The following is a 144,179-nucleotide window of genomic DNA, read 5'->3' as shown; positions in this document are numbered from 1 at the left end:
AGCTACCGAATGCTCTACCTGTCTCTATGTGCTATAACACTGGAAGCCTTCCTCCATCAGGACTCATAACACTTAACAGTGTATAGTCCTGGCCTGATTTGTTTTTCCAAAATTTAACACCTTTCGCCTTCCCACCAGAATTTAGGTCCATCTGGCCATTTTCCTCTGGTCCCATTATGCAAGTTTTAATTTAGTTTTAGTTTATTTAGAGTTCAGCAGCGGAAACAGGCCCTCTCGGCCGCACCAAATCTGCGGCTGACACAGTCCGATCCTCGCACATTAACACTACTCTTCTACACATACTAGGGACACTTTTACGTTTATACCGAGCCAATTAACGCTACAAACTTGTACTTCTTTGGGAGTGTGGGCAGGATATGTCTAAGATCTGGATCGGGGAGAAAACCGCATTGGGCAGATCACTGGGATAGAGCATAGCAAACTCCTTACAGGCAGGCACGCCTGCACTCAGGTATCGAACCCCTCGACTCTGGCAACTGTATAGGGCTAGTAGGGGTCTCTACTAAACCCGCTGGCTGCCCTTAGTGTGTTGTAACCATAGATCAGCTGTGCTAGACCACACATTTCGCAATTATAATGCTCATCGTCCGTCCTAAATTTGCTCAAGAGGGCAATGGGCACTAACATCCTTAAGCGCAAGTATACATTAATAGGAATTATGAAATTATACTTTTCCATTTTTTTTACAGGCTTGTTGGACTTCCAAGAGGGCCAAGTTCAAAAGAGTGGCAGTATGAAAAATGCCAACTCTCAGTCAACATACTGTTGCCGAGAAGACTTCATGGGCAAGCACTGGTCAATGGTCCAGAGCTGGGCTAGGTTCTGTCAAACACCTCATTGGACGGATCACTGGGTGATTATTGTTGAGAAACGCAAAAATAAATGTAATCAATTATTTACAAGAATAATATGTACACATACAGATACCAATCAACCATCCACACATAGTGAAAGACAAATATTCTTAAATATCAACTATAGCTGAGTATTAAACCTGTCTATGTGACTCATCCTTGTCAAGGATGGGGCATTCGCACCGCCCGCATCGCCATCCCAGAAATACCGCAGGGTGGGCCGCTGGACAGCGCAAAGCGCTCCTCTCGCTCTCCGTACCACCCGGGCGCAGATGGTAACCCTGGAAAATCATCACTGGGGTTACACAGGGCACTGGGGTTGATGTAGTTTTCCAGGCGATAGTTACCCAGAGTTGGGTTCATCTTTGATACTAGCAAAGGAATTTTTAATTTCATTACCAGTTAAAGAATTTGCATTTAGAAACTTTGCCAGATTTCTCCAATGTGTTACTTGGTATCGGAACAGCTGACTGCTGATGGCAGGCCAACAGTTAATTAGATAGGTCACTTATCATGCGCTCTTTTTAGATAAGTCAAGTGTCTCTTTTGCACGGATGGTCAGCTCTGTGCGCTATTTGACCTGGGTCCGCTTTTGGGTACATCTAACAATAATTCTGCTGGCAAATGGATTTCAAAAGTTTTACAAGGTGTCAATATGGTCGAAGAGCCGGGAGAAGGTAGTGCCGTTTGCTGTGAATGGCTAAATGTTCAATATGAGAGAGTAAATTATGAATAGAGCGAACAAATGTCAGGCTGCATTAAAGCAGAAAAGCAATCAGGTGTTGAGTACAGGCACAAGAACGTTGTTGGATTTTCCCTTTCTTTTTCTAGATGTTTCCTCCGACTTCCATCTGGAACCTGCACCCCTGTCCGCATGAGGAATCCAGGATGCTTGTTGTGTCCTGACAACCAGGCGTGATGGAATTGTCATCAAGGCAGGGCGGCACGGTGCCACAGCAGTATAGTTGCCACCTTACAGATGCGCCAGGGGAGACCCCCGGTTTTTGATCCTGACTAGCGGGTGCTGTCTGCACGGAGTTTGTACATTCTTCCCCCGTGACCCGCGCGGGTTTCCTCACCGGTGCTCTGGTTTTCCTCCCACATACTCCGAAGACGTACAGGTTTTGTAGGCTTAGTTGTGTTTGGTAAATATATAATGTGGCGTCCCCAATGTGTGTAGGATTGGATTAGTGTGATGTGGATGGCTGGTTGAGTACGCAATGCTCTCTTGAATCTTGAATACCCTCCAATCTAAGCAGCATTGTTGAAAACTCTCTTCACAACACCCTCTTCGCATAGCCTCCACATCCTTGCGGCAATTGAACAAGACCAAATTTTAAAATTGATATTTAAATGTTGGGGGCAACAGCAACAATGCAATGAGAAAACAATAATTCCATCTGGTACCACACATGATGAATGTATTAACCAACTTGTGACATATTTGACATTAAGGTTAAAATGTCGTCCGTGAGATTGTGTGTGGGCACTGAACAATTTCTATGGTTGGATCTGGGAGTGTTTGATGCTGGATTGTGGGACAGTTTCTACAGGCAGTGAAATAATCTGCCTTAAACGCCTTCCATCTCTTGGATATTACGTCCATCTCGGATCTAAAAAAAATAGAAACAAATAAGTTGTTCTCTGTGGTGTCATTGTTTAGTGTTATGCGGTGTAAACCATGCCCACTATCTTGAATGTGGCAAATAGGGACAGCCGCCCATTGTGTTCTCATCATGCCGCAGTCAGCCGACTACATAATCACAACTTTCAGGACTGAACACGTCCATTTTCTCTGGGGAAAGGAGAAGAATGATTTTTGCATAGCTTGTATTTTCGAGTGGACGTACATTCAAGTTATGTTTTTAACAGAGTTTCAAGTGCTTTAATGGCATAAACAAACCTCCCCTATACTTCTCAGTGTTGAAAAATTTGAATGAAACTACAATAATTACTTTACCAGCATGTTCTGGCAAATGTTCATTCAATTTCTGTCGGTGCATTGTGAGAATAACAGAGAATGATGTTGTTTCAAGGATAGGGCTCTGGTGAAGTTCTTGCGCTGCTTGCGTTCAGTGGGTGAAAGCCCCCTCCTCAACCCAGTTTGAGAACCGCTGTCTCTTTCCGCCCACGGGTCACCAGCACGTTGTTGACTGGGCTGAGCTGCAGGTGAATAACAGCACGTGGCTTCTTTCCCTGTTTCTTCCCAGTCTGAAACCATGTGGGAGAGTCTAGGAACAGAGACCACAGCCCCGCATAAAAGACGCCCCCTGAGAAGGTAAAATGCTTTTGACGCACTGGCACCTTTAATCTGAAGGGAGAAAGGGATGAGCGAGATTTTCTTTAATCCAGGAGTTGCAAATCTTTGAAACTCACTTTCCACAGACTGCTGTAGAGGCCAGGCCAGGGATATTTTTAATACGGCAGATTGACATTTCTTGATTAGTGTTGCGGTGTCGGGGTTATGGGGTAGACGGTCGGCAGCGTGGGGTTGAGAGGGAAAGTTAGATCATTTGAATGATGGATTAGACTTGATGGGGCCGAATGGCATTATTCTGCTCCTATAACCTATGAACTTAGAAACTTATGCTCCTGAGACAACTTAATTGAATTGACTTGAATGATTGATACAATGTCCAGTCAATATGACCCACATGCACATGACACCCGTATGATGGGAATTCCTTGATGATAGGTGCCGATTTCTTGAGGCAATGCAGATGCTTTCGATAAGGGAGAGAGCTGTGTCCATGATGAACTGGGCTACTCCCTACCACTCTCTGCAGCCATTCACTTTCACAAGGTCATATGGTATAGTCGAATTAGGGCCATTCAATAGACAATAGAGCAATATTGATAATAGACAATAGGCACTAGTGCAGGAGTAGGCCATTCAGCCCATCGAGCCAGCACCACCATTCAATGTGATCAAGGCTAATCATGCCCAATCAGTACCCCGTTCCTGCCATCCTCCCCATATCCTCTGACTCCGCTATTTTTAAAAGCCCTATCTAGCTCTCTCTTGAAAGCATCCAGAGAACTGGCCTCCACCACCCTCTGAGGCAGAGAATTCCACAGACTCACAACTCTCTGTGTGAAAAAGTGTTTCCTCGTCTCCGTTCTAAATGGCTTACCCCTTATTCTTAAACTGTGGCCCCTGGTTCTGGACTCCCCCAACATCGGGAACATGTTTCCTGCCTCCAGCGTGTCCAAACTCTTAACAATCTTATATGTTTCAAAAAGATATCCTCTCATCCTTCTAAACCCCAGAGTATACAAGCCCAGGCCGCTCCATTCTCTCAGCATATGACAGTCCCGCCATCCCAGGAATTAACCTTGTAAACCTACTAACATGCACTCCCTCATATAGCAAAGAAAGTCCTTCCTCAAATAGGGGGACCAAAGCTGCACACAATACTTCCAGGTGTGGTCTCACTCTGGCCCGTCAAATTCCTTCCGCTATTTAATCATGGCTGGTCTATCTCTCCCATCCTAACCAACCATTTTCCTGGCGGGGGGGGGGGGGTAAGGGGGCCTTCCGCTTCCCCCCATAACCTCCTGTGAATTGTAATTGCTGTACAGGCTAAGATGCAACCAGTTAGGATATTTTCCTACAGTATACTCTATAGAGGTTTTGTTACACATATTTGGCAACATGCCAATTTCCTTATACTCCGAAGAAAGGCTTGACGCGACACCTGGGACACTTGCTTCATGGGTGACCATCCATATATACTAAGGGCGGGCAGGATAAGTCATTTTAGATGTGGGGGACAGCCAAGACGCAGGATAGTCCATTTGGAGTTCCACCCAGGCTGCTAATTCTCTCTCTCCTACTACTGCCGACCCTACAATGAAAACTGGCACGTGCTCTGAACTAACTGTGTGGCAGAGTATTGTTCTTATCCAATTAACTTTTGGTGAGTTAATATTAATACACAAGAAACCTCACAGACAAATGCCATATCACCCACATTTCTTCGGCTGCAGACTAATCCTCCCCTTCTATTCCCCATTGACATTTTTCCAACAGGCTTTCTGGCAACATTTGTTTTAAATAACCAAACTCATCAGTAAATCGGGAAAGGAATCCGTGTGAACTGTCAGGCTGTAACCTTTCCATGAATGTGACTTTGTTTAGTTGTAGTTTTAGTTTAGAGATATAGAGCGAAACCAAGGCCCTTCAGTCCCACCGAGTCCGCGCCGACTGCTAGCGATCCCTGTACACCAGGACACTATCCGACTCACTAAGGACGATTTACATTTTACATGAGCCAATGAAAACCTCGAATCCTGTATGTCCTTTGGAGTGTGGGAGAAAAACCCCGAGATCCCGGAGCAAAGGCGCCTCGCCGGTCACGGGGAGAACGTACAAACTCCATACAGGCAGCGACCCATAAGTCAGATCGACATGGGTCCTCTGATGTATGTGAGGCAGCAACTGACTGTCCACCCTGTGCCGCCCTGTTAACTCCATTGCTCAGCCATCTTCCCTCCCTCCCGTTGTTGCTGCCTGTTAGTGCTTCCAGCCACAGCTTGTCCCACTAAACCTTGCACCCACATTCAAACAAGCCCATATCCCATTCATGGAGTCAGTACAGCATGGAACTACAGGCCATTCTGGCCCATCTTGGTCCATACCGACTAAGGGGCTCCCCATTCCTTGAGCAGTACTGACCAACCCACAACCTGGCCTCCTTTCTTCATGTCCGTCTTACCCCCCACTGCTGTAGGTGTATTGTAAATGCAAATAAAGACAAAATAAATGACTGGGAAAATTATATGAGCTTGGTTTGAACTCCAGACTCTGCTCCACAGAGTGAAGACAAAGTCACGGCTTCCTGAAGTATTAGGCACCTGAAATAGAAAACATAAAGTGTGGGAAGGAACTGCAGATGCTGGTTTAAACCGAAGATAGACAGCAAAATGCTGGAGTAACTCAGCGGGAGACAGGCAGCATACCTGGAGAGAAGGAATGGGTGATGTTTCGGGTCGAGACCCTTCTTAAGCCTCGTTTTTAAGGACCCATTTATCATGCATTTTGGTTATAGCGGAGGGACCTGCCGACCTTCACTGCCCAGGCTGGGTTACCATGGGCCCCCCAACCTCTTCAGGCCGGCTTCGGCTGCCTGGAGGTCGAGACCCAGTTCCGGACCGCGAGTCTTAAGAAGTGTCTCCGACACGAAACGGAACTATCCAGATTTTCCCAGAGATGCCGTCTGACATCTGACCTGCTGAGTTACTCCAGCACTTTGTGTCTTTTTGCATGTTAACCAGGTCATCTGCAGTTTTTGTATCTACTACTTATACAAGATAATCCCTTACTCTCTGTTATAACAACAATCGCAATAACAGGTACCATTCACCCCCACCACTGTCTGTTGCAGCGAGGGTTTACAATATTTGCAGCTTATGTAAGCTTCCAGTAATTTGCCCATATAATGCAAACCGATTCGATTCCAATGGGGCATTGCTTGGCAAGATGATGCCACAAGGCTCCTAAGAAGGGTCTTGACCCGAAATGTCACCCAATCCTTCTCTCCAGAGATGGTGCCTGTCCCGCTGGGTTACTCCAGCTTTTCTGTGTCTACCATTAGGCCACAAAAATTAATTCCGTTCTAAACTATCCTGCATCCACATATGCACAGGCAATGCCAGGGTGACGACCTTGCTATATGTTCCTGATAAGAAGCAAATCATTTGCCTTTGCATTTTTCAGTTTCATGAACCTTTTTGCTCTGCCACTAGGTGTTTCAGCACTGAGATGTACATGTGGTTCCATCTCAGCCAGATTTGTGTAGTAGCGAGTTTGTTCTTCCGTTAGGAAAGGGCCCACTTCCTCCTCCGTCTGATAGAAGTGGTCCACCTGGTGGCTGCTGAGGAAACAGCAGATAGTAAGATAGAAACAGCAGTTTTTCTTTTGCTAAAACATTCTTGCATCATCATGCAGTCCTCCTGTGTCTCAGCAAGTAGTTAGATACTGTTTAGCGATTTCATCGCTCTCTTTGCATAGGGTTGGATGGAACCATGTAGGAATAACTTTCCGATTGCATCTATATCACACAACACAGCTAAAGTCATGTGTAAAAGGTGTCGACATAACCTTGATTTGATTTGGTCTGAAGAAGGGTCTCGACCCGAAACGTCACCCATTCCTTCTCTCCAGAGATGCCGGCCTGTCCAGCTGAGTTTACCCCAGCATTTTGTGTCTATCTTCGGTTTAAACCAGCACCAGCATCCTTCCTACCCATGATTTTGTTACTAGTTTATTTTGGGAGAATATACAGTGCAGAAAACAGGCCTTTTGGCCCAACAAACGTCTGTGTCAACAGGTAATCTTGACACACTAATGCTATCCTACAAGTGCACACTCTAGGGACAATTTACAATTATACCAAGCCATTTACCTGTTGCAGTTCTTCTTTATCCACTTCAGCTTTCCATTCCAATATCCTGGGACATTATTGCCATAGAGGGAGTGCCGAGCACGGTTCACCAGACTGATTCCGCTCGGGATGTCAGACTGCCTTTATGAGAAAGACTGGATAGACTTTGGTTTATACTCTAGATCGAATTTAGGAGATTGAGAGGGGAATCTTATAAGAAACTTACAAAATTCTTAAGGGGTTGGACAGGCTAGATGCAGGAAGATTGTTCCCGATGTTGGGGAAGTCCAGGACAAGGGGTCACAGCTTAAGGATAAGGGGGAAATCCTTTAAAACCGCGATGAGAAGAACTTTTTTCACACAGAGAGTGGTGAATCTCTGGAACTCTCTGCCACAGAGGGTAGTTGAGGCCAGTTCATTGGCTATATTTAAGAGGGAGTTAGATGTGGCCCTTGGTGGCTAAGGGATCAGGGGTATGGAGAGAAGGCAGTACAGGGATACTGAGTTGGATGATCATCCATGATCTATCGAATGGCGGTGCAGGCTCGAAGGGCCGAATGGCCTATTCCTGCACCTAATTTCTATGTTCTATGTTTCTATGATATTGGAATGGAATAATCCTGGGATAATCCTATTCCTGGGTAATTTTCTGAATTTTGCATGTGTGGGCTTTTCATGTTGAATGCTTGTACTTGGAGTTCCCCCTAGGACACCCATGCTGAGGGTTTGAACTCTGAAATGCATCCTAGATCATGGCCCTCTTCCTGAGCGGGGGTTAGAACTCACAAATATTTCACTCATTTGGAGTTGTGGAATGTGACCATTTGCACCATCAAGACAAATCAAGCTAGCTCTTTGCAGAGCAATCCAGTTAATTCCGCTCCCCTGAAAGTTGCCATATCCTTGCAAACATCCATAGGGCAGGCACAGTTGGCTCAGTGTGTGGAGTTGCCCCGCGTTACAGTGCCAGAGATCCGGTTCGATCCTGACTACTACGGGCCCTGTCTGTTACGGAGTTTGTATGTTTCTCCCTATGATGGCATGATTTTCTCCGGCGTGCTCCAGTTTCCTTCCACACTCCAAAGACGTTGTATACGTTTGCAGGTTTCATTGGCCTCTGTAGAATAGTAAATTGTCCCGAGCATGTAGATATGTGCCAGTGTAATGGGGTTGATAGCTGGTTAGCATGGACTCGGTGGGCCAAAGGGCCTTTCACAGTATCTCTAACTTTAAACTTTAAATTCTAATCCTTCTCTAATATATTACTCCAATTTGCTTCAAAGATTACAACTACATTTCTATCTCCCAGCCTGTCAGGCTGCGCATGCAAATCCTAATATCCACTGCATAAAAAAATGGTTTCCTTGCTTTAAATCAGACCTCCACTAAAGAGAAGATAGACACAAAATACCAGAGTAACTCAGCGGGTCACAGCAATCATCTGTGAAGAAAAGGAACAGGTGACATTTTGTGTCGAAGTCGAAGCCGGAACCCTTGCTACATCTCCCACTAAAGAGGGACAGTTTTCCATGTATTTTAATGAACCTAGTCGTGTGAACTTTAAACAACCATTATCACATCTCATATTAAGTTTCTCTACTGTTCTCCCAGCCTCTCCTGAACATTATTTAACTCTATCTGCACCCTGACCATATGTGCAATACCCTCATCTCATTCATAAAATGGAAACAGTTATCTGGTTGGAAGCCAAATATTTAATGTAGGTTTTAGTTTAACTACTGAGCGATATATTCACTTTTATCTACAATACCCATATGCATTAAGACAAGGGTTGATTAGAGTTAGACAGTATGGGTTTTGTGCATGGGAGATTGTGTCTTACACAATTGATTGGTTTTTGAAGAAGTAACCAAATACATTGATAAGGACAGGGCTATAGGGACATCAGCAAGCCCTTGATAAAGTTCTACATGCCGGCCTTTGTTTTCTTGCTATTCGTCCTGTTCAGGTTGAGAGCATCCTTGCCCCTGAGCCAAAAGATGGTGGTTTACAGGTCCATTGTCAGGAACAAAAATCCAGTCTGATGCTCTATTTGGATCCAATTAGGGAACTTTGCAGCTGCCATCTATTGGATCAGATGATAAATGTTCTCTTTCACTGCTGTGCTCTAACTGACTGCAAAGTTTCCTTCAGAACATATTTAATTGGCTGTAGAGTATTTTACTCCATTCCCTGAGTATCATAAGTACAGATTTTGTCTTCTGTCAGTTCAGTTTCTCATCAGTGTTTTCTGATAAGTGTTTCTTTAGAAACCGCACTTCATTCCTCTTCTCATCTGTCTGCAAACCCATGACTTAATACAAACTCGCTGACCCCTAAATGATTTAAGCTTTTTGGATACTACATGTAAAGCATATCACATGCTTCCAGTATAATACCACACCCCTGACCTGTTTCACAATTTTTGTAAAATCTGTGGCAATGTTTTTTTTACTCCATCCACTAACTTTGAAGTATTTAACTTTCTTTTGGACTTTAACCAAAAATCTCCAAAAGGTTGTAGAAATGCATTTGGTTCTGCATAAATGCATTATGTGTTTAGCTGATTCTTCATGCCGTAGAAGAGGCAGACGGTTTTGCAATAAAGCCTGCTTGAGCATTAGACGTTCGATTGCATAGCCGTGATTTAAATTTGCGAGGTGATTTGCAGTGAAGAATTGGAACTTAAAGGCAACTAATACCTCCCACGTAATGAAAATTGTGGCTGTGTTTTTGCCCAGCAGGTGGCATGCCTATACAAGGAGCTTGCACAGTATGCACGGGTGACTCAATTCCTTTGCAAACTTAGTTGGAGGCTCTCTGAAGAAAGGCATATTTGTGGAGCATTCCGGATGAATCCAGATGTAACTGCCTTTTATTCTTTTACAAACCTGAGTTGGATGAAAGTTTGAACTGAGATTTCTTGCTGCCACCCTTTATAGACGACCCCTATCTCTCTCTCTACCTCTTCAATTTCTGTTCCAGTCCCATTGATTCTCACGTCCACGGCTGACCTTTTTGCCCAACTGCACACTAATGCCACTTGACTACATTAGCCATCATCCTTCTAATCCCCTGCCATGCATTGATGGTATCTGATCCCCACACTCCTCTGGCAACGAGTTCCAGATATCAACCACTCACTATATGTAATAACTACTTTCCCTTCAAATTTTATCTAAATCTCCTTTTACAAATACCTCCTCTTACTCTACAATCCATGCACTATTTGTGTGGATTCCTCTCTATAGGAAATCATGTTTTTCTTACTATCTCTCTCTCTACTGCTGACTTTGTATTGGTTCTCTCAAAAATCTTATATACTTCTATCAGATCACTCTCACAGCACCCTCTCTCACTCCTCATCATGGAATATCAAACACAGCCTGTCCAATCTCTCCCCACATCTAAAGTCCTCCAATCCAGGCAGCAGTCTGCTGAATCTCCTCCACATTGTCTCCAAAGCACTCTCATCCTTTCTATGGTGTGGCGACCACAACTGTACACAATGCTCCAAGTAATGTGTGTTGTTTGCTGGTTTATTGGAAGCAAGAAGCTCACTGTCAGTTATCATTGGACTCTTCACAAATACCATTGAGTATGCCTGAACCATGGAAAGACCTGAATTATTTGTTCAAATAACAGGAGGGTGCAAAACGAGAAAAATATACGACACCCCGGGCCATGCTCAAAAACCCAAGATTATAAAATGGATGAAAATACATTATTTTGTTTCAGTCAAGAATGACAATTGTGTAGAGTATGTGTGATAGTCTATTTAGTAAGTGCATTTCTAAATTAAGACAAATCATATTCTTAAATTGCTATGATCAGTAAAGCATTTTTAATAATTTTATATCTGGCTGGCTTCATCTTAAAAAAAAATTATCTGTGTGCATTGACAACAGATTGCAAAGAATGTGGTCAATTGCAAACATCTAGTTGAAAGCATGCTGTTTACCTCTCTCCCAGAGTTATGTTATTATATAGTCGAGTCATTGGGGGGGCAGTGCAGGAATATCTATAAATATGAAGGAGCTATTTCAGGAGTGACTCGCGCTATTGCTCACCAGAGATTATCTAAGTCAAGGGCTAAACTTGCAAATATTTGTGTCATTTATCAGATTTTTTTTCCCCATTTTAAAACGTCAAATCCCCATTCATGAGGGAAAGTGCCAGCGAAAACTTGTTCCTCTTCATCACACACCCACCCTCTCAGTGGCTTTGCCACTGACCTAATTGACTCCAAAGGTTCTCAAGGTATCCTGCCCTCTGATTTAAAGCAGTGGGACATATGCACAGGCAAAATGAGGGTGGTTCACCAAGCCTGGCAGGTAAGCCAAGTCCACATGCTGTGAGACTTTCAATTATCTGTGAGTGTTTTCCATTCAATTTATTATTTGTTAGATTATTGCAATCTGATTTTTTTTTTTTTGACATTTCGAACCATGAAAAACATTTAGATGCTGACAAAAGACTTTTAACAGCTGGTGAGCAGTCAGGCCATACCTTGTGAAACAAGGCCTAAGGCCTGCTCTGAGTTCAGAGCCTGCTTTATCACATGGAACACCTACTGCGCAAAGGTTCAGCTACTCCAGCTCTCCACATCAGGAGAAAGTGTGTGAGAGCATGCAGAGAATCACAGGTGGTTATATTCAATGATTTAATGATACTTCATTACATCACGGTTGGTTATATGGGGCGGTGGGTTGTGTCCAGAACAATCCCCCGCATTACTGCAGGGAAACAACTGTGCACTAATTGATCATGGCCACTCTGCCTTTCAGGACAGTGTATGTTACACAGTGGCACACAGCTCAAGTGACCTGGCTTCAATCCTGACCTCAATAGCTGTCTGTTTGGAGTGTGATCACATGGCTTGCCATTGGGTGCTCTTGTTTCCTACCCTATCTGAAAGAATTGAGTTTAATTTATTGTCACATGTACTGAGGTACAGTAAAAAGCCTTTGTTGTGTGCTAACCAGACAGTGGAAAGACAATACATGATTACAATTGAGCCCTCCACAGTGTATATGATAAAGGGAATAATGTGCGGGTTGGTAGGTTAATAGGCACTGTAAATTTTCTCCCCTAGTGAAAAGGTGAATGGTGGAATTTGGGGGGAGTTGTTGGGAATGTGGAGAAAATAAAATGAGATGAGCATAGGATTAGTATACAAGGGTGCGTGATGGTCGATGTTGACTCAATGGGCCGAAGAGCCTGTTTCCATGGATATGACTCTAATGTCGTACTCCAATATCTAATTCATGACACAAAAAGAAATCAAAGTCCTGTCTAAGAGATGGATGAAGTTAAAAATGGGGACTGCGTTACGTCGGCATGCACACACCTAATTATGTTCCACTCTGTAGCCCTCCTTCACCTGAAGACTAAACTTGATTGTGATTCCCCACGAGGGAATGCCACGGGTGACCTGCTCGCAGTCATTAATCCTACACTGTGAATGTTCTGATATATCACTGGTACAGAGAGCGCCAAGACTTGACGCCGGCACCAGAGGCTGCAGTCTGCCATTAGAGAAACCTAACACTAGATCAAACTGCACCATGAAGTTCAGAGAGAGCGTCATCAAAAAGATAAATATTCTGGAGTAATCAAAGGGCTGTAATTATTGACTCTCGGGAGATTTGTGTTATGGGAATAGCAATAGATTGTCCTTTCTTTTGATGTTCTTAGATGTTTAAATGCACGTCTAATTAACTTGATATCCTGTCAAAATGTACACATCCTCAGTACACTGGAGACTTCCATGCTTCAGTAATAACAGTTCATGCATGACTAGTGCAGCACAGGTGAACTGTATATCAGTGATTTATATTTTGAAATTCCTACTGCTACCATCACGGCAACACAAAATTGCATGCATTTATACATGCAGAGTTTAGAATGGTTTTAATTCTTGCTCAGAATCCTGGCATCACAGCATATTCTCTCCCTTGTGGTCCCCCCTCAACAAGTCTAGCCTGTACTGTGCAGACAACTTTGCTGTGGCTGTAATTTTTCCTAATAGAATAAAACAGATAATAATGTATTGTCTGCCAATCGTACGTTTCTTCTTCCCTTTTAAGAATTATTGGATGAGTTGTACAGTACAATAAGACCACACTTGGTCTTGTCGATGTGTAGGGGCCTACATTGGGAACACCAGATGCAGTAGATGAGGTGAGAGGAGATGGATGTAAATCTCTGTCTCACCTGGGACTGCTGGGGGTGCCTGGATGGAGGTGAGGTGGGAGGTATAAGGACAGGTGATACATCTCCTATGGTTGCAGGGTAAAAACTACTGGCGAGGGGATGGGTTAGGTGGGAAGGGATGAATGAACCAAGGAGTTACGAAGGGCGTGGTCTCTGTGGAAGGCGCAAAGGGGTGGAGATGAGAAGATGTGACTGGTGGTGGGATCACATTGGAGGTGACGGAAATATCAGAGGATGATGTGTTGGATGCGGCAGCAGGTGGGGTGAAGTGTGGGGACCAGCAGATCTCTATCCCTGTTGCGTCTGGGGAGAGACGGAGCAAGAGCAGAACTACGGGACATAGAAGCACTCGTGTTTCTCTAACATGGAATACTATGAGCGGAAGAACCAGCATTTAAAGAAGGCTCCTTACCTCCTTCTTGTGAGATACAAGGGGAGGGGTACTTATGGATCCAGATGAAACTAACAAATAGAAAACGTGTCAACTGCTTTGTTCAGATTGATATATTTAAGTGTCTAGACTTTTTAAATGTATCATTCTGAACAGACAGCCACAATCTAGGAGCTGGAATACATGACTCAGTAGTGACAGAGTGCTCCTGGACCTTGCTCCGGTAAAATTGGTTAGTTAATCTGTCTAATTGGGTGCATTTTTAAAGTAAATTACAGGTTTTACACAGAATCTACGGTGCAGACATGGGCTATTTTAAACAACTTGCCCGTGTGACATTTAATCTCCTGGCAAGATTGCTTGCTGTTTAATTACATCTTCCCACTACATCCTGCACTACACAACAACATATTTAGCAGAGCAAGTCACCTCCACAGGAATGAGAAAAATAGTGATATGGGAGGAAAGGTTTAAAAAGAGAATGGGATTTTTAAGCTATTAATGTAATCTGGAGTGGACGTAGGAAGTAAAGGGTTAATGAGTGAACAGCACTTGATGTCAGCTAGGATGCAGGTGGCAACATTTTAAATTGATGGAGTAATTGTGTCATTTGGCCCATCCGTCCACGCCAACCTGTGGGCTCCCATCCCTACTGATGCCATTTTCTAGCACTTGGCTCATATCTTTTTTATGCCTGGGTGATTCAAACGTTCATCAAGGCATATGTATATTGTCAGCCACTCTGTTTCCATCACTCTCTCAGGTAATGCAATGCATTTCAATGAATACCATATTAGATACTGATCAGCTATTCATAGGAATAATCAGCACTGTATTGTGTTTGTCTGAGAGCGAACCAAGACACATTCCTATCAACTTGTTGACATGGCAATAACATTTCTTGAATCTTGAATCTTGAATCTTGTGGATAGTACAAGGATTTGGGAGAAGGTTTTTGAAATTCAGCAATTGAACTGAGACGGGCAGACAGGGAACACATTCCAGTGAAAGTGGGCAATCAGTAATTGGTATGGAAAGAAGCATTGAAGCTCACAATAAGTCCAACAATGATGAGAAGGTGACCAAGACTGGTTCAGCTTTAGACAGGTGCTCCATCCCTTTGCCCCCACTCTATGCTATAGTACCATTACTGCAGAGCAGTTTTCATCAGTCTTCATATAAAAAGGTTCACTTGTTTTGTTGTAATCTGTCGTTGGCTCTCTTAACTTATAGCTGCTTTATCCAGAGTTCGCTGGCAAATGGACAGTTTCTGAAATAATACAAGATGTTCTTGCTCTCAAGCCTGTAGTCAGAATTCCTCAGCTAATGTTTTTAATGCTTATTAAACATACGACTCAGGGAGGAATGAAAATAAGAACAGCAATGCCAAAGAGCAGATGGCTCATAACCTTTATGTTACAGGATGTGTTTCACTGGTACTTATCTATTTGGTAATTTCCTAAATTATTTGCAGGGAGTTTCTCTCGGAGATCCCCCCCCTCCGGAAATTAACAAGAGCTCAGCAGGAAGCCTGCAGAAAACTTGTGAAACGGGCTTCCCATTGATTTCCCACAGAGGTGTCAAGAATTTCCTGACATTCCTAATTCATTATGAAGTCCTGCTGCATTTAACTAAGTGTGGCAGAAGATCCTGAAGTTATGATACTCATGCACCCAAACTCGCGTACGTTACCACAGTCTGAAGAAGGGTTTCGGCCCGAAACGTCACCTATTTCCTTCGCTCCATAGATGCTGCTGCACCTGCTGAGTTTCTCCAGCAATTTTGTGTACCTTCGATCTTCCAGCATCTGCAGTTCCTTCTTGAATACATTACCACATTGATGTCTTCTTAACTCAGTTCATTCATTTTGAACAACATGATACTGGTTTCTTGCTTTCAACTTTTAGTGAAATCAGATAAGCATTCTTTCTGCAAGAAGTTTGAACATTCCCTCCTCTACACTCGCAGCCTCATAATCGTGAAAAATCAAATCAAATGCAGAACCTTATATAATGTAACCAGCTGAAGTTAATAGCGTATGCTCAAAATTGTCACCGATTTTCATTTTGGAGGAAGTGATATTGTAACTGTTCAAGAAGGAACTGCAGATGCTGGAAAATCGAAGGTACACAAAAATGCTGGAGAAACTCAGCGGTGCAGCAGCATCTATGGAGCGAAGGAAATAGGCAACGTTTCGGGCCGAAACCCTTCTTCAGACTATTGTAACTACTGCTTTTAAACTGTCCATGGAACTGATACAACTTGTGGACCTGAATTATTCTGATGACCGCAGGTCATTGGGACAATTGGACCAGCGACTTTTAACGCTAGGTGAGTGAGCAAGTCAGAGCTTTCACTGCCCAAGGATATTTCAAGCGGGATATTAAAATCCCCACGTGAGATAACAACTGAGGTTATTCAGTATGGGCAGAGTCACTTAAGAAAGAGCTTTGCTATGATACAAATGAGGCAGTATAATTAAATACCATTTATTCCTCATAAACACTTTTCGTGTCAAATAAATAACATTTTATGAGGCATCAAATAAATAGAATTTTATGAGCACAGGCAGACAGGGTGGCGAAGAAAGTGTTTGTCATGCTTGCCTTCAGACATTTGGTCGGGACATTGAGTGCAAGAATTGGGACATCACGTTACAACTATACAAGACATTGGTAGGGCTGCTCAGAGTGTACAATATTGGATACCTAGCAATTGGAAGAATGCAATTAAGCTGGACAGGGTGCAGACAAAAATTCACAAGGATGTTACAGAGACTGGAAGATTTGAGTTATAAGGAGCGACTGGATAAGCTGGGGCAGTTTTTCCGAATGAGAAGGCAGATGAGGGGTGACCTTATAGAAGTACATAAAGTCATGACGGGTGTTAAGGTGAATGGTTACAGTCTTTTTCCCAGAGACGGGGAGTCTAAAATGAAAGAGCATAGGTTTAATGTGAGAAGGGAAAGATTTAAACGGGCCTGAGGGAAACTTCTTCAAACAGAGGGTAATGTGTATATGGAGGAATATTAGATTATTTAAAAGACATTTAGACAAGTATATGGATAGGAAAGGGTTTGAGGAATATGGACCAAATGTAAACAAATGCAACTAGCTCAGGTCGACACCTTGGTCAGCATGAATGGGTTGTGCTTAAGGACCTGTTTCCACAATGTATAGCTCTATGATTGTATTTCAACTATAATATCTAGTAAGACATTTGCCAGTGAATGGTCTCCGTGAGTTGGAGTGGGCAGGAGACTAAGCACCCAACTGTGGATATGTTGGAAGAAAAGTTGGACAGCATATTTTAATGTTATTACATACTTTGAAAAGATGCTGACAAATCATCCTTCAAATGGTGTCCATCATTGCTGCTGCATTTACATAACACCTTTAAAGAAGTATGAAACTTTCAAAAAAATCTGAACACCACAAGCTCTGTATAATAGAAGCAGAAAACAGGTGAATTAGAATATGTAGATATTCTGGAGCTGAACGCTGCTTAGATTAGCAATGTATTCACATGAGGGGTGCAGTGTCCAATACACCAAGAGATAGTTGGCATCATGCTTCCAATTTGATTTACAATAGGATTGTAAAATTGTCCCCAACAGCAGCACAATGATTGATGCCAAACTATTATTGACTGTTGTAGGCTTTTGTTCGTCTCTCACGGGGCCTTCAATCAGCATACAAATCCAGTCCAGAATGACATTGTAGCACAACAGTGTTCTTTAAATAGCAATAAAACACCTCTGATATCCTTGCCTTTAAAGATCTAGCCAGTTGTGGTGGAAGCTAATGCAATTTTGGCCCTTTATGCAACAGAAAAGGGATCTTCTTTGAGTCTTTTTTAAAAATCTAAAACTCAATTGATACTAATATTCACGGGTGTTTCTCAGATACATCTCTTTAGTGTTTTTTCTGATGATTTCTTTATTCAGTTATCAATGATGATGCAAATACAGCCCACCATAAAGACTGTGGGGTAGGGATTCTTCTGCCATTAAATACACGCACTAAGCCTCCAGCTGGGAGTTCCACACCTGTTTACTCTGGTCTTTCGGTAGAGGTATTCCAAATGTACTCCAAGTACAACTACGTGATTGCATTCAAAATGTTCGTGGTGTTGATTACTCTGTCATTGCAAAGTAACCATTTACTATCAAGTGCATCTGTGAGCTGGATCCAGTGATAATTGACAACAAGGTTCTGCTTCCAAAGCTGATCTTGAAATCACATCATTGCAGGAGGTTATTTGATAAGGTTGCTAAACAACATGAGAGCTTGTGGTATTCGAGGAAAGATACTAGCATGGATTTAAGATTGGCCGTATAGCAGAAGGCAAAGAGTGGGAATGAAGGGTCTTTTTCTGGTTGGCTGCAAGTGACTAGTGGTTTTCCGCAGGGGTCGGTGTTGGGTCCGCTACATTCCACATAGCATATTAATGATTTGGATGATGGAATTGATGGCTTTGTGGCCAAGTTTACGGATCACAGGCGGAGGGGCAGGTAGTGTATAGGAAGCAGGGTTTGCAGAAGGACTTGGACAGGTCTGGAGGGTGGGTAAAGATGTGGTACGTGGAATACAGTGTAGCAAAGTGTGCGCTTATGCAATCTGGCGGCAGGAAAAAAGATGTAGACTACTTTCTAAATGGAGAGTGGATTCGGATATCAGAGATACAGAGGGGCTTCGGAGCATTGATGCAGGATTCCCAAAAGGTTAATTTGCAGATTCCACTTCCTCTTCCTCTCCACATCCCTCTCTCTCCTTCCCCTTCCCCCCCTCTCTCTCCACCTACCTGTTTCAGTTCTGTTTCAGTTATTTAACAGTTGTCTCTGCTTTTCATGCCATTCAATCATACCGGTATTGTTACAATATTGGGTGACTTTTGTATATTTTTCAACTTGGGGACAAAATGCACATACAGTATGTGAAAAAGGAACCTGTTTATTTCACGGGGCCGGCCCTTACTGAACCACAAAATACAGAAGACTCAAATTCCTTGATTTGTAAGTAGCCACAAGCTGATATTAAATGAGTTACTGCTTCCACATTGGAACTCAAGAGGAGTTGCATGAGATGGCTCCAACAGAAATGCACACAACTAGATTGGCTTCATATCAGCTCTCTGTCATTTCAAATCCAGTCTCAAACATGATTTTTGAAACAGATTTTGGATCTGAATTATCAGAATCAGAATCAGAATCAGATTTTATTCGCCAAGTATTTTTTTGCATCATACGAGGAATTTCACTGGCCAGGTCAGTCATACAATTAAAAGCAACAGACTCACTCAAAAACACATTTTAACATGAACATCCACCACAGTGACTCCTACACATTCCTCACTGTGATGGAAGGCGAAATAAAGTTCAAGATCTGAATTATTCTGCAGGGTTTGCACAGATTTAGACTTTACTTTAGAGATACAGTGTGGAAATTCGCCCATCACGTTACTGAGCCCATGCCGACAAGCAATAACCCCATACACTACTACTACCCCATGAGCTAAGGACAATTTACAATTAACAGAAGTTAATTAACCTACAAGCATGTACGTAATTAACCTACAAACCTGTTCATCTTTGGAGTGTGGGAGGGAACCAGAGCACCCAGAGAAAATAAAAGCGGTCACAGGGAGAACGTATAAGCTACGTATCGACAGCACCTGCAGTCAGGATCGAACCCGGTTCTTTGGTATTGTAAGGCAGCAACTCTACCCTTGCACCACCGTGCCCCTTTGTGCTACACGGATGGTATAGATAATTATTTTTCTTTTATTCAGACGCTGACTTTGACTGTTTCAAGGAGGTAGACTTGTTGTCTATTTAAATATGACATGGGTGATCTTTCCTTTTTCCACACTTCCAGTGTGTCTTGGGCAAAAGGAAGGATGTCAGCAGCTACCATTTGGCCTTGCATCAGCAAGCATGTAAATATCACACAGGAAATAAGTCATCAGCATGATAGTTAGATGACTCGCAGTTCCTCCTGTTCAAGGCAATGAACTACTCAACCTTTAAAGCATCTTAATTATGATGTTGCTTGAGCAAGAGCCAATTGATGCTGATGTGGAAATAAAATGATGGTGGAAAGTGCAGCAGGGGCCTGATTGGAAGTTGGTCAGTGTGTTATTATGTACCTGAATGATGCATTCTACAATCTCCTTCATGTTATCCATGTATGGTGATGTGAATCTTCTTGACCTTGCTTTCTATTACTCTTCTTTATGGTGAAATACCATTCACTCAGCCAGTTGAAAAGCATCAGTCTGTTTCTGTACTTAATAATCACAGATTCATACACCATGGAGGCAGGCCTTTCGGCCCAATTCGTTCATGCTGTGCCATACACCATTTTTAACACTAACCTTATCGTAATCATTTTATTCCCCCTACATTCCCATCAACACCACCCAAATTCTACCACCCACCTGTTCCAGGGGAAATTTACAGCATCAAATTAACTTACCCACCTGTACGTATTTTTGTACATGGGAGGAAACTAGGAGCACCCAGGAGAACACATACATAAACCATTCGCACAGCACTGGATGCCAGGATTGAACCTGAATCGCCGGAGCGTTGAGGCTGTGGCTCAAATAGCTGTATCACTGTGATGCCCAAATCTAACCCACGATCATGTACCACAAACAGTTGTGAACACCGCCCAGTCCATAGCCGGCTCTGATTTCCCCACCATCGAAGGGATTTGTCGGAATTGCTGCCTCAAAAAGGCAGCCAGAATCATCAGAGACCCACACCATTCAGGCCACACCCTCATTTCACCCCTGCCATCGGGAAGAAGGTACAGGAGCCTGAAAACTGTAACCTCCAGGTTCAGGAACAGCTTCTTTCCTACATCCATCTGGCTATTAAACACTACAACCTCAAATAAGATCTGAACTACAATAGACTATTATTATTATTATTATTATTATTATTAATAATAATAATTATTGCACTACTATTGTTTGTTTGTATATATGTGTGTGTGTACTTGTGAATGTGTGTATATACTGTATACACTTTGAACTTATTTTTTCTTCTCTGGTTATCATATTGTTTTCAATGTACTATGTTTACATGTTCTGTTGTGCTGCAGCAAGTTGGAATTTCATTGTTCTATCTGGGACATATCACAATAAAACACTCTTGACTCTTGACATCAGAAAATCTGAACATAGAACATACAGCACAAGAACATGTCCTTCGGCCCACAATGTCTATGTAGAACTTGATGCCACATTAAACTAATCTCCTCTGCCTGCACGTAATTCATACCCCACCATTCCTTGCATATCCACGTGCCTATTTAAAGCCTATTAAATGCCACTGTTGCATCTGCTTTCACCACAACTCCTGGCAGTATGTTCCAGGCACCCACCACTGTGTAAAAAACATTTGCCCCGCACATTTCCTACTTTAAGGATGACAATAATCTCACGTCTACAGATAGAGCAACCCAGATATTAGTACAATTCTGGATCACTGTTCAGAGAACAAGACCAATCTTCATGACCACTGGCCTTGAAAACATTAGGCCCTGAGACAACCTTTGTTTGAGATCTGTAACTAGTGATGCAGCCCAAAAACAGATAAGAGTGTGAATACTCAGCAGCACCTGTGGAAAGAGAAATGGACAGTAACATGCTCCCACATCACAAAAAAATGTGGTAGATTATTAGTTACTACAAAATACCCCTTACTGTGGGTTCATGGCAAAAATATTCAGTTTATGGCCACGTGATAGTGGGGTACAGGAAAATAAGATGAGATGGCATGGGACGGAGCTGGCATGGCCAAATATCCTCCTTCAGTGTCTTTAGACGTAAGATAAGAACTATGCCAAAATACACACACACAGAACGTACATAAGAAAGTACAACATAAAAGACAAATGGTAAAGATGCTGAAATTTCATTAAGAGCACATTTTCTAAAGCACTCTCCTTATGAGTCCTTTTCTGCAAGTTGCCCACCGTGGGTGAGGAAGCGTAGCAATGGAGTCTGTCTGGTGGTACATTTTGAGGCACGCCGTATGCTATATCTGATTGTGTTCATAAGCCTCTTCATTATTGGGGATGATTATGGATGGAATCCAGCAGAGGGCAGTTGTGTATTAAGCTTTGCATCACTTTATAATGTGAATGGGCAACAATTTATGGAACTATCTATAAACCTTGAGAATCGATTCCAATAAACTATCAAGTAATATATATATAAAATAATATTAACACAAATAACTTATTAAACCTTTAATTACAATTGCAGCATATAATATTAATTGTAGAGCAACAAACCTTTTAAATAATCATGGAATTAATTTACGTAAATCTCGGGTGTAGTCATTGTCTGATTAGACTCCATTATTTAAAACAGCAGATACAAACTCCTGGAGTAACTCAGCAAGTCAGGCAGCATTTATGGAGAAAATGGATAGGCGACGTTTTGGGTTGGGACCCTTCTTCAGACAGATTGGGGGAGAGGGGGGGTGAGGGGGAGTGAAATTAGAAGCGCGAAGGGTCAGACAAAACATTTATGCCAGTTGGAAGAGTGGGCTGAAAGATGGCAGATGGAGTTTAATGCTGATGTGTGAGGTGCTACAACTTGGCAGGACAAATCAAAATAGGACGTACATGGTAAATGGTAGGGAATTGAGGAATGCAGTTGAACAGAGGGATCTAGGAATAACTGTGCACAGTTCCCTGAAGGTGGAATCTCATGTAGATAGGATGGTAAAGAAATCTTTTGGTGTGCTGGCCTTTATAAATCAGAGCATTGAGTATAGAAGTTGGGATGTAAGGTTAAAATTGTACAAGGCATTGGTGAGGCCAATTCTGGAGTATGGTGTACAATTTTGGTCGCCTAATTATAGGAAGGATGTCAGCAAAATAGAGAGTACAGAGGAGATTTACTAGAATGTTGCCTGGGTTTCAGCAACTAAGTTATAGAGAAAGGTTGAACAAGTTAGGTCTTTATTCTTTGGAGCGCAGAAGGTTAAGGGGGGACTTGATAGAGGTCTTTAAAATGATGAGAGGGATAGACAGAGTTGACGTGGATAAGCTTTTCCCACTGAGAGTAGGGAAGATTCAAACAAGAGGACATGACTTGAGAATTAAGGGAATGAAGTTTAGGGGTAACATGAGGGGGAACTTCTTTACTCAGAGAGTGGTAGCTGTGTGGAATGAGCTTCCAGTGAAGGTGGTGGAGGCAAGTTTGATTTTATCATTTAAAAATAAATTGGATAGTTATATGGACGGGAAAGGAATGGAGGGTTATGGTCTGAGTGCAGGTAGATGGGGCTAGGGGAGAATACGTGTTCGGCACGGACTAGAAGGGCCGAGATGGCCTGTTTCCGTGCTGTGATTGTTATATGGTTATATGGTTATAGCTGACAACATGATTTCTGATGAAGTGGTTCCCCGATAGGCAGATTGTTGAACAGAGATTAGACATAGAAACAGGTGAGAGCCCCAAAGTGACATCCAGTTGCGAACTGTGAGCCTAGCTAAAGGATTTTTGGTAATGGGAGAGGAATTGGTGCAAGGTTAGCCAGGATTCGGGGGGGGGGGTGGGGGGGGGGGGGGGGGGGGGGGGGGGGGGGGGGGGGGGGGGGGGGGGGGGGAAGGGGGGGGGTTGTGTTGGGTGTGTTAAGATAGGGGAGAAGAAGGGCAGTGTTCATAGAGATTAACTAAAATTGGAGAATACAATGTTCATACCATTGAGTTGTAAGCTCCTCAAGTGGAATATGTGGTGCTGCTCCTCCACTTGCCTATGGCCTCACTCTGGCAATGGACGAGGCCCAGGACAGAAAGATCAGTATGGATATGATAGAAATGTCATTTAAAACAGCACTGTGTCATAATTCCTATGGTAATAATGTAACCGTCAGCAATGTTACAATTTAATCTCCACCTTTACTCTTGAACGCGTTTTATTTGATGGCCTAACTTTTGTGTCAATGGTCCTGTAAAACCACTGTTCTCAATGAGTCCACCAAACCTTGCCCTTTAAAAGAATGTTATTTACATTTAAATGCTTTGCATTGATCTGCAAATGTGCAAGTCTTTCTCTATTGTAGACATTTGGATTATTAACTGAGCAAATTGATGGCAGAAAGAAACAGAGGATGTTCACAATTTATTTTGCAGTTTGTCCTCGGTATGGTGAACATAATTAACAGAATGGATTATTTCCCCCTACCTTTAGGACCTTTTGTTTTGCCCTATTCCCTTGGAGATTATTCCTCACATTCTGGTCTTTGCAACTGATAATTATCATTACTTCATGATTAGTGTCTATGCTTTCAGCTCCCTTGGCCTTCAGCTCTGTAGTTTTATCTTTAAAACACTCTAACTCTTAAATCTTCCCCTTTCATTACAACATATCACTTCCCCAAATCTCCTGATCATCCTTCTTGGCATGCCTCAGCAGTTTGGCAAGTCATCGAATTTATTGTCATTTGCACAAGTTTGTTATGGTACAGATAAAATGAAAAGCATGCTTGCACCAGTATCAGGGACACATCGAGAGTCAAGAGTGTAGAACTGTCATATGCACCAACAACAGAATAACAAAATTCTTACTTGCTGCAGCTTAACTGCAGTAACATACAGATAATATATTGTAATATAGAGTAATAAATAATACTTTATTAATCATAACACTAGGTAGCCCTAACGGTGCAAAAACTGAAGTCCATAGTGCCACCAAAAACGCAGCCCATAGAATTTCATAGTTGCTGAGTGAATGCTGTGTACGTTCAAGAGTCTAATAGTTATTGGGAAGAAGGTGTTTGTGAACCTGGTGGTCACAGTTTTCAGGCTCCTCTACTTACTTTCCCATAGTAGTAGCTAATTGAGAGTGTGGCAAGGGTGGTGTGAGTCTTTGATGATACTGGCGGCCTTTTGGAGGCAGCGTCTCCTATAGCTCACTTCAGTGGTGGGGAGATCAACACTTGAGATGGACCGGAAGATGTCCATGACTCTCTGTAGTCTCCTTCATTCCTGGGCATTTGAGTTGGTAAACCAGGCCATGATGCAACCAGTCACGATGTAACCAGTCTCTACCTTACACCTGTAGAAGTTCAATAGACTATTTATCCATGTACTCAATCTCCTCAATCTTCTATGGAAGTGGAGGCATTGATGAGCTTTCTTTGTAGTTGTACTGATGTGCTGGGATCAGGACAGATCTTCAGAGATACGCACACCAAGAAACCTGAAGCTGTTGACATTCTCCACCGCTGTGTCCTCAATGAATCCTGGTTTGTGGGATCCACGGCTTTCCCCATCTGAAGTCAATAATTAGCTCTTTGGTCTTGCTGACGTTGAGAGCAAGATTGTTGTTCTGTTTAATCAGATTTTCAATCATCCTGCTGAACATTGACTCATTGTTGTCTGCTATTCATCCAACAACGGTGATATGGTCGATTAATTTAAAGCTCTTATTCAAAGTATTCATGCTTTGTGTGTTGTCTGAGTACAAACATGGACTCAGACAACCCACAAAACTTAAAATATATGTAAATTATACAAGATGGTGAAAAGAAAAAGACTGTGGAAAAATAAAACATTTGTGCAAAACACAATAAACTATATTAAATTTTTTGTTTGATAATAATCCTGTTAAATGGCTTCAGAAGCATTGCTATATAAATGCCAGCTACAGCTTCTGAAGAACGTACTTCCTCTTGGCATCAATATCTTTGGACTTGGAATAATTAAAGCATGACAAGCCATAATTCTTGTTACTGACTATCTACAGTAACTTAATGATAATTGACTATGGATGTTGGGACAAGAGCCAGAAACAGAGTTTCCTGACATGTGGAACTGGTAAAAAAAAAAGGAAAGGAAGAAGAAGCTTGTGATTGAAGATTGGCTGAGTAAGTGATGTAGCACAAAATACACTTAGAACCAAATGACCCAGTGTCTTCATTTGTCATACTTGGATGGCAAAAAAAAAAGTTTTACTTTGTATAAATCCTGACCCAATGTAACACAATAATTGTATTGGCTAAGAATAGATATTGAGATTTTTTCTAACTATGTTCTTTTGATAAATTTCAAATGAACTGGATGCTTTTCAGTTGAAAATGAACTATCTAAAAATTATAATGTAATCACCTCAACTGGTTTTAAATTTGTATTCACTCTCCATTCATTTGTATGCTTTTTAAAATAGGAATCTACCTCTGGATTTCACCGACATTGTTGTTTGATCACAAGATCATAAGTGATAGGAGCAGAATTAGGCCATTCAGCCCATCAAGTCTGCTCCGCCATTCAATCATGGCTGATCTAGCTCTCCCTTCTAACCCCATTCTCCTGCCTTCTCCCCATAACCCCTGACATGCACTAATCAAGAATCTATCTATCTCTGCCTTAAATATATCCACTAACTTTCCTCCACAGCCTTCTGTGGCAAATAATCCTCAGTCACCACCCTTTGACTAAAGAATGATGAAGGAAATTATTTCATAATGATAGCATGTTGCAGCTGTGAATTACAATGAGACCTGCATTATCTTACTCAAAATTTGTGTACTGCCCTGTGACAGTGATCTTTTGATATCCCAACATTTTTTGCCTTCCACCCACTATGAGAATCCTGCATTTAGACAGAATTGTCTTTCTCAGAGTTGACTCAATTTCCATGTGCATTCTAACCCTTAAAACAGAAACCATTCTCAATATTTATACTGGGTGGTTTTGGCAAAGGTTTCCGAGTGAAATTAAACCAAATGCTTCTTTAACAAAGTGCCGAAACTGGGAACTCGGTAACCATGGAAAATTGGTGCAGACGGAAGAAGGATCCTGCTTAATAATTAAAATATCTGGTGGTTTGCGGAAGCTTTATGCAGTGTCAAGAGAGAGAGAGAGAGAGTCAATTTAATTGTCATTTGGACCCCTTGAGGTCCAAACGAAATGCCGTTTCTGCAGCCATACATTACAAACAAATAGACCCCAGACACAACATAATTTACATTTTACATAAACATCCATCACATTGCTGTGATGGAAGGCCAAAAAAAACTTATCTCTCCACTGCACTCTCCCCCCCCCCCCCCCTCCCCCCCCCCCCCCCCGATGTCAGAGTCAGAGTCAAAGTCAAAGCCCCCGGCTGGCGATGGCGATTGTCCCGCGGCCATTAAAGCCATGCCGGGTGGTGCAAGGTCGCACACCGGGTCTTGGTGTTAGAGCCCCCGGCGTGCGCTCGCAGAGTCCCGCGGCCATTCCAAGCCGCGCGGGGCAGTGATGTCAGGCCCCGCTCCAGGAGCTCTTCGACCCCGCAACTCGGGCGGGAGAAGTCGCCGTTGCGAGAGCCCTGAAAAGCGGTCTCCCTCCAGGGACCCGCGGGCTCCCGGTGCCGCCGTCCGCAGACCCGCAGTTGCAGCCTCCGAATCTCCGGAGGTCGGGCCGCAGCAGCAGCAGCGCTCCACCACCGCTCCACCCGCTCCGGACTCGGCCAGCTCCGTGACGGTGACGGTGAGTCGTCGGCACCAGAGTCCCCTGTCTTCTCCTGATGGAGGCCGCTCCTCGTTGCAGCCCCAACGACAACGGAGACCCGACAAGAAAAGGTCGGGTCTCCCGTGCAGGGAGAGATTTAAAAGTTACCCCCTCCCTCCCACCGCACCCCACCCCCCCACACACACACCCCCAACAAAAAATAACAAAAACTACATAGAAACATGGACAAAAAATAATAAAAACGCGGACGGGCTGCAGAGGCCGCTGCTGACGAGAGTCGCGCCGTCTACGGGTGTTTACTTAATAGTGGAAATGAGTGTTTTAAAAAAAAACTTATGACTCCCTGAAACATATTTATAAATAATACATAAACATTAATTTCCTTGTTGATACACCAATTAAAATCATATACAGGGTATATCATAAATAAATACATCAGACGATTGGAAAAATCAAGATTCTATCTGGCTAGCAGGGCATGTATTGTAGCTGCAGATCCTGAGAGTTTATGGGAAACATTGAGTTTTCCGGCAACCACAGTAAATATCCGCATCCTGATGATATTCAGTCTACGTGTGCTGTCTGTACGGAGTTTGTACGTTCTCCCCATGACCTGCGCGGATTTTCTCCGAGATCTTCGGTTTCCTTCCACACTCTGAAGACGTATAGGTTTGTAGGTTAATTGGCTTGGTAAATGTAAAAATTGTTCCTAGTGGGTGTAGGATGGTGTTAATGTGCGGGGATCGCTGGTTGGCGCGGCCCGGTGGGCCGGAGGGCCTGTTTCCGCGCTGTATCTCTAAACTACTCAACTAAGCGTCAGCAGTGGACCCTGCCGATCAAAATTATAGCTTCTGGCTATAATACACATAACACTGAAACATTTTTTGATTGTTTGTGTTTAAAGTAGGAACTGATTTGGTGCTATCAGTAAACCAGACAATGCTTTAGTGTACCAAAAAAATAATTGTAATCCAATTCCTCATCTAAATCATAATTGAAACAATATTTCCAGTCTCTGGTTATAGCGGTGATGTGGTGGCTAAATTCCTGATAGTAGTTCTGAGGCTTAGACTAACCTCCAGGGAGGTGAGTTCAAATCCCACTGCAGTAGGTGTGGAATTTAGTTAATTGAATTAAAAAATGGCGAGAGTAATGATGACCACAAAAATGACCAGATTGGCTTAAAAGCCCATCTGGTTTACTGATTTACTTCTGAGAAAAAAATGTTGCTATTCTTACCCAGTCTGGTCTATGCGGGACTCCAGCCTACAGCAATGTGGTTGAACTTGATAGACCTCAGAAATGGTTAAGCAAGTCTAACTACAACATTATTGCAGCGGTTCAAGAAGGCAGCTCTGTCACCTTCTCAAGCGATGCACAATTAAGGCTGGCTTTGTCAGTGATGCCCAAGATGCTAAAATATTATTAAGAAAAATAAATGGCACAACTAAAGCTTGGTATCATTACAATAGTTCATATTTGATGAGGAACTGTATGGCTTGATGACTTATGAAACAACTTTATTATACTGTCACATTTTTAGAATAAGTTATAATAAGCAATTAAAATGACGAATCATATTGAGATAAGTATGTTGAAGACTTGCTCCACTTTTTAGGTATGCTGCTATTTTGATTTCATAGACATAGCAAATGTCTGTGTAGGCAGGACTTACACAGTAAATGTTAGGGCTCTGGGGAGTATTGTGGAGCAGAGGGATCTAGGAGTGCATGTGCATGGTTCCTTGAAGGTGGAGTCTCAGGTACTGTAGATAGGGTGATCAAAAAGGCGTTTGGCACATTGGCCTTCATCAATCAGAGTATTGAGTATAGAAGTTGGGAGATCAACTTTCAGTTGTATAAGATGTTGGGTGAGGCTGTATTTAGAGTGTTGTGTTCAGTTCTGGGCACCACATTACAGGAAAGATGTTGTCTAGCTGGAAAGTGTACAGAGAAGGTTTACAAGGATGTTGCAAGGGCTAGAGGATCTGAGCTATAGGGAGAGACTATAGACAATAGGTGCAGGAGTAGGCCATTCGGCCCTTCGAGCCAGCACCGCCATTCAATGTGATCATGGCTGATCATCCCCAATCAGTACCCCATTCCTGTCTTCTTCCCATATCCCCTGATCGCTATCTTTAAGAGCCCTATCTAGCTCTCTCTTGAAAGTATCCAGAGAACAGGCCTCCACCGCCCTCTGAGACAGAGGATTCCCCAGATTTACAACTCTCTGTGAGAGGTTAGGTAGGCTGGGACTTTATTCCTTAGAACACAGGAGGATGAGGGTTAATCTTATTGAGGTATATAAAATCATGAGAAGAATTGATCGGTAGATAAACAGAGTCTCTTGGCCAGAGTAGGTGAATCGATGACCAGAGGACATGAGTTTAAGGTGAAGGGGAAAAGATTTAATAGGAATCTGAGGAGTAACATTTTCACACAAAAGGATAATGGGTGTACGGAACAATCTTCCAGTGGAAATAGTTGAGGCAGGAACTATCCCGACATTTAAGAAACAGTTCGACAGGCACCATGGAGAGGACAGATTTGGAGGGATATGGACCAAACGTGGGAAGGTGGGACTAGTGTAGCTGGGACATGTTGGCCGGTGTGGGCAAGTTAGGCCACTGGCCTGTTTCCACACTGTATCACTCTATGACTCATGTATAAACCCATTCTAGTTGATTGTGCTAAAAATAATTTCTGCAGCGACATGGTGATGCGAGTTACCATTTAATTTATTTTATGCTATTCCTGTCACCTTGCCACAAAATGCATTTCGTTGTCTCTGTACTGTACAATGACAATTAAAATTGAATCTGCATCTGAATCTGAATCTGAACCTAGTGCAGGACAACTTATGTTTGTGCAGATATTGTTTTGCGATTAAACTATAGGTATACCTACCATTTCCAACTTGATGTACTTAGCCAGGACTTAGCTTTTATGGACTACATCTCCTGGAACAGTGTGATTTAAAGTAGCATATGTCATGTTGAATTCTTCTGAAGCTTGAAGTTCCATGCCTCACATGTCCAGGAACCGTTATTTTTGTATTCGGTATTAAATCTTGTATTCTGAAACTTATACAAAATATTTATCGTAGATAGCAACTGGCTCTATGAAATAATAATGAGAAAATTAATACTATTTGAATTCATTACCAGCAGTATACACAAATAAAAGAAGAGTTGGAATACGGTAAAGTCTCGTGAAAGGCTTGGTTTTGTAGAGATCGGGGTAGATTAACTTTAGTACAAATAATGGAGGATTCAATGTCGTAATGGTAACAAATTAAAACAATGAATACTTGATTATGTAATTCAAGTTACTGCTCCCTGTCATGGCCACTCATTTGAAATCATTTTATCAGAGGAATGCTTCTGTTTAACCTCATGACATGAGAAACTTGGAGCAGGTGTAGGCCACTCAGCCCCTCAAGCCTGCCTTCCTATTCAGTATGAGCATAGCTGATTTGTCCCAGGCCTCATCTCCTTTTCGATCAATGCTCACTTGGTTCACTAATTGTCCTATCGCTATCTTGCCTAAAAGATGTTCAGTGGGATATGAGGTAATACAATCAGTATGTTATAGAAATAAAACTGAAGAGGGAACATTGCGGTCTGGAATTTGCAAGGCTTTCAGTTTGATTGGAATAGTTTCATCTGTGCCAACTGCAAACATTAATGATTGCAAAGAATTTAACCAAGTTCCCAGCAACGTCCAAATCTGGCACCAATTTACAACTAGTATACGCTTTGGTAAGATTTGCATTCCCACTATAGGAACTGTTCCTCAGACTTTAAAAAACCCTGCATTCACATTGTGTTTTCACAACCCAAGGGAGGTCCTGGTGTGTTCTATGACCAAAGTTGTACTTTTGACTTTCAAGCCGTGATGTAATGTGGGAACCTGGCCTAAATTCCAGAGAACCTCCAGGGAATGGTCTGTTTTAATACTGGCGGAAAAAACTTGTCCAAGATGTCAAAACATTGGGATTTTGTAATTTTTTCAGCGATGTAACAGCATATTTTTTCAATTTGCTGGACATGCGTCTGTTTGATTCTGGCAGTTGCAACCAAGATAGAAAGTTGCTTTAAGTTCAGCTCCAGAACTTGAATACATGGTTTAAACTGACATTTCACGACAAACCTGAGGAAATGCTACATTGCCAGAACAGATGTTAAAATGTAAGTATTTCCAGGTGGATGTTAAATAAAGAGCAGAACACCTTTAAACTGTAGAGACTCCTCATAAAATACAAATTAACTAGGTATCATCCCATTGCTATTTGTTTTCAATCTTTTTGAGAGATGTGATAAGTAGTTTTAACTGTGCATCTTTTGTGTCCCCATGAGAAAAGGAAAAACTTAAACAAACTGTAGGTGACTAACAAAAAGTTCAAACTTTTTAAAATATAACCATACATTTAGAAAAACTTAGCATGCTAATATCTTATGATTTTGAAGCAACATATAGCCTTGCCACAAAATCATTGTTTCCCATTTTTTCATTAAACTGCCTATTAACTAAACCTTTCCAAGTCAGATTACTGGATTAATTTCATATGTTTCCAAGCTGACAGCAGTATATCTGCTTATGTCCAATTGGAGTAACAAAGAATCACACAAATTTGTGACACCGAAGGCCATTAGGGTTAATATGTCCTGTTACCTGACACATAGAACATAGTACAGCGCAGGAACAAGCCCTTCTGAACATGTCTGTGCCGAACATGATGCCAAATTTAACTAACCTTTTCTGCCTGCTGATTAATTCCCTGCATATCCATGTGGCTATCCATGCCTAGAGAAACGAGTAGAGGAAGATCATGTACTGTAAATGTGACTGCCCAGGAGTGAACAGACATGTTAACTGGGCTAGTTAGTCCCAACTCAAAGAGTCCACATCCAAATATTGTTTGAGAAGGAATTGCAGATGCGGATTTAAACCGAAGATAGACACAAAAAGCTGGAATAGCTCAGCAGGACAGGCAGCATCTCTGGAAAGAAAGAATGGGTGACGTTTTGGGTCGAAACCCTTCTTCAGACTGGTTGGGGATAAGGGAAACGAGAGATATAAGATATATTTTTGTGTCTATCCAAACATTGTTTAATGAGTAAGCGATTCTGCCTCTAATTAATTTAATCTACATCTTTAGCTTTTTGACCATTCTGCTCAGGGAAGTGGGTCCTTTCCATTAACTCTGCCTAACATTGTACATCTCATTTAGACATTCCCGCAACCTCTGTCCAAAGAAAATAATCCTTACTCATTCATTCTTTTTCAAAGCTACAACTTTCTAAATCTGGAAACATCTTTGTGAACCTCTTCTACGTCCTCTCCTGGGCAATCAGATTTACTTGATCATCCTCCACTCATTTCTCTAAGCATGGATGGGCACATGGATATCCAGGGAACGGAGGGACATGGATCACAAGCAGACAGAGAAGATTAGTTTAACTTGATTTCATGTTCAGCACAGATAATGTATATTCAGAAGGCATGTTTCTGCACTGTAGTATGTTCTATGTGTCAGTTATCAGTCTTTCTGCACTGCAAACTGACAGAAGTGATTTATAAAATAGCAGTGAAGCTGTTCTGGTACCAATTGATCCTGGTGCTTAAAGTAAAGTTACCAGGAAAATATTTTAAATGCATCGGTGAGAATATAGATCTGAAGAAGGGTCTCGACCCAGAACATCACCTATCCATGTTCACCAGAGATGCTGCCTGACCTGCTGAGTTACTGCACACTTTGTGATATCCCTATATTGCTTATGGCTTCATAATTAAAACCTGTTCTATCCTTATCTCTCACCTTTTGTCTTTTCATCTCTGGCCTTTGTCCAACCATCTGCATTTCAACTCCGCACTCACCTGCATCCACCTATCACTTATCCACCTATCCTGCCCCTCCAATTTCCCAGCTTTATCTCGCTCCCCACCCCACCATCAGCCTGAGGAAGGGTTCTGCCCCTGAAACATTATCCTTCCACGGTTTCCAGATATGCTTCCTGATTTACTGAGATGCTCCAGCACTTTGTGTCTTTTTTAATTTAAAACACAATTCTTGTTTCTGGAAATGTAAGTTTGTACTTCCTGTACACTGACAATGACAATTAAAATTGAATCTGAATCTGAATCTGAATCTGAATCCTGAGGTATCTGGCACATCTCCAATTTACACAAGGTCATGTTTGGTTGTAAATCTTAAGAAAGCAGGAACAATGCTCCCCAGTGTTTGCAGATGGAACAACGCAAGTGCAAGTCTGTATGAGCATCTTGTCCTGCATCAAAACTGAACCCATTTTCCTCCAAAGAATGGAACACACCAAATGTGAAGGGAGATTTAGGCTGGAAGTACACGCGCTACTTAATTCCCTTTTCAATTTAGCATTGATATCATTTCCATTACATTAGTCTAGGATGTTGAGGTGTTGAGGCTAGTTGCAATTTGATGTAGGGCAAGATGTCAAGCAAAAGAAATTCAATATGAAAGACTGAATTTGCAGACAAAGGTGTTCCCTGAAATGAGGGTTGGAAACTTGGAAGTCTGTGTGTGGTTCTGAGAAAAGTACACATTGATCCAAATTATATGAACCGCCTGTTTACACTAAAAATAACTTATTTAACTTACGATCCAGTGTATATAATTTCTAAACCTAACATTGACAATTCATCGTCTAGATAAAATTGGACAGGAAGAAAATATGCATAAATATGAAATGGTTTTAAGAAAATATAATGATGTGATGAGGGGAGGTTTTCTTCAAAATCTAATTCCAAATAATGGTTTAGAATTTGGACCTTTTTAAATGGAGTGAGTCATGGTTGCCAAGGGCCTCTCATAACCACACCTAGCACCGGGTGTTGAGACCTGGAGACGAGCCCATCACGAACACAACCTATATTTAAAAAAAACAACAACAAAAGATATGCATTTTCTACACGTTTAGGATTTGTGTATTATACATATATATACATATATAAATGCATAGAATATATATAAATAAATGCATATTACATACATATATATATACATAACTTGGTTAGTGGTGGCGCCTAATGGCAGCGGCTCGACTACAGTCGTCTGTCTTTTTTTATTTTTGTCTTGTTAAATGTATGTCTTTGAGTCAGTATGTCTCCGGCCGGGACTAACCTGAGGGCTCCAGTTGCAGAGCCTGCGGAACGGACATCGCGGAGCTGGCCAACTTCGGAGCGGGGAGAGCTGTGGTGGCGTGCGGCTGCGACCTGACTTTGGAGTTCGGAGGCACCGGCCGCAGACCCGGTGGACGGAAACATCGGGAGCTCGCAGGTCCCTGGTGGGAGACCGCTTTTTCGAGCCCCGCAACGGCGACTTCTCCTGCTGGAATCGCGGGTTTAAGGACATGGAGCCGGGGCCTAACATCACCCGGCGTGGCTTAAACGGCCTCAGGACTTACCATCGTCCGCCGGGGGCTTTAACATCGGAGCCCCAGTTCGCCTCGACACTGCAGTTGGACTGCTGGACCACGGGAGAGGGAACAAAGGGAAGAGATAAAGACTTTGCCTTCAATCACAGTGAGGAGATATTGGAGACTCACTGCGATGCATTTTTATTTAAAACTGTGTTAAGTGTGGGTCTTGGATTGTGGGTAAACTGTACAAATGATATTTCGTTCAAACCTAGGTTTGAATGACAATAAATTGCATTCTATTCTAGACGATGCATCAATTTCTGTATATATATTTGTGTTTGTGTGTTTACATATATTATTTGCATCTAACGTGGTATTTGAATAGATACAATACAAAATAAAACGCATTAGATGCAGTGAGCAACGTATTTTAGCAATGCAGCATTGGTGTGGAAAGCTGCACAACTTGTAAGCAGGGTTGGGGTGGAAAGCTGCACAAGTTCGCTACAGATAGACACGAAATGCTGCAGTAACAGCGGGACAGGCAGCATCTCTGGATAGAAGGAAAAGGTGACGTTTCGGGTCGAGACCCTTCTTCAGACTCAGGGTAGTGGGAGACACAAATATAAGGAAGGGTAATGTGTGAAAACGATTACCCTTACCACACATTACCCTACCTTATCCCTGGGTCTCTCTCGCCCCTGACTCAGACTGAAGAAGGGTGTCGACCTGAAACGTCACCCATTCATTCTCTCCAGAGATGCTGCCTGACCTGCTGACTTACTCCAGTATTATGTCTATCTTCGGTGTAAACCAGCGTCTGCAGTTCCTTCCCACACAAGTGCTCAGCAGGGTTGGTGTGGAAAGCTGCACAAGTGGACAGCAGCAAACACCCAATAGGATCCTTGGTCAACAGGGTTGTTGTGGAAGACTTCTTCCCTCTTGCTCCACATGGATGGGTTTCGCTCCCCTCAGTCAGTGCGTTGCCCGGACTACACTCCGATTGCGTGGAATGGCGCTGTCCGTCGGCTCAGAGGACTAAAACCCTAACCGTGGACTTGACTCTCACCACATTCTGGAGGAATTGTGAATTAGACGTTTAAAACACCTTGGTTTGAGGATTGTGAATCAAACGGCTGAGATTGAGGAGTAAACGCCGCCCCGCCGCCGCAACCCCTCGCAAACCGCCACCGGATTGGTGCAGGCGTCGCACGCAACGGCGCGAACCTGGGTTTCTATTGGACAAGCGGCCCGTCGGTCATCGTGGAGGGGCGGGGATTACTGGAAGCTGCGCTTCGATTGGTGGAGGCGGGGCGTGGGGCGGGGCGTGTGGGTGGTCGTTAGGGGGCGGGGACGGGACGGGGGACGGGCAGGGGAGGGAGAAGATGAGAGACATGTGAAACTTGGTCCACACGAGAAGTGCAGCGCCAACGTCTGCCCGCACTTCATCTCCAGAGGGGAATGTCCCTCTGCCTCACGCAGGCAGCCCGCTGGCCTTGTTGAAGCCTCGGGTTTTCACCTTTCGCTCCCGCCCAGCACATCTTCACTGCGGGTGACTGCCCCCCAACTCCCTCTGCTCCCCCCAACTCCCTCTGCCCCCCCCCCCCCCCAACTCCCTCTGCCCCCCCCCCCCCCCAACTCCCTCTGCCCCCCCCCCCCCCCCCCCCCCCCCCCCCCCCCAATCCCCTCTGCCCCCCCCCCAACTCCCTCTGCCCCCCCCCCTCAACTCCCTCTGCCCCCCCCCCCCCTGCCCTCCCCCCCCCCCTCTGCCCCCCCGCCCCCCCTGCCCCCCCCTGCCCTCTGCCCCCCCCCCCCCTCCCTCTGCCCCCCCCCCAACTCCCTCTGCCCCCCCCCCCCCAACTCCCTCTGCCCCCCCCCAACTCCCTCCCTCCCCCCCCCAACTCCCTCTGCCCCCCCCAACTCCCTCTGCCCCCTGCCCCCCCCCAACTCCCTCTGCCCCCCCCCCCAACTCCCTCTGCTCCCTCCCCCCCCCCCTCTGCCCCCCCCCCCAACTCCCTCTGCCCCCCCCAACTCCCTCTGCTCTGGCCCCCCCCCCAAACTCCCTCTGCCCCCCCCCCCACTCCCTCTCTGCCCCCCCCCCCCTCCCTCTGCCCCCCAACTCCCCTGCCCCCCCCCCCTCCCTCTGCCCCCCCCACAACTCTCTGCCCCCCCCCCCCAACTCCCTCTGGCCCCCCCCCCCCTCCCTCTGCCCCCCCCCCCCAACTCCTCTGCCCCCCCCCCCCTCTGCCCCCCCCCCCTCCCTCTATTCCCCCTCCCCTTGCTCCCCCCCCCCCCTCCCCCCCCCCCCCCTCTGCCCCCCCCCCCCCTCCCTCTGCCCCCCCCCACTCCCCTGCCCCCCCCAACTCCCTCTGCCCCCCCCAACTCCCTCTGCCCCCCCAACTCCCTCTGCCCCCCCCCCCCAACTCCCTCTGCCCCCCCCCCCCCCTCTCCCTCCCCCCCCAACTCCCTCTGCCCCCCACCCCCTCTGCCCCCCCCCAACTCCCTCCTCCCCCCCCCAACTCCCTCTGCCCCCCCCAACTCCCTCTGCCCCCCAACTCCCTCTGCCCCCCCCCCTCGCTCCCTCTGCCCCCCCAACTCCCTCTGCCCCCCCCCAACTCCCTCTGCCCCCCCCAACTCCCTCTGCCCCCCCCACTCCCTCTGCCCCCCCAACTCCCTCTGCCCCCCCCACTCCCTCTGCCCCCCCCAACTCCCTCTGCCCCCCCCCCCCCCCCCACTCCCCTCTGCTCCTCCCCCCACTCCCCGTGCCTCCATTACCCGCTCCCTCTGCTCCCTGCCCCTCCACTCCCTCTGCCCCCCACTCCCTCTGCTTCCCACCCCTCCCTGCCGGCACTGCCGGCACCCTGCCCCCCCCCCCCCCCCCCCCCCCCAATCCCCTGCTCCCTCTGCCCCCCCCCACTACCCGCTTCCACTGCACCCACTCCCTCTTCCCCCAATCCCCCTGCCCTCATTCCCTCTGCTCCCGCTTCCTCTTCCCCCACGCCCCGCTCTCTCCGCCTATGTTTGCGGACTCAGCCAGCCACACACTCATGAATCCTGACGCTGCTCGCAACTGGTGAATAACTTGCAGCGCTTATCATGTCTCTTTCTAAAGGTAAGTTTGAGGCTCTCAGTACTTGATTCTGATTTGTGTTGGAAGGAACTGCAGTTGCTGGTTTACACCGAAGGTAGACACAAATGATGCTGCCTGACCCGCTGAGTTATTCCAGCTTTTTGTGCCTATCTTGATTCTGACTTACTCATTATAGAATAACTATTTGCAAATCATGTTTCTTATCCCATTATACTTAATACATATTTTACCTCATTTTCCAGTTGCCTTTTACCGTGCTCATCAGTGCAGCTTAAAATGTAATATATGTATGTTGTAAAATGGCATTAATTTTATTTGAATTTTCAGACTATTGCTTCATATGTAATTAATATTTTTCACTCAATTGTGGCCCTGGTGGGTTTGATTACTCGCTATTACATAAGATCTGAAGGAGGTAATTAATATAAAAAGTAGGTTATTAAAGTAAGCATGGAAGGCCTCGTTATCGGGAAACTGTTTATGTGCTTTTTAAACGTTAATATCAAAGTTTAATATCAAAGTATTGGGCAAAAACAGCTCGATCTGAGAAAGAGCAAATCAATGATGTAATGCATAGAATACTGCTTGATCTTGCAACCAGAACATCGCCAGCATTGTCTCTAAGGTCACTTAGTGCTATGCTTTGTGGATTACAAATGGTCGGATGGGAGGAAATGTATTTCAGTTGGATCATCCTGGAGGCTCCTTGTATCCTGTTGTGACTTGCTTTTTTTGTGTTATGTGCTGTCACCATGGCCGTGAGTCACCAGTGAGTGTAATGTTGCTGAGTGAAGTTGATGACTCATGGTCGATGTATGCATGGTGACAGTTACGGAAAGGTGCCCACGAGTTTGAACGCTGATAAAATATGTGATTGGAGCTTGGAATATTTCCTGTGGAATGTTTGGATTGTAGTCGGTAGGTATTTTACCATATGACTTTAAAAAATAAAAATAAAATACATCCCTTGGAAAATTTAAATAAAATAGTCTGCAAATAGAATTGGAAATACAGTCAGAAAATACTCGAAACACTCAACTGGTCAGGCAGTAACTGGAGAAAGAATCAAGAGTTAAGGTTTCATTATGTAGACCCTTTGTCAGAAGTGGAAGATAATCAGAACGTATTAATTCAGGTCGATGAAAGGTCAATCTGAAATAGTAACGTTGTTTCTCTCCAAAGATACTGTTAGATCTGCTGAATGTTTCAGATTTCCTGTGTTTGCTAATTTTGTTTCCCTTAATTGGGGTTTGATCTTCAATAAGTATATTTGCTTGTTTGTCAAACGCAAACCTTCATAGGTTGTTTTTACTTGTTGTGTACTGATTTTTTTTCCAATTTTACCTCCAATTGTTTTTACTTGTTCAAGAAAAGGTTGACAGATTATTTCATAAATATATTTTGGATAGAACTGTGCTGGATTGAGTAATGAAAATCCCAATCTTGTAGAAACACGAAGTTCATTTTTTGTACTCTGAGAAAGCACTTCTCAGAAAGTAACCATACTCATCACAAGTAACTTTTGGCGAAGATTGTTTTGACCTGAAGTTTTAACTCTTTCTCTCACCACCTGCTGAGTGCTTCCAGCTTTTTTTAAATTTAAGTGTCTGTAATTTTTTGATTTTTCAATTGCCGCTGGTTAACTGTTTTGGAATTACCAAGGCAGACCACTGCCATCTATAGTTGTTGCTGCAGCGGGTGACTCTGAAGAGAGACATTTGCAGATGGTTAGTCTTGCACTTGTGAGTAGCTACCTCAGTCTGGAGTTGCTAATGGGAGGCAGTGTTGGAGTGGCAGGGGAAAGAATGTTAGAGTATATGGAGAAGATGCATACATTTGCATCTTGAAGAATGAAGGCTTGAAGAGTGAAGAAATTTGCTCTAGTGGCACCAGCACATACAAATCTACTCCTGGTACAATCCAATTTTAGCACATTCGTGTCTACAACACAGGAATTGGAATTATAAGAAAACAATTCTTGTTCCTACTCTGCTGTTTATGACAGGTGCTTCAGTGCCACTTTGTTGTACTACCATGTCTTTCCCTAATGTATTAAAAATGTTTAAATTGTCTTGAATGTACTAAGTGACTGAGCCATCACGTTCCTCTCCAGTTCTGAATACCAGACTTGTCACCTGCTGTGTGTTTTGGGGGAATGAGGGGAGTGAGAGGATGGGTGGAGTTTCTTCTAGTCTTAGCTACTCGGGGTAGAGAGTAGAACTCTCTGTGTTAAGACTGAGATTCTTTCTTCCAGGCAGCTCAGCTGGGGAAACATTACATGCATGAATCTGTTTTGGTTTACTATTGTCATGTGTACCAAGGTATAGTGAAAAGCTTCCTTTTCAATGCTATCCAGTCAGATCAGATAATACCATACATAAATACAATCACGTCAAACTCAAGCACAATAGGCAGGGCAAATGGGAAGGTACAGAGTGCAGAATATAGCTCCCCGCATTGTTGAACATCAGTTCCATATTCAAAATTCAATGTCTGCAATGTGGTAGAGCTGACTCGGACAGCATCCTTGTTTATGTAAAGACTGTTCAGAAGCCTGCTAACAGTGGGGAAGAAGCTGTTCCTGGGTCTGGTGGTACGGACTTTCAAGCTTCTGTATCTTTTGCATTTTCAATTTTCCAAGCCGTATCCATTATACTTTGTCCTCGCCCCACAATTGCTTCTCTTTTGACTCCTCTCTCTTCCAAAACTCCATTATACAGTGCACTGGAAAACTCAATACTCCACACCTACTGGATCTTTTGGACCTGACCAAGAACAATGCATCAGATTAAAAATGAATAATCCTCCATAAGTCTCAGTCCTGCCCAATTCTAGCATCCTATTCTGTGCCCTATTATCACATAATAACAAATAACCACTGTGTCAAAATGTGTCATCCGCCACTGTTGTCAGGCTAAATGACCTGTATATCCCTGTTTCCTCATTTACACAAGCCAGTTGTCCACTTTCCAGGTGTTTTCTTCCTAGAACACACACAATTATTTCCTCAACTTTTCTGCCTTTTCCTTATGTTTCCGTTGGTCGTGTTTGGTGGGCTAAGCCATTTCTGAGGATGTCTGACAGTCAACTACATTCAGGGTGTGGCTTGAAATCTCACATGGAGCTGAGTTGGTTAAGATGTCAGGTAGGTTCCTCCAATTGAAGCCTGGTAGTTTGGGACCTGGGAGTCTATGGTGCCCATCCTCTGTTGGGTAGCTCCTATTTTTACAATTTTTCATAGTGTTTATTATCATTCCTGCTCTGCTTTCTTCTCCACTTAATTCTTGTTACTTGTATTAATTGCTATCCAGATCAAGCATTCAACCACCCTTCATCTTTAAGGAACTGCAATTTATCATTGCTCGAAATTCCTCTTCCTACACTTCCAGTTGATCATGTTTCTATACGACATAGGAGCAGAATTAGGCCATTTGGTGCATCGAGTCCACTTTGTGTTTCCTGACACCTGATGTCTAAACAGCATCCCTCCAACTTCACCTTTCTATCATTACATTATTCATTCAACTTTGTGCGCGATTAAATATCGTAGCCGGGTATCGGGCACAAAACTGGTGCAGACCCTTTGCAGTGTTGTTTCAACATACCATTTTGGTTGCCAAAGAACTTTATACCCAAGTCATTGTTGTGTTCAAACATGGGACGATTAAGTTCTATTCTAGGCACCCGAGTGCATAATCCACACTGGACTCTGGTGCATTTTGGCAGCACCTTGTTGCAGGATGCCAGATTGACCACCTGGATTATCTTTACGTGTGCATGGAGGCTCCAAACTCCATGGAGGCCGTATTATTCTGACCATACTCTGGTGTTTGACTCTTCATGGAGTTCAGAGGCAGAGCAGCAACTTCCTGTAATTTCCAAGTAGTTATTCTTAGAAATCTGACTGCCAGACCTGTGTAAGGTTAAATCTGGGGAAGGTTCAACAACTCTATTGGAGTGTGGCAGGTTCAATATGATAGTTTACAATTTTTGAATTGAGTTAATTTAAGATCAGGAACTTAAAACATTTAAATATATTTATCTATTAAATGTTAACATTTTTTATTGCACTCTAATACCTAAATATTATAAGTTTTAATGTTTGCAAATAATGGAAAAGATTCTCAGGCATTCAATTCCAATATTTTTCAGTCAGTCAGTTTAGGAATGTGGATTTACCAGGTATTGAAGCTCTGTTGTGAGTGGGCCTTGTTATTTTTTATCACAAAATGGTAAGACCCATGGAGTTCAGCAATTAACAGACTGTTGTGTGGGACCGATCCTCAACCCAAGCTTTCATAGAGAGAGTAGCACAGTTGCTTGCTGCTCACAGAGATAGGCAAACAATACACAGGCCAGAATAGAAAGGGAAAATGTTGGGAATATTTGGCAGGTCAAGTTGCATCCGTGGGAGGAGAAACACCGTTAACGTTTCAGTTCAACCTGAGCCTTAAACTCTATTTCTTTCCCCATTGACAAGGTCAGATCTGCTGAATATTTTCAGCATTATTTTTTGTTTCTATTTTAGAATTTCAGCATCTGCAATTTGTTCTTTGATTTCCAACACTTGGGTCAGATATTACACACCACTGCTGCGGTATGATACAGAAGGGTAATAGTCAGAGTCGCCATCTTATGGAAGCATGTTGTTCATAGGATCTGTTTGTCCTGATGAGAAGATGTAAAAGATCACAAATCGTTACCATAGGAAAAGAGCAGAGGAATGTGTCCTGATATATAAGCAAATATTTATCTCTTAACTTCCATCGCTTAGAATAAAAACCTAATTGATCTGGTAATTACTATGGTTCTGTATGTGAGAGTTGCCATTGCATCAAATGATTGCCATTTCTTTCAGCCTTGCATTCATGACTCCACTGACATAATGAAATTAGCTGCCAAGTGCATTAGCTGCAGCAAATCCCAACATTTTCTTGTCATGCATTATAGTCAAGCAGCATGGCAACAATTCAAGCGTCTTGCATTGCTGCTCCGACAAAGATTAGATAATTGAGCAAAAACCAGTGAGGGAAGCAATATGTTATCTATATGGCTGAATACTACAGGGACTGAACCATTGAAAGGGACTTTAATTTTACTGACACACCCAATAGACTGCTTGTGAAACTGCCATCTGCTCCATCTTCCTGTATTGTTGATTGCAGCTATAATGGGAACATAGGGTTGCTTCACTGCTTAAGAGACAAACATTTAAACTTTCTTTCCTGGCTATGTTATTCTTGGGTTTTAGCACTTGTGTTGCCAGGTAACACAACACAGCTTACAATTTCTATTGATTAAAAGCTCTTTGCAGCTCCTGGTAATTTGAGACTTGCATCTTACACCTCCTGAGTATACAATTAAATAGGAATGGTTTAAAACACCATGGTTATAGATAGCTGTAATAATAATCATGACACCAAAGTTCAATTGCTTGAATGAACAATATCTGCTTGGAAATATTGCAAATAATATTAATCCAAAACATTTTACTCCCTCTTTTTCTAATATTACCAGGACTTTGCTTTTTGTTACAGAGCAAGGAGGAGGAGACTGAACAGCAAAGAATCACTGTAATCAAGCAGTGTCACAAATCTATAGAGCAACTCACAAATCTACCAAGTGAGGAAGAGCTGAACTAATCCAATTCTGAATGTCTAAAGGACTTCAGATAAACAGAAACACAGGCGATATTAGAAATGCTTATCAGTTCAATCATCATCTGTACAGTGGGAAACAGAGATAACATTTCAGACTTGTGACTTTCATTGATGCAAGATCATTAGCCTGAAGCATTGCATCTGTTTCTCCCTCCATTGATGATGTCTCATCACCCACATATCTCCTGCAATTTGTTTTAAATTTAGAATTCCTGATTTGTTTTAATGCTTTTTGGAGTTCATGTTGTCTGGACATTCTCAAGTATACTGTCCACATTACTGTGCAATTATGGTGATTTTTTTTTTAGCATACAATCACAGATTAGTGAAGAAGGGGATAATTTAACCCACCATCTGCATCAATTCTTTTGAAATTCATTTCAGTGAGTTTTCAAGTCTTGTATTTATTTTTGACAGGTACATTAAAAGGAAATGTTTAGAGGGATAGGAACCAAACACAGTCAAATGGGACTAACTCAAGTTGACAATGTGGTTGGCATGGACTTCATTAAAATATTTTTTGAGGAGGCCAGAAAATCAAAAAGGCTAATGGATTGCTGGCATTTTCTTTCAGTATAGGAGTTATGCTACAGGCACAAAAACTCTGGTTAGACTGGATCTTGAGTGCTGTCGCCTCTTCTGGACTGCACACCTTAGGAAGGATACATTGACCTTGAAGGGAACAACGAAGCAACTTATCGGAAAGATAACTCTATTCCATGAATTGTAATGCAAGGAAAGGCAATATAAGTAATTATTTTCCAAGGAATTTAGATTAATTGAGGTAATTAAGCAAAGGAAAAGGATAGATGGAGGGAAACGTTCTACTAGTTAGAGATGGTCTGAAAAAACTAGAGTTGGGCCATCCAGTCAAGAACTGTTGATGGATGTTAACAACTTAATATAGACATTTGGAATTCTTCAAGTGGGTTCAATGCAATTCTATCGGTTCCTGCTAAAATCTGTTAATACGAGTCAAAATATTAAAGAGTGTACAGAAGCGGAAAAGATAGATGTATTGAGTCATGTCATTGTTTAGCCATTATTTATTGGCTGGTGGAATAGGCTTGTGAGTTTAAATGGCTCATTCCCCTTCTCATTGTTGTTTGCCCTGTGGTGAAATGTTTTGCTTTCAATACACATTAATTACAGATGTTAATTTAATAAAAAAACAACAGGAAGTGAGGAAGGTAGCAGGATGTATTCAATTTTCTTTGTCTGGTAATGTGAGAATGGGGCCTCTTGGCCCATTACTCAACAAATGAAATCGGCTTGTTTTTGGATAACCTGGAATGAAATTGGTAGATAAGATGAGTTATATTGACGACATTCTCCCTAACAGCATTTGCAATAGATGAATTTTAACCTTTGTGTTCAAGTAATTTACATTTGCCAACATTAAGTATTTTTAAAGTTCTTTTTATTTTCCGTTTCTTTCAAAGTCTGTTCTTCGATGAAATATAGGCCTTGCATACAAAGATAGATAACTCTTATTTGTTTTTCGAGTGGAGGAAAGAATGGTTTGTGACTTTGTTGGCTTGCTCATTAATTCATGTACATTCGTGACTTTGTTGGCTTGCAAATTTAATTTGAAACCTACTGATTTTCTTCCTTTTTTTGTTTAACAACCACTTTTGAGCGATTGATTTAAATGTGTGTCTTTCTAGCATTTGTTTTAGATAGCATTCTCTGTCGGATTTTGAGGAGTCGGCTGTAACCTCTATGAGAGACATTTAAAAGTAGTATCAATAGTTGAATGATTCTAAACGTATGGAAGAAGTGGGATTAAATGGCTATGATTATGATTGTAAAATATCTCTTTAAAGTCTATATATTTGACAAAGCTTTTGGTCATCTAACTTATCCTCGTGTGACTTAGGATGTTTCTGCTTTGTTAAAGATCTTTCTTGGTATGATGTGGAATCTTAGAACATAGAACTGTAGAGCACAGGAACAGGCCTTTCAGCCCACAATGCTGACAAGATGTCATACCAATTTCTGCACCTGCATATAATCCATTTCCCTCCATTACCTGCATATTGCTGTGCCTATCCAAAAGCCTCTTAAATGTTCATTTCGTATCTGCCTCCACCACCACACATGATAGCACATTCAAGACACCCACCCGGACCTATGTAAAGACAAAAAAAGGCCCCACACATCTTGTGGCTGCTGTTCCAGGTGATAGGAAAAAAATAGAAAGTGTCTTAGCACATATGCAAAAGAAGATGATACAAATGGCAATAATAATGTCTAGAAAAAAAATGGTGATACTCAGCGATCAAAGATAAACTTGACTGAAATCCACTGTTCTTTTGCATATTATCACAAAGGAATGTTTTGTGTAACTGAGAGTGAACATGATCTCAGTTTAATAGTTTAGATACAGGACATTACCTTGAACTGTGCAGCAAGTACTCGGTCATGCAGTTTTACAACTGTGTGGATCGTGTATCAAAATTCTGAAGTGGGTCCTGATCCAACAAGTTTCTGCTTTAGAGGTGAGTGGGCTACTACCTGAACTGTGGTGAAAGTAGTTGGTTCTATCCCATTGCTTTGTAACAAGATCTACATTCAAAACACAAGTTTTGTCTTTAATGGTAAAAATGTGCTCATTAGATATAGAATACTTATATCTTTGGTGTGAGAAACTGGTGAGGTTTGCAATAACTATTACACTGTTCAGTGGCTGATTACACAATGAAGCGAGGCTTTGTGTGTTGGTGAACTGTGTTAAGTTGAAAGCTGATGCAGAAATGGTAATTTGGATAATTTTGTATTCCCTACAAACCTAGCCTTACATTTTATATTTATTTTATTTGAATAAACAAGGACAGTTTGTTTTACTATTAAATGTGCATTACCATGGGATTAATTCAGAGGCCCATAGCACAATACTGTGAGATACCACATCTTCAGTCCAAATGTTTTCATTGTGGGGGGTGTGGTGGTGGTGGTGGTGGTTTGGGTTCTGTGATCCAGTGGCATAGAAACTGTAAGCTGCAACCTTTGTTCTTGGTTGTGAGTATTCCTAAATGGATGCGCAGTCTGCAAGGACTGCAGATGATTGGGAGTGCTTCTAATGCACTCCAGCACACCTTCAGATTCGGAGACAGTTTCCAGCTGTTATCGGGCAACTGAACTATCCTACCAACAACTAGAGAGCAGTCCTGTGCTACAATCTATATCATTGGGGACCCTCAGACTATCTTCGATTAGACTTTACTGGTCTTTACTTTGCACTAAACGTTATTCACGCTATTCCCTTTCATGTGTTTGTACACTGTGGGTGGCTCGATTGTAATCATGCATTGTCTTTCCGTTGACTGGTTAGCACGCAACAAAAGATTTTCACTGTACCTCGGTAATGTGACAATAAACTAAACTAAACAAATGGGGACCCTAATGAGTGCAGTAGTGGAGTTCAAATGAGTTTTGGTTAAAAACATCAGAATGTGAGCAGGAATGAGCCATGAGGTCCCTTCAGCTTTTCTGTCATTCAGTACAATTGTTTCCATCAGATCTTACCTTCAACTATTTTTCTGCCTGCTCCCTACAATCCTTGATTCCCTGAGAACCCCAGAATCTGTATATCTCAGCCTTGAATATTTTCAATAACTTGGCCTCCACAGCTCTGTGGATATTAACCTCCAAAGATTCTAACAGAGAAGAAATTACCTTCCATCTGTGTCTTAAAGGAAAGCGATGGCCTGAAGTTCTATCTTTTCCCCCACAAGGGGAAACATCCCCATAGCAGCTGTTAAGCTTCCTCAGAAACATAGAAACATAGAAATTAGGTGCAGGAGTAGGCCATTCGGCTTCGAGCTCACCGCCATTTAATTGATCATGGCTGATGAAAATTATTTCTTGTTCTTCTCCATTCCCTCTGACCCCCGGCCACAAGGGCACATCTAACCAACCTCCAAATATAGCCAATGAACTGCCCAAAACTGTGGCAATGAGAGACGGACATGTGAGGGATTCTCCAAAATCTGTGTTTTTAAAATCATGTAAAGCTTCTGCCTGGAAGTCCCCAACACGTTTGGGATGCACCTGCCTTGCAGCTGTTAAGAATTTTGTAAGTTTCAGCATGCCCTCTCAATCTCCTAAACTCTAGAGGGTAGACCAGTATAAACCAAAAAACAAGAAACTCGATGTCATTGAAATTATTAATTCTAATCACAAGTGACCATAGCACTGATTGCAACCTCCACGTGTTTCTAAAATTGGGCAATGAAGACAGACATTGATTTCCCCTCTGTGGAAAACATTCAAATCGTTTGGAGCTCAACAATTGTCCACTTCCTTGTTTTTTCAGCATGAAAGAGGCGGGTAGACCAGGAGGCGCATTCGATGTCATTGCAATATTAATGGAGTCTACAAGTGACTTAACTGATTGCATCCACGTGTTTCTAAGACAATGGACAGAATTATTTCCCCTTGGAAAACATTCAACTCGTTTGGAGCTCAGAATTGTCCACTTCCTTGTTTTTTGAAAATTTAGGGTGGAAAAAAAGCCTGCCACGTGTCTAAATATTGGACTTTCATGCAGGCAGGTATTTTTTATGCCATGTTTTTGGCTTCCAAGGGATAATTGGGTAAAACGAAAATGCTTATTTGATACTTTAATGTTACGTTCATCAACTTAATTTTGAATTTTATTTTGAACTTTAATTTGTTTCTAATGATTATATTTGATTTTCATTTAACATTTTAATTTTGTGATCAATAGGCTGCAGAACCAAACTAAAAATTTTTTAAAAACCTGATTCATCTTGACAGAATGTTCTGTTCATTTGCCATGCTGCTTTAAAATAAGGGCCATAAATTCAAATGTTTCAGTCTTGGATGAAACGATTGGGAGCCACTGGAGTATGGGCTCAACTTGCCAAATCTTTCCTTGTAACACAACCCATTCATCCCAATAATCGGTACAGGGAAACCTTTCTGAACTCTCCAATGGAAGGATATCCTTACTTAAATATGGAGATTAAAATTGTATGCCATAGTCCAGCTGTGGTCTCTCAAATATCTTGTGTAGTTCTCTCCACTTTATATACTCCAAATTTCTTTAGCATAGGGCAACATTCCATTTTCCCAATTACTTGCGAAACCTGTGTGCTAGCTTGTGTTTCATCTACGCCAATATCCTTTCCATGACAACATTCTGGTCTGTCTCTGTCTATAATAGCCATTATTTGGCATTGCCTCCTACTAAAATGGAAAATGTCACATTTCTCCACGATATACATGACTGCAAAGTTTTGCCAATTTGCTTAACCTATCCGTACCTCTTTGGAAACATTGCACCTTCCTCACCATTTGCTTTCCCATATCTTTGTGTAGTTTAAGAATTAGGATGTAATGGGATCTGTTCCTTTCATTTAAAACTCATTTACTTATAGCTGAGGCCCCAACATTGATCCCTCTGGCATCGCCTTAATTATAACATTTCATATTAAATCACACTTTCTATTTGTTAGCCAATATCTGCCCCTGCTTGTACATTACCTGTAGTTACATGTCACTTCTCTAAAAGTCTTATGGAAGTCGAAATACAATATATTTGCAGGTTACCCTTTATCCATTCTGCCAGTTGTATCCTCAAAGTTTTAAAAAATATATATTTTTAAAATAAAACTGGTTAGCTTTTTCCTTGTTTTATGATTTACTCAATGCCTCCTGCTATTCCCCTAATGATGGATTCCAGATAGACACAAAATGCTGGAGTAACTCAGTGGGATAGGTAGCATCTCTGGAGAGGAATAGGTGACTTTTTGGGTCGAGACCCTTCTTCGGAGATGCTGCCTGTCCTGCTGAGTTACTCCAGCATTTTATGTTTATCTTCGGTTTAAGCCAGCATCTGGAGTTCATTCCTACACATGGGTTTTAGAAGATCAGAACTAATGCACACATTTTCACTAAGACGCGAAGATGCAGAACATCATGTCCCAGGAAGTTGTTTCGCCTTCAGTCCAATTCAAAATTGCATTTGCAACTTATTTGGCATTGTATATTTTTCCATGCAAGAATGTGCAATGTACTTCCGTCCAAGGTTGGATTTGGAAATAGTTGGTAGCCAGAAGTTCCAAGTTTACCTGGGGGTGTACCAGAGGTCTGCACTTTTGGGGTGATCGTTTGGATTTAAATTACGATTATAACAGTGGGGTACCTGTCTGTCAGCATATTATAGTTCATGAGAGGCAGGATGATCTTTCGTCTTGGGAAATTACAATTTCTGCACACTACTAAATGCAGGCTAGGGTGATTAAATGCAAGGCTGGAGTTCACGTCCTTCATCTGCAAAACCATGGTACAATGTAGTTAATGTTATACATTTATTTTTAATGTAATTGAAGCTTATGTCATTTTGGGAAAAAAATGTACAATTTAACCAGAAGCTCTGTTGAACTGTTGCAATGAAACCTGGAGTTGGAAGTGAAAAATATCAATGTGAAATAAAATCATAGTGAAGTGCTGAAAATGCGTGAGGAGTAATTTATTAATATTCCAAATGGGGGTGTTCCCAGAACAATTTGAAAGAAGGCACTGCCCCAAAAGTTTGACAGTTATGTCTTATTGGTTAACCTGTGCATCTCTGGCATTCTTTTTGATTTCCTGTTAAGACAAACACTGTTCAAGCCGAGACAAGGCATTTGTTCTCCCCTATTAAGGTGTAAGGATTAAGTTGCCTTAAGTCATTATTGCATAGACTGGAAATAGTTTTTTACCTTTGGTTGTTGGAACATTTACTTCAATATTTATATCGAATATATATTCTAATGTTCAAATATTCTAATTATTAGAATAAATTAACTTTACTGTGCTACTTTAAATATCATTGGTAAATATCGAGTTTGACTAGAAGATCTCTAGCTAGATTCCAAGACTACCGTGAGTTAGTCTTGCGAAGGTGATTGAAGGAATAATGAGGTTAACAGAGGTTAGTTGGGGCCTGTGGCTCAGATCATGGAGTCTGGAGATGGAAGTTTGGGATGTAGGGCAGGTTATGGAGGGAGTTGCAATGCAAATATGAGTGAGTGCAAAATGATTTAAAAGTAAGAATAGAGTTCAGTTCACTGGGCACTGAATCCAGTTTGGATTCGAAGACCCAGTTATTGTCTTGAATGCCAAGTGATTCTTGTCACTGGGATAGTTTGGTTCAAGCTCCTCTGAAATGCATAGAGGAGTTTCATACAAGTTATAACATTACCCCGTGTGCCCATGAAGCGTGCGTCGTATCAGCCACACAAAGCTAACGTGAAAAATCCAATTTAGTTACCGGAGTGGCACAAAACAGCCTTGGAACATTAGTTATCACTCACAGCCTGGTTGTTGATTAGTTTCCAACCAGATCTGGCAGTGTCATGGGTTAGGATGGCTTTGGGGGGGATTAAAGAAGGTTGGGGCTTGGATTAAGCTGAACTGGCACTATAAATATCAATGTTCATAGAGAGTCATAGAAAGAGACTGTACATAAACAGGTTCTTGTTATGTTGAACACATTAATCCCATTTGCCATTTATTACTTCCAGATTCTACTATTCACTTACAACACTAGGGGACAATTTACAACGGCCCATTAATCTACCAAGTAACACTTCTTTGGTACGAAGGAGGAAATTGGAGCACCCAGGAAAAACCCGCCTGGTCACAGAGAACATGCAAACTCCATACAGACAGTAGCAGGGCTCAGGATTGAAATTGAGTCACTAGCGTTGCAAGCCAGCAGCTCTATTAATTGTGCCACTGGGAATATGATAATATAAATACTCCCTGAATTTTTAGTGGTAGCTTTCAAAATTGATTTGCTGGACCAAATACCTCCATGTAAAGCTGCTGCTCTGGCAGCAGCCGGGCTAGTACAGGAAGTATGAGTGCGTTGTGAAACAATGAAAGGAGGAACTTGCATTTAGGTAATATATTTCATGTGCTGTGCCTCTCGAATGTGTCCAGATGTGGTGACCATTTTCTGAGGTTAATGGTGCATCACTTGGATTGGGGTAATTTTGCTTCATTTTCATACATTTGATAGAAAAGTTGGTACCATAATTATTGAAAAAAAGCTGTAAACCATAACCACTTATATGGCATCTGATCATGTCTCTGAAGTACCTTAAATGTGTAACTTAACAAATTGAAGCAGTCGATCTGCAAAATAAGCCATGAAATGAATTATCAATTTTTACTGATATTGTTTATGGAAAGTGAGAGAATATTGAGCTGGATCTCAAAATAACTCCCTAATTGGTTGCAATTTGTGGGAGAAGATCTTTAATGTTTCACAGAACAGTTCAACATGCAAAATCCTGTTTTAACAGCGTTTCCAACAGTGTTAAACAAGGCATCATTTTCTAATACTTCATTAGATGAATGCTTACTAACGCTTGTCAGTGCTGCAATGTAGATGCATGGTTAGGGTGTACACTTCTTGTTATTGATCTTGTTCCCTCAAATTACTTTAGTTAACTGTGCTGTGTTGACTGCAGTTTTAAAGGCTTTGGGTTAAGTTATGGTCAGAAAATCTTATTTGCCAGAAAGATGGTTGAAATGTAAGTTCTTGAGATGCGGTCTATCATCTGAAGCTTTGTGACACTTCCAATTGATTAGCTTGTCAAATCAAAAGGCAGATCTTTGTATTTTACTTGGTGCAGAACAATTATTCTGAAATTAACACTTTGGGAAAATGTAATCGGTGTCAATTATGTAAAAATAAATCTGTTACCCTTTTTTCCATCCACAATGTTTTAGTATGTACATATTAAGATATTAGTAACAGATGCCTGCGTAGCCTGAGACAAATCTAAATTAATTTGCAAGTGGTTGGAATTCTTTATATGGGGGGTGAGCTGATGTTAAAATCAACCTGCATATCAGAAAATATGTTGACTAGTACAGTTGGTATGCAGGTTTGGACCTGTGCCAAGATAATGATCTTGGGACTTGCCATGTCTTCCAAGGCAGGGATTATGCAAGCAGGTTCAGGCTGATCCTTCTGCAAAAGATAGTGAGCCACTCGCAAGCTTCAAAATAAGTCTGGAGAAAAACTAAGCTGAAAATTGTGATGATATCTGCTCGCGCCCTATACTTTCTCTGTGCAGATTGAGGACTATCCACTGATCGTGCTCTCACTGTACTTGTACTATGGTGTTGCCATTGCACTGGTTATTTGTTTCTAGCCTGACAGCAGAGAGGATGGGGAGAACAATGTTCAGTTGCAAATTAGAAGTGTGTGGCTTGCTTTTATGGCTAGTTTGGCTCCTGCAGAGCAATGGATGGCCAATAAATTAGGGGCTTAAGTTACACTTTTGGTTCTGACAGAAATTCTCAGATCTCATAATTAAACAACAGCAGGTCCTGGAGGTTCATGGAGCGATCAAGCTCGAAGAACAAGTGGCAAGGAGTGTTTTTATGTAGCAAGCTGCTGTGACCTGTGATAAATTATTTTCAAATGGGAATTGAATCAATATATGAAAAAAGAGAAGACTGTGGTTATTGGAAGAAGCAGGGAAGTGGGAGTAAATTTTGTCTCTTGAGAGCTAACACAAACGTGATGGGGCCAGATGGTCTCCACCTGTTTCTAGAGGAATGAATGATCAGCAACCGTTCTTTAATAAAATTTGCTGCTCCAGGGAAGGAGGCTAACTGCAATTGTGTGCAGAGACATTGGGAGAGGCTGAGTTATAGCATTAGGCTGGATAGGCTGGGACTTTTTTTCTTTACGGTGTAGGAGGCTGAGGGGTGACCTTATTGAGGTGTATGAGATCATGGATAAAATGACACTCAAGTCTTTTTCCTGAGGTATAGGATTTGAAAATGTGTGTGGTTAATATTTTACATTGCAACATTTTTTTATAATGACCTTTGGGTTTATTAAAGGATGAGGGGGGAGAAATTTAAGAGCGACCTCGAGCATCGTTTTCACTGAGACGGTGGTCAAAATCTGGAATGAGTTACCCCAAAGCCTGCAAAATAAGCTGATACTTATGACTTTTAAAAGGAATTTGGACAGGCATACAGATTGGAAACGTTTAGAAGGATATGGGCCAAATGCAGGCAAATGGAACTAGTCTAGATTTCCAACGGTTGGTTTGGACAAGATGGACTGAAGGGCCTGTTTCTGTGCTGTATAGCTCTATGACTCTGACAGTTTTAGTAAAGCATTTATTCAGAGCCTGGCTATAAATGAGATTTTTTTTTGTTTGATTTAATAAAAAATAGTCAATCTTTTTTAAAAAGTAAGAAACGCTTACGTAAAAATAATAATCACTTTTTAGACAAGGGCGTGTTTAAAATATACCTCTGTAGCCTCTGTTTCTGGCAGTTTTCCAACTTCCTGTGTGATGTCATGGTCAAGATTGGCTTATAGCTGCAGCGCTTACTCTGCGTATGGCAGCTAAGTTGAAAGGAAGAACTGAAGCCAATGCATTTGAGAAGCAGAAGGGTGGGGGACAGTGTGGTGTTTTAACATAAGCACATTGCCATTAGCTGGTGCCAGGCAGCGGAAAGAAGAAAAGAGAAGGAACAAGCGTCCTGAGGGGAAGTCTGCAACAGAGAATTGTGTGCAGCAGTGTGCATGCAGGTTTGCAGAGTGGGGCCCAGAGAGTGCAACAAGGTCTTTGAGCTTTTTTTAATGAGACTTCCCCTAAAGGCACGTCACGCCTCAGCTGCAGTTCTGGGAACTCATGGACAGGAGACGAGGTAAGCTTTGCAGTTTGTTCGAGTCTTACTTGCAATGATTTTTGTTTGGAATAAAATATTATGCTTAAAGTAGTGTGCTGCACGATGCATAGAGCTAGCTGGGTGCAGGGAGAATTCTGGAGCTAGGTTGTTTACTTCCATTTGTTGCACAATCGGGCTTCATTTACAGTAGCTTGTTTGCTGCAGAGACCTCGAGCAGGGAGTTACCGTAAGCTGCAGTGACAAATATCAAATGGGCAGTTTCTGGGAGCTTGATGTTGCTAACTCAGCATTTTTGCATACGGTTTGTCCTTTTAGGTGACCCTGAAGTATGATTGGCATTGCAATGTGGGGCGCACGGACTTTGCTATTTTTTTAATGGTTCCGCGTTGTACGGGCAGCAGACAACTAGATGGTTTCATTTTAAAAATGACTTTGGCTCAGCCACCAGTTTATGCTGCTTGGTGTACATTGTTCTTTTTAATGGAAGTATTTGGGTAAAGGCAACTATTTGCTTACTTGGGGCTGTCTGTGATGTGTGTTCTGCACTTGCATTGCCACAATGTGTTTAAAAGGCTACCTGTGGAGGTGGCAAAACCCTCATCAAAGTTTTAGTCTAAAAGAAAGTTAATACATTTTTCTTTGAATGAGAAATTGATATAGCTGCATAAATCATTTGAAAATGTGTGTGGTTAATATTTTACATTGCACCATTTTTTATAATGACCTGTGGGTTTATTAAGGGGATTAATATGGGTTCTGGGACGCCTTATTTGCTCATAACATGTTTGGGTCAACTGTGTGACACAGTTAGGCGCTGAATAAGGTTTTAGTTTCTCTGCATTTCAATTTAATTTTGATGAAAGTGTTCAAACATCAACAAATGTGTAAAGTAATGAGATAAGCTAAATATTTCCAGCTAGACACTGAATATTGTGAGTAAATCATTGATATGGTTGCATTAAAGTGGTTACATTCCCATCTTGAAGTTGGGTTTAAGACTTTCTCTGAACAGTGCATAATACAAGTCTCTGACATACTTAATTGAAGGACGTTGGGCATGACAGAAATAAGGTTACTTAAATCCTCTGAGTGCAGATGGCCTCTGGTTTCATTAGTATGTAGGATTCTTCAAGAAAGAACTGCAAATGCTGGAAGAATCAAAGGTAGACAAAAATGCTGGTACTGTAGTGCATAATAAATGTCCCACATACTAATAGGTAGACAAAAGTGCTGGTGAAACTCAGCGGGTGAGGCAGCATCTATGGAGCGAAGGAATAGGTGACGTTTCGGGTCGAGACCCTTCTTCACCCGCTGAGTTTCTCCAGCACTTTTGTCTACCTATTAGTATTATTATGCGCTACAGTACTATGGTTTCTCTACGTACTTTTATTTTTGAACTATTGTGGTTTAGTTTATTGATTGAAAGGTACAGCATGGAAACAGGCCCTTTGCCTACTGAGTCAACACTGACTATTGATCACCTGCTCACACTAGCCCCATATCATCCCACTTTTGCACCCACTCTCTATATGTCAGGGACAATTTACACAGGCCAATTAACCTACAAACCCCCATGTTTTGGGGATGTGGAAAGAAACTCATGCTATCATAGGGAAAATGTGCAAACTCCATGCAGACAGCATTTGAGGTCAGGATTGAATCTCGTCTGTGACAGCAGCCGTTCCACCATGAAGCCTCACTTTATTTAGTATTTACTTAGAATAACTGATAATTTGTTATATTTATTGTTGTTGCAACTTGTGTGCCTGTAAAGCTGTAGCAAGAAAGAGGTTAATCTGTTTGGATCCAATGCATGACAAATAAAAACTCTGAATCTTGACATTAGCCTTTGGCTCTTTCAAGGAAAAAGCACTCCAAAGATCAAGGATTTGAAGAACTCCTGTGTGAAACAAGTGAAGATCGGCTGCGTGCAGAATGCAATAAAGAGACGGATGTGCATTATGTACTTGCCCAAGCTTGTCTTTGTAAAATGGTGATCAGATGTTTGGTATCATGCCATTCTGTATGCTGAAGTGATTTTGCTCTTTCAAAGCAAATGAAGACTATGATTTATAGTATATAGAAACAACTCCCCCGCAAGTTTTAAAAAAAAAATACAATATTTGTGGCGTCATTGAGTTCGGACGTTCATTATTTTCTTTCTCCTCAGATGCTGGTCAACCGTACATTTCCAGCTTTTTCTGCTTTTATTTCAGTTTTCCAGCATCTGCAGTATTTTACTTTTATATGGAGTTAGATTGTAAGTAGTTTCTATCAAGCTCTGCATTTTTGTTGAAGACGGGTAGTTAACCGAAGAACAAATAACATTTATCTACCAATTAATTTCAATAATGCTAAATGCTAAACAGTTCAAAGGTTAGTTACAAGTTACATTTTTACACTATCGTGTGCAAATATTGTCTATCATTATATCTTCTGAATCACTTCATGTAACATCATAAAGATTAAATAATAAAGCTATATTTCATGACACGATCTAAAAATTGAAATGTATGCTCAAGCATTAAGATTTTTTTAAAATCTAAAATTTGCTCCCAAGGGCACTAGCTTTTTATTTGAGGTTTGGTGCAGTGGTTCTTGCTTTGTTCTTTGGCTGGGTTCTTTGGCTGTGATCTTGCAGAAATGATTTTGGCAAGTTCCCAGAAGTTCAGTCGTCTGGTTTTGTATGGTTACTCTGCACATTTAATATTCAGAAGTTACTGTGTAATACTGATGAAGAGAGGATATCCTTTCCTCAAAAGTAGCTTCCCAACTGAAGATGGCTAATTTGGTATGGACTGAGATTGGAAGCTAAAATTTTGGATCAGTTTGGCTTTACCACACAGAAAATGGCGTACTTATCTTTGAAGATGTTTTGAACGTCAGCTAATTTTTTGATGCATCAAATGTAACACGCAGCATATGCATAATAATACGTCAAGTTCCAACAGCAAATCTGTTCTCTGGGATTAGATTTTACCTATATGCTGAAGCTTGCATCTTTATTAAAGTTAAGGGCCTGTCCCACATAGGCAATTTTTTTCAGCGACTGCCGCCGACTGTCACAGTCGTAGCAGGATGCCAAAAAACCACTGACTGGACCACCCCGTACGATAATGTTTATGACAAGCTACGACAACCTACCACCTAGTTGACGTCAAGCTACTGACAACCGGTGACCCATTAGGACTTCCACCTACGACCACACGGGCGACAACCAAAGTCAACCTACGTCCACCTACAAGCTACGACAAGCAACGACCCCGTCAGCGACAACTGAAGACAATTCAGTCACCAGTACTTGTCGCCGGTTGACGCACGTAATCGCCAATGGAATTCGCCAAAGTCAGCACCCGGCGACAACCAACAATACCTGACGCTATCCTGGCGACAACTGGCGACAGCACCTACGACAGGAGAAGACAAGCTGTGACAAGCCCACAGTCGGCAAAAAGTTTTGAACATTTCAAAATCCAGCGGCGACCAGAAAAACGTTACCCCTCTTTAGGCGACTTGAGGAGACTACTCGCGACCATACAGACGACACCCCGACACGACCGTGTGGCAACAGCCTAGTCGCCTGCAGTCGCTCAAAAATTGCCTAAGTGGGACGGGCTTTATGCATAAATATACAAACTTGAATGAGTTGTCATGATTGATCGATTATATTTAAATGATGTGTCGGAAGTAATTGCAGATGCTGGTTTAGGTCGACAAAAAAAGCTGGAGTAACTCAGTGGGTCAGACAGCATCTCTGGAGAAAATGAATAGGTGACATTTTGGGTCAACACCTTTCTCTTGGAAAAGGGCCTCTACACAAGTATTTTGAACCATGGAGACCGCGACTTCATTGAGGAAAATTTAGCAGCTATATTATGCACGGTGAAAGATTGATTGTCAGCTAATATCCAACCAGTGATGAGGGTTGAGGGAGAAATGTTGGTTGTGTGTGGGGACATCTCCAAACTGTGATTTTTGTTTTTCTGTTCACCTACACATCTTCTCTAATTAAGGGCTACGCTTCTGATGATACAGCAACCCACAATTTTGCAGAAGTCTTCAATCTCGTATGTCATGTTCTTTCTTTGGCTTGTCTTTTCTAAATAAAATAATTTATATATTAAAAAAATCCATCTTTTGTTTATTGTCCACCCTCTATGCATTAAATTGTGCTCTGCCACCAAATCTTGTGAAATGTTATACTTTGTATTGAGAATATTTACAATTTTACTTTAGAAACAAAGAACTGCAGGTTTACACCAAAGATAAACACAAAATGCTGGAGTAACTTAGCGGGTCAGCATCTGTGAAGAAAAAAGGATAGGTGACATAGAAAGATCACCAACCCTTTTTCTCCAGACATGCTGCCTGACCTGCTGAGTTACTTCAGCATTTTGTGTCTATCTTTACAATTTTTCTCCTCTGGGCTGTGCAGTGGTTTATATAATGTTTTATTTGCACAAAATAATATCTATGACATCTCAACAGAACAGTTGATTCGAGTGTGAGCAAGTTCTTTGCTCTGTGATCTGCAAATGTTGAAGGGTTTCTATCCTTTACCCCTCTAACCAGTGCTTGCTTCTTCCATTTCTTTTTAATGGAATGTAGAGTATGAAAATATTAGGACCCTGACTCGTGACTGGGGAATCTGCAATGCAATTGAAGACCTTCTTAGGGTCAGCTATTCTAAGTACTTTAGGCATCATTTGAGAGCAGGCAATTTAATTAATTAAAAAAAACAACCCAATAATAACAAGTTTTTGGTTGCCTGTCTGTGTATCTCCTTAAGGATCAGTGTGCCATTTTGTCTATTCGTTATTTTTGTAAAGCATGGGTGCAATGGATTGAATGCTTTTCTTTTGATTTAATTGTGACAAAAGGTGTCAGTTTAATGCTTCATCTTTCTTTCAAAGGTTGGTGAGACAACAGTATCATGTCTTTTGTTGCTTCAGCATTTATATTGCAGTGGCAAAGTTCACTTTCCTTGATTTCAGGGAGTGGAATTAGCCATTAAGCATGCTGAGAGTTGGGCAATGCCAGTTTTGACAAAATAAAATTTTAAGATTTCACATCACATCATTTGGAACTGATTGTGTCTGCAATTGTATTTTTTGTACTGTTCTTTAACAACAATGGAATTACCATTGATATACAAGGTTCTTTCCCTGTTCCGATTTCCAGTGGATATTGGAAAGCTAGAGTAAGCTGGTGCAATGGGTGTTAATCAAAACAGAAAATGAGTGGCACCGTGGTGCAGTGGTAGAATTTCTGCCTTACAGTGCCAGGGACCTGGGTTTGGTCTGTATGGAGTTTGTACATTCTCCCTGTGACCTGCATGGGTTTTCTCCTGGTGCTCCTATTTCCTCCCACATTCCAAAGAGATAGAGGTTTTCAGTTTAATTGGCTTGGTAACATTGTAAATTGTCCCTAATGTGTGTAGGTTGGAGTTAGTGTGCGGGGATTGCTGATCAGCGCGGACTTGGTGAGCCAAAGTACCAGTTTCCGCGCAGTATCACTAAACTAAACTAAAAAAATTTAAATGTTCAGTTATCTCATCTTTATTTTCTAAAACTCATTTCCTAAGATTCTGGAGAGAATGTATTATATATTGACTTTCCCTCTGAAACCTGTGTTTCTTCTTGGTAATGCAAGCAGAGCTAAGGAATACACAGGAAAAAGGGTTGTCATTTCTTAATGCAGGGAGTTTATTCAAGACTTGTGTATTTAAAGACTAGGTGGAAAGTGGCTTTGATACACAGCTACTTCCATGATCGCATTCAATTACGAAGCAGGCTTTTTCTTCATATCGCTTGATTCAGCCCCAAATTTAACTGTGGAAGAGTAAATTTAGGGCTGGAAATGAAAACAGTTAGTGTGAGAGGTTTGAAGAGTTGCAAATTGTGAAGCCATGGGAGGAAAATGGTAAGAGCTGTCAACAAAATTCCCCTCACCTGTGTCGACTTATTACTTGTCATGCTTTGTCCTGCCTCTCTCTTTTTCCAGCTTTCTTCCCCCCAACTTCTGAAGAAGGGTCTCAACAAGAAACATCACCTATCCATGTTCTCCAGAGATACTGCCTGACCTGCCAAATTACTCCAGCACTTTGTGTCTTTTTGTGTATTAACCAGCATCTGTAGCACTTTGTACATTAAAAAATAAATAAAAAATCCATGCGATTACTAACTCTGATTTAACATCGAACAAAACATAGTACGGTTCAACATTGGAACAGATCCTTCAGCCCCCCCATCTATGTACTGAACATGATGCCTATTTAATGTAATCCTGCCTACTTGCATATCCCTCCATTCCCTGCATATTGATGCATCAAACTAAAAGCCTCACTTGCTTCTATTGTATCTGCATCCACCGCCATCCCAGCAGTGCATACAAGTGTGAGATATAGTTTGTGCTCACAAGGTTGGTGATTCCAACTACTCGGCCCATCACAAGGTCGGTGGCTACAATCACTCGACCCCTCACAATGATGGTGGTTTAATCATCTTATTCCTCACACAACGTACCCACCACTCTGAAAATAAAAACTTGCCCTGCACATCATCTTCTTTCAACTTTCTCCCTTTGTTCTTATAAATATGCTTTCTAGTATTTGACATTTTCACCCTGGAAACATCATTCTGATTGTCTACCCTATCTATAATATTTGTGCACTGGCTCCTCTGACAAGAAATACTTGTTTAATTCTAAAGAACTTTTCAAGTTGGAATCCTTGCTTCAAGGCTTTTTGCTATTTCCTCCTTTGAAAATTCCTAGTCTTGAACTGAAAGAAATAGCCTGTGGTTCCCTCCGGTTATGCTACTTTTATATTGTTGTTCTTCATTTGTGGATACTGAGAGATCAGTGTCCACCGACGCCTTTAAGCATTCCCTCATAATTTGGATATTAATGTTTTTGTTGGCTTTGTCAACGCAGCACCACCATACTGGGAGTATGCTTATGAATAAAGGCAAGGTTAGCTTTCTTCCATATAGGCTATTCTTTATCTTGTCTCATTATGGTTATTAAGTCAAATGGATGCAAACAAATCTTGTTTGCGAATTGTAAATTCTAGAGTAATAAAGCATGACTGAGCATTCAGCAAAATATGAGCTGAGGTGTATGGCAGTAAAATGGTGCTGATGTTGGAATGGGTGTGAATATTGAAGCATATTGGAATTGTCTTGGGATTAAAATGATCCAATTACCTTGGGTCATACGACCTTGTACATTGACTAGAAATATTAAGTTATCAGTTAAGAAATTGAAATTGTGTTCAGGAACCAATACATTGAGTTCGGTTGTCCCAATATTCAATGAGAGAAAATTTATGATTGTTGTAATGTTGACAGGAATATTGGGGAGGGGGGGGGGGGGGGGAATACAAACAGTTATCTTTCTTGTATCTTTGGTTTTGTGGAATTGTGGAGTGGTTACAGTGGAGGAAACTATTTGGCCCTTCATGTTTGCCTTGGCTGTGTACCAAATGACAGTCCCTTCCCTGCATTTTTTTTTCCCTTACTGTATATCTGTTCTATTCTCTCTTGTGCGTTGTGGAATAGACTATTACCCAGTCGATTAGGCAGAAGCCTGATGTGTGGTTAATATTGCATTTTAATTTAAAAAAAAATCAGATCTTGTTTTAGTATGACAGGAAGCATGAGATTAAAACTGCTCAACTACTGAGCAGTTTCTCCAATCTGTGTGGCTGCTTTGAAGTCAAACACATTCTGATGAGTTCAACGTAGAAATGAAGCCTATTGAACATTGCTGTTTGGCGGGCAATCTGGCGAATGATCTGCTCAATAAAAACGTTGTTACTAAATCAATTCTGAATCCAATGAAATGCTGTTCTCAATATAAATGTTTCCTTATCTCATTTTGACTTGGAGCCTGTTTCAGATGATTAGGAGTGTGTGTATATATAGCCTGATTTTTAAATTACCAAACATTCTATTCATGAGCAGTTGACGATGACCTACAAAGAAAACTTCCTATGATGAATGAGTGACATTGTGTAATATTGGGCCCACTTATTTACCAAAATCAACCAACAATGAAATTGATGATATTGCTGTTCCAATTGAAGTCTGGCTGGACTAGTAGGTAGCACTGGTGACACCACCTGCTGGTGGAAGCAGTTATTGGGCACTGAGTTGAGAATATCATCTTACTAAGAACATTGAAATATACCACGGACATTGCAATATGACTGAATGATCTACAGTGCAATATATTGGAGAGATACATCTGTCACTCTAAAGATACATTACTGAATATAGGTTGAAGAAGGCTGCGAACCCGAAACATCACCTATCCATTTTCTCCAGAGATGCTGTCTGACCTGCTGATACTCCAGTTTTATTTGCCTATCTTTGGTATATCCTAGCATCTGTACTTCCTTGTTAGTACAGGATAAATTACTGCTGTGTTTAAATCGGGTAAGCAAACGTGGCATTATTTCCAATTTTCTTTTCCGATAGAGTTGATTAAATTGAATCGCTTTGATTAGGTCTTCAGTTCTGCTTTAAATAGTTTTACTAAAGCAACTATGCTTTGAAAGGCAAATCTAAATTGAAGAGTTTAGAGGAATTAAATAGGAAGTAATAATCATATGTAACGACAGGATTTGTAAACATTTGCTTTTTGTAAAAATTAGATGGTAGCAACTGGTTACAGAGTATATGAAAATAAATGTCTGAATATGCTGGGTTGGGTTATGTCACAATCTCAAAAATTGCCTTTAGAAAAAAAAACACAACAATATGCTTGACGTAGCTTTAATGTTAATACTACGGATTTTGATTTGCTCTTATTCAGTTGGAACAAAGGGAAGTTCAACAACTTTAAAAGTTATAAGGTAGGGTGTTACAAAATAAATGACTAGTTTTTGTTTGAGCATCTGAAAGATTTGGTATGGAATCCGTCACAGTTCTTTGAATGCATTGTGCACTCCCCCACCTCCCATTGTCATTGTGCAGAATAATGAGGGCTTGGTTAGTGATGGGCATAAATCAAAGCGGTAAATGACATTTGCTGCATCTTTGTGTGAGGGGAATTTAACTGCACAGGCTACTTGTTTTAAAATTGGTATTCTCCATGAAGCTGAGAAGGAATGTTAATTGACTTTGATTTAAAGTTTTTGCAGGCACTGGAATTGCAACGAACAGCAGGATGACTGCAGTAAATCCATCCTGTCTTCAGGCCATTGTTTTGCAGCCATTCATCTTTTTGAACATCTGGGTTGTCTGTTTCATTTTGTGGTGAGAATGTGGAAGAGAATGTATCCTTGCATGACATTTGGAAAACTTTAGGTGGTTACATGTCTGAAGGAAAGACAGAAAAAAGACAGACAGAAAAAAGAATGTTTAGAAAAGTCAGAGAAGTAATTTAATTTGTTCAAGAAGGAACTGCAGATGCTGGAAAATAGCAATGTTACAACATTTTGAGATTTAAAAAATCAAGTCTGTAATTTATCCCATCAGATAAAGCATAAAAATAAGTTTAATTTGACACCTAATTCACTTTCATATCTCAAGTATTTAAAAAGTTATGGCCATTTTCATACTCGGAAATTAGTATCTTGTTCCCTATTGATTTTCTATGGACATATCAAAAAAGCTGTGATCATGGACAGTCAAAAGGCCATAACCTTCTTAAAAATTAAGAGAACTGAATGAAATTTTCAGTTATCATAGATTGAACCATTCTGAAACAAACATAAAATAATCTAACTTGGATGACCTGAAATTAAAGCATATAATTAGTTAGTTACCCAAGTGTAGCAAATTTCAAACTTCAATTACTAAATCTAAACATCTATTCATTTCTTAATAAATGATTAACGTTTTTAAATAGCCCAAGTGTCCAAATAATATTCATAAATAATTCACATTAAAACATGATTATAAAATCTCATTTACATTAATTTATAGGCCAAATGGAAGGATTTTAGTGTTCAATTGCTGTAAATTAAAGTCAATTTTAAATCGGCTTTCTAGTGGGATCCTGTGAACGCGCTGGTTTAGAACGTTCACATTGCGCTGGATTTGTGCCCTCAAATGCCCAGAAAAATTCTGCGGGATATAAAGAGCTATAGAAAACTTTATATACAGGGTTCTTAAGAAGCCCCTTTTAATGTAAAAATAAGGTACATACCTTTAATTGTTTGCTTTATAAAACCCTGGGGCTGCGAGAGGTCGCGGGTTTAGAGAGTGATTTTTAAACTACTATAACTATTATACAAGGCCATAAAAACTAATAATACCTTTTGCGACGGAGTCTTTCAGCGATTTTTCGTTAATGATTTACTAGGCTGAACATTTTCGATTGCAACAGCCTAGTAAAAATCGTGTTTTAAACCCGCCCCCTCTAAACAGCGTCAAAATCGCGCACACGGGGTGGGGCAGATTCTCAGACACGATTCAGGTAGGTTTTGTAACATACCTAATTGAAGGTACACAAAAAAGCTGGAGAAACTCAGCGGGTGCAGCAGCATCTATGGAGCGAAGGAGATGGGCATCGTTTTGGGCCAAAACCCTTCTTCAGACTGAGAGGGGGTGGCGGGGAGAAGGAAGGAAAAAGGAGGAGGAGGAGCCAGAGGGCTGGGGGATGGCAGGAGACGGCCCGAGGGCTAAGGAAGGGGAGGAGACAGCAAGGGCTAACAAAATTGGGAGAATTCAATGTTCAAGCCCGCAGGCTGCAGACTCCCCAAACGGAATATAAGGTGCTGTTCCTCCAATTTCCGGTGTTGCTCGCTCTGGCCATGGAGGACAGGGAGGTCGGATTCAGAGTGGGAAGGGGAGTTGAAATGCTGAGCCACCGGGAGGTCAGGTAGGTTCTTGCGGACCGAGCGGTGGTGTTCGGCGAAACGATCGCCCAACCTCCGCTTGGTCTCGCCGATGTAGATCAGCTGACATCTAGAGCAGCGGATGCAGTAGATGAGGTTGGAGGAGATACAGGTGAACCTCTGTTGCACCTGGAACGACTGCTTGGGTCCTTGAATGGAGTCGAGGGGGGAGGTAAAGGGACAGGTGTTGCATTTCTTGCGGTTGCAACGGAAAGTGCCCGGGGTGGTGGTGGTGCGAGAGGGAAGGGAAGAATTGACAAGGGAGTTGCGGAGGGAGCGGTCTTTGCGGAAGGCAGACATGGGGGGAGATGGGAAGATGTGGCGAGTGGTGGGGTCACGTTGGAGGTGGCGGAAATTACGGAGGAATATTTGTTGTATGTGACGGCTGGTGGGGTGAAAGGTGAGGACTAGGGAGACTCTGCCCTTGTTGCGAGTGCGGGGATGGGGAGAGAAAGCAGTGTTGCGGGGTATGGGAGAGACCCTGGTGCGAGCCTCATCTATGGTTGAGGAGGGGAACCCCCATTCCCTGAAGAATGAGTACATTTCAGATGCCCTGGTGTGGAACACCTCATCCTGGGAGCAGATGCGGCATAGGCGGAGGAATTGGGAGTAGGGGATGGAGTCCTTGCAGGAAGCAGGGTGGGAAGAAGTGTAGTCCAGATAGCCATGGGAGTCGGTGGGTTTATAGTGGATGTCGGTCAGAAGTCTTATCACCTACTATTCCCGTTGAGTTTCTCCAGCTTTTTTGTGTACCTAAGTAATTTAATTTAACTGCCATTTTCAGTGTTCTTGGCTTGGTTTAGAGTACGGAGTGCAGCACATACACCCATTTTAAGATAAATTGTTGGAAAGAAAGTCTGTCAAATTGTGCATTTGTACGAGTGAACAATGGAGCTCAAGTCAAAGGATATGTTCAACGACAAGGACTAAAGCAATTCATGTCGTCTTGAGACTGAATAATATCCCTTGACACTACCTACTGTACTCTCTTACTCTGGGATTTGTATCATATTACTTGAGTCATTAATCTGGTGATTAGTGAGATTTGTGAGAAAAGGTTGGCTAACTTAAGATCCTTCCCTGTCATGCTCATCCCTGTGCTTATAATTTCCTTGTGCTTTGGAAACGTTCAAGATATCTAATCTGGTCTATTGCCCATCTGGATTTAATTTTTTCATTGTTACTGCATCCAAGCATGCATCTTGATTGGGGTTAAGCTTCTTCCTGAAACCTATCCAGCCACACATAGTGCCTTCCTTTTCTCCATGGAAAAACGTATTTCATTTCTCCAGAGATGCTGCCTGACCTGCTGAATTACTCCAGCATTTTCTGTCTACAATATAAACCAGCATCTATCTGCAGTTCATTCCTACACACATAGTGCCTTGATGACCACTGCATGTTTACAAACCAAACCCATGCAGTGGTGCAATGGTGTCAGTGCTCCAGTTCTTGAAGGGTATCCACCACTAAAGTACCTTTTAAAGCTTTGCGTGGCACTTCAAATGTGGATTCTTAGCAGACAAGGAGAACCTCAAAGTCCAATAACCTCATAATTCATATAGGAAGCTCCAGGGCTATTCCTTGCACCAGGATCCCACACACTTCTACAATGAGATATCCGTGGGAGGTGGCCACCAGAGACCGTTGTGGCTGGCGAGAATTTCCATTGACTTGGAAATAATTTTGGAAAAAAAATCATGAGCTCCCTTTCTCATGAAGCTTCTTATTGTGACCCTTGAATCTCAATCTGACAATTTTGGAACTGAAAGGATCACTCCATTTTCAAGGTTCCTTCTGAACGGAGGATTGCCACCATGTATCAGTACACGTGTATGCGTGGACACATGGGCAAGTACACTACACGTATTAGCTTTCTCCGTTGCTGACATGCAGAAATGCATCGAGGTGCAGAGCACATAAATGTTGTCTTTTGGCCCACTGTGTCCATGCCGGCCATCAAATGCCCATTTTGCTAAACCTAACTCTTTATGCTCAACACATTCCCATCAATTCCCTCAGACTTTACATGTTCAGTTGATTAGAGTTGGCACACTGCACGTGTGCACATACCTCAGTCTCTTGGGCACATATATTCACTTGCACCTAAATGGCACAACGTGTGTATGTACCCTCTGGTGAATTTACATACGTTCACACACACACGAGTATGCATACTTGCATGCAACACTGTCACCAGTGTGTAACCTGCCTAATGGTTGACTGCATGTCTGTGCAAGCCTGCATTCCCCCTTGTAATAGCCAGGCTGCAGCCACAGCAAAATCTCTGGAAATATTTGTCCAGCAAATAAGCTTTTAAAAGCTACCATCAGAAAAATGCAGGGAATGTTTTTATTCCCAATGAATTCTGTAAATTGTTGCTCTCTTAAATTATTGTAGCTTAAGGAGTCACTGCCTTGCTTATCCTGACCCGATCCTGAATGATCCTGACCCCTGTTGTTATCAACTAGGAGTTAGTACTTTCTTTCAGTGACTGCATCGTTTTTCTCCCACATCACAAAGCCTTGTGTTTTGGTTGATTAATTGGTTACTGTAAATTGCCCTCCAAGTGTACAGATGAGTAGCAGAATCTGGGACGTAATTGATGGGAATATGAGACTAATATATGAAATAATGTGAGATTAGTGTAAATGGATGGTTGAGAACAGACTCAGTGGGCCAATGGGTCTGTTTCTATGCTGTATTTCCTTCTGATTATGTGACTTTCTTAATGCCGAATACTGCGCCCCGGTCTGGTGCCGTAGCCCTCGCGGAAGCTGGATGCTGACCTCAACAGCGCCCTGCGTACTATCTCCGGATGCCTATGAGCCACCCCAGTAAACCAACTGCCCGTCCTCGCTGGCATTGCCCCAGCCAACATCAGACGAGAAGCAGCCACGCTGGCCCTCTCTTGAAAGGCACAAACCAGTGAATCCCACCTCCATCAGATTGTCACAGAGACACCACGGCGAGTGCGCCTCAAGTCACGGCACCCCTTTGCCATGCCAGCCCAAGAGCTGCTCTGCACAACACCGCGTGACTCTTCTAAGGACGCCTGGGTCAAGACGAGATGGAGAGACCAGTGGAAGTCAGCGGAACCATCTAGGCTATATCATTACATCAATGACCCCATGGACGTCCCTGGTCAGGACCTTCCCCGAAAGCAATGGACAACCCTCAACTGCTTGAGGACAGGCATCTGACGCTATGGTAGCGATGAAGAGGTGGGACGTCATGGACAGCGCCTCCTGTGAGTGTGGGGACCCAACACAGACAGTGGAGCACATAGTCATCAGTTGCCCCAAACACCGGCCACTGAATGATGTTTGATTGACCTGGACGATAACATGTTGGCGTGGCTCGCCTCAACGGAGCTGCATGTCTAAAAGACATACGACAGAAGAAGCAGATGTGACTTTCTTTTCATTGATCAATGTCAATATCGTGCTAAAAAGAGTGACTTAAAGGTTAGTCGTGTGTGCGTGTGTGTGTCAGACAGACAGACAGACAGGATTTGGAGGGATATGGACCAAAAACGACCATTGGATGAGGATTGATATATTGATGCAAGCTTTAATCACTCTGTGTAGAGTTCTGCACAGAAATGCAAATTCTGTTGAGCAGTGCTAAAAATGTGCTCCTTTTCAGATAATTTATTGTCTATTTATTTATAGTGTGTTAATGTATCTGTAAAGTTGCTGCAAGTAAGAATTTCTTCGTGCCGGTGCACATAATTAGACACATACTTTACCAACATCCCCAACACCCTTGTTACACTTGGCACCTTTGCTTGGTGTGCCATGTGGTTCGTATGCCCAATATAGCTCCAGAAACAGAAGCCCTATTCAGAGCTCTGTTCGGGAAGAGATTACCAGGCGGACAGAGGAGATGATTCAAAGATGTGCTCTGCTGCCTCGGGGGAGTATAAAAACTCCCAGCACTTCTGGGAAATCCAGAGCGGTAAGAGTGCATTTGGGATGGTTTGACTTTGCCCAATAAGGATGCAGTGTAGGGAACACTCCACTTCAACTGGTGTTTGTCCTGTACGGGCACAGCCTGCCCCACCTACGGAAGGGGCTGCTGGTTTCACATTCTGTCAGAACCCACAGAACTGGAGCAGAAATTAGTTGACCTTAATTTTGAGGACTGTGTAAGAGAAAGCTGTTGCAGCTGCACAATAAAATATCTAACCCATATTAACATGTGTCCAGTAAGCCAATCATTTGTTTTGTGAAGTAAGTATCTCTGGCTTAATTGTTGCTGGAAGTGCACTTCAAGTTACACTTCAAATGGAATACAACTGAGTAAAGTAGAGACTGGAACCAGATAGCAAATTGCCTTGCTTTGCCATGTAAAGGCATGGCACAATTGTGTCCGGAGAAGATGGAATCAATTGTGTAAGCATTAAGTAACCCAAAAATGTGAGGAGATAAAAAAAAGTTGCCAGCTATTCCTGAATTGATCAGTTATCATTTCCTTTCAGTTCCCACATAAACTATTGTTTTATTTCTTATCTAAATGAGTCTGCAGAGCTACTTAAAGCATGATAAGCAATAAATACCGAACAATGTGTAGGAAGGAACTGCAGATGCTGGTTTAAACTGAAGATTGACACAAAAAGCTGGAGTAACTCAGCGGGTCACAGCATCTCAGAAGAATAGGGAAACATGAGATCTCTCTATCACCGTCTATATCACTCATTTCCTTTTCCCCTGATTCTCATTCTGAAGAAGGGTCTTGACCCGAAACGTCACCTATTCCTTTTCTCAGGAGATGCTGCCTGACTGGCTGAGTTACTTTAGCTTTTTGTCTAAATACTGAACAATTGTCATCTGGCACTGACTCACTCAGTGTTCAAGAGGTTCTGATGGAGTAAACTGTAGGTGGAATTTAAATTTAATTGCTGCCCTAGATTTCCCTATCTATGATTTGCTCTTTATAATGGCATAGCAGTCAGTTTTCTTTCCAAACAATTGTTTGGCAGCTTCATAAAATGCAGGAAATTTTTGATTATCATGTCTTCAGCATAAATTCCCCTGACATGCTAAAACATTCACACATAACATTTGGATAGCTGTTACTGTACATACTTTGATTTTACCAAGGAGTTCAATTTGATGCAGAAAGCAAATTTAAAAACTTCAGATTCTAGATATATGGAATGAAAACCCAATAGGCTTGATATATTCATCAGATGAGATGGCATCTATGGAGAGGTAGTTGACATTTAAGGTCGATCCTTAAACAGAACTGGACCCGAAACCTGTCCTTAACAGAGGCCTCACCTTTGCACTCCTTCACCCTCACCTCAACGAATTGCATAGTAGCTGCTTCCTGACCTGCTGAGAATCCCACTGTTTGTTTTTGGTGATGCTGATGTTGGACAAGAGACTGGGAATAGTTCCAGAGTTTAAAAAACCAAAACAAAAAAAACCCAATTACCATGGAGGTGTATGGGTCCTGAAAATAGATTTGAAGCTCATTCATTTAATCTTCAATATCACAATGTCAATTTTTTGAACTCCAATCTCTGGAGTGAAACTTTAAGCATCAAATTCCAGGGTTGGAGGTGAGAATGCTAACGTTGTTAGGAATATTCTGTTCCTCATCTGTGCTGATTTATCTTCATTTGTGAGCCATTCCACTGAATAACATCAGACATTTTCAGCCATAGACAACATACAAACTAATTCTATCCACTCGGCAAACATTCCTTGTTTGATGGAAACTTGCATTATATATAGCATCCTTGGGACGCCGTTATCTCAATATGTCCTGATCCATCAGAATAGATAATTGAAAAGTGCGGTCACGGTAGTGCACAGTCGGGAAGGTGTGACATTGGGGGGGGGGTCCAAACTGCAAACTCTTACGGCATTGTTAGAAAATTTCCCTCGATTCTCTTACATCTGAGTATATCAGTACTTTTCCATGTTGAACAACATTTGGAAGAAACCTTCACATTTCATTATCACCTGGAAGGCAGACATTTGGCCATTTGTGTGTATGCTAGCTCATTCCTTTTAATTTTTACTTGTAATATACTATCTCCACGCTCCCATAAATTCCCCCAAGATTCCACCGTTTGTCTGTACACTAGGAGCAATTTACAGGGGAAGTTTGTAGTATCCCACCAACCCTCCATTTCTTTGGGCAGTGAAAGGAAACTGGAGCACCCAGAGGAAACCCACATGGTCACAGTGAGAACATGTAAACTCCAGTGCTGAGATCAGGATTGATCTTGGATAGCTGACACTCTGAGGCAGCAGCTCTAGCAGCTGCGTCACTGTGCTGCCTTTTGGTCAGCTCCAGAAATGCAAGCATGACGTGTGTTTGCTCTGGTTCTGAGATGACTGAAGTGGGACCATAGGCTCTCTCACAGATGGTGCAGGTAGATAGTGTGCAAAGGAATACGTGGCTTCCAGTGTACACCCAAACCATCGACTCACAGTTCTCCAAATTCCCCTGAATGCTGCTGCAATTTATTTTGCAAAACACAACTGCAGGTATGTTAAACAGTAATAGTAGCACTGTGATAGAGTACACTAAGAATTCTCTTAACCACCAGATCAGCTCTGCTGCATCCGATTATGTGTTTGGATAACCTTCAAACGATAAGTAAACTTGATCTTGACGCATGAAAATGGAGTGGTCCATTCCACGTACATCTGAGCTTTGTGCAAGTGGCCTTGTGTACAATGGATCCAAAGGCAATTTGATAACCTTCACACATCAAGCACAATTATTTCCTTTGAAGAATGTACAAAATTGTGCTAGGTTAAAGAGTTTCTCTGATGTGTATTTTACTGGAATACAGATATTGGAGTGACAGATCAATTTGCTTACACCGGTCCTATTCATTTTTTCATTCATTTAAGGGATGTGGTCTTTGTGGGCAAAGTTAGCATTTAATTGCCCATCTTTAATTGCCATTTGAGAAGATGGCAGTGAGTTGCTTTCTTGAACTGCTGCAGACTATGAGATGTGGGAGGGAGTTTACTCTTCTGAAATGAACAACATTTCAACCAATATATAAAATCTGATACCTCACTTTTTTTCAGATGCTGATCAACTTGCTGCACATTTGCACCACATTCAATTTTGTCACAAGAATTTAAATGCTCTTATTCGAGTCTAAATCACCAAATAAAAAAAAATGATTTGACATTTTTTCTCATGAGATATGGGTATTTCTGACATTAAGAAAGCAACTAGTCGTTAATAAAATAACCAGAAAATACACCTTCAAGCCGAATGGTATGCATGCTGAGAGAGAAACTTGAATGTGGGCATTCCGTGACCCCTATTTTCCCCACCTTTCAGGTAGAAAAGTTTGAGGTGCCAAAGAAATCTAGCTACATTTGTGTTATTGTTCACTTTGTGGTTGCAGTGAAGACACTGGTGCGAGCAATGAAGGATGAGATGTCATCTAGCAGGCTAGTTTGTTTTTGTGGTAATTGGTGCAAGAGGAGGTGCAGTTGCAATAGAGGAAGAAAAGAAGCAATTAGTGCACAAAAAGAACCAGGATGGGATAATTCTGTCTATCACACCCTCCAAAGAACTTGGGTGCAGTTGGGATTGAGTGTCAGAGAAAGCTGAGCAATTGGCAGATAAATAATGTTATATGGTTTTTCTTTCCTGCAAAATTGCCCAGGACATCAAGAAAATACCAGTTGGGGGATATCTCATCATCTACACTTTTTCTAAAGAGGTATAACAGAAAACTGTTAGTGAATAAATAGCAAAGTTAGACACGAAAAGCTGGAGTAACTCGGTGGGACAGGCAGCATCTCAGGAGAGAAGGAATGGGTGACATTTCGGGTCGAGACCTTCAGACAGGTTAGGGATAAGGGAAACGAGAGACATAGACAATGATGTAGAGAGATAAAGAACAATGAATGCAAGAAAAGAATGGAAGAATATTCAATAAAAGTAACAATGATAAAGGAATCGGGCCGTTGCTAGCTGTTTTTTGGGTGAAAACAAGAAGCTAGTGGTGGGGGGTTGGGGAAGAGAGGGAATGCTGGGGATACCTGAAGTTAGAAATCATTATTCATACCACTGCCGTAAGCTGCTCAAGCAAAATATGAGATGCTGTTCCTCCAATTTGCATTTAGCCTCACTCTGACAATTGAGGAGACATAGGACAGAAAGGTCTGTGTGGGAATGGGAAGGAGAATTAAAGTGTTTAGCAACCGGGAGATCAGGTAGGTTCAGGCAGACTGAGCGAAGGTGAATAAATAGCGCCGTGCGCCGGCAGAAGTCTCCAGTGATGTGCCCTGGAGTTGAACGACTAGCAGGCCGAGAGCGACCCGGTGGGCAGATCGCTCTGAGAGCGACAGGGGACCTGGTGGGCCACCTGCGGCCACATGTGGCGGCAGGCCTGATAAGCCGTTGCGAGAAGATAAGACTGTACCAAGAAGTTTTGAAACTTTGTCAGCCTCAGGAATGTTTACTGATTAGGTGAACTCTGTTGTATGATTTTACCGAATTGTATGCAAAAACAAAGTTTCACTGTACCTAGGTACATGTGACAATAAAGTATTGAATCGTTGAACTTGTTTTGGATGAGGAAAAAACACTGGACATGGGTATGATGCACATCATTTATTTGCAAAACCTAGTTATCATTGGCCAAAATTTATATATATATGTGTGTGTCAGAATAATACCTGGATGACTTAAATTGCTTGCTTGCATTAATTAGGTATGCATTCTTGTGAAAAGATTAAAGGAGGATTTATTGGATGTGTTTAAGATGATCAAAGGATTGATGTTGCGGATATATTCTTTCAATTGGAACATCCATAAACTACGAGGCATAATCTAAAAGTTGGAGGTAGACTGAAGTGGTGTTTGAAAAATATTTTCTCCCCCACACATACAGGAGAAATCTGAAACTTCCTTCAATTAAAGCGTTAGCCTGGAGGATAACTGCAAAAGTCTAAGCTGATATTGATAGTTGGATAATAGTATTAAGTATTATGAAAATATGGGTGGATGGAATTAAAATGTAGATCTTTTATGATCTAAATGGTTGAACAAACTATAGGAGTAGAATATCCTGTCTGATGTCTACTACTGAATTACCAAATAAGAAACTAGGCATTTGCAGTTCATTTTATTCCTTTTTATTTTCCCCCACCCCCATCTCATTTGTATCCTGCACTGTATTTTGTAATGCAATTGCAATCACACAAAAGAGGAAAGCACCCTGGTCCCACAATCTTTCCTCAATACTGTATTACTCAATATTCACAGATTTTTATATCATTGCTATTGTTCTTCAACCTTTTACCCAAATGAGTCATCGGCACCTGACAGGAAACAAGATTTTTGTCCAAATAATGTGATACAACATAGAGACGCTGGCACCTGTGCAAGTTCAATTTTTATAATGGCTCCTGGTTTTACTTGGCTAAAGTCAGCACTTCTGGAGAGGTTATCGTATTATGAACAGAATTTGGGCACAGACTGTATGATAACAAAGGTATATCTGTTCAAGGAAGAATTAATCAATAATATTTAGCAGTCATCAAAATTGACTGAATGGGGCTCTCATGGTTGGGGCAATGGCACGTGGAATTTAATGCTGACAATTGTGAGCTGATGTGCTTTGGGAGGTTACTAAGGGTATGACGTATGACGTACACAATGAATGATGGGACCTAGAGGAGTATTGGGGAACAGACGGACCGCTATGAAGACAGATTAGCCTAGCCTATCTGTAATTTCTACAGTTGCTTTACGAGATAGATCAGTAAACCTGGGATGTCTGTACTGTGGCAAGCTTAAACTACATTTTAAAATTGCCATTTGAATCTTCAGTAGTTTGTGGGGTATATTAGAGATTTTCTGACAAACACTCCATATATTTTAGCTGTATTTAAAAAAATTTAAAATAAAAAAAAAAAAAAAAATTCTAGGATTTGTTTTAAATTTTAGGTTTGCTAATCATCCCAAATGTATTGAATTACCACAGTGCATTTTGTAATAGTGCACCCGTATCCACTGTTCACTGGACATGGGCCAGGTGTAAATTAGACTGGCTGTTTTCTTCTGGATCCTGTTGTTTCTTCACTAGTGTTGGAGCTTCTCACATCCTGGCAGGTGGGAAAATTCCATTGTCCTTCCTAATGGGCATTATGGTGGAAAGTATTTGGAGGGTCAGGATACGAGTCACTGGTTTTAAGATAACCAGCCTCATTGAGTCCTTGATCCACAGCATTTCTTTGGTTAAGAAGGATCTTGACCCGAAACCTCACCTTTTCCTTTGCTCCATAGATGCTGCCTCACTCGCTGAGTTTCTCCAAAATTTTTATCTACCTTTGCATTTCTTTGGCTAATCCAATTGTTTCTGGTCTGTGGTAATATCACTGGTGAAGGATTCATCGATGGGAAATGCTATTAAACATCAAGGGTAGCTCATCATTCTCTTTCCATGGACATATACATTATCTGGGACTATAAAACAAAGTACTGGAGGTATTTATTGACCAGGTAGCACCTGTGCAGGTTGGATTTGGGGGTGGGGGGGGGGGGGGGAAGAGAGGGGGGTGGATAGATAGACAAGTTTTGGGTTGGGACCCTTTGAATTCCTCCAGTACTTTCTTTTGCTCAAGATTCCAACAGTTGCAGTCTCTTGTGGAATCTTTATCTGGGGCTTGAGCTAATAAGTGGCAAGTGTTATTTGTACTGCAGATGCCTGAATATTGTCAGAGGTATTGGTGGAATTACTGTTGCTTATTCGAATGGTCAACTATACCTTCCACCATTCTGCATATGACATAGCAGGCTCTTCACATTATTAAGGTTCAGACTGGATTTGTCATTTTTGTGAAAGGACATAATCTGGGCAATTTTTCACATTACCTGGTAATGCAAAGAATTCTGGAATACCTTGCCCAGAGATATGAATATTTCTTAAATATTTCCTCTGAGTAGTAACTGCTGTAATGGCCAATTTTATATACTTTTGTGTGTGTGTGTGTGTATTCCATTGTTCAATCTGGGACATATAACAATAAAACACTCTTGATTATGAATCTAATACTGGCTTCTGATATGGGAAGGAGCACACCTCGAAGAAACTGACTTGCTGGGAACCATTCACTAGAAACATCCAGCTGAACTTGATTATGAATGATTCACGTTTACCTCTGGCACTCGCATGTGGAGTTCCACCAATGTTGAAGATGGAGGTGCTCTTGGACAACGTAACCAAGCCTGACCACAACTCCAACCAGTACATCTCCATCCTTCCTCCCCACCAGCATGTACCAATTTCAAGCCCTTCTTTCCTTTTTTTAAAACACTGATTGCCCCCAAATTCTAACTCTTGACTGAAAATCTGATTATACTGAGCCTGCACATCCCAGCCTTACTTGGATGTGACTACTACCCTATCTGATGTACTTACGGAGCACAGTATGTAATGCCAAGTCTACTGTTCATGATTCCTTCGACTAACACAATAGCATTTTGCAGGGTGTGACCACCGGCACCAACGTAGATTGACCCACACTTCGGTTTAATTTGCCCTCTTGGCACAATAGAATTTGTAGCTCAGATTATCTCAAATCACGTTCAGATTTTGTTCAAATAGTCAGCAATTTATAATTTGTTTCTTGTTTCCATTTTGCAGATTAACCAGTTTGATATTTATAAGATTTTTAAGAACAAGGTATTCTCTCGAGCATGCCAGCTAGCAATTTTTCCCCTGCACTAACATCCCCCTCAAAAAACGGATGTAATTTGTCGTCATGTTATGTTTTATGGAGTTTGCAATGTACAAATTGCCCTGTTCCTTTTTGTGTAATACAACAGTGATCAGCTTTCAAAAGTATGATGAAGGCTCCCAACCTGAAACATCACCTATCTATGCTCTGCAGAGATGCTACCTGACCCACTGTGTTATTTCAGCACTGTGTATTTTTGTTTATAAACCAGCATTTGCAGTGCCTTGTTTCTGAAAACATTTTGTTGGCTGTAAAATGCTTGAGTAAACCTGAGGGTGCAAAATATGCTTTATAAAAGTATTTTTAACAGGAAATTGCAGGGAAGGGAAAGTTCCCATGAATGCTGTAGCTCATTTCTAAAAAAAAAGGCAAAGTGAAACAAAATACAAACTGCTGGAATCATTTAGTGGGCCCAGCAGCCATTTTGGGCGAAGACCACGTATCAGGACGATGTAGAACGTAGAAGGTGTAATGAGGGGTAAAGTAGGGGTCTGCAAGTGCATAAGGAGCCGGCTGATGGACAGAGTAAAGATTGGTGTAGCATAATCTGAAGAAAATAAAACCAGAAAATGTTGGCAACACTATCTGTTTCAGAACTGGCCATTTCTGTTGCAAATCGCCTTCCTGAGATTTTTATTGATGTAAATCAGCATCTGTAGCTCTTATTATGATATTGGCTCAGTTTTTCTCTCTCCATTGGCACGGCCTAATCTGCTACGTATATCCGACAGCCTTGTATTATCATTCTCTAATAACACCAACCCCCCCCACCCAACCATTGACTGCAGTGCCTTATTCCTATGGAAACCCTGGCCTCGCTGTGTTGCAGGTGATCCCCCTATCTTTGCTCTCTATTGTGGATGTTCTCTTTCCACAAATGCTGTTCAAGCTGCCTAGTGTTTCCAGCATTTTCTATTTTTATTTCAGCTTTCCAGCTTTTGCACTTATTCTTGATTTTTATTTGCCCCAAAGTTTGAAATAAAACTGCAGCCTGTGAGATAAATGAATTTAAAAAAAATTGAAAGAGTGTAATTAATCACCAGAGGCAAATAGAATGTTGTACTGCACACAAAGTGACCTTTTAGCCCATTCTTTTCATACTGGCCATCAAATCCCAATCTGTACTAATCCCATTAACTAGCCCTTAAAGGGGTCCATGGCCTTCTATGCCTTGACGATTCGTGTCCGTTTAGATTTGTATATTTTGGGAGTTCTCTGCCTCCACTACCCTCCTATGGCAGTCCATTCCAAAATCAAGCATGCCAATTTATGGCTGTTTCCTCTTTGAAAATTCCTCATAACTTTGAGGACTTGTATCAGCAGCCTCCCCACCCTACCCCACACCACCTCCCAGCCATTTTGTAACCAAGTTACTCCGTCCCAGGCAACATATTGCTGAATTTCCTCTCCACCCTATCCTTGCTACAGTGTGCCAATCAAAACGGCAAACAATATTTCAGATATGTCCTTCCCAAAGTTTTATAAACTGTATCATCATTTAATTGCTCTTGTATTCTATGCCCGGCTACAGAAGGTTCCCAAATGTCATCTCCACCACACTATGTACCTGTGCTGCCACCTTCAGTGATCTTTTGACTTTTATACCAAGTGTCCCTCTTTCTCAATGGTCCCAAGGAGCCTATCGTTCATTGAAATGCTTTCCTTTATTCCACCTGCCATTTATTAGGTGAACAATATCTGCAACCCAAAACTATCCTTCACACTCATTACAGCCCATTAATTTTGGATGTGGGGTGGAATCTACTTGTCATTGCTGGCATTTGAATCGGGCTTGTAAATAGCCAGGGAGGATGTTGGAGTCAGTAGAAAAGGAAGATAGATTGTGAGAGATGCCAAAGATGCTGGCTTTGGACTTTACAATGTTCAACTGAGGAAGTTGTGACTCATTCTGGAATTGGTATCAAGCTGTTTCATGGCACCTATTTGGTTGGGAGGTCCAAGGAAATACCAGAGGTAGAACTTTCCGTCATTAGCACATGTATTTAAAAAAAACAAAAAAACACAGTATTTTGTGCAGAGAAAGAGATTCCTGTCAAGCTAATGTGCCTGGTTAATTTCTGGATAACTTATCAAATATTAATTTAATGTGAATCTGTCACGTATGATTTCTGACTTTTTCCATTTTTGCTTCGCAGGAAAAATGAAAAATAAACCTAATTTAAAAATCTCCGATGAAGTCTTCAAACAGCCAGTTACCAGTCCAACGTAAGTGAACTGACTTCTTAATTAAATTTGTATGTCCACATTATACCTCTGTCTGTCTTGTTGCATGCATTTAAAATATAGTCGCTAAAGCAGCTGTCCAATCACTAAATACAATGTGAAGAGTTACCAGACGGAGAAGGAAGCCTATTGCTTTAAAAAGTATGAAGATAAAAACTGATCTATTGATTCCAGGAATATGGGTAGTAAGATTTTGATATTTTGATAGTTTATTATATTCTGCTGCATCAATTTATTTGTATATAATAGACTAGTTATCCCTTTGAGTCTCTTCCTATCTTTCGCCCAACAACTACTTTATTGTTCTGGTCCAAACCCAGTTTTGATCCTAGATGACGTTTTATTGAATATAAAAACCCTTAAGGACTCCAGTGCAATTGAAAGTTGCAGTGGGTCCCGAGACCATTATGGCTATTGGGATGTATGAAAAATTCTATGCAATAATGTTGTAAACCACAAGGTAGTAATTTAGAAAATGATGCAAGTCTTGTGTAATTTATACATTGGAATATCTGTCCAACTGAATTAGCATTTTTAATTAGAACGTGTATATTAATATTCACGCTATTCCATTGATCTAGATTTTCACTTGGGATTCACCTGGTTTCTTGCCATCTGATCTTCTCCACATTCTAAAGGCACACATTTGAGTAATGACCCATCACAACTAACTATTCACCAGCTGGTTATCCCATTGAGCCCTCATCCAAATCGAGATTACAAGCATTCATTTGCGAATAAATCATAAAGCGATCTATTTTCAGAGCCAAATTTAATCCTGTATTCTTCTAACCGTGATCATGATCATATTGAATGGCGGTGCTGGCTCGAAGGGCCGAATGGCCTACTCCTGCACCTATTTTCTATGTTTCTAACCCTGAAACAAACATGCTTTTCTAGATGAACAGGGTAACGATCTGTTGGAAACCTCCATTGGTTCCCTTGTTCTAGGCTAGAGATAATTGAGATTTTAATTTTCATTTCGAAACTATAACCCTCACCAAAATAAAACTGACTCTGGATTAAACCAGAAACTTTTTCCTAGTCCATTTCTATGCAAGAATATGTGTTTGGTGATTGGGACAGCTGTACTTTTGCTCTCTTACTCTTTTGAATTGAGAGACTGTTGTCTGCAGCGTGGTCACCTAATTTTACAAAATCTATTTGTCATTTTTTTTTACATGAACAGGTTTGAGTATTAGACTACTTTGTTTTAAATGTCCATCACACTTGACACTGAAAACAGCCTTTATTGTCTTTATGATTATTTACATTTGGGCCCTATGTGCATGCATGCAGTTTATTTACTTATTATCTTTCCAGATTAACTTTTAGATCTTTGGCAGGCAGGGCCCGAGTACTGGGGGAGTGGTCAGGGGGTGACGTCACTCACAGCGTGAGCAAGAAGTTAGTGCTCTATGATCTTTGGACAGCGGGGCATTTTTTCAAATTTTTTCGGCAGCGACGACGGACCCGACAGCTCTAATACAGGGCCCGACTTACTCGTTCCTCACTCGCAATACATGCCGCAGTCTTCAGCGATGATCTTCGGTGTTCAGTCGATGGGGAGACTTTTGAACAATGGGGGGAGGAGGGAGGGGTTGGTGATGACATCAGTCGCAGCGCGAGCGGATGGCACGGCAGGCAGGCAGATCCATATATATGTCATCTGCAAAATTTGAAGGGGTAAATCTCCACCAGAAAATGTAAAAGATTTCCTGTTAGCGCATCGTTTCTTTGATGTTATCACACACATGCTCTCTCACCAGCTGATTGTATTTTTACTTCATTTCCATTGCCATTGCACTTTCAAGCACAGGGCAGGCCAAACAACTCATTTCATTTTCATTAAGGGCTAACAAATTATTTATTCAAGTACATTGCATACTAAAAGTGTTCTGTAGTTTCTCAGCTCAGACACAGTTCTGTCCTCTCCCTCGCCATCTTGCAGACAGTCTGAGCCACGCCCACACTTCCAGGATTTATAGTCCTTCCCTCCCACTGGAAGGGGTGTGGCCTCCATGGTGGTGATTGACAGGAGAGAGAATCTCAAGATGTTTTAAAAAATAATAAGTCTTATTTTTTATCAATGGGAAAAATCCTCGGGGCCTGCGCAACGGAGGAGGACTCTGAGTAAGATGGCCAAAAAATCATAGCCATGGGTGGTAGCATTTTTTCTAAAGTCAAAGAACAGTGCAAACAGGAAGTCATCAAGATGAGACTTTTAATTATAGATGTGAACGGTGCATGAGGCTAGTTGGTGCTCCTATCGTAGTTCGGATCAGGTAACCCAACATAGCATTGGGATTCAACATCAGATATTCCAGTCTTGTGACCGGTTACATGCTGGTTAAACTTTCTAATCGCTGATGGAGTTTGTTACCAAAATTCTTTGCTTTTGTAGGCTGGAAAGTAGAAAAGAATATGCTTGTGCCTGACCTAACAAGTTTCATGGATAGCTAGCCATTTAATACAGACAGCCTCTCCTTATATTTTAGTCCTATGGTTAACTGCATAGCAAAGGAGTCTTTCAATGTTGACTAGGAATCGCCAGACATATATTAAATCACGTCGAGAATCATGTCATTTTGTTTTTAGTTGAAGGGTTTCGTAAATATCTGACTTGTACACATTTTTCCAACCTGCCAGAAAAATGCACTTTGCATCTAATATTTAAAGCAACTGAATCTGAGCAAGGTCATGAATCAGCAATTTTATCCATTGCCAAGGGGGTGCGGAATTGGTCCCACTGTAATTCTGACAGATAAGTCCCGAACCCTTTCATGAAACCGTTCTTTAATAGAAGGGAATATCTGTTGTTTTTTTCAATGATCTACTGGGTTGATCAATACCTTTGGGTTGCTTGCTCCAGATTGGCTTTCTGTGGACAGACATAACTATCTGGCGTAAAAGGAGATGATGCATTGCATACAACCTGTGAAAGGTCTTTTGGATAAAATGATCAATTATTCGCACTCCTCTGCATTCGCCCTTTTAACACTGCAATTTAAAAAATACTGTTCTGCATATTGGTTGTAATTACTATTTAGTATATTCAAAACAATAATTCAAATCATAACTATATGTGCAGATTAAAAAAAATCTTCAGCCAGACTTCCTCCAATCTGCCTTGGAGCAAGCTTTACATAAACTGTCTTTGAAGGAAACTGAGTGAATGGACATGGTGGTACACCTGCTCCTCACCTGAATGATGGTACTGTCTGTGCAAGTCGCATGCTTTTATTTTTCTTCACTTATGGAAGGGATTTTCCCATTTGCAGTCTGAGCCAGTTATTTGAGAAATGTTTGTTGGGCCAAAAATTTAATATGTGGAAATTTTTCCTACTTTATATTCTGGGAATTTTACCAGCTGGCCTGATCAAGCGTAAAATTTGAGGCCCTTATTCTGTGTCTTGTTCAATGGAAACACTGTCTGTTCAAGGGAATCCAGAGGCAATGTGATGTGGCTTGGGGTTTTCCTAACTCATCCAGGATAACAGATCAGGAAGGAACCTGTATGGATGTAGACAAATTTTATTATTGGCACCATTTTTTGTGATCCTTTCTTTACCTCTTTTCCTGTTATGTAGCATGCAAGTTGTTCTATATTTGCACACAATCAAATTCAAAGTGAATGCAGGTGCTCCACGGGTTACTGCAGGATTCTGCTCCTGTGAACTGTTCCTGAACTAGACAGTTCGCAAGTCAAAGGTGCTGCTGCGAATAGAGTTCCCACATGGCAGAAGATGCCTGCAGCCACACAAATCCAACCTGCTGGTCTGCTAAATGCTTGTTCCTAAGTCAGGCATTCGTAAACTGGGAGAACCTGTACATTCCATCCAGAAACTTGCTACTCTTGTATGTTTAGTTTAGAGATGCAACAAGGAAACGGGGCCCTTTGGCCTACTGAGTCTGTGCAGACCAGTGAACCCTGCACATTAACACTATCCTACACGCACACTAAAGTTAAATTTACCAAGCCAATTAACCTACAAATCTGTACGTCTTTGGAGTGTGGTAAGAAACCGGAGCTCCCGGGGGAAACCCACACGGGTCACGGGGAGAACGTACAAACTCCATACACACAGCACCCACAGTCAGGATAGAACCGGAATCTCTGGTGTTGTAAGGCAGCAACTACTGCTGCACCACCGTGTCTGCCCTATCTTCCAGTTTTTCCACTTCTGAAGTCTTATAAATCTACCACTTGTGTTGCTCGATGTTAAACTTGCGGTCTTGCTGCTGTTGTACAATGAGTGCATTTTTCTGGTAAGTTAAATAAATTTTACTTCTAATTTATTTTTAGGCCGCCACGAGATCTGGATTCGAAGGCTTGCATTACAATTGGAGACCGAGTAAGGATTTTTTTTTCATGCTATTTTAAGTATTTGTTTATTGGAAAATTCATTCCCTGTTCTCAGTGTTCTAATGCAAAGCTGGAGATGATTTGCTAGCTGCGTTTTGTTTATTTTAAACTTAATTATATGGATTTCGTTAAGTACAGATTTATAGCTGAATTTATATTTAGTTTATGATGCTGTTTTTGCATAGCAGCAACTGACATTGCAATTCAGACTGTGCAGTTCCAAATGCCAAAACGCTCTGATTATGTAATGGTCTTGAGAGGACTCGGCAGTGAATAAGACCAAGTTTGAATGGTTCCTGATTTTAAATGGAATGTTAAACTAATATCCCTATCTGAAATCCATTTCTGATGGATGTGAACGATTCCTTAGCTTTACTTCAAAGAAGAGTTATCTTTGAACCTGTCATTTATCTCTCAATCAATATTAAAATAAAAATATGTTATTCAGTCACCATCTTTGTTGTGTGTGTTGGACATTGGCTGTGTGCAAAATGACTGCTATAGGGGGGGGCGCAGTGACGCAGTCACGCTTCAACGTGACTCCAGGAACATGGGTTTGCTCCCTGCTGCTCCCTATACATAATCTCCCTGGTTCTTTGGTTTCCAGAGTACATAAGAGTGGCAGAAGAATGGGGTGGAGGGGGAGAGGCATGGGGCAGGTACAGGGGAGTTGATGGCCATGTGCACAGGGAAATAATGCGTGAAGTGTAATTGTGATGATACTCCTGAGAGCCGCTATGGTGTTGAGGCAGAATAGCTTCCAAAGTTGTTCAAGATACTGCATGAAAAGGGGCCCTTTGGCCCAACTTGTCCATATTGACCAACGAGCCCATCTAAGCTAGTCCAATTTTCCTGGGCTTGACTTGCGTCCATCTAAATGTTTACAGTCCATACACATATCCAGATATCTTATACGTGCTATTATACCTGCCTTGACAACTTTCACTGGCAGCTGGTTTTATATACGTGCGCGTGCGCGCGTGTGTGTAAGCCCGTTAAGGGCTTTGTAGAAATAAAGAAGGATCTCGAAATTTATTCGGAACCGCACAAGGAGCCAGTGGAGAGAGGCCAGATTTGGGGTATGTGGTCCCTTTTTCGGGTGCCCGTCTGGAGCCTCGCCGCGGGGTTTTGGACCAGTTGTAGGTGGGACAAGGAAGATTAGCTGATGCCAGTGTAAAGGGAGTTGCAGTAATCAAGGCGGGAGGAGATAAATGTGTGGATGATCTTTTCGAGGTCATCAAACTGGAGGAATTGTTTTATTTTAGCTATCGTCCGAAGCTGGAAGAAGCTAGCGTTTACCACGGCATTGACTTGTTTTTCAAATTTCAATGCTGAGTCAAATATCACGCCAAGGTTTTTGACGCGAGGTAATGGGGTAAGGCTTCCAAGGCTGCCTGCTATCATTTTGATTGAGTCCGAGGGGCCGAGAAGGATGACCTCAGACTTACTCTCATTTAGTTGGGGGAAGTTCTGGGCCATCCAACACTTTATATCCTCAAGGCAGCGGATAAGGTTAAGCAGATTTGATCGGTTTTTGGGCTTCAGGGGGAGATAGAGTTGTGTATCGTCTGCACAGCAATGGAAGGAAATGCCGTGCCTTTGAATGACTTGGCCTAAGGGGAGCATATACAGGGAGAAGTGAATGGGACCAAGGATGGAACCTTGTGGAACCCCGCAGCAGAGGCTACTTGGGAAGGAGAAAGAGTTGCCTATGTTAGTAGAGAAACTCCGACCTTTGAGGTAGGAGATGAACCAGCTCAGGGCAGTGCCATCAATACCAACCCTGTACTGGAGACGGTCAATTCGGATGGTGTGGTCAACAGTATCAAATGCGCTGAGTTCGAGGATTGCACAGTTGCCGGAGTCAACGGTGAGCAGTAAGTCATTATGTACCTTCAACAAGGCATGACCCTTATGAAGGCCAGTGTGCCAAAAGCTGCCTTTTTGCTGTCTACTTGTGACACCTCTTTCAGGAAACTGTACTTCTATGTACTACGATCCCTGTCCTCATCCATAACTATTTTAAAGCTAATAGAGCTCTGGTCTCCAAAGGTTCTCCCACTGACACTCAATCATTTGCTTTTTGCCATTTCCTACGAATAGGTCTAGCTTCGCTCTCTCCCTTGCAGGACCCTCTACATAATGCCTGAAGAAACTTTCCTGAATACACTTGACAAATTCCACCCCATCTATGTCCCTGGCATTATGGCAATCCAGTATACATTGGAAAGGTTTAAAATCCCCATACTTTGACAACCCCATTAGTCTTGCAGCTGGCTGTAATCTCCTGGCATATTTGTTCATTTAATTCCCATTGACTATTTAGGATCTATTGTGCAATCCCAACAAGGTGGCCATCTTTTTATTTATCTGCACCACCCATGTAGCCTCAATAGAAGATCCTTTAGTAATGCCATCTTGGGCTACTGCAGTGATGTTGTCCTTGTGCTGTAAACCAACTCCCTCACCTCTTTGTCACCTGAAGTACTGAAAACCTGGAACATTAAGCTGCCTTAGTCCCTCCCTTAGCCAGATTTCTGTAATTACTATAACGTCCCAGTTGCATGCACCTCTCCGCGACCCGAGTTAATTTGCCTTGCCTAACATTGAAATAATGCAACTTAATCCATTGGGTTTCCTTACTTCAGTTGATTGAAAGCGATCCTTTGGCACTGATTTGAAAGAGGAAAGGGTACTTATTGTTTGTAAACTGAGTATCCCTCAGCTGACATCACCAATGGCAGATTATCTAAAGTTAGGGGAGCTTGTTGTGTTTCCGATAGTAAAGTATGAACTGCACTTCGCAGGCTGTAATTAACTTTCTGGAAACCTCAGACATTTAAGCGTTAGAGATAAACGAGTATTTAACAGAAATTACCCTGGCAGGAACTTTATGTATGATAACAGGAAAGATTTGAACTTTTATCCTATAATGCAAACTTTATTTGTTAGCAAGGTTTGTCAATTGTGTACCTACTGCTTGCTCTTTTACCAGAGCTATAAATTGTTCTCTTTCATCTGTCTTTGGCATATCCATTAATATTTATGTTCCTCTATTAATTGATTCACTTTTCCATGCTGGTTGCGAATTCTAACACATTTATAATAGGCTTTTGAATGAAAAAATCTCAGCAGTTTATCTTATGCTCAGTATAAAACCTGAGTGGGTTATTGGTTCTCTGGCCAATGCATACTTACAATTTGACTGATTTTTAAAGGCTCCTTACTTACCAAAGCTGATGGAAGATTTAATGTGCTGCTCAAAGCAATGGCTAGGAGTCTCTGAGCTCATCAATAATAATCAAGAAATCCTGCTTGCACTACAGCTGTGATAAATTGGGATGTGGATTTGCTGCAGGACTGAATGAATTTGGGCCATTCCTTTAGGCAACGTATTGTCTTCCAATTTTTGTTTGGGTTCAGCGCCTGGAGAAAGATTTCACATTTTGCAATATCTAAGAAGCTTGATTTAGAATAATCAAAAAATCTACAAAGGTATTAGATGTAGTTATATATTTCCACCACCATTTGTCTATCTCCCCAACAGGTCAGAGATATACACAAGAACACATGAAGAGCAATTGCCATGAAACTCGTACCCGAGCCATAATGTTTAACTTGTACATTGGCATCAGCACAATGCACTGAATTTTTGGAGGCAGTGTTTCTACTGAATACTGATAGAGAATTTCAGAGAAATCACTATCTGGAGCAGAAACTAATGAGTCAGTGACTTGGAGGATTGCTTATCTGGGAGATAAGCTGTTTTTCCCTGATGCCACCAAGATAGATTGATAGATATCTGTGCTAATGACTAGTTCACAAAATGTAATCCCGAATTAAAAGAAGAAAATTCATAGCCCCTTCATCGAGAAGATTTGGTGTCGCCTCAACAATTCTCTCAACCTTGAGGATTCTCACAAACCTCTGGAGAAGGTATTCTAATGGGATGCATTTCAGCGTGGTATGTCATTTGCATATGCAGAGACTGCTGAACACGGGTGAGTCCATCAAAGGCTTATCACTTCCTTCCATCCACTACATCTTCACGATGTGGTGCATTAGGAAGGCTGGAAGTATCATCAAGGATGCCTGTCAATCTGGCCATTCCGTTTCCTTAGCTTCTGGGAGAAGATGTAGGAGCTTAAAAGCCCAGACATCCAGACTTAAGAATGGCTTCTTCCCTACTGCTATCGGATTCCTGGATCAATCACCTTGTTCACACCTCTTCCCAGAGATGTTGCCACGTACTCTTAGCATTAGCTTGACCTCATTTGGTTATTCCTTTATTGCATTTTAGTATCCGTAGCACTACGGCAGATTACGATACAACCTTTGCACCATGTTGTTTTGTCTTGTCAGTATGGAGTTTGTATTTTTCCCCTGTGATCCCGTGGGTTTTATTTGGGTGCTCCAGTTTCCTTCTGCATTCCAAAGACATACAGGTTTGTAGGTTAATTGGCTTGGTAAATTGTCCCTAATGTATAGGATAGTGTTCATGTGCAAGGTTATCACTGGTCGGTGCGGACCTGGTGGGCCAATGAGCCCATTTCCACACTGTTTCTTTAAAATCTAAAGGCAGCAAATTATTCTGCATTTGGAAAAGTTGGCTGCCTGATTCATGATACTTGTGCATAACATGGCATGAAAATCTTGTAGGAGTGAAAGGATGTTGATCAACTTTAATGCCTAGTTCAACTTCTGATATAATATGACATGAAAATGGTATTATCTGTTTTCACTTCGGAAGACAGATTGAGTTTTCAGCCTCGGGTTTTCTGCTGCAACGTATAAATAACTATATTTCTTCTGCACTGTGGTGTAGATCTTATGGCTAGGTATTGGAAATGTCTGATTTTCCTTCTGTTGCTTGGGACTAGTCAGGCTAAAAAAAGGTATGCAGTTGTTTGGATGGTAGAATGCAAAGAATGTTAAAAAATAATGGATTACCCAGCTAACACATCTACATTAGTTTTCATATATCCAGCTGTAAATCAAGTCTGATGTCACGTGCATATAGGTTATGCGATAGAAGCTCATATGACGTGATATTTAACAGAGTAGGAAGGAACTGCAGATGTTGGTTTCAACCGAAGATAGATATTAAAGCTGGAGTATCTCAGCGAGACAGGCAGCATCTCTGGAGAGAAGGGATGGGTGATGTTTCGGGTCGAGACCCTTCTTCCGAGGGATCTCCCAGCCTCACCCACAATCTGCCTGTGCTTCTTCCTTTGACCATTACCACCTTCACCTGTGATTTTTATATTTTTATGCCAGCTGAAGTTTGAAAGGCTGATCATTGGTTTTTCTGCAACTTTAATTTACGAATAAATCAAAGCAATAGCTTGGAATTTTTTTTCATGGGAGGTACTTCAGCAACCTAAATGCTCAATTACTTTTTGGATACTGTGGTCATGTTTTGTTTAGTTTAGAGTTACAGCGCGGAAACAGGCCCTTCGGCCCACTGAACTCGTGCCGACCAGTGATCCCCGCACACTAACGCTATTCTACACACAATAGGGACTATTTATAATTATACCAAGTCAATTAACCTACTACCCTATATGTCTTTGGCGTGTGGGAGGAAACTGGAGATCCCGATAAAAACCCACACGGGTCACGGGGAGAACGTTCAAACTCCAAACAGACAAGCACACGTAGTCAGGATCGAACCCGGGTCACTGGCGCTGTAAGGCAGCAACTATACCACTGTGCCACCGTGCAGCCCTAAAATACAACCGTTCCTGAGGAAGTGAATAGACTTTTTACTTAATGATACTGCGCTACAAAATGTTGCTGCAAAATTTTATAAAATGCACCATCCAGCAAAAGCAGAGACAATGGCATATGTTCGACCAAGACACAATAGTCTGCAGACACTGGAATCGAGAGCAAAGAAACGAGCTACCAAAGAAACTCAGCGGGTTAGGTAGCATCTGTGGAAGGAAATGGATTGTGCTTTCCAGATGAAAGATCTTGACACAAAACATACGTGGTCCGTTTCCCCTCTGCTGATGCTGCCTGATCCGCTGACCTCTCCCAAAAGCTAATTTTCAGCTTTGCGCAGGCTTGCTCCATTTTCATATTACCAGACAACCATAATTGACGGTCTTCCCTCAGGATATTTTGTTGTTGAACAGCCGTGCCAAATATCAATACCACACTTCAAATTGACATGGGCAGGTTCACACTATCTGAAATAACAAAGTATTGCACGCATTATTTAATATAGTTCTTCAGATAAAGAGAAACTGCCATGATAGATTTTTAAAATAAGAAAACTATCTTTTCTCATGCAAAGTCTTATGCACTGTCTAAAATAAATCATCTAAATGAGATGGAGGTGATTGACTGTCAGGCCAGCAGTTTATCATTATGGGGAAGACATGCAGCTGATTCCTAGAACGCTTTACTGTGTTTGCTTGGTTAGTGACAGAACATTCAATTATTAAAACTCTTTGAATGAAACTTCCTTTTATCAGCTATAACTGACATGTTGACATGTTCTTCCAGTCGCTATTTTGTGCAGAAATTGTATTTAAATAAGTCTGAGGACAACCAAAACCACTGGCAACTGCTCGCCTTTGTTTTATAGCTTGTTTTATAGTTGTAGAATTATACAATGTGGAAACAAGCTCTTCACCCCAACTAGTCTCCATGCCAACCAAGGTGTCTCCTGAGCTAGCCCCATTTGGCCCATAAGAGGATTTCAGTATAGGAGTAAAGAGGTTCTTCTGCAGTTGTATAGGGCTTTGGTGAGACCACATCTGGAGTATTGTGTACAGTTTTGGTCTCCTAATTTGAGGAAGGACATCCTTGTGATTGAGGCAGTGCAGAGTAGGTTCACGAGATTGATCCCTGGGATGGCGGGACTGTCATATGAGAATAGATTGAAAAGACTAGGCTTGTATTCACTGGAGTTTAGAAGGATGAGGGGTTCCTTATAGAAACATATAAAATTATAACAGGACTGGACAAGCTAGATGCAGGAAAAATGTTCCCAATGTTGGGCGAGACCAGAGCCAGGGGCCACAGTCTTAGAATAAAGGGGAGGTCATTTAAGACTGAAGTGAGAAAAAACTTTTTCACCCAGAGAGTTGTGAATTTGTGGAACTCACTGCCACAGATGGCAGTGGAGCCCAAATCACTGGATGGATTTAAGAGAGAGTTAGATAGAGCTCTAGGGGCTAATGGAGTCAAGGGATATGGGGAGAAGGCAGGCACGGGTTATTGATAGGGGACGATCAGCCATGATCACAATGAATGGCGGTGCTGGCTCAAAGGGCCGAATGGCCTCCTCCTGCACCTATTTTCCATGTTTCTATGTAACCCTCTATATCCTTTCCATCTACCTGTCGAAATGTCCTTTCAGATACTGTCCTCTACCACTTTCTCATTCCACATACCCACCTGTGTGGAAAAAGTCAAAATTATTGACGAGAACTCAAACTTGATGTCTGGCTATTGCAATACATTGAAATAAGCCATCCTAGTTCTTTAACTATACGCACTCTTAATCAATCTCTGGTGTCTGCATTGATGGTCTTTGGTCAAGAGATTTTGAAGGAGCATGGCTCCTCTGGATGGGGGTTTTGTGGTGCAAATCAGCCTGGTATTTGATGGTGTCAGATTGGTATATATTGGTTGGGATATTGGGAGCAGAACTTTAATGCATTGTTAAGGGGAGGGGGGACAATCTGGGAGGGGCTGGTGATTTATTTTGGTGCTTGGTGGTGGGTGGGATCTAAGGGTATTAAGTATTTCACCTAGCTTGCCAACGGGGGCGTGTGGCCATCAAGGGTACTCTAAGGACAAAGTGGGAAATCGTTCCAGGCAGATAAGGATGTTATGCATTAGGCAACCCTGGTGGAATTTCACGGTTGTCATGTTTTGATGATTGCAAATGCATTGTAACCTGGCTGACGTTGATTATTTTTCTTTTGCTTGCTTACGTTGAGGTGTAAATTCCAGCACAATGCTTTCTGATTTTTGGGTAATTACTTTGCCATGTCCAGCTGTGGTTTAGTTTTATTATTGTCATCTGTACTGAGGTACAGTGCAAAGCTTTGACCTGAAATATTCCCACCAATGGCACTGGTGCAACTTGTTGAACTGCCCCCTCAGAGCTCCAGTGAACAAGATTCAATCCTGACCACCGTGTGGAGATTGCATATTTTCCCTCTACCATGCGGGTCGATGGATAAATTGCCCCTTGTGTGCAGGATCAAGGTCAAACAGGGGTAGACCAGTGCTGCAGCTGTACAACATGTAATGAAGAACAATGTTCTTCATTACATTTGAGTGAAAACCTGAAAAGTTTGATCAACTATAGTCTCTTTTACTTTTCACTGGTGCTGTCTGTCCTGCTGAACACTTCCAGCATTTTATACCTTAATTTCAGATTTCCAGCATCTGTAGTTTTTTGCTTTTAGAGTGAAGCAGATGAGTTTGTTTCCAAGATTCTTCAGTAATTCAATATTCACTGAAGTTGTTCAAGTCAGTTGTAATTGAGATGTAATTTCAGTACTTGGTGTCAACAAGCACATACAGCATCTAAAAGTGAAGATACAAATTTATATTAAGCTGTGCCTTTAGTTTTGTGTGTTTGTCTAAGTGCTATTCACTAGCTTCATGCAAGATAGTATCATATGGGCCCTGCAACATTTGAAGTGACAATTAACAAGGTTGTAGATTTCATTTTGTGTGACCTTATCTTTGGCAGTAATGGCCTTTATTTCTGTGTCGGTGTTAGCATGCTAAAAGTACCAGCACTCTAAAATGTCTCGACTCCCAGCCTCCTACCTTTACATTTCCAATCCCCACAAACGGTGGAAAAAAGGTTTTGCCCAAGTCACAACATTTTAATTCCTGCATCACAAAGGGTTACCTATGGGTGCTGCGGTTTCCTCCCACATCCTTTTTTTCTGGTATTTTATGTGGGAGGGAACCGGGTAGGGTAAGGGGGAAACTGTCCTTCAGTCACTTCCTGGCGCAAGTCGCATCCTCGCCCCCCCCCACCGCAGCCTACCAGCTGGATTGCCGTGGCCTTTCCTGCCAGACCAGAGCTTCAGCAGCGGCGGCGAGGCGCTGGAAACATCGCGGAGCGGGCGAGGCATTCCTGGGATGGCCGCTTGGAGCTCCGGAGTGCTGGGCTGCTGCTCCAACATCGCGGAGCTGTGGGTGCGGAGCTCCCAACGCAGGTGGCGCTGACTTTAACATTGCGGAGTCCTAGGACCCTTTGCCGGGGGTCGCCAGCACGAATCTCCGCCCAGCAAGGCCTGTGGACATCGGGAGCCGTGGACTCCGGTCGAAGGTGGCCGACGAGAGGTTCCCGGCGAGAGGGCCTGAACATTAGGCCGCCCCTAGCGGCGACTACGGGGTGCTCAGGAGGCCCCGACCATGGGTGAACATTGGGGAACATCGGCGAGGAGGTTGACTGGAATTTGGTTTCTTCCATCACAGTGGGGAACTTTGGTGCTGCTGTGGGGATGTTTGTGTTGTGGACTAGTGTGTTCTGTGTTTTTTTTTAATTTTTTTTTTTGTATGACTGTGGGAAAAATAATGTGGTTGTCTCTTCATTGAAGACAATGACAATAAATTAAATTAAATTAAAAATTAAATTAAATTAAAATAAATTAACTAAAGAAGTGTGGATTTGTAGGTTAATTGACTCTGAAAATTGTCCCAAATGTGAAGGGACTAGATAAGAAAGTGTGGCAACATAGAACTAATGTGAAAGTATGATCAATGGCTGGCATGAACTTGGTGGGACGAAGGGCTTGTTTCCATGCTGTATCTTTAAATTGAAGATTAAACTAAACAAAGCTCGAAACATGTACTAGAAACCAGCACAGTTGTGCAGTTGGAGTGGGAGCATCGGAAACCAGTGTCCACCAAACTGGCTCCAGCTGATACTGTGACCCCCAGTTTGGGAAAACATTGATCTATGCACTGGTGCACAAGAAGTTACCCTCTTTCATCCCAACCCAGCCTTTTTGGGAAGTTCCTCAAAAATCTTTGTTGTACCTTTTCAATTCTGTGTCGGACAGAACTGAATGCTGCTTTTGTTATACTTATCTATTGGCTCTCACCAACCCTCCCAGTGATCTCAGTGTTGACGCATAATCTCACTTACGCAGTGACATTCTAAGTTTTCTACGTTGGTCAAAATACCTTGTAATCAATTATAGCTGGAAGCATCTTGCAATTCATTATAAATAAATATTACATGTAACTATAGCCAACGGCCATTATATAACATCAGAGCAGTCTTAGCAAAACGTCTGAGGAGGCCTGAACTTGCAAAATATTTAGTTTTCAAAAACCTTTCCTTGAATTGACAAAAACAGCATGTGACATTTTATGGTTTGATCTGTGCCAGTTTTGCAGATAAATCTAGAAGTGTTAGACAATCATGGCTCAACTACTTTGCAATACTGTTTGCCAATGAATTTCAATGCCTAATCCAGAGTTCATCTGCTATTTATTGATTTGTTTTTCATTTTGGTTTGTATACTTTAATGACGACTTTAAAGTTATATACAAGAAATGTAATAATTTGGGATCTGAAATTAAATGGGGATAATATACAGTTTTGAAAATATGTTGGTATATGCAATACCAAATATAAAACTGCAAATGGCATGGTGATGCGAGCAATCTCATTATTTTAATTGTAGACTTGTGTTTGTCAGAGTTGCTGCATTAAAAATCGGCTTTATTTGACATTGATCTTTTTGATATTATATTTAAAATTAATTAACTGATTAGTGCTCTAGCTCGTTATATAATTTCCTCAGCTAAGCTATCAAAGTGCTTTGATCATATACCACTCCACAATCTCTGAGCTTTTTCAACAATTGTGAAGTTTTGTCATTTCAATTTTGATGGTAATTGAGTGCATGGGATCTGACAAAAGGCAATGAAAGTTTTTTTTTTTAATAAATGCTTTAAGATAAAGTAAATTCAGGCATACTATACAAATTTTTGACTAACTGATGGACAGCCTTGGTCAAAAGCTCAGTGGAGGTTAAGTATGCGGAATGCGGAAAGGAGCAAGCGATTATCAGGGAACAAACTGAAAGTGGCTAACCCCATGGAGCCCTCTCCACGTCAGGAACATCAACTAATATTTATGGCTGGCCAGTGTTGTTACTGTGGGGAAAAATACCATACTTTTTTTTTTTTAACAATTCATATCTGACTATTTTATATTTAAAAAAAATATAGAATTTACTTAAGCTCTTGTGTAGGAAGAAACTGCAGATGCTGGCTTAACCAAAGATGGACACAAAAAGCTGAAGTAACTCAGCTAATCAGATAGCATCTCTAGAAAAAAGGAATAAGTGATGTTTCGGGTTGAGACGAGTCCCAAAGACCAGAAGAAGGGTTTCGACCCGAAACATCACAGATTCCTTTTCTCTTTTTGTGTCTATCTTATTTAAGCTCTTGTTTGGAAAACAAGATGCTTTGAACACTTAGTTATAAAATGGGTTTCAATCTGTGCTGCTAATTTCTCTTGAGGTATGTGGTGGTCTGGGATTAAATGTTCTACCGAAGTTCCATGGAATTTGCTGCCTCTGCCTACCACCATTAGTCAAACCCTCCCCACCACATCTTCCTAATGAGTTACAGCCCATCTCCATTCCCAATACTATATCTTTGCATGTTTTAATCTGCTTCAATGCATAACAGGCAGAGGCAGAGATAGATAGATTCTTGATTAGTAAGCGTGTCAGGGGTTATTTGGAGAAGGCAGCATAATGGGGTTAGGAGGGAGAGATAGATCAGCCATGATCAAATGACAGAGTAGACTTGATGGGCTGAATGACCTAATACTGCTCTTATCACTTATGACCTTATGACATAACAATTTGACCAATGTTCCCTCTGAGACTGGTGCTCCTTTTGAGATTAATGCCCATTAGTTCTTTCTCGCACATTGTATACAACAAAACTGTTTAATTAAATGTTACTCTTGTGTGTCAATTGCAGAATTTTGTGGTGGAAGCTGATGATTTGGTACCTATCAATGAACTGGGCCGAGGAGCATATGGAGTGGTGGAGAAGGTGCGGCATACACCCAGTGGAACCATAATGGCCGTAAAGGTAATTCTTTTTTTAATAAATCTCCATGCTCTTAAATGAACCAATGTGAGCCAATCATCGAACAGAATTAGATTTTTCAAGAATTAACTCGGGATACACTTGTGTAGAATTGGGTTCAAACTTTGGATCACACTTGTATTTTGCTCTGAATCGGTGGAGCGATAAATTTTTAATTAAAGGTTCAAAGGTTAGTTTATTGTCACGTATCAATTAAGGTACAGTGAAACTTGAATTGCCATACACCCATTCTAAAAACATGAGGGAACTGGAGGAGAGAGGAATCGAAGCATAGATCAGATATTATCTAAAGTAGATGGAACAGCCTCGAGGGACTGAGTAGTCTTCTGCACTTCCAATCTTAATTTGAGATGCAAGTGATTTGTTTTTAAACTTTCAACAATCGGCTTACAACTTTATTTTCCTTTCATAGACCCACTTTTGTGCCGAACATGATGCCAAGTAAACTGATCTCATCTCTGGTACATAATACATATCCCTTTATTCCTTGCACTTCCATGTGCTTATCTAAAAGCGTCTTAAATGCTTATGTTCTATGTTCTTAAAAACCCATTTTTTTTTAATTTCCTGTAGTTCCTCTTGTCCTGCTCAGACCCAAAGAGTGTATTATATTTCATACACAAGTGTTTGCAGTTTAATTTTAATTACCTATATTCCAGTCTCCATCACTATGCTTTCTCTGCAAGAATTTCTGGCTTAAAAAAAATTGAAATTCACATTTATTGTCACGTGCACCAATTAGGTACAGTGAGTGATATTTGAGTTGCCATGCAGCCATACAATTAAAAGAACACAACACAATTAAAAGAAGTATTGAACTTAATAAACGTCCACCACAGTGATCACTGTGATGGAAGGCAATAAAATTCAGTCAGTCTTCCCCCTTTTCTCCTTTTGTTCACCTGTGTATGGGGCCTTGACCATCCGTAGTCGCCACTAAGGACAGCCCGATGTACAGGCCCTCTCGTCAGGATGATCGAAACTCCGACGTTGGAACAGATGGAACATACGGGCTTGGAGTGCCCGAATCGTCCACTTTCTTACCGGAGACCACGGCTTCACGATGTTGAAGTCAGCAGGCCGGCGGCCGGAGCCATTCTTCTGGCTCCGCGATGTTAAAGTCCACGCTGCGCCTGCTGCTGAAGCTCTGGGCTGTCTCCGGGAAAAGCCGCACCAATCCAAGTTGTTAGGCCGCGGGAGGAAACGGAAATGTGACTCTGAGAAATGTTGCATCTCCGCCGAAGTAAATGACTGGAAACGGTTTCCCCTAATCCCCACCACCCCCCACATAAAAACATACGGAGAAGCATTAACACATACATTAAGACATACTAATAAAAATTTAAAAAAAGTTGAAATGACAGACACACTGCTGGCGAGGATGCCGCTCGCGGCGCCATTTGTTCGTTTTATGTAACAAACAATGGAAAGTGAAATGCAAGTGAAAGACTTTAGCATGAATTCGGAGTCTCTGTATTTGACATTGGCATTTAAAAAATTATATTTGAAGTATTATCAAGTCAAGTCAAGTTTATTTGTCACATACACATACGAGATGTGCAGTGAAATTATTCAAAATCTCATTCAGATTAACTGCGATGGGTTGTTGATTCTCATTGATTTTCCAGTATGCTGAATGAATGACATGCTACTTTATCTCCGTTTAGTTAATTTGTCTTTCAGATGTGTGATTTCCCCATCATATTTGAGGGTAGTTAAGAATCTGCAACTAAATCTGCAAATCTGGCCTTTGCAGATATAATCATTGCATGAATTAATTATTTTAAAAAACTTGCTATTTTTGGTGCCCCTTTCATGTATTTACATGGAGCAGGAGGAGGTCATTTGGCCTGTCCATGCACTGCCACCCCACAGAGCAATCCCATTCATTCCACAATTAATGTTACTCTCTAACCTATTCTTATCAAGTTCCCACTAATTCTACCAGCTGCCTGCACTAGGGGCAATTTACAATGACCAGTTTGCATGTCTTTGGGATGTTGGAGGAAACTGGTTCGCCTGGGGGGAATTCCATATGGTCACAGGGAGAAAGTGTGACCTCCACATAGTCAGCACTGGAGGTCAGAATTGAGTATGGGTATCTGGAGCAATGAGGCAACAGCTCTGCTCCCCATTCAAGTTCTTTTCATCACCATTCCTCGTTTTGTTTTATCCCTCTTTCGATGTATTGTGAACCCTTTGCTGATATAGAGATACAGTGGATGAGTCTATTTTATGAGCCTTAAATTTTCTTGGTTGGCTTAGCTGAGGCTCAGTTCAGAATGCCATCTAGTGGTTGCAGTATCGTTGCAGTGGAACAGTTTTACTGCGATAAATTTGCAGGTCACAGGTTGAAATGTGCATTACTGACTATCCTTTAGCATTTATAAGCAATAAATATATTTTTTACAAAAAACAATAAATTCACATCAATCCGCACTGATTAAATATCACAGGTGGAGCCATTTCAGTTGCAAATTATCTAAATAGGTTTGTATGCAGTTCCAGATCATGGAGTCTGGCACTTGACATCAGCTGCACAGTAATAGCCTTTATTGTCATATAGCTCGAGTTTTCTGCCAGTAAAGGCAGAGAAAGCGCATCATCTGCCGCCACCTCGAGGGCACCAACACAGCTTTTGGCCATCTGAGGAAAACTGTTTGAAGATCAAAACCTTTAAACTGGGCACTAAGCTTATGAAGTACTCGGCAGCAGTGAATTTCATCCTCCGATGCACTTCAGCGGCATGGACTACGTACAGTAGCTATGGCTATAAATTGGGATGGTACCACCATCATTAACACTGCAAATCTCTTCAGGCCCATTGGCCGGATGAGTGACCCAATATCAATGTTCTCTCCTGGGTCAGCACCTACAGCACTAAGACTCTAAATACCCACAGATAGCACTGATAGGTGGGGGAAGGGTCGAAGAATAATATTCCAGGATGTTCTCCATTCCTCACCAAAGATGACAAGAGTGCAGCAATTGGTGGTGCTGCTGCTGAGATACAGCTCCAGTGACCCGTATTCAATTCTGACTGTGCGGAGTTTGTACATCCTTTCTCTGATTGCTTGCACTTCCTGGAGGTGTTCCGGTTCCCGTCACATCCTTCTGACATGCTCTTGGATTGGGTAACAACGGTCATTTCTTCCTAATATAGTGTAGTTTGATGGTAGGTTTAGAAGAGGGGGGGGGGGGGGGGGCGGGGGTGGCGGCAGGCAAGAGGGAATAAAATATGGGGAAATACATGGGGGAATGATACTGACGAGAAGGCTCTGAGAGCCTGGATCACCACCTACATCGTATGAAGAAAGAGTAATGTATTGTATTCTTAATTCATGGACATGAGAGCCTTGAATCTCTTTAGAGGCAGGTGTAAGACCAGTGAATAAAGTGGGAGGAGTGCACCACCTCCTGTATCACCTCCCCATCTGCCCAACATATGACAGTCTGCAGATCTCACCTCAAACTCATTAACCACCTCAGATCCCAGGGAGCTTGAGTGAAAGTCACCCTTGGCCCTGAGCAACTGCTGAAGATAAAGCAACAACAGCAGCAGTCAGCTACATAGTTCAACGGTAAACAAAAAATGCTGAAGTAACTCAGCGGGACAGGCGGCATCTCTGGAGAGAAGAAATGGGTGACATTTCAGGTCAATACCCTTCTTCGACCCGAAACATCACACATTCCTTCTCACCAGAGATGCTGCCTGTCTCACTGAGATACTCCAGCATTTTGTGTCTACCTTTGATTTAAACCAGCATCTGCAATTCTTTCCTACAGCTATACAGTACATTTGGAACAATGTTGTCTGTTGCATTTCTCTAATTTCAATTATGTTTTTTCTTTAATTGCGGTTGGATTGCACACAAAACACAATGCTACCCAGTCTAATTTCTATGTAATTTGGAGTATACTGTAATCTGCTTCAATTATTGTTTCATGAGCAGTAACTTTTTTAGGAAAATTGGAAGTGGGCCTCAAACCAAGGTTTCGGGGATGTAACTCCAATACCTCATTCACAGGCACAATGAGTTGAATCATCTTTTATTGTGTTGCAAGAATTGTTATTGTTTTTGTGCCACATTTGATTTTTGTTTTTGTAAGTGCCCTTCTAGTTCAATATCTTAGATGTGTGTGTGTGTGTGTGTGTGTGTGTGACTCCACATACAGTGCAGGACAGCAAATCGTGGTAATTGCGGCATTTGTTTTTCACAGACACAGGCAATATAAAGGAGCATTCCTATTGCACTATACAGCTTTTTAAAAGAAGTCTCGCTAGGAGCAGGTTAGTGTGTAATAATGCATAAGTATGTCAGCTGTGTCCTGGAGGTTGATGAAGACATCACAGCAAAGAATCTTTCCTCTTTTTCTCTCCCCCCTCGCTCTTTTTGAACCATTAAGTGGTCCATCAGAACACTCCTGTTACTCGCCTAAAATTTACAACACAGCATAGAACCAGAAATAAAAATATTTAAGTTATAAGTGTTAGGCGCTTTAAAACAAAAATTGGCAAAAATTACAACTATTCCACCTTGGCCAGAGATGGATAAGCAGTGGGATAGTGCACTAATTCATTGCAATTGTTGCTTTGCTAATTCCCAGAAATTAGCTGGCATTGTTATATTACTGCAGTGGTAATTAGTTAACTGTTCTCCAAATATATTAAGCTGACATGTAAATCTGTTCTATAAATCCATGTATTCACCAGGAAATTTGGATTGACTTTTGTAAAGTTGGATTTGTGGCTTCTATTGGTATTCCATTAACTTGTGTTCATCATCACTGCTGTACCGCAATTACATAGTCCCACATAATCCTTTAAGCTCTAAGTATTATTTATCATTTTAATAATTGTTGGAACGTTTGCTTAAAGCAATAATGAGTTTCTGCAGTCCTTGCTTCATTTTTTTTGTTGTTTAATTTTTGGTTGCCATAGCTTCCGTTTGAGGTTGAAAGACTTAAAAAAATCTTGGATAAATCAAAAATGGGCAATAATCAATACTGTTTTAATGATAAATTATGGGGATTGTTAAGCATAGGAAACAAAGGAAGAGATTGCTCGGGGTCGTGATGGAGAATGTTGTATCTGTGGCTGTGGGTGAGATACCTGAAAACTGGAGGGTGGCTAATGTAGATAAGAAAGGCAGAAGGACAAACGGGGTAATTGAAGGCCAGTGAGCATTACATGTGGTAGGGAAACTATAGGGGTAATTGTAAGGATTAGGAGTAATATGTGTCCTGTCCTGCAGAGGCTCTCGTATTCTCCACCAATGCTACGCAACCATCAGAGATGTCTATGACTCCATCCGCTGCCCACATTTTGAAAAATCTGACCAGTAGGCTATTCCCTGTGTACAAGCTGAAACTAAAGCTTGAGGGCAACAGAATGTTGCACAACGCTGGCCTGAGAAACAGAAGAGCTCCTACATGACTGCTTTGAGCTGGTGAACTGGACCACATTCAAGAACTCTGTGGCCCACCTAAACGAGTAGAGACAAGGAAATGCAGAAGCTGATTTACCAACCCAAAAAAAAACCCACTGCTAGAACTAATTCATCGGGTCAGGCAGCACCACCAGAGAATTTAGTTTACTTTAGAAATACAGTGCACAAACACACCTTCACACCACACACACTGCACACGACACACACACACACACACACACACACACACACACACACACACACACACACACACACACACACACACACAACAGGACACACACATTTACACACACACACCAAGCCAATTAACCCCCCCCCCACGTCTTTGAAGCATGGGAGGAAACCGAAGATCTGAGAAAATGCACACAAGTCGTAGGGAGAATGTACAAACTCTGTACAGACAGCACCTGTAGTCAATATCGAACCCAGATCTCTGACGCTCTAAGGCAGTAGCTCTACCTCTATGCCACAGTGCCGCACAAATAGGTGACGTTTTGGGCCAGGACATTTCTTCAGGCTAATTATAGTGGGGAGGAAAAGAGGTGGGATAGGGACAAAGCATCGCAAATGATAGGTGGATACAGGGGAGAGGTGGGGGGAGGGGGCTTGATTAGTAGGTGAGTGGACAAAGGCTGGTGATGAAAAGAAGACAAAAGTCTGTAAGATAAGGAGAGATGAGCGAAATGTGAAGATAGAGAAAGGGATATAGGTAGAAAGTGGGAGGAAAGGGTGTACATCCAGGTGGGGGAGGGGGGCAAAAAAGGGTAGATTGTTAGTTTGCTTAAATTGGACAATTCAATGTTCATTCCACTGGGTTGTAAGCTACCCAAGCGGAATATGAGATGTTATTCCTCCAGTTTACCTGTGGCCTCATTCTGGCAGTGGAGGAGGAAGTGAGTTAAAATGGTTCACAACCAAGAGATCCAGCAAGCCTCGGTGGAGCAAGCGTCAGTGTCTGGCAAAATGGGTGTCCAATCTACATTTGGTCTCACCAATGGATGTGAAGGAGGAGGTGCAGGGACAGGTATTGCATCTCCTGTGGCTCCAGGGGATCCAACACTAAATCTTAATCCTCATAGAGGGGGCCTTTGGACTTTAACATTGTGGGGCCCGTGGTCTCTGGTATGAAGAGGCCGACTAGGAAACTCATCTGACAATAAACTGACCTTGAAATCGTGACCTTAACCTTAGTCAGTGTCGGTATGTAGTCGTTTACAGAATTTACTTTAATTCATTAGCTAAGGTGAAAGTACTGCTGCCACTTAAAATCCCAGATGTCATTTGAACTCCACGTCAATCTGCACTGTTGGTAGTTTTGTCATTGTTCATCATTATTTTCCTAGAACACCAAACCTCTCCCAGTTAACAAAGCAGACAGCATGGTGAGCATTTGGGAATGTTATTGCACAGGAGAGCCACTATCCCAACTTCTGTTCAATTATTTCTGCATTTCCAATGCTGCATTTACAGCTGTTCCTACATTCTTTCTGCAAGCCTCTGATCTCATGAACAGTTGCACTTGTCGCCTTGCCTCCATTAAGTTAATGACCTCTTCTGTTTGGTCTGGCTCATCTTTACTCAGTCTTTTCAAATTACACTTACTGTTAAATTACACTAACTGTTTTAATGGTTAGTGTGTAAAAAATGAAATGCTGCTTTAACAGCAAGGTTTTTTTGCATCTTGTCTCTATTATGCAGCATTTTCACAGGTAATTGCTTAATGCTTAAATAACTTAGCCAAGCTTCCATTCATGCCTTACAATGACAGCTTTACTGTTGTTTATAAGTAAAAGATTAAAGGGCTTGTTTGATACCATAAGTGCACTGAGTTCAAACAACAATAAAAGTTTGCATAAACTATTTGATCAAGGATATTCTTTTGTTGGGCCAGGTTGACCAGGTGTGTAAAGCCTTCACAAATGTTGTACAATTTTCTTTGGATTAATTTTGACAGGATTCACTTTGTGTTTATTTTGTTTATTCTTGATCCACTGTTGTATACAGCCCTAATTCGAATGTGGAAAAACATCACTACTTTCTGTGCTTCTAAATCTTTGCAAATATCCTTTAAGGGGGAGGGTGGCTTAACCCTGATTTGTGGTTTATTTTATCAGAATTTCAGGGCATAACCTCACCATTTTGGTTTCCAACTTCAAAATGGAGTCCCCTCCTCACCTGGGAGTTTGGAATATGGTAAACTGACCAAACTTGGTCATGCTACAAGCTGGCTGTAGTTTAAGCCTTTTTGCTGCTTTATATCCCAATTCAGTTTCAAGGAGCTTCTTTGACAGACATACTATACATGTGCTCTGGTCCTTTTAGTGATGGAAGCTCTTGTGTGTGGAATGGACTTCAAGTTTGCTGCTTTTTCTCTGTGGAGCAATAATTGACAATTGCCATTTTAAAAATGCACTGATACCCAATCCATTCAATTGCTTAGTTTGCCGATTTCCATGTCAGTAACATTCCCCCCTTCATTTTAACTGCTGCAGAAACACTCGTGACCAGCCTCTCATTGTGAGCTTGAGGTTTTGTGTTGCAATGTTCGTTTCATCCATCATTTTTCAAGGAGATGTAAAAGAATCCAAACCCTGTTAAAAGTGGGCAGCAGTGATTCTCTGGTATTGTAGCCTTCAATACGCATCACTAAAAGAGATTATCTGCTGCTTATATATGTTTGCTGTACACAAAGCTGGTAACCGTGTTACATAAGTGACTACACTTCACAGGTACTTAAGGGGCGGCAGGGTTAGAGTTGCCGCCTTACAACACTTGCAATTCCGGAGATCCGGATTCGATCCCGACTAACTTGTGCAATATGTCTTTATTTCTGTTTTTCAGAGAATTCGAGCAACTGTGAACACCCAGGAACAAAAGCGATTGCTAATGGACCTAGATATCTCAATGAGAACGGTTGACTGTTTCTATACAGTCACATTTTATGGAGCACTGTTTCGTGAGGTATTGAAATATATTTAGTGGCAGGAAATGGGGATTAAAAATATGCAATATTTCATCTTGAAAGTGCAGATGTGAATCCCAATAGTGGTCAAAGAAAGCATCAGCATTCTTCATTTGTATAAGAATGCGGAAAATTAAATTACTGTGTAGATGGACAAAAAGTCAGCATAGATATCATGTGCTGAATGACCTGTTACTGTACAACTATGGCTCTTGGGGAAAGCAGCTCAAAATGAGTTTATCTAATACTTGGCATGGGATTGGAAAGGAATTATTAGATTCAAAATCTCTAAATTGTGATCTGTGCATCGGGCAATCTTTTATGTCATTACTGACATTGTCTCAGTATTTACGAACCTCACACTGTTCAGTGTTTGTTGTTTTTCTTTTGAAATTCCAGCAGTTTTTAAAATATTTGTTCTAATTTCTGTTGTAAAACCATCTGGAGCACAATCTGTGCAATTAAATAATGTTCATTACTCGCCTAACTACTGACCTTTCCCAGACTAACTGACCGCAACTGTGGAAATTGTGTGCAGCTTATGAGGTCCAGTAGCTATGTGTGAAACCATAACAAATCTCCAGCATCAATACCTGAGCGAAATGCATAAATAAGCTGCTAGACCCAACGCAAGAATAGCCTCCCCATTCATGGGAAAGGAATGGTTGCTATAGATCCATACAGTACTAAAACAGGCCCTTTGGCCCAACTTGTCCATGATGATTAAGACCCCCATCAAAACTAGTCCCATTTGCCCACGTCTGGCCCATATCCTTCTCAACCTCTCCTACCCAGATACCTGTCCAAATGACCTATAGAAAAATGTTGTTGTTGTACCTGCCTCACCTACCTTTGACGGGTCATTTCATATACCCACTACTCTCTGCATAAAAATGTTGCCCTTCAGGTTCCTATTAAATCTTTCACCACTCAACTTAAACGTATGCTCTCTAGTTCTTTATTGCACTACCCTGGGGAAAAATACCATGCGATTGGTTAAGAAAGAACTGCAGATGCTGGAAAAATCGAAGGTAGATAAAAAAAAGCTGGTGAAACTTAGCGGGTGAGGCAGCATCTATGAAGCAAAGGAATAGGCAACGTTTTGGGTCTGAAGAAGGGTCTCGACCCGAAACGTCGTCTATTCCTTTGCTCCATAGATGCTGCCTCACCCGCTGAGTTTCTCCAGCTTTTTTATCTACCATGTGATTGGTTAAATGTCTTTAATTATTTTTATGTATTCTCATGGGATTTTGTTTGTTACCCCTTATTTCTATAATGTTATTAATTTTTTAATTGTTCGATTGATTGGTTAAATATTTTCTATGTATCAAACATTAAGAAACAGTCTTGGGTTTTGACAGCCAGCTCAGCCATTCCCTTGTGTAACTACCAATCCATTCCCTCCCACTTCACGATTGCAACCTCGTATGATTGCTTTTACACACGCATGGGGCGGCCCAAAACCTGTCCACCAGTTACACAATGCAGGCCGGGAACATGATGAAATATTCTCCACTTGGCTGGTTAAGTGCAACTCAACAATTCTTAAGGAGTGCATTTCTACTGAGGCCAAAACAATGTGGTTAATTTGTGTCCCATCTATTGCTTGAAATGTTCACCACTTCCACCACCAGCATCCAAGGTTGCAGTTTGCAACATATCAAACAATCTATTCCAATAACATGACTTCTATTTCGTTGAAGGCCATGGGAAGCAAGCACACAAGAACAGTACCGCCTGCACTTTCTCTATTGAGGCACACATAATCATGACTTGAAAAAGTATAGCCTAGTAAAGTATAGTCACAAGTTCTAAATCGTTACTATGACTGTCAGGAGCTATCTTTCGCTAGTATCTGGAGACCAAGGCACTTGCCTTCCCACTCTGCTGTGGTCCAGGAAAGCTGAGACAAAATGGATGTAGGCAGGAATCAAGGAGGGTACAAAGACTGCAGTGCTCCGTGATGAGATTTACATCACAGTGCAGGTATAGAACTATTGGCATACCATATCTCAAAAGCCAAGCATGTCAGAGTAGGCATTGGTCTGTATTGCTGATTTGCAAAGAGGAATTCAAAGTGTCACCCCTAATGGGTGTTACTTGAATTTCCAGTATTAGTCATTCAGTCAGCAATGTGTTGTACTCGTGCCATGAATGAATGTGGTTTAACTATACAAAGCTGTATAGCATTTGCCTATTATTTAGATTGTTATCTTGCATAAATGAACACTGAAATTAACCAGTGTATTGCCCAGCATTAATCTGTATTTACTTCACATCTTCCTATTTGGTTCCTTTATTAATTACCTTAATTGTACTCTGAAAAAAACACATGTACCTGTCTAAATGTTTTTTAAACGTTGCAATAGTACCTGCCACGCCTACCTCCTCTAGCAGCTTGTTCCATACACCCACCACCCTTTGTGTAAAAACAAAAGTTACCCCGCAGGTTTCACTGTACCTTAATTAGTACATGTGACGATAAACTGACCGTGCAAACTTGAAACCTATATCCTCTAGTTCTCAATTCACTCTGCACGTTTAGTCTCATGATTTTGTACACCTCTACATAGTCACACCTCATCCTCCTGCGCTCCAAATGTATAAATGTTTGGGACTCCCTGGTAAGTTTGCAAAAGTGTACAAGTCTTGAACGCCACACAGCAAATGAGTGTGTTATTCCAACTGTATTCTATTGCTTCATGAAGCACAGCAGTGGGGTCTAAACTCCTGCAATCGAACTGTTAAAACCCATATTTTCTAATTCCATGCGGAATTAAATGATGTCATGCGATACAAGGATTGCAATGCATTTGGCAATAGCCAATCCATTTTCTCCCCATAACGAACATCTTACAATCCAGACAACTTCCTGGGGAATCTCCTCTGTCCTCTCTAGTGCAACCATGTCTTTCCTATACTGTGGCAATCAGAACTGTGCACAATAGTTCAAGTGTGGTGTAACTAATATTTGGTAAAGTTGCAACCTAACATCCCAGCTCTTGTTTCTAAGCCCCAACCTATGAATTATCTTAGCCGAACATTTGAAATTAAGTAAGGTTTATTAAGTGCATCAGAGATGGTTTGAAGAGATGCTTATTTTGATATTAAAATTCCCCTTTGTTTTTAATCTCAGGGTGATGTGTGGATATGTATGGAACTACTGGACACGTCGTTGGACAAATTCTACAAAAAAGTGATTGAGAAAGGAAAAACTTTCCCTGAGGATATTTTGGGGAAAATAGCTGTATCTGTAAGTTTTGTTGTATGTGCAGTACTGAATTCACAGGTGAATTAACTATTGCACGTTCGTGATTCGTGGCTGTTTTTTGTGTTTGTAAGATGCTCTATATTTCAACCAGACTGCTACATTGTTAATCGATTGAATAACTCATCAAACTATTTTTTTTACAATAGTTAAGTATCTATGCCTGCCTGTTCTTCACAAGAAAATCTTGCATAGTATGCTGACACCATGATTAATTATGGCGTAGTGTTCCAGTTGCCAGGATTAATAATCCAGAAACTCTATTTCATATCCCACCATAATTTATCAAATAAATTTTGGATTAATGATCTAAAATTCATTTAAAATACAACAAATTGGAAAAAGTGTCGCAATGCCAATAAAAATTGTAGGATGCTCGTGAAAAGAATAGTTTCATTAATGAACTTGAGCAACTCTGAATTTACTCTGGAGAAGCTCTGAATTTCATTTACTATGATCACTTCTAATGAATATTGGCAAAAAAAATGGGACTACAAATTGCAGGCAGATAATCACGATTCAGCAATGTTCAAAACTAAGACCAAAATCAGATTAAACTGTTTTGCGTGTTATGGCTTGTTCATAACAATAATATGGGTCATGCTCACCTGGTTGATTATTAGAAAGAGATAAACAAGAAATGGGTGACAGACTGAAATGAGCAGTTCTGATGTTGACAGAAAGAAAGCGTATGTTGTCCAAAGTTAGCAAATTTAAATTTGAGTCTTTAAGGCTACAACATGGCCAGATGGACAATGAGATGGTGTTCCTCAAGCTTGCATTGGGCTTTGTCATAATAGGCCATAGACAAGTCGGGGAGAATGTGAATTAAAGTCAAAGGCATCTGGAAACACCTGTGGATTCGACTAGAAGTACTCTATGAGACGATCACCCAATCGGTTTTTGCTTTTTCCATTGTAGAGGAGCCACATTGTTCCTCTTCATTGTAAAATCTGAAAACGGTGCACTAGCTTGGAGAAAGTGCAAGTGAATTGCTGCTTCATTTGGAATAAGTTCGTAAAACATAGTAGAATTAGGCCATTCGGTCCTGCGAGTCTACTCCGTCATTCAATCATGACTGATCCATCTTTCCCTCTCAACCCCATTCTCCCACCTTTTCTCCGTGACATTTGACACATTTACTAATCGAAAACCTGTCAATCTCCACTTTGGAGATACCAAAGACGGCCTCCACAGCTGTCTATAGCAATTAATTTACAGATTCACCACCCTCTTGCTAAAGAAATTCCTCTTCCTCTCCTTTCTAAAGGTATGTCCTTTAATTTGAGGTTGTGCCCTCTGTCTAGACTCTTCCTCTAGTCGAACCTCCACATTTACTCTATCCAGAAATGACTCTTTAGTGTGAAGGAAGGAGATGAACAGGCAGTTGATCCATCTCCTGTGGCTGCATGGGGAAGTGTAGGCTGAAGATGGTGGGAACGGATGAGTTCGCCAGGGAATTGAGAAGGGAGTGAGCCCATTGAAATGCTGAGAAGGGCATTACATGTTGGTGCTAGTGGACATTGCAAAGGTTGATTCGCAAGCAGTGGAGTGGAAGGTTAGAAACTGGGGATCTTTGGTTTTACTCTGTCATGGAAGAGAGGTGTTGATGCAGAGGTGCAGGAAATAGGTGAGATGCACTCAAGGGCTCTGAATATTATGGTGAAGGGGAAGCAGTGTCTCAGGAAGAAGGAAGGCTTTTCTGACGTGCAGAATACCTTATTAGATCAAATGTGGACTCGACCTAGGGACTGGGAGGATGCAAAGAAGCCCTTGTGGAAGGAAGTATATGAAGATATCTGTGGTAGACCGAGTGGCTGGTCCATGCACTGAGATGGAGATGGAGGGATCACAGATACTGCTTGGCATTAGCACTTTCAGCATTTTCTGTTTCCCTTTCAGATTTCCAGCATCTGCAATCTTTTTTATTTTAATTCACTGTCCAGAGCAAATTATTGGCATAGTTTTGAGCTCTCCTGGGGGTTGATCTTGCAATGGGAGATCAAGTGCTTATATGGCAGCTGGGTTACTTAATCAAATGGTTGAAGGAATCCCACAACCTTGTTTACTCATTGAATTCTACACATTTAAGTACCTTTGGAGATAGTTTCCTCTTTATTTAAGGACTAGTCTGAATGCATTCATAAAAGAATGAATGTTTCAACCCAGGATGACAAATGTCTGAGCTCGGGTTATTGAAACTTCACACGATATTATAGCAGTGGTCTATGTCTGAGTTGTATACTATTTTGGGGTTGCAATGTAACAATAAACTCAATGTAGAATGGGCTTAGCCAGTGACTGTGTTTGTCTAGATTGTCAGAATGTAACTAGATTATTGGTCATTTCCTTCCTGTAAAATCATTTCAGTGCATCATGTTTTGCTAAATTTATCATAGACTATTAAATCTCTCAATTGCTTCTTTATGGAAATAGAGGAATAGATCTAAATATCCTGGGGCCAATTTTGACTTGATGTAATGGTGTTAAACACATCACATAAAGATGGCAAACTGTTAAACCTCTTGTAATGTTTTCTCCCTCTGGGATTAAAAATTGGGAGCGGTATAAAACAGCTCACTGATTTGCCATCACCTCTTACTTACTGTACAAAGTCAAAATGGTTTCTCTTCTCTGTTACTCCTTTAATCTTATCCATTTTAGTGTGCTAAAATCCACACTAGTCTCCCCCTTTGTCTCATATTTAAGGACGGGATTGAAGGAGTTTTGTTTAGAGAGACAGCATGGTAACAGGCTGTTCGGCCCACCGAGTCCATGGGTAATCACTCACACATTCACACGTTCTACATTATCCCATTTTCAATCCACTCCCTCCACACTAGAGGCAATTCAGAGGCCACTTAACCTACAAACCTATACATCTTTGGGATGTAGGAAGAAACTGGATCACCTGGAGGAAACCCACACGGTCACATGGAGAACATGCAAACTCCACACGGACAGTATGTATGGTCTGGATTAAAGGCGAGCCTCTAGCACGGCAGCAGATGCAATACTGAGTCACCGTCGAATAAGCCCTTTCCTTTTGGTTAATGTGACAGTTTATTGTCTGGCCTGACGTGGCAACACATATAGAAATAGATCAAATATCACTCAAATCTCCATATATTTTGCTTGCTACCACAACATAGCCAAAGCCATTGTTAGCACAATAATTGCTGACAAATGTGGGAATGCAGGGTGCGACAAATGTGCCATTACATCATCATGTGTTTGCGGAAGAAATTACACATGATTATAATTATCTTAATGATGCCCGAGATGGCACCTACTTAAAATAGAGGGATATATTAAAGGGTAGAGAGAGTCAAAGGTTCAGAACAGATATTTGGCATAAACCACAATATCCTGGAAATAATAAGTAGGACCATCAAAACCACAGTAGATTGGTCAGTGTTTCAGACAAACTCATAATTAGTCGTTTGCTTAGAAAGCCTTATAACAATTTTTCTGCAATATTACATGGGATGGAAGGTGTACTGTTTTGGGATGTTTGTGGTATTGTAGTATTTTGAGAAAGTTAATAAAAATGTGTTTTTGTGCCTTTACAGATCGTGAAAGCATTAGAGCATTTGCATAGCAAGCTTTCTGTGATTCACAGAGGTGAGTGCAACTCTTTCATACGAAGCGATGCACGTTAAGTTCTTCCTTTACTCATGGGATGTGGGTGTTGCTGGCAAGTTGATCAATGCCTTGCCCGCCTGTTGTGAAGAGGGTGAGGTGCCTTCTTAAATCACTGCTGTGTTATGGTGGAAGTAATTCCAGAGGGCAGTGTGAGCAAAGTTCCGATATTTTGATCCATATGACGAAAACGTGCAGTATTTCCAAGTGGGTGGTTTGGCCAGGTACTTGCAGCCAATGGTCTTCCTTTGACCTGCAACCCTTCTACATGGTGAAAATTGGAAGCACTAACAATGGTTAATTGAAAGAGGAAAATATGCATTGCAGTAGATGGTTACTCAGAGCATTAGTAGCACCAATGAATTATTTTTAAAATATTTTTATGCAAGCATTTAAAAATATGACTACTTTGTTGTTTATTCTTTCTTTATTTCCTCTGGTGTTTTCCAACCTCAAACCATATCCTGCCCTCTTCGTGACGCCCTAGCTCTGGTAGCTGGAGTTATATTAAGATGCTCTGTGTGGTTGCATTCATTCATACCTGTGGGGAAAGTTCAACTGGTTTTGTATCTTCATAGCCGGAATTTAGCCACAACTGCCAGACTGCTATTTAAAATTAAATCTTTAATCGGCTTCCTAGCAATACAAATTTAGCGAATCAATTTCATCGTTAAACTCAGCAAAAGCTCTAATACTCTCACCCTTTCTTTAAATTCCAGAATGGAATGTGTATTTGGCCTCAAAACCAGTATTTGCCTATCTGAGCAAAAAAAGATTTTGAGATAACGATTTATTGCTGCTGTATGCACACTGCAGCAGTCATTGCTGCTTATATCCCCGATTCTGATTCTATCGAAGGTAGACTTAATATGAATGAGTGGTAATCGGAGTCTAGCTGATTGCCAAACTAAATGCAAAAAATGTGCATAATTCATGAAAGCGCCTGTAATATTTCTATCTAATTAAACAAATTCCTCCTGCAAAATGTATCTTGTTTTTTTTTTATATACAAATATTTTACTTTTATATAATATTACCAAGCATTTTGTTAATTGGCTCTCATGCCCTCTGTGGTTTGGAATGCACCTTTAACTGCCTGGTTTCTAGATAAATAACAATAGGATGCAGTGGTCACAAAATGTCAGTTTTAGATAGATCTGCAAGTGTTTTGCATTCATTGAGTTTTTAATCGCCTGTGTTGAAATATTCATCCATGTGAGCATATTTATCTCTTGTTGCCCTTTCCAGATGTAAAACCTTCAAATGTTCTCATCAATAAGGAAGGCCATGTGAAGATGTGTGACTTTGGCATTAGTGGGTATCTGGTGGACTCTGTGGCTAAAACGATGGACGCAGGCTGCAAACCGTACATGGCTGTGAGTAAGAATTATGCCTCTCTTGTCCTCCTGTATTTTGTGAGCAAAGTCACTGTGTTTCTCATACCGTGGCTTTATGGTAGGATCCTACTCTCAGGGGCTGTAGATTTTTGAGACAAATGAATAAATTTTGGCTGTTGGTCCAATGCAATATTGAAGGCCTGACCTATTTTGAAATGTTAAACCAAGGTCTAGTCTGCTTCTGAGATGGATCAATAAAGATGCAAAGAGTGTGCATTTGCCCTATCTATCTCTATCATTATCTTAAACACCTCTATAAGACCAGTTCTCATCTTCCTGCGTTCCAAGGAATAAAGTTCTAGCCTGCTCAACCTCTCCCTATAGCTCAAGCTCTGGAGTCCTGGTAACATCCTCACAAATCCTCCCTGCACACTTCCAGCTTAACAACATCTTTCCTGTGACAGGGTGACCAAAACTGAACACAATACTATAAATATGGCCTCACCGACATCAAGTACAATTGTTACATGACCTCCTAAGCTCTAGACTCATTGCTCTGATTGATGAAGGTCCATGTTCCGAAAAGCTTCTTGACCACCCTATCTACCTGTGACGCCACTTTCAAGGAACTGTGCACCAGCATTCCTAGATCCCTCTGCTCTACAACACTCCCCAGAGCCCTGCCATTCACTGTGTAGGTCCTGCCCTGGTTAGACTTTCCCAAATGCAACCCCAAACACTTCTTTGTATTAAACTCCATCAACCTTTCCTCAACCCACCTGCCCAGCTGATCAAGATCCTGCTGCAATTTTTAACAACCATCTTCACTGTCTCCAATATCACCCACTTTGGTGTCATCTGCAAACTTACGTTCTCATCCAAATTATTGATGTAGACAACAAACAGCAATGGGCCCAGCACCGAACCCCAAGGCACACCACTAGTCACAGGCCACCTGTGAAAAACAACCTTTCACCTTCTGCTTCATTCCATGAAGCATGTGCGGGAAACAGGACCCAGGGAAGTTTAAAGGAAGTGCAGTAAATGTCACTCAGTGAGACAGAGGCTGAATCATCATAGTTTTCAGATAATTCGATAGCAGATTATCAGAGTATTACTGTGTTACCCCATTGTGCTACTATCTGAGGTTTGCTGAAAAATGTCTTCAGTGTTTTTACAGCAATTGATTGACTAATGTGTCGGAAAAGGTTACTACTTTAGAGATCAATAACAGCTGGTTTGCTGCTGTGGAGCAGTTTAACCTCTGTCAGTGGGAAAGGTTAGAAGTTGTTATTACAGATATCATTGTAGGGCTCTTAGAAAATATCACGGTAGTCAGATAAAAGTCAATGTAGTTTTATGGAATCAGAATTATATTTGATCAGTTTACAGGAGTTCTTTAAAGAAGAAAAATGCATTTGGGCTAAAGGAGATTCAGTGGCTGTAAACATTTCCAGAGGCATAAGATAAGCTGTGTCAATGATAGCTGAAAATCAAAGCTCATGGTGAGGGAGGGAACCTTGGTGTGGACAGAAGATTGGCTGGCTAACAAGAAATAGGGAGACAGTATAAAATAACTTTTTTGACCGGTAAGATTTAACAAATATGGTCACATGGGGATTGGTGCTAGGACCTCAACTTTTTACAGCTTGTATAAATGACTAGGATGGAGACATTGGCCGTAAGATTGATAAATGTACGAAGGCTGCAATAATGAGTAGGAAAGTAAGTTGTGAAAAGGACATGACATTACAAAGGAATGAAAATAGGTTCAAGAGTATGAGAAGATCTGGCTTTTGTGAGGTAACATCTGGAATATTGGTCTCCATACTTAAGCAAGATCGTGGATGCACTGGAAACGGTTCTGATAGGCTGATACCTGGAATATGTGGGTTATCTTCTGAGGAAAGAACGGATTGGATAAGCTTGCATTTGCTGGAATTTGGGAGAGTGAGACAAAACGTAAATGAAATATTTCAGATTATGAGAAGTCTCAACAGAGTAATGTGGCGAGAATGCTTCCTCTTGCACGAAAATCTAGAATTTAGGATCATGGTTTAAAACTGAAGGGTCACCCATTTAAATGGATGTGACCATTTTTTTTTGCTCACAGAAGCTTGCTGCTCTCTTCCTAAAAGGACAGGTGAAGAGTCTGAATATTTTTGCAACCGAGATAGATATATTCTTGATAAGAAGGGGGTAGAAGATTACACTGGGTAGATGAGAATGCAGAGTTGAGAATAGCGATAGATCCTCCATGGATTTAAATAGTGGATCACACCTAATGCTGGGTGATCAACTCCTGCTTCTAATTCATATATTTGTTAATGTCCTGGATTTGCTACCACATAATTTCCGTGAATCATAGGTTCAAGATTCAAGATTTGATTGAACTACAGAATATTGTAGTTCAAATGTAAAACAAAATCTTAAAACCATCTGTGGTAATGAATGTAGTAGGCAGTGCATCCTCAATCTTCAATCAGAGCAAAGTCCTGGTTGTTTGGTAAACCCTGTTTGTGCTACTGTCTGAAAGGTGCATGTATTTGCTACGTATGTTCTTGGATGCTAATTTGGTTATTTGTTTAATTGAAATGGTCAGGAAGTGTCTGCAGAAAGAGAAGTAAAATTCCAAAGAACGGGATTGATCCTACAAAACTCTTCTACTGATATTGCCTAATCTGCTGGGGTTTTCCAGCACTTTCTGCTTAATTTTGATTTCCAGTATCTGGGTTTTTTTTACATTTTCATTCCGGGTCTGCGTGTGTTTATGTTTACTTCACAGCCTGAGAGAATTAATCCAGATCTGAATCAAAAAGGGTATAACGTGAAGTCTGATGTCTGGAGTTTAGGAATCACAATGGTAAGTAAAGAACTTATCTAATCTCTTACAGAGTCACAGAGTTGTACAGTGTGAAAACAGGCCCTTTGACACATTGTGCCCACGCCAACCAACATGCCCCAACTACACTAGTCCAACCTGCCTGCTTTTGGCCCATATCCCTGTAAACCTATGTCCCATGTACCTGTCTAAATGGTTCTTAAAAGTTGTGATAGTACCTGTTTCAACTAACTCCTTCAGTAACTCGTTCGATACACTTACCACCTTTTGTGTAAAAAATAAATTTGCCACTCGGGTTCCAGTCAAATCTTTCCCCCCTCACCTTAAACTATGCCCTCTGGTTCTCGATTCCCCTACTCTTTGTAAACGACTCTGTGCGTTTACTGTATAGAAACATAGAAACATGGAAAATAGGTGCAGGAGTAGGCCATTCGGCCCTTCGAGCCTGCACCGCCATTCAATATGATCATGGCTGATCATCCAACTCGGTATCCTGTACCTGCCTTCTCGCCATACCCCCTGATCCCTTTAGCCACAAGGGCCACATCTAACTCCCTCTTAAATATAGCCAATGAACTGGCCTCAACTACCTTCTGCGGGAGAGAATTCCAGAGATTCACCACTCTCTGTGTGAAAATAGTTTTCCTCCTCTCGGTCCTAAAAGATTTCCCCTTATCCTTAAACTGTGACCCCTTGTTCTGGACTTCCCCAACATCGGAAACAATCTTCCTGCATCTAGCCTGTCCAACCCCTTAAGAATTTTGTAAATTTCTATAAGATCCCCCCTCAATCTTCTAAATTCTAGCGAGTACAAACCGAGTCTATCCAGTCTTTCTTCATATGAAAGTCCTGACATCCCAGGAATCAGACTGGTGAACCTTCTCTGTACTCTGTACTGAATGTCTTTCCTCAGATTAGGAGACCAAAACTGTACGCAATACTCCAGGTGTGGTCTCACCAAGACCCTGTACAACTGCAGTAGAACCTCCCTGCTCCTATACTAAAATCCTTTTGCAATGAATGCTAACATGCCATTCGCCTTCTTCACTGCCTGCTGCACCTGCATGCCTACTTTTAATGACTGGTGTACCATGACACCCAGGTTCCGTTGCATCTCCCCCTTTCCTAATTGGCCACCATTCAGATAATAATCTACTTTCCTGTTTTTGCCACCAAAGTGGATAACCTCACATTTATCCACATTATACTGCATCTGCCATGCATTTGCCCACTCACCCAGCCTATCCAAGTCACCTTGCAGCCTCCTAGCATCCTCCCCACAGCTAACACTGCCCCCCAGCTTCGTGTCATCTGCAAACTTGGAGATGTTGCATTCAATTCCCTCGTCCAAATCATTAATATATATAGTAAATAGCTGGGGTCCCAGAACTGAGCCTTGCGGTACCCCACTAGTCACTGCCTGCCATTGTGAAAAGGACCCGTTCACTGCTACTCTTTGCTTCCTGTCTGCCAGCCAGTTCTCTATCCACATCAATACTGAACCCCCAATACCGTGTGCTTTAAGTTTGTATGCTAATACTATCTATTCCTCTCATGGCCTTGTTTACCTCTATAAGATCACCCCTCGTCCTCCTGCGCTCCAAGAAATACAGTCGTAGCCTGCTCAACCTCTCCCTATAGTTCAGGCACTCAAGTCTTGACAACATCCTCGTAAATCTTTTCTGCACACTTTCCAATTTAATAACAAGCTTCCTATAACAGGGTGACCAGAACTGAACACAAATACTCTAAATGTGGCCTCACTGATATATTGTCCAACTGTAACATTACCTACCATATATATTCAATACTCTGGCTGATGAAAGGCAATGTGCCAAAAGCCTTTTTTGACCACCCTATCTACCTGTGATGCCACTTTCAAGGAACTATGTAGTCGTATTCCTAGATCCCACTGCTCTACAACTCTCCCCAGAGTCCTACCATTCACTATGAAGGTTCTGCCCTAGTTTGATTTCCCAAAATGCAATATCTCGTATTTCTCTGTATTAAACTCCATTAATCATTCCTCAGTCCACCTACCCAACCGATCAAGATCCTGCTGAATTTTGTTACAACCATCTTAGCTTTCTACAATACCACTCACTTTTGTGTCACCTGCAAACTTACTAAACATGCCTTGTACGTTCTGATCCAAATCATTGATATAGATGACAAACAGCAATAGGCCCAGCACTGAACCCTGGGTCACACCAGTGGTCACAGGCATCCCGTTCGAAAAACCTTCCACCATATTCCTCTGCTTCCTTCCATTAAGCCAATTTTCTATTCAGTCAGCTAGCTCTCATTGGATCCCATAGGATCTAACCTTCCTGATCAGCCTACCATGCGGAACCTTGTCAAATGCCTTACTGAAATCTATATGTACAATGTTTACAGCTCTGCCCTTTTTGGTCACATCTCCCATATGCCTAATCAGTCCCTGTCCATCTAAATGCTTGTATATCTTATCCCTTAGAATACTCTTGTAATTTTCTGACCATAAGATGTTAGACTGGCTGGCCTATAGTTCCCAAGCTTTTCCCTGTGGTCCTTCATAAATAGAGGCACAACATTTACCATCCTTTAGTCTTCTGGCACCTCACCTGTATTTAGTGATTTCTCACAATTTCCACCATGGCACCTGCAATTTCCTCTCTAGCTTCCCACAGTAACCTCTCATATACCTAGTCAGGCCTGGGAGATTTGTCTATCTACAGACGCGTTTGGACCTTCACCTCCTCGTCCATAATCACTTCCATTGACTGCCTCAAGTTCCCCAGTCCTCATGTATTTCTCCATGGTAAAAACAGATATACTCATTAAGGACCATGCCCATCTAGTGTGGTTCCACATAGAGTTGACTGCTTTGATTCCTGAGGGGCCCCATTCGCTCTGGTTACCGTTTTTTCCTTATTACAAGTGAACATTTACTCAAATTGCTTTCTTCAGACTGCCTTCTCCTATAAAATCGTAAGACGTTACATTTTCACTGTAAAGACAAGAGTTTTAAAAATTTATATTGTTTCAGATTGAATTAGCAATCCTGCGGTTTCCCTACGAATCCTGGGGTACACCATTCCAGCAGCTGAAGCAGGTTGTGGAAGAGCCTTCTCCCCAGTTACCTCCTGAACACTTCTCAAAGGACTTTGTGGATTTTACGGTGCAGTGGTAAGCCTTTGAAGTGGTTTGCCTTTTAACCAAACAAAATTTATGTGCATGGAAATCCAATTCTATTTTTAAAGTAGGATAACCAAGCATATGTATTAAATCCGTATGATCCGTTATACTTCACAGTACTGACAGATTTGTTCAAGTAAACTGGCAAAATGCATCGCTTGATATAGAAATTAATTAATGAAATTTGGGGAGAAGAGGTAGATATACCTGGTCATTTTCTCCTCCTCCCTCTCCAATCGGGCAGAAGATAGAAAAACTTGAAAGTTTCCCACCAGAGTGAAGAACAGTTTATTCCTTGCTGTTATCGGACTACTAGAATGGAATTTCAATATGCTAAGGATGTATTTCTCATCTTGCATTCTACTCCATTGCAGCCCTTGTGCTTTTTGTGCTCCATTGCAGCCCTTGTGCTTTTTGGAATCTGGACTTTATTGATTTAACATTCTGTGTATTTTCTCTTTCTCGCTGCCTGTTCTACGCGTATATAGTATGATCTGCCTGGATACCATGTAAAATATAATCTTACTGTACATTTGTACATGTGACAATAATAAACCAATATCCGTACTAGTACCAAGCACATGTATGATAACAACAGGGAATTGGTTATTGATGTTATTACAATGTGCATGTAACCCAGCAGACTCCTAGCATCTGCATTTCACTTGAGCAAACTGCTGCTTGATCTGCACTTCAGTGTGTTAACCTTTACTCTAATATTTACGTATGTGCCGATATCACAGGCAAATTCATGTTGTTTTTATCACTACCACTCTTGTATCTAACGTTGCAACCAAGAGCAGCTCATCATGCTTTTGATAAATAGAATAACTGTACCAATTTATGATTGAACTAATTTACCATTCTAGAGTACATTTATTGTAGAAGAAAGTACCAAGTGACTTTGTAAAAGGATCAGATGAAACTTGTATTAGTTACTTTATGTTGGGCGTAGATAGATAGATAAGTTTAGTCTTAGTGCTTAAGATGGAGAATCCAGAGCTTAACGTCTTGGCAGATGAAGCCATGGGCATTAATGATATAGCGGTTATAAGTGGGAGTACTCGGGAGAATTGAAGGGACGCAGATATCATGAGATATCAGAGAATGCATGGACACGGGTGTTTCTTACAGTACTCTTTTCCTTGTTTTTATTTTCAGTTTAAAGAAGAACCCCAAAGATCGCATGAACTACATTGACCTTATGGTGAGAAACCCCCCATTTGCATTTAATTCTTTGGGTTGCTTTTGTCCAGTACACAGTTAATGTACCTTTTCTTTTGTTTCTTCCCTAACCCGCAACAGGAGCACCCATTCTTCAAAACTCATGACGCTAATGAAACAGATGTGGCCTCATTTGTAAAAGAAGTTTTAGGAGACGATCCTATCTGAAGCCCGAGTATAATAGATGCAATGTTCATTCCTTTTTTGTTCTTGCATCATCCAATGGGACTTCCATTTAAGAGTGAACTTAGTTACTTAAGAAGAGGCCGTTGAGTTTATGGCTGTTTGTGTAAGTTGTTGGATGCCAGATATCTCTCTGCTATATCTAACTGATTCTGAGAGGTTTTGCTTGCACCTCAATGATCATTATGAAAGCTGGTTTTAGCTGTGAGATCTGAAACCAGTGTGCAGTTTTAAAAGCAAATCTGAGCCCGGTCCTTCAGGTGTGGGGGAGGATGAACCCAGTGTAAACCTGATCACGAGAAGGCATGGTCTATTGCTCCTGTCCTAGCCTCTCTTCTTTGCTTCTTTCAATTCAATCCAATCCCAAGCAGCCATAAACTCTTGATCATTCTACTCCTGGCCAGATTAATGTTGGCTACTGTATACATTTAAGTGTGAGTCCTGATTGCAAAGAGCAGAAAAAGGAAAGCAGACTATTTCTGACAATCGTTCATTCACTCTCTTGATGGTATTTATATTTTTGTTTGTTGCATGGGTTTTCATTCTGTGTGTCACTGGGGTCTAAACATGTAGCACTTCAGAAACCAGCAAGGATCTCAAAGAAGACCAGATACTGTGAAAACTAGCAGAATTAAGGCAGCCATCTATGAAAGGATGCACAATTTAAAAGCAGTTCTAGCTGGTAGGTGAAGAAAGATCTTCCCAGACGTTTGTTGCATAGCAATCAGCCACGTGTCTCAAAACAAAAATGTCCTTAAATATTTGTATCCATGCTACAGAAATCAATTGGGATAGCAGTCGGAATATCTAAAAGCTATTTATTTCCAATATGTTAAAAATATTTCCACAAAATAATAAGGGGCAGCAAGCATTGTTGGACCACTAAATTGAATGGTGAGTGCTTGTTTGTGCTGCCTGATACAGGAGTTCACGCTTGTATTTATGACAATAGGGAAAGGGAAGTGCTGGGCAGTAGCTGAGTGTTACCTTGTCACAGGTAGCAGAAGGATGAAATTTGCCTTGTCTATTCCAACATAGTCTGTAGATCCCAATGTCACTCCAGACTCGGTATGCTGTTTGAGTGTTGGAGAGTGATGGGGTAATGCACCCTTAGGAGAGAGTGAGACAACAAATGGAAAGAGAAAACTAAATGAAGCTCAAATGATTTGCATAAATATAACTTAAAATACATCCTACACAAATGGGAATTGACTGGATCTTGTCCTCGTTGAGGGTTTAAATTTAATGATATCCCAATATCTTAAAGAACAGATCAGATTTGATTGGGATCAATCCCTTGCTACTCTGTCATTGCATCATTTGATTGTGCCAAACTGAATTGTCTGCTTGTGTCTTATAAGATTCAAATATTTGGTAGTGTACAAAGCCTACATGGTCCTTTGCTCTTGAAGACCGATGTTAAGAAGTTTCTAACTGGATTCATTCTGCAAAAGGCTGGGATTGCTGTGCTGTTTTTTGGGGGAAAAGTGTTAGCTTTACAGAAGCTACACATTGTTAACCTGAAAATGCATGCAGCACCTGTACAAAGTGCAGAAGAAAAATCCCATTTTTATATTTGTTTAGGGCTGCAAAGATATCCAAACAGTTCAAAATATAGGATTCTTTTTTCCAATGTCTAGCATACTTACAAAATCTACATTGGATTATCCCAGGCAATGTACAATAGTGAATGTATGGTTTAGTAATAAAGTATCGGCACTCTTGATTCCTCGATTATTAAGAGCTGAATTGGAGCAAGCAGTTTTGTTAAAGGATTCTCGGTTTACTGTCTAGAATGTGCAGTTAGCTAATCTTGGGCAACGATGGTAGATAGACTGCAGATGATTCCTTTTTAAGAAGCAAGTTCATATACACTTTATATAATCACTTATTGATATGTTGCAGGAATGGACTTTGAGGTAGCTCAGTGTGTTTAGCTGTTTGATAAATTAACCAGCAAGACTATGTCCAATAATCATTTACTGCTGAATAAACTGCAGAAGACTAATCTTCTGTGCATTTGGAGTCTGGACATCAGCCAGGGATTGATGGGTCATTCAACAACTATCCTGTGAAGATTGAATAGTTGCTGAATGACTACATTCAGGTAACCTATCAACAGTAGGATTTGCACAAGAACAGCAACTAATTGCACTAGCCATATCTCCAGCCTGTTGGGTCATGTATATCAATAAGAAATAGGAAGCAGTTTAGCAAATGGATTGAGCCCAAATTAGTGTGTGATCCTAAAGCAATGCACACACCCAATGAAGCAGGTGAAAAAAAATTGTCGGTGGACGTTTGATTTGCGGCAGCTGATTAGAACTCCTGGAGAACTGAGGTTGCTCTTAACACCTGGAGGACTGAGATCTGATAGGAAGGGGAAACTAGTTCTGATGTAATGTGCTTCAGAGGTTGTGGTGTGGTGAAATGCAGTTGGAGTAGGGGACCTGAGGAGCAGATTTATCTGGGAGGAGCTTAAATCTGGTTTGTCTGCTGAACAGCTGAGAAAAATAGACCACAGTACACAAGGCACATTCTGCAGTCATACACAACTATGTTCAGTAAAGGGCAGCTTGAAGCATCAATTGAGCCCATGATTTGCAAAAGCAAAGGAACAACCACTTCCTCCGGGCCTGCTCCCTGGACTGCGTTCAAGAATCAGAGCCAATATAGCAGCTGGCACAGAAAGTGTGTGCAAACATTGCCTGCTAATTTGAACCCATTTTACAAGTCTAAAATGCCCATAGCGCAATCTCATTTTTAGACAATTAGTTTTAGAATATTGCAATAATTGCTTTGATTTCCCAATCTCTTTAAATATTGCTTAATTCGCAGTGGTGTTTTTTACTCAAAATTTAGCCAAAGAAAAATATTTTTAAAATTCTGCATGGGTATGGAGTATACTTTTTTATGAATGGGTTTTATCCAGATTCGAATGTGAATGTTGCTCAGCTGTTTACTATCGGCTTGTGTCACACTGAAATGTACAGACTGGACAACCTGGTCATTGTAACTGTCGCCAGTTAACTTTGTCAAGCTTTTGTTTCCATTGGTTTTAAAGATAATCAATTCTGGGAATTGTGTGGAACATTAATATAGCTTTACATTTCAAAACATACTTGAAGCATCATCATTTATATTTTGTACACTATAAACTATAAAGGTATTTAACATGGCTATATTCAGCTGTATATAGTTTATAGGCACACAGAATTTACCTTTTATGAATTTGTAGAGGAATAATTTTAAATGATTTTTTTTTAACTCAAAAATTGAGTAAATGTACTTGCAAAAGGTCTTTGAGCATTTTTTAAAAAATAATTCTATATTTTTGAGTCCCTAAGCATAATACATAAAATACAATTTTCTAGATTTGCAACAGTTGTGCATTAATATAGTATTTCAGGAACCTGCCAACTTCAAATATTTTCTATTCTGTGAGCGTATTTATTCCTCTCCCTCTCAAGCTGGTCCATGAATTCAGATTTAAGATGCCTCATTTGAGGTGAAGGGGAACCTGAGATTTTTATCTGGAGGTCAAATTATCACCAAACCAAAAGATCTTGAAGCCAAGATCATATTTGAATGACCACTAATATCTGAGCTCACTTGATTTAAACAGACGTAAATGTGCTTTATGAATATAATAAAACACTATTTGCATGCAGCAATATGCAGAAATTTTTGAAGATGTTTTGGAAATTACAATCATGCATTTAGTAGGTTGAATATTGGTAGATATTCTTATGGCTAGTTGGTACTGAAACACCAATCTCTGCGCAATAAAGGATTCTGCTTTATCAGCGAATCTGAGTCGGGTCTTCCAACAGGAATAAAACCAATGGATAGGGGCAAAAATTTCTATTTTGAGGTTTTGAAATGAATTATCTCAGAAATGTCAATAGTTTTTTGGAGACCTGGTGTCTTCACATTTACGCTGTCTACATTGGATTTGGATTTTGAGTCTGTCGTACAGCATGGAACAGGCCCCTGTGGCCCAAATTGTCCATGCTGACCAAGATGCCCCATCTAAGATGGCCCATTTACTCATATCCCTCTAAACCTTTTCTATCAATGTCCATGTTTTAAGTTTTTTTATGAGCAACACTTTCTTAAACTTCCACTTGGGCTTCAGGAATATGGATGAGCTGCCAATTTATGTTTTCTGGTATGCAGCGTTGATTTCTTATCTGACTCGCAAGGAACTGCTTTAGTGAGATTTCTTCTCAATGGTAGCAGATCACCGGTGAAGTCCAATCTTCTACTCCCAATCCCAGAATGAAAGTGCGGAACCACATCTAGCCAAGTACTAATAAAATCCAACAACTGGGATGCATAAATTTTTATTCCATGGGTCTGAGCCAAAGATTTCAACTTTTTATTTTTGCAGTAGGTCTATTGACTGCATTGGTTTCCTAAAAGGATCTTCCCATCCCCTTTCCCAAATTTCATGTTCTCTCCACTACATCTAAGAATCCTTCACACGGTGTTTTTCTTTTCACTGAAAGTGAAGTATAAAATTACATGAAAAATAAAAAGTAAGAAATAATCAGCAACCCCCCCCCTTATCTACACCAATTCCATTTACCCACATTAGGGTTGTAGCCTTTGGCAATTGTAGTATTTGTCTAAAATCTTAAATATCATGACAGTATCTGCTTCCACCACCACCAGGCTGCACTGCAGGCTCCAGCTTGCCCCTGTGTGAACAATCCTGCCTCACATCTTATAACTATACCCTCTTGTCTCAGAAACTCCCACTGTTCTTGCACTGTCTCCGTTTTAAGCAATGGTCAACATTCGCACAGAGCGATGAAGGCGGTCTCCTTTTATTTGAGCAAATGATGGGTCATAATCTATAAAACCATGAATCAAAAGCTGGGGAAGTGGCAACAAAGTAGGTTATCTCTGGCCCACGTGCTGTAAATTTCTGATCTTAGCCTAAAGTAAAGGCAGCTTAATAGAAAGATATATTTTATTTGCGAGGAACAGTCAAGACAGAAATACTACTCTAAACCAGCCCCTGTTTGTCCACTAAATATACCCTCAAAGGGAAGGTAATCATTCTGTATCTCCCTGGGAAATTCTCTGTCTGGAGCTTGTGTAACACGCTCTGGAATGCAGTCAATATTAGCAGCCCATTTGGGATTGATAAATTGGTTGGCCTTTGCTCAGGTAATGCTGCTGTAAAATAGCTTTTGGCTCTGCATTGAAGTCTGATTCGAGTGCAGGAACACTTATTGTTTAAAGCAGATCATCCTTCATAGTCACTCGGTTTCAGCAGAGCACCCACTGTGTAAAGCCTTGGACACCCTATCTCCAGGGAAAGGTTTTGTTTTAGTTCATTAACCAAGAGCAACGCAGGAGTTGGAACCACAGATCAGATCTGCTGCAATGCATGTTTCCAACCAGGGACTGGTACATGCAACTGTTGCAAGATCCACAAAATGCTGGCTCAACTCTGCGCATTGTTGCAGCCACAATGTAACAGCAAATGTGTTCAGATTATCCCATCTAAGAAAACAGCCATAGGTTTATTTATATTCCTGTTTTATTTTTTCGACGTAGAGGTATTGCTGCAAAGCTATTGGTGCTGGGTCACGAACGCAGTTGGAAGCACACTGCTCCATCCATTCCATGGGGGTATAGAGCCACATGGGTTAAATGCTGAAAGAATGAGACCCACTAACCTGATTTTGGGATGGTGCCATTTGCCTTCATCTATATGTTTTCATTCAATATTGCATTGTTTTGACACTGTATATTTTATTGTATTTTGCTGATTAGCTGTCTTGCTAAATGTGTGTGATGCAAATGTGACTGGGGTGCATGTTCAAGGTTAAAAGCCAGTTCAGTGGCTTTTTATGAAAAATATGTTCCTTTGCTCCCACGCATGTATACAAAAATAAAAAAAGATTTTTTTAATATAGTGAGCAATGTTCTTTTTTTATTGTTTAGAGTTGTTACTCCTGCTTTTCAACCAACCTATGGTTATTGTACAAGTTTCACTGTCGTGTTGAATTTCACTGTCTGTATAACACATTACCACCTAGCCCACAGCCAACAATGGACCATTGTGGGCTCCAACTTTCGTTGGTCATCATTACTTTTTGGATATCTTTCATTCATTTGTTCTATATCTCTTGTTTTCAATTTCCTTGAAGGGTCTCAATCCAAAGCGTTGCCTATTCCGTTTCTCTAGTGATGCTGCCTTATCCGTTGAGTTACTGCAGCTTTTTGTGCCTATCTTAGGGTTGAGTAGGTTTACAGTACAGAACAAGCCCTTGTTCCACAGCCTCTATGCTGACCTTCAGGTCTGTTGTTACTCATCCCAGTTGCCTGCATTAATTCCATATTCCTTGCTGAGTCATTTACCTCTCCAGTCATGACTTCTATGACGTCATTACTGTTCCTGCCTCCTCCACCTTCTCTCACAGTTCATTCCAGATACTGTCTCCTCTTTCTGTGGAAAAAATTACCCTTGGGTTTCAGTCTATCCCATGACAGAAGGGGGAGGAGTTGTACAGTTTGGTAGACATGGGGGGGGGGGGGGGGGGGGGGGAAGGATTTCCTGTGGCGTTCTAAACTGAATGAAGATGAACATGCAGATATTGGAATAAGACATCTTGAGCTATGACATTCTACACCATTGTAGCAGATAAGCAGGTTCAATACATAATGGAGCCTGGTTAGAGACTAAGAAAGACACAGACTTGGTGGACTAATGGGTCTATTTCCCTGTTCAAGAAGGAACTGCAGATGCTGGAAAATCGAAGGTACACAAAAATGCTGGAGAAACTCAGCGGATGCAGCAGCATCTATGAAGCAAAGGAAATGGGTAACGTTTCGGACCGAAACCCTTCTTCAGACTGATTTCTTCAGACTCTATTTCCCTGTTGTGTGATCGCTGTTCTGTCTCTGTAGCTTAATTCAAATCTAATCATGATTATTGTGATCTTTTTTGACAAATGCCTCCCCTCTGTTTTGCTACCATTAGTTATCTCCCTGATCTGCTGCTGTCCTTTATTACCTTAAGTGGAATAATAGTCTCCATTTGTGACACACCTTGCAATTATTCCAGTCATTTTCAACCTCCAAGTTATTTAAATCTTTCAATTCCAGTGATTTTTTAATTAACTAAGGCTGGTGCTGAGGTCAAGCAGTCGGAATTGCAGCATTTCCAGACACTTCTACCACAGTAGAGTTATGCCATGGATGATGTAATGCTTTTCTGCTTGATCCAGTAACTTGACAAATCAGTCCATTCATTCCTTAATACAATATTGTAGGAGGACATTCAGTCCATTATATCTATGCCCACTTTCAGTAGATCAATCCCTTTCTCAAATATTTCCCTTTATCCTTCCAACTAATTCTCTCTTACATGACCAATAACTACCTGCTGACACTGTTCCTACCAACCTACACCAAGAGGTCATTTACAATAACCCACCAACACATCTTTGGGATGTGAGAAGAAATTGAAGTCACTCGGGGAAAACCTGTGCTATTGCGGAGAGAACGTGCAAACTCCACACAAACGTGATCTGAGGTCAGGATTGAACCTGTGCCTCTGGATCTGTGAGACAGCAGTTCTGTCACTGCATTGAATGCAAGGATGGCCGTGGTATTGGTTTATTATTGTCACGTATCTACAGTGATACACCTTGTTTTGCGGGCTATCAAGGCAAATCATGCCATACATGAGTACAAATGAGAAAAATAGAGTTCAGAATATAATGTTACAGATACAGAGAAAGTGAAGATTAAAAAAAAAAAGGGGGGCAAGGGCTGTAACAAGATAGATTGGAAGATGGGAATTCATCCAATCAATTCATGATTTGCAGCAAATTCTACAGTGAAGGTAAGGACCTTCATCACAGCACGTCCATAAGCAAGTGGATACATCAAAGGGCAATACAGACAACAGCCAGAGTGCAGCCGCTACAGGCAGAATGGAGTTCCCAATTGTTATGAGTGCAGGAGTTGCAGATTCCCAGTGTTCATTACAAAGACTGCAAGTGAGACGGGGTCATTGTAGGTGTAAATCAGGGCTCTCACTGTCATAGCAGGTTGAATGTAATACTGATGATGACGTTATTTTAAAATTGATGATTTGTTTTGTAAACTCACAAAGGCAGCTTTGATCGTATTTGTTTTCTGAATAATAGTATTTGTATTGAAAAAAACCTGAAAACTCTCATAGCAGCCAACCTTACTACAGGCAGTCCTATGAGCTGAGATAGGACTGCTGCAGGTGCAGAGAAGTGTTCCTGAGCAGAGCTGGGACCACCATGGACAGAGTGAAAATGTGCTCACAACCAAAGTAAGCAACTAGGGCACATTTGGTGGCCATTAGCCCCATCTAGCATTCCTATCAGTCCCATTTTGCTGCTCCATCCAGATGTGTGATTATGGAATCATTAATTGTCTCTGCTTGCACCACACTCAAAGCTGCAGGTTCTTGTTATTACCCTTTACATATGTCCCCCTCTTCCTCTTGTGGCCAAACCTTATATTGGTCTCTTTGTTTAATCCTTTTCAGACTTCGAACAGCTCCAGTATTTTCTTTTAAAATGCTATGCCAATTATCTATTTAATTTTTGTTTTCCTTTATCTGCCTACAAGCTTTTTTTTGTACAAACCAACACTCAGGTTAACAAAATTACCCCTTGGTGTAGGTTAATAGGAAAAAGGTACCAGGGGAATCGCTGGTCTTGTGAGATAGAGAATTAATTGATGGGTAGAAGGAAATAAAGAAAGGAGGTTGGGCAAACTTGGGCTGTTTTAGTTGGAGCTAAGGAGGCCTGATAAAAGTATGTAAAATGATGAGAGGCTTAGGTAAGGTTGATGGACAGTTTCATTCCCAGGGTGGAAATATCATATCGGGGGACATAGATCTAAGGTGAGCCAGGAAATGTTAAAGGAGATTTACGAGGCATTGTGTTGGTTGACTGGAACGTGCTGCCAGGAGATGTGGTGGAAGTAGATACAATACCAATGTTTAAGGAAACATTGAGATCCACCTATGAACGGGCAGGGACAAGAGGGGTATGGACCTGGTGTAGGCTGATGGGATTAGATTGGTGTCATGGTCAGCAGAGGAGCGGCATGGTGATGTAGTGGTAGAGTTGCCGCCTTACAGCGCTAGAGACCTGGGTTCGATCCTGACTATGGGTGCTGCCTGTACGGAGTTCGCACGTTCTCCCAACATTGCTTTTCTCCGAGATGTTCGGTTTCTTTCCACACTCCAAAGATGCACAAGTTTGTAGGTTAATTGGCTTGGTAGAAAATGTACAATTGTCCCCAGTGTGTGTAGAAGTGTTAGCGTGAGGGCCTGTCTCCACGGGGGTGTATCTCTCAACTAAACTGAGCACAGACATAGACATAGACACAAAAAGCTGGAGTAACTCAGCAGGACAGGCAGCACCTCTGGAGAGAAAGAATGGGTGACGTTTTGGGTCGAGACCCTTCTTCAGTCGCTGGAGACTATAAAACATTTTATAGTCTATAAAAGGGACTATAAAAAAACATTTTATTAAATGCAGGGATCAAAGACAACTGAGAAAAGTGAAAAAGATTCAGTGCTTTTGGCATGAAGTACAAACGTATTGGCAGCTTTGCCAAATACTCCAAAGTGAATATGGGCTGATTGTGGGAATGAACAATTTTCTGGGGCAGAGATTTTGATCTGAGTGGTTGAGATGCAATCCTCATTATTTGAAGCATTCCTCATTAATTATTAATGCTCCCACTGCAGCAGCAGCAGATTGATAACGGCTTCCTTGAGTAAATGGAGGATATCACGCCCAGCTCATGTACGTGTGTTTCATTTGGTGGAATCAACCTCCCTCTTCTACGTCTCTACAACTGAAGGCTGCCTAACCCCCGGTTTAGTATAGACCTCAAGGTTCCACAGGTTGGCCACTGAGCACAGAGGATTATTGGGACATAGCTACCAGCCTTGGAGGGCATCTACCACACACGGTGCCTCAGGAAGGCCGTCAACATCCATAAAGACTCCTCACACCCTTGCAATGGACTGTTTGAACTACTTCCCTCCGGCAGACGTTACAAGGCCTTCTACGCCCGAACCTCCAGACTCAGAAACAGCTTCATTCCCAGAGCTATAGCGGCTCTGAACCGGCCCTGCTGAGTGCTCCCATCCCTCCCCTGGACTGTCTCCCTCAGATGGTCACAGCGCACAGTTTATTTATTTATTTATTTACTGACATCGGTTAGAAGCTGCATACCAAATCTCAGTGCACTGATGTGCAATGACAATAAAATATATTATTATTATTATTGTTGGCAAAGTTTGACCTTTGTGACACTCAGCAGTCAGATGCTGGTGCAAAGTGGATTTTGTTCAGTAGAGCAAAGTAACCAAGAACTTTGAAAACTTAATTTTCAAAATTATTATTGGCCAGGTGACTTGTGTAGTAATTTGACCAAACAGAAGAATAAGCTTGCACAGTGTGAATGAGCTAGTCTAGGAAATTATCGGTTCCAACAGCACAGCAAAATGGTCTCAAGTTAGATTTGAACAACAGTGGACTGGTGTTAATCATTAAAGGAATGATGATCTTGCAGAAGGATAGAGCCGCACCGTTGTTCTGTTTGAGGCGAGAGGACACTCTGCACACTACGTGGCATCCCAAGGCACTTGATAGCTTTTCAAAAGAAGGAAGCAATCTGTGTAGGAAGAAATTGCAGATGCTGGTTTAAACTGAACATAGATACAAAATGCTGGCAAAGCAAGCAGTCTACATAGCATCTTGTAGGGCAGAGGGAGAGCACTTAGCCAAGTGTAGGAAAGAACTGCAGATACTAGTTTACACCGAAGAAAGACACAAAATGCTGGAATAACTCAGCGGGACAGGCAGCATCTCTGGAGGAAGGGAAAACAAGGGTTACTTGAAGTTAGAGAAGTCAATATTCATATCGCTGGGGTGCAGTGTTCCTCCAATTTGCACTAGGCCTCATTCTGACAGTGGAGGAGGCCCAGGACAGAAAGGTCAGTGTGGAAACGGGAGGGGTAGTTATAGAGTTTAGCAATCGGCAGATACTGATGCTGGTTTACACCAAAGGTAGATACAAAATACTGGAGTAACTCAGCAGGGCAGGCAGCATCTGTGGAGGGAAGGAATAGGTGACGTTTCTGGTTGTGATCCTTCTTCAGTGAAGAATGGTCTCGACCCGGAACGCCACCCATTCCTGTTCTCCAGATATGCTGCTTGTCCCGCTGAGTTACTCCAGCATTTTGTGTCTCTCTTCACTTTGCCAAATGACTCCCTTGGCTCATTTACTTACTCTTTGGTTCAGTTTTATTTCGTCTGACTTGCTGCTCATCTCCATGAGATTATCAGGCAGTGGGTTCCAGGTCACGATAGGATCCTCTGTTGCAGTGTGGAAGCTGTTGATAAACGGGGCAAATGATTTTACAGGGCAAGACATTATTTGCAAGAGCAAATGAGTGAGTGACTGATTAACGTCTTTTGGTGCTGACTGAGGGATGAATGTTTGCCAAGGCAGTGGGAGAGGACATGTGACCTGACCCGCAGAGTTACTCCAGCATTTTGTGTCTATCCGTGGGAGAGGACCATGTGCCTGCAGTAGTGATGAGGCATGTTTCACTTCTAAGTGAACAGCACAATGAGCTCTCAGTTAACCCTGCACTTGATAAATGGAACAATGCATTTCATTAACGAGTCAGTTGCAACCCTTTTTTTTCAAATGCAGGAGTGGGATTCGAAACCGCAGCCTCTGCTTGGCTTGGGAGAGCGAGGGATCAAGAGAATCAACTGAGCCGTGCTGGCTCGGACATATTACCCAAAGATAGAGAAAGAGGCCACTTGGCACATCAAGGCCATTTAGTTTAGTTTCGGGGTACAGCTCGGGTACAGGCACTTCAGCCCACCGAGTCTGCATCAACCAGGGATCCCCGCACAGTAACACTATCCCACTCGCACTGCAGACAATTTTTCCACTTACACCAAGCCAATTAACCTGCAAACCTGTACGTCATTGTAGACAAATGAAAGATTGTAAACCTTTCCTCATAACGTTACTATAATATATTGGCATGATGGAGACACAGGCAGATGGGGCTCGTCAGTCTGGGAAGGCAGTCTGTCTAGGAGAGGGAAAACTCTGATTTAAAAGTCCAGTCATGAAAAAGGCTCCTGGAGTAAACCTCAAGAAAATCTGGAGTCGGAGCCCCTAAGGCAGTTCGTCGTTGTCTACACCTCGCTCTGGCAGCTTCTACGACAGCGCTGGTGCCAAACTAACGGCCCTGTTGTTCCTTTGGATCAATCAGCAACATGGAGTGGGGGTACGTGCTGCATGGGCAACAGCCTGTCCTCCAAATGACATCGCTCAGGCTTGCATCCGACCAGGATGCATCGCCCATGGTCAGTCATGACCGAGAGGGGACTACGATACGATGGAGATACGGTATGCTACCACCATACAGAATGTCAGTGGAGATCTACCATAGCAGGAACCAGACCCTTTGGCCACAGAGTTCCACACCCACCATCAAGCATCTGTTTACACAAATCCTTTTTATTCTCCCCACATATCTGTCAACTCCCCAGAAAGCAGTGGCCACTTAACCTGGCGGCACGTCTTCGGAATGTGGAATTAAACCAGAGCACCTGGAGGAAACCCACATGGTCACAGGGAGAACATGCAAACTCCATGCATACATCATCCAAGGTTGGGATTGAACCCTGGTCTCAGGTTGTGAGGCAGAGGCTCTTCCAGCTGAGAGCATTTCCCTTGGTCTCTCATCTCAGTAGTTAGTGAGTTCCTTCTCTCCAGAAATGCTGCCTGTCCCATTGAGTTACTCCAGCATTTTGTGTCTATCTTCAGTAGTTAGTGATTTCCCTCTTGCCCCACCAGCATGTTATCTGCAGTCTATCAGCAGCAGTGGAGAAGATCTTCACTGCTGCCCCGATGCTTCGTCATGAACTACTCTGAGTCAATTCCAGCTCAGCCGAATGGTATGCGTTGTTGCAGCTGTTCTATATGATGTGGGATTAAACTCTGTTCACTCCAGTTAAGGTGCACAGAGGCTTCAATTGTCCCAAAGAGGCAAGTGACTTGGCACGCATCAGTCTGTAAAAAGAATCATTGCTGCCTTTGTTCAATGGTACTAAGATTGGACTGAGATAACTGCGTCCAGAGGAATGTTCGAGACATAAAAAACAGCAGATGCCGGAATCTTGAGGAAAGTGCTAGAGAAACCCAATTGATCATGCAGGAATGAACAAGTGTCCCGACCTGAAATGTCACCTGTCCATTCGATCCCAGATGCTGCCCGATCCACTGAGTTCCTCCAGCACTTTGTGTTTTGCTCCAGAGATATGTTAGGTAGTTGTAGTAACAGCGAACCAATCACTGCTGTGAGCACGCTGCTGCAACTTGCATGCAGGTGGAAATAAACTGCGTCATGCTTGGTAATGTGGTGGCCAGGATTGAAGCTGGGAGAAGCTTGTGGCTGTAGGCTTAGGGTGGAGCCTGGTCCAGGAACATCACTGGGATTGTCAAACGGGCCCATCAGCGACTGCACTACCTGAGGAAACTCAAACAGGTCTCACTTCCCACCAACATCCTCAGGACTTTTTACAGGGGCACGGTCGAATCTGTACTCGCGTACTGCATGAACACGTGGTACTCCAACTGTAACTGCTCAGACAGGAAGTCTCTGCAGAGGGTAGTGAGGGGAGCAGAGAGGATCATTGGCGTCTCGCTACCCTCGGTACAAGAACAGTTCCAGAGCCGCTGCCTGAAAAAAGCACTGAGCATAGCAAAGGACAGACTGCACCCACTCCACACACATCAAGATCTCCTGCCATGAGGAAAGAGACACCGCAGCATCAAAGCCCGGACAACCAGGCTGCTAAACAGCTTCCTTCCACAGGCTGTGAGGCTGCTAAACAGTCACTCCACCTGATTCTGCTGCTTTTGCACTGACAATTTAATAACTGGCATTGAGTAATAACTCTGGCAGTGGCTCAGGCCACTTAAATCAGATGCCCTGGACATTTTATGACTTGTTTTTTTCTACTTGTATTTTAATGTTGCTTTTTTTACCTGCACTTTTTAAAAAACTATTCGTGCTGTTTTTTATCAGGAACTGGATTGTTTTTATTTATGCGTGAAATGTTTAAGTTTTTATGTGCGATGCTCCGGTATTCCCAGAGAAACGTCTTCTCATTTTGCACTGTACAATTGGTGCGTTGCATGATGACAATGCAAGGATGATAATGATAATGATATTGGGTGAATACACCTCGTAGTTCAACAGGCAATTTCTGGACCATGAGGGGGATGTGCTAGGACAATGAAGCCTGAGAGGACAGGAGGAGATGTTTAGGGAACATGTGGAGATCAGATTCACTGTTGTGGATCTAGAACCTGTAGGAATCATGAGGGAGAATGGGGTTGGAGGGTGTTGAGATGAAGAATGGAGTTCAAGGCATGGACCTCAGAGAGTTATTATATTAACAATGAAATCTCCAGGATACTAACAGCACATCTCCCACTTTCTGAGTCTCATGTGAATATTTATATTATAGCACCGGTAGATAATATGATGGCTGTTTCTCTAACACCATCTGGTCTATTGATTTGCAGAACAGCTGCTCTGGCTGCATGCACCCTGCCCTCACAAACCAGCCTCTCATCAGATGATTTTTGTAATATAAGTAGTTACCACACAGTGGCAGTGTTTATCCATCCCGTTGCCTGTAGTTGCTCTGGCATCTGAGCAATGGACTTAAAAAGGAGCTGGAAATTATTTTAATGCCATCTTTGAGAGAGTTTAAAACATTCCCTGTTGTGAGATGCATCACAAAACAATTTGATGTCTAATTTAAGATTTTCGATAACTAACTGTTTTCTCTCTCTGATCTGTTGAGTATTTTCTTTTATTTCAGATTTTCAACAATTACTGTGTTCTCAACCTCCCAGATCCAGCATTGTTTTTCACTCTCTGATGCACTCACTGGCCTCTTTCTATCTATACCTCCCAGAGACAGATCAGCGATCATTGACAAACATTCATCACCTTAGATGGCACCAAAGTTCCCCATTTACCCACAAATTAAAGCACAGTTTCACTTTCCCTATTCATTTCCAATTTCAACAAAGAATTTTTGACCCAAAATGTTGACGCAATATTTCTCTCCTGTGACATGTTGAGTGTTTCTAACATTTCCTGTATTTAATCTCAGATTTCTAGCATCTGCAAAGTTTATTTTACATTTACTGTTCCCTAGAGAAGACGGCTGTTCAAATAGACACTGGAAAAGCTCCAAACCATGTAACACTTGGGCAGGGTTACAAGGGCCCTATAGCAGAAGTGTCCACGTCACGGGGCTGGAAACTGGAAGTATCCTGAGCTAATTCTGCTACCACCATCATCTATTGCAACAAGTGATGGCTCCCACTGATTGTCACCGGAAACTTGAGCAAGTTCAGAACGGACAATGACAGCGATGTCAACATTTGAAACTTGGAAGATGGACATGAAAGAAGAAGGATCGGTGGGAGCCAGGCAGTACAGAGCTGCAGTTAGTAGAGCTGCTGCCTCACAGCGCCAGGGACCCAGGTTCGATCCTGACTACAGGTGCTGTCTGTGTGGAGTTTGCACATTCTCTCTGTGACCACTTGGGTTTCCTGCAAGTGCTCCACTACCTCCCACATAGCAAAGATGTGCGTGTTTGTAGATTAGTTAACCTCTGTAAACTGTCCCAGGTGTGTAGGCAGTGGATGACAAACTCAGTTACATGCAAAGATCCTAGAGGGACATGGAACTAGTGTGGCGCCACCTGGAGGTTCGGCCACGTACTGGGTGAACCCTCAGCCCCAGGACTGGCAGGGCCACATGACTGTGTTTGGCGGGGCAACGGAGAGAAGTGAATTGACCAGGAAAGAGACGGACTGAGAGTGCAAAAGGGCAATGGGAGAAGTGGAATAATAGTGAGGAGAGCGGGCAATTGTGAGAGGGAAATAAGAAAAGCTGAATAATCCTGGAGAAGGTGAGATTTTCTTGAGGGTGAGGGGGCAGGAAGGATTGGCCAGTGATGGCCAGATTAATGCTGGATGTTGGATGCATCTATCACTCCCCATCCACGGCCAGGCAAGTACATTACTGATGAAGACCATCTAAATCGTCTTAGGTCTTCTAAGAGCTTGGTCTAGGTCTTCTTTGTGTCTAACAAAGACTCGGTCTTCCTGAAAACAAGCAGGCGCTGAGAACATGGCTACGTTCTGGAGCCTGGGCTGGTCTCACCGAGGAGGTCAAGGTCACCTCGACTCTCAGCCTCGATACGCCACAGGATTCTTCCAGAATGTTCCACAGGAGATGCGTCTCCCAGTTTTCTGCTCACCACTATATCAGAGAGGCCACTTTTGCACTCTGTTCATGGTAAAACAATTCACCCATTTCAATTTCAGTGAGGAACAGGCGAGAGTTGTGACCTTGTTAGATTCCCATGGATCCCGGCAGATATTGATTGCAAGAGTACTGTTAAAGTGTGTTCGCACAATATGAATTGGATACTGTCCAATGTGATCAGGGAACACTAATTGTATTACACAAGCCTAATTAGTTATAATGCGATTTTGATTGGGAACTAACAAATCACTTTGCAAATTGGCAAGCAGAAAAAAAAACTGCTTTGGAAAAATAAATATCCATGTAACCTTCCTGCAGTAATCAGACACCATTGTCTCCGAAGAACAAATGCTATTTTCACTACAGATGGCCATTGAAATTCATAAGCAATCGCTGCTATGGTTACTTGTAAACAGTACTCTATTAAACAATGAAACATACAGCCTTAAGTATTTTTAGCTTGTAGCAACAGTGTGTAGCAATCTGGATCCTGACCCTCTTTTCCCCAATTGATTTAATAATCCCATTCTACCCCTTACCTACCCAATAAGGGCAATTTACAGCAGCAAATTAATCTACCAAGCTGCGTGAGGGTGGGAGAAATCTGCGATACCTTGAGGAAATCCACGTGGTCACAGGAAGAAAGTGCAAACTCCACACAGAGAGCAATCAAGGTCAGGAACTGGCCTGGTTCACTGGAACTATGCGCATCATGAACTGCATAAAGTATTTCAAGAGAAAGAAATATTGTTCTCAAAACATTTCCTAGGAATTAACATCATCACAGTTGAACAAATACTTTGGTTCTGTCCTCGTTAAGAAAGACACAAACAATCTCCCAGAAATACTAGGCCACCAAGGGAAGGAACTGAAGGAAATCCACATTAGTCAGGAAATGGTGTTAGGTAAACTGTTGGGACTGAAGGCAGATAAATCCCCAGGACCTAATGGTATGCATCCCAGAGTACTCAAGGAGGTGGCTCTAGAAATCGTGGATGCATTGGTGATCATAATCCAATGTTGTATAGAGTCTGGATCAGTTCCTGTGGACTGGAGGGTAGCTAATGTAACCCCACTTTTTAAGAAAGGAGGGAGAGAGAAAACAGGGAATGATAGACCAGTTACTTTGACATCGGTAGTGGGGAAGATACTTGAGTCGATTATAAAGATGTAATAGCAGCGCATTTGGAAAGCAGTGACAGGATCGGTCAAAAGTCAGCATGGATTTATGAAGGGGAAATCATGCTTGACTAATCTTCTGAAATTTTTGAGGGTGTAACAAGTAGAATGGATAAGGGAGAGCCAGTGGATGTGGTGTATCTGGACTTTCAAAAAGCCTTTGACAAGGTCCCACACAAGAGATTAGTGTGCAAAACTAGAGCACATGGTATTGGGGGTAGGATATTGACTTGGATAGAGAACTAGTTGGCAGACAGGAAGCAAAGAGTAGGAATTAATGGGTCTTTTGCAGGATGGCATGCAGTGACCATTGGGGTGCCGCAAGGCTCAGTGCTGGGACCCCAGTTATTTACAATATATATTAACGAGTTAGACAAAGGAATTAAATGTAACATTTTCAAGTTTGCAGATGACACAAAGCTGGGTGGCAGTGTGAGCTGCGAGGAGGATGCTATGAGGCTGCAGGGTGCCTTGGATAGGTTGCGTGAGTGGGCAGATGCATTGCAGATTCAGTATTATGTGGATAAATGTGAGGTTATCCACTTTGATGGGAAGAACAAGAAGGCAGATTATTATCTGAATGGTGTCAGATTAGGAAAAGGGGTGGTGCAACAAATTCTGGGTCTCCTGAAAGTAAGCATGCAGATACAGCAGACAGTGAAGAAAGCAACTGGCATAATGGCCTTCATAGCGAGAGGTTTTTAGTATAGGAACATGGAGGTCCTACTGCAATCCCACAGGTCTCATTATTTGTGGAAGGACATTCTTGCTATTGAGGGAGTGCAGCGTAGGTTCACCAGGTTAATTCCCAGGATGGCGGGACTGACATACGGTGAATGAATGGATTAACTGGACATATTCACTGGGATTTAGAAGGGTGAGAGGGATCTCAGAGAAACATATACAATTCCTCAGGGATTGGACAGACTATATGCAGGAAAAATGTTCCCATGTTGGGGGAGTCTAGAACCAGGGGTTACAGTTTAAGAATAAGGGGTAGGCCATTTAGGACTGAGATGAAGAAAAACCTTTTCACCCAGAGAAATCTGGAATTCTCTGCCACAGAAGGCAGTGGAGGCCAATTCACTGGGTGTTTTCAAGAGAGAATTAAATATAGCTCAAACAAGGGATATGGGGAGAAAGCAGGAACGGGGTACTGATTTTAGATGATCATTCAATATGATCATGGCTGGCTCGAAGGGCCGAATGGCCTACTCCTGCAACTTTTTCTATGTTTCAATGTTTCTATGTATGGAGATAAATTTAAATATGTATGAAATAAAAGCAATGGTAGACCGTTCAGCCTTTCATGCCTATTCTGTAATTCAGTGAGATCGTGGCTGATGTTTTACCTCAGCCTGCTTTCCCTACTCGTACCCCCTATCTCCTGATTCCATTAATCTCTGCGAACCAGCAATCTCAGCCTCAAATAAACTCTACCTCTGAGTCTCCGACTATCCTTTAGTCAGACTTTACTGGCTTTACCTTGCACTAGACAGTATTCCCTTATCATGTATGTATACACTGTATATGGCTCGATTGTAATCATGTTTTGTATTTCCATTGACTGGATAGCACGCAACAAAAGCTTTTCACTGTATGCGTGACAACAAACGTGACTGTAACTGTAACTCCTCTGGGAAGAGAATTCCAAAGATTCACCACCCTCTAGAGATCCAGGGCAATGCTGGATGCATAGCGACCTCCTACCTCACGAGGACACATGACCTCGGCTCTCACCTGCCGAGCTCAGAGCTAGAGACCAAAGATCCTATAGCGGAGCAAGATAGCTTACTCCTGCAAAATGCAATGGGCTGACGTGTAGTACGCTACGGAGGGGATCCTGGGCATTTTTCCCCGCCCATTTTAGTAACCGGAGCCTACCTGACCTGACCAGACCCGCAGTTTAATCAGCGTTGCGGGGCAACAGTTTGTGTGTGTGATATATGGTTAGATTCATAATTCCGTCAGTTCATACCTGTTAATTCTTGTCAAGAATAAAATTTGACTCTGGTATAGGATCTTTGCTAGGGACTGGTGCACGATGCAGGGAAGGGCGAGGACTAAAAGAATAATCAGAAGCACTCAACAGAACAAAAACCAGGACAAAGTTTAAAATAGCCGAGCTGAAAGTTGTTTGGGGACATTGACTGATAATGTGGAAGCAAAGCCAAGACATTTCAAGTTTGCAGGTGGCAGCAACAATACAGGAGCGACTATTAATGGTAAAATTAATGCCAGTTTTAGCAAATGTCAGCAAAGCAAAGTTGTACAACAGATGTTTGCACTGTACCCATTCAATAAGAACTACTTGTATTTATAGCTTCTCTGTAAAAAATGCCCCTGTCCCACTTAGGAAACCTGAACGGAAACCTCTGGAGACTTTTCGCCCCACCCAAGGTTTCCGTGCGGTTCCCGGAGGTTTTTGTCAGTCTTCCTACCTGCTTCCACTACCTGCAACCTCTGGCAACCACCTGCAACCTCCGGGAACCGCACGGAAACCTTGGGTGTGGCGCAAAGTCTCCAGAGGTTTCTGTTCAGGTTTCATAAGTGGGACAGGGGCATAACTTAGGGCAATGTCCTGCAGCAGGTAAGGGCAGGAGTGTGATGATCAAACTTGCAAACTTGCAAGCTTCAATCTAAATGGGGAGGTATTAGAATAAGATTAGAGGTATTAAACAAAACATTGGTTGGAGAGGTAAGTCTACAATTTCCACACAATTTTCTGCCCATTAAAATAATTTAATTTTGCAGTGAAGTACAATAATAACCAATCCCCACCCATTTTGTGTTCATTGCATTGGCATGTTGCATTGGTGTTCATTGCATTGGTATGTTGCATTTGTGTTCATTGTACTGTTATGTTGCATTGGTGTTCATTGCATTGGTATGTTGCATTGGTGTTCATTGTACTGTTATGTTGCATTGGTGTTCATTGTACTGGTATGTTGCATTGGTGTTCATTGCATTGGTATGTTGCATTTGTGTTCATTGTACTGTTATGTTGCATTGGTGTTCATTGCATTGGTATGTTGCATTGGTGTTCATTGTACTGTTATGTTGCATTGGTGTTCATTGGTATGTTGCATTGGTGTTCATTGTACTGGTATGTTGCATTGGTGTTCATTGCATTGGTATGTTGCATTGGTGTTCATTGTACTGTTATGTTGCATTGGTGTTCATTGTACTGGTATGTTGCATTGGTGTTCACTGCATTGGTATGTTGCATTTGTGTTCATTGTACTGTTATGTTGCATTGGTGTTCATTGTACTGTTATGTTGCATTGGTGTTCATTGTACTGGTATATTGCATTGGTGTAATTGCATTGGTATGTTGCATTGGTGTTCATTGCATTGGTATGTCTCCCTTAGACACATTGAATTGGATTTAAGGGGTTTTGGTTGAGATGGTTGTCCTGCACAAATAGGCTCCAGGATGTGGAAGTTCCAAAATGAACCTAAACTATTGAAAGTTCAATGAATGCGGCACGGTGGCGCAGCGGGAGAGCCAGCGCCCTAGAGACCCGGGTTCGATCCTGACTACGGGTACTGTCTGTACGGAGTTTGTACGTTCTCCCCATGAACTGCGTGGGATTTTTCCGGGTGTTCTGGCTTCCTCCCACACACCAAAGGCGTACAGGTTTGTAGATCAATTGGCTTCAATAAAAATTGTAAATTGCCCCTAGTGTGTGTAGAATAATGCTGGAGTACAGGGATCGCTGGTCAGCACGGACTCGCGCTGTATCTCTAAACAAAACTAAGATGAAAACAAACCTGATGACCAACTTTAAAGCCATGTGGGATTACAGTTTCTCACGGGGGCATTAGAGTTATGGACATCGTGGGATGTTGGTGTAGGTACATCCCCTTGTGTGAAACCGAGTTTCTAGACTCTTGGCTTTAAGACAGAGAAACACGGTGATCCGGATAGAGTTCTCTGGAGAAGGGAGCTGGCAGGGGACGATCTGGTCAATATGTTTTATTTGGAAACTGATCAAGTCGTTGAGTTATTGAGCTGAAGGGAGGAAGATCAAGCTCACCGACAACGATATTTGTATTTCAACTTACAACCACAGAGTAGAAACTTTAACCCAGCATTGCTTTATAATTGGTTACCTGCATTGTCGGCACCATTGTCTTCAGGTGACTTTAGTGTGGTGCAACTTGTAGAGGTGCTGCCTCTCAGCACCTGTGACCCAGGTTCAATCCTGACCTCAGATGCTGCCAGTGTGGAGTTTACACGTTCTCTCTGCGATTGTGTGGGTTTTCGCCGGGTACTTCACTTTCCTTCACATCCCACAGCTATGCTGGCTGGTAAATTAATTGGCCACTGTACATTGGCCCCAGTGTGTGAGTGAGTGAGGCAGTCTTGGTGGGACGGAGGGCCTGTTTCTGTGCTGCATCTGTCTGTCTATGACTCTAAGACTGCTGTCTGCATCTCATCATCTGAGACTAATCAATCATTGACCTCCTTTCAGGACAGAGAGTAACTTACTCTTCTTATCCGTGTGAGCATCTCACGAATATTGTCGATTCACCCACTGTACAGATTACATCAACCACCTTCTCACTGGCCTACAACTGTCAGCTCGCTGCATTGATTCCTGCTGCACCAATGCATTGAATATAAATATCTTATTCATTCCACCAAGTCCTCACCACCCGCCCCATCTCTGTCACCCTCAGCCCTCTGAGCCACCCGTAACTCTGTCCCCAAAAACAGCAGCCACTCAAGTCCATGTCAGAAGGACATTAGGAATAGGAATAGAATTAGGCCATTCAGCACATCAAGTCTACTCTGCCATTCAATCATGGCTGATCTATCTCTCCCTCCTAACCCAATGCTCCTGTCTTCTTCCCGTAACCTTTGACAGTGGGAGAGTCTAGGACCAGAGGTCATCGTCTCAAAATTAAAGGACGTTCATTTTGGAAGGCAATAAGAAGGAATTTCTGTAGTTGGTGGTGGTGAATCTGTGGAACTCATTGCCAAGTCAATGGATATTTTGAAGGAAGAGATTTTGAAGAAAGATTCTTGATCAGTATGGGTGTCAGGGGTTATGGGGAGAAGGTAGGAGAATGGGGTTAGGAGAGAGAGATAGTTTAGCCATGATTGAATGGCGTAGTCGACTTGATGGGTCGAATGGTCTAATTCTTCTCCTATCACATGAACTTCTAAACCCAAGACACAGCAGGCTTGAAGCCACAGTGGACCCCTGTTTAATCCTGTATCCTATATGCCTCCATTAGCATTCGCTCCATCTGCTCATTCCCTCCCTCCATCTTCCGCACTCTCCATTCTGTCCTCCATCAACCTTGCCCCATCCGGTTTGCATCCGGCCCTTCTCTCCCTCTATCTTGCCTCTCCCACTCCTTTCATCACGGCTCACCGTTCACCTGACAATCTCCCCTGTTCTATTCTCCATCCTATCCCACCTTCTCTCGCATCCACACCCTCTCCCTCCCTCTATCCTCCGCCTCCATCCTGCCTGACCCGCTCCCTCCATCCCACCTCTCCCTCCGCTTATCCCCCCCCTTTTATCTTTCTATACCTTCATTCCGCCCCCCTTCCATCCTTCCTCTCTCCTGCTGCCATTGTCCAACTCTCTCCCTCTATCTTATCTGCCCAACCTCCTCCCTCCATCCTGTCCATCCATCTTCATTTCTCCATCTTCTCCCTCCCTCTATCAGCCCGGCCCCTCCATCGTTCCCCGACCCCTCCCTCCGCCTACCACTCCCCTCCTTCTATGCTGTCCATCCCACTCCATCTGCCTCTCCTTTGTTCTGTTCCCTCCCATCTCGTCTCTCCCCCTCCCTCAATCCTTCTGCCCTTCCCTCGTTCCATTCTGCCCCCTCTTTCCTCCCTTCCCGTTCCAATCCTGCCATCCTGTCCCACTCTCTCCCTCTATTTCATCTGCCTCGCCCCCTCCCTACATCCACCACCCGACCCCTCCCTCCATCCTATCCATCCTCCTCTCCCATCCACCATCTCTCTGGCCTCCTCTCTATCCCTCCATCATGTCCAGCCCCCACTCTCAAACCCACCTCTCCTCTTATTCCTCCTCCCTCAGCACTTCCCTCCATTCTGCCCCCTCTTCCCACCCTTCCCCTCCCCCTCCTGCCATCTTGTTCCACTCTCCCCCTCTATCTCATCTGCCCCACCCCTTCCACCATCCACCCCATTACCTCCCTCAACTCGTTCTCTCCCTCTGAATACTAGCTGAGCTATCCCTTGGAGTGGACCCCTGAAGCTGCAATGACAGAGACCAGTACCAGGGACCTGCAGGTCTAAGTCCAGTCTAAGCTGGTAATCCTATCTCCTCCTCACATAGGTCCCTCTCACCACTACAATCCCACCCTGTCCTGCCTCTCTCTTCCCTTACCATGTATCTGTATATTGTAAATGGCTCGGTTGTAATCATGTATTATCTTTCCACTGAACTGGTTAGCTCGCAGCAAAAGCTTTTCACAGTACATATGACAATAAACAAAACTGTACTGAACTGAACTATCTCTCATCGACCACTGGGTGGATCAGGGTAGGACCGCATTGTTTAAACTACTGTCAGATGGCAGAATAACAGATCACTTGCAGAACGCACACACAGAATTAAAAATAGTTACTGTGGTGATTCAGCATCTGAGCAACAGCTGTGTCCATTAGGGGTTGACAGAAGTGCAAATTACAGCAATGAGAGGGAGGGCAGTGTTTAAAATCCATGACCTGTTATTAACAGTAAAATCTACAGCAGTCTTTGCATTATAATGCGCCTTGAACTATTAACTATTAAGTGTGACCTTTGTTTCTCTGTGATTATCCTTTAAACGATTGACTGTTTTATCTACATAACATCAGTACTGGCCCTCCAGTGCCCAGCCAATCTCTAATTGTCCATCAGGGTCAAGGCACTGGGGAGCTCCCATTCTATACATTGCCTCTCCATATGGTTCTTGCCTGCCTTGAGCACGAGAGGTGAACTGTGATGATCTAACCCCCACATGGTTACA

General features: G+C 41.9%; 1 protein-coding gene across 2 annotated transcripts; it reads left to right on the top strand.

Moving 5' to 3' along the window:
* Positions 1 to 37,686: 37,686 nt before the first annotated feature.
* LOC129706817 (dual specificity mitogen-activated protein kinase kinase 6-like) lies at positions 37,687 to 125,511 on the top strand. Of its 2 annotated transcripts, none has more exons than XM_055651332.1 (12): positions 37,687 to 37,857; positions 78,920 to 78,989; positions 83,314 to 83,362; positions 95,368 to 95,481; positions 103,791 to 103,910; positions 107,048 to 107,164; positions 110,752 to 110,803; positions 112,070 to 112,197; positions 114,944 to 115,021; positions 118,029 to 118,168; positions 119,339 to 119,384; positions 119,483 to 125,511. In XM_055651332.1, the coding sequence occupies exons 1-12, from the start codon at positions 37,842 to 37,844 to the stop codon at positions 119,567 to 119,569; spliced, it is 1,017 nt and encodes a 338-aa protein (XP_055507307.1). In that variant the 5' UTR covers positions 37,687 to 37,841; the 3' UTR covers positions 119,570 to 125,511. The 2 variants fall into 2 exon arrangements, with proteins under 2 accessions (XP_055507307.1, XP_055507306.1); XM_055651331.1 differs by lacking the exon at positions 37,687 to 37,857 and adding an exon at positions 52,766 to 54,197.
* Positions 125,512 to 144,179: the final 18,668 nt, after the last annotated feature.

Source organism: Leucoraja erinacea, chromosome 20, assembly GCF_028641065.1.
Source record: "Leucoraja erinacea ecotype New England chromosome 20, Leri_hhj_1, whole genome shotgun sequence".
NCBI lineage: Eukaryota > Metazoa > Chordata > Chondrichthyes > Rajiformes > Rajidae > Leucoraja > Leucoraja erinaceus.
This window is presented reverse-complemented; position numbering and strand designations above follow the sequence as displayed.

Excerpts from the sequence above, each read along its gene's own strand:
- LOC129706817 (XM_055651332.1), top strand. Across the intron at positions 118,169-119,338 it reads GTGGATTTTACGGTGCAGTG|TTTAAAGAAGAACCCCAAAG; the intron begins GTAAGCCTTTGA and ends TTTTATTTTCAG. Across the intron at positions 119,385-119,482 it reads TGAACTACATTGACCTTATG|GAGCACCCATTCTTCAAAAC; the intron begins GTGAGAAACCCC and ends AACCCGCAACAG.